Below are 121,896 nucleotides of genomic sequence, written 5' to 3' on the forward strand. Positions count from 1 at the left end.
TCTCTGTCTCTGTCTCTGTCTCTCTCTCTCTCTTTCTCTCTCTCAGAAATAAATAAACATAAAAATTTTTTTTTAAATAATGTTTTTGGCTTGGTAATGTGGAATAATAATTGCTTTTTTTAAGACTAAAGTATTTTCTATTCTCTTAGTCATTATTAAGGAAATAACCTAGTTTAAAATGTACATTAATTTCATCAAATTCATTCCATCACAAAAATGTTTTATGCTTTTTAATGAATATGTGTAAAAATATGTCTTGGGCAAACTATAAGAAATTGTTTTTTCCCTTATTTGATCAACCAACTATGGGGACTATAGCCAAGAAATTAATTCTTCTACTTTAAATTTCTGACTAGTCATTTCTAAGGATTTCTTCTCTAGGGATCCTTCAAGTCATTTGCTTTCAGTTGCAAAATGGGAAAGTCTTTGAAATTAAAGGTTCATAGTTTGAAAATAGTCCAAAGATTCAAAGAACTATGATTTTTTAAAAAAAAATTATGTTGTTTGACTCCAAAGCAAATACATACCAAACAAAACTTTGAAAAACTTCAGAAAGAAGGAAAGACCAATTTAGAAAAATCAGCTAATTTCTATTAATTGGTCAGTGAGTCAGCTGACACAGTGTTAGGACTAGTTAAAATGAAATCATACCATAATATGTGGAAATTTCTAAATTTAATAAAATTTCCCCTCTGTGGGAATGAAGCAGGGCACGAATCAGACTCAAATGGTAAAACTGTCCTTACTTCTGCAATTTGATATTTGTCTATTCATTTTGCTGTTTACTGACCGATTGTATGACACAAAACATTGCAATAGGTCCCTTGGCCTGAATAATATTTGACCTAGTTCCAGCTTGAAATTTACAGGAATTCTTAAAACATTAACACATAAAGGCTTAAATTCTCAAATAACTCAACTATGTTCATGCCAAAGAAATGCCAGTGAAAGAGCCTGTGACTCCCAATGATTCCATCTGCTAGCTCTCCATGGTATTCCTTGTTCTCCACAGCTCATCCATTTAACTGTAATTTACAAACCTTCTCATTAGCTTGGACCATTTTGGCAAGGATCTGATTTGGCAGCTTAACATATAGCCCTTTCTGCCCTTGAAAATGTAATATAGTACTCTGTAGCCATAGTATATAACCAACTTTCATGACCCAGATGAAATATGCAAGTACAAATGTAAACGAGTTGGAAGTAGATGGAAGGGAAGGGGAGTGGATATTGGGGACAGAGCATATCCACAGCCCTCCTCTCTCATTCTAAAGTCCAGGCACATGAAAGAGCCTCAGGCAGGGTGGGTGCCAGCTGGCCAGCAGTACTTCTGACTGCAGAGGCAGAGGCCACTCCACAGACCTGCATCCTCTCTAATCCCATGGCTCATTATGCAGTCTCCTCACTTGGCCTTCCTTATCCTCTGTTTTCCTCATTTCAGTATAGAGGAAACCAATGCTAAAAATGTTTTCTGCATATAACATCAGCTTTATTTCATTTTGATTTACTCTGTCTCTCTTTCTCTCTCTCTCTCTTTCTCTCTCTCTCAGGACAATGGAATGTAGTTTGATTCTCTGGTTTGTTTCCATTAAGCTCTCTGTTCTCTGTCAGATCACTTAATCCCAGGAAAGTTCATGATAAGTGGATGTATACCACTTCATGTTATTCTGTACCTTGTCACCTTTGTTTCCTTTTTGAATCATGCTTTGTTGATTCTACTTCAAATTATGAAACAGATTGCTCCCCAGAGTGCATGACATCATGCATTTTTAATGAATGTGACATGGAAATTAAATGCTTTTAAACCTTTCTGAAACAGTAGTAAGATGGATCCATTACCACACTGATTCCATTGCTAGTAGAGCATTTAATTTAAAAATATGTAGCAACATGTCAGTGAATGGCAGGTTTCCAGCTAGTTCTTGTGGAAACCACTTTCTGCAGGAAAAAAAAATGTGTGGAAAGCAATGCAAGATGCTCTTGTCAATCTGATCATTCTTTTGTTGCATATGATATGCAGTGGGTCCTGGAGGACTCAAAACTACCTTTTTCCTCTTCCACAGCTTCAACACATGGCTCAAAATCTAGAGGATAGTGGGTGCCTAATAAATGTTGACTGAAAGAATGAATGAGTAAAATAATAGAACATATAAGCTTGAATACTTGCTTATTGATGGTAGAAATGATGAAAGCTTCTCTTCTTTCATCATTTCAAGGTTAACACCTTAAAATGGTCAAATTTTTTTTTTCTTCCAGAAAATGAGAATATACAGTTGAACAGTTTCCATTTCTCTGATCTTTCTGGATAAAGTGTCCTTTGGCTACCTCTCTGAACTAATTCCCTACTGCACCCACCCCTACCCAAAATTAGTTCCAGGCCCCTAGCCTCTTTGCTAGGCCCTGCACACATGCCAAGAACACTGACACTCAAGAACCTTTGTTCTTTCTGTTCTTTTGTCTGGGACGCCCCTCCTTCCAGTATCCCTCTGGCATGCTTCCTGGCTTCATTCAGGTTCCTGTTTAATTGTAACTTCAGAGTTGTTGCCCCTAATCATGCTAATTAAAAAGCACACTTTTCCCATCACTTTCTCTCCAGTACTTGGGGCCATGTGACATCATAGATATCTATTTATTTTCTGTCTCCCTTACTAGGACATTAACTCCATGAGAGCAAAGACCTGTCTGCTTTGCTCACTGTATGTCCTCACCATCCAGAACAGTGCCTGTCAGTAAATATCTCGTGAAGGAATAAATAAATTTAGGATTTCTTCAGTTAGCAAGGTGTTTAATAAAGAGGTAGCACCTGTGGCGGAAAGATAACTAGTTGGGGATGAGAAGGATTTGGCTCTACCATTTACAAGACCCTGGATTATTTAGCCTTACTGAGTCTCAGCTTTCCTCTCAACAAAAAAGCTACGACAGTCCCTGCATTAAGAGACCATAAGGGAACAATAGCTTCAAGAAGGATCAAGATAGATATGGACACGTTTTCCAGAGTATGAAGCCATGCCTAGATGAAGGTTAGGAGTAGAGTGAGCTATCTAAAACTCTGTGTCTTATCTGTCATTTGGCATCTTATTTCTCAGTTTTTTTCAAAGCAATTAATTATGATAGCAAATTAATAAATTTAATAATTACAATATAAAAACTGCAAAAACACTCAGAAAATATCAAAAGGGTCCTTTATTTCATTTAGCAGCAATGCATGACCTTCTAGAGGAACTTCCAATCGATACATCCATTTTCCACTAAGAAATGGGCATGTGACTTGGGAAGGCACACTAGCAGACTTTACAGCACTGGTAATAAAGCAAGTCTCTTTCCTTCTCTTTCCTTCTGGAAAGAGTATGCATGCTGGTTGTGGTATTTTTCATATCATGGAAAGGACAAGTTTAAGCAAGAATGATGCCAACATAGAGAAAGTAGAGTTGAGAGATGAAGAGAGAAGTTGTGATGACATCTAAACATGTCTGAAGTTAACTCTACCTTCTATACCTTTCAAGTCATGGGAATCAACAAATTATCTTTTCTTTAAGCTACTTTGAGTTGTTAGAGGCCTCAGAAATTCTCAATGGAGAAAACAGCAAATTCTGCTTTGCAGAAAACAAGAAGACAAGACTTTATTTAAAGCCCAAAAGCAATAGGGTGAAAAAATGCTTATGAAATTCCTGCATTTCTTAGAAGAAAAATTACTTCCCAGCCCACCCACCCCAAGTCTCTATTTTCATCATGTTCCTGCTTCCGGCCCCAGGCCAGGGGCACCCCAGTAGTTTCTTAGAGCTGAAGAAATTCTAAATTTCACTAGCTGGTGAGGCATGATGGAGGTACAGAAGTTCCAACATCATTGCTAGTCAGCAAGAAGAAAGTCATTTCCTGTACTCTAGGCTTGGACTCTGGGTACATTTTCACACACAATTAGTAATACTTAAAACAGATTGATTCTGAAATACTATTAGTGCAAGTCAATTGAGGTTCGATAAGTAATCAGATTGCTCAGAGGCAAACTTTGAAACATACTACATTCCTAAATTAGGGACCACCAATAATTTATATCACCGTAAACCTGTGTGTGTGTGTGTGTGCGCGCGCGCGCGTGTGTGTGTGTGCGTGTATGTGTGTATGCGTGTGAGATGTATATGACTAATTGTTCATTCTCAGTTACAGAAGAGTAACAGTTTTCAAAGTGTGGTACAGAGGACTCTAGATGTCCTTGAGACCCCTTATTTGAAATCAAATATACTCTCATAATAAATCCAAGACATTATTTACCTTTTTCACCCTCATTATTTTACATGTATACAGTGAATTTTCCAGAGGCTTAATGGCATGCACTGTCTTAATAGATGAATGGAGAAATAGACAAGAATCAAGCTATTTCCTATTAAACCAGACAATTTCAAAATAATGTCAAAGAATGATACTCTTTGGAAATAATTTTTATTTTCCATTAAACATATGTCATTTATGTTCATTTGAAATGGGCTTACTGTTACTTTCAAATGAGTAATAAATACATATTTTTTAATTTATCAGTTTTAATTTATTTAGTCTGATAAATATTGATGAATACAACCCACACACATAAAAGAACTTTGAGATCCTCAATAATTTTTTTAAGAGTGTAAAGAGTTCTTGAGATCAAAAAGTTTGAGAATTGCTGTGATAGAAGAACCAGTTGGAAATTCATTCAGGTAAAATTTGTAATAACTGGATATTGCACAAGTGTGCTATCAAATCTAAACTCTACATTAATTTTTTAAAATGAAAGTTATTTGAGGCATTCCTCAGAACAAAAAATCTCACAATTTGTTAAAATGGGTATTTAACATGTCTACATCGATTTTACTACATCGATTTTACAATTTCTCTGTGAGAAAACATTGATTTGCTATGGAATGGTGTTAGCTTTAGCACACCTGTACTCATTAAAAAAAGATAGTACTGTTATCAATGAAGAGGTTAGGTCTTTTTAGCAGCAGAATCTAAAGCAGGTGTTGTGAAGTTTTTTTGTGAAAAGGGCCAGGTTGTAAACATTTTCATCATTGCAGGGCATGTGGTTTCTCCCTCAGCTGCTCGATTCTGCTACTATAGCATGACAGCAGCCATAGGTAATATGTAAACAAATGAGCAGGGCTATTGTCCCAGCAAACCTTTACTTATGAAGACTGAAATTTGAATCCCACTTAATATTTCACATATCATGAAATATTATACTTCTTTGGTTTTTAACCACTTAACTAGCTCATAGGCACTACAAAAACAGGTGGTGGGGTGAATTTGGTCTGCAGAGTGTAGTTGGCCAACCTTGGTCTAAAGTACATTACACAGAACTTTAATCCTTTGAGATCCTCTGTAACAAAGTTTTCCATGACTAAATAATTTTGAGAGATGTTGCAATAAAGATTCAAAGTGTACACTGTAATTTAAAGCCTCTGAAACATCCTTCAAAAAATTCTTTTTGTTTCACTCCGTTTATCAAACCTAATGGATTACAGCAACATTTTTGTCAAACAATATTTGTTTATTGTTCTCAAACTACTGTTCCATGTAATTTACATTGGGAATTGTTGCTCCAAAGGGCCCCTAACTCAAATGCTCATAGTTACATTGTGTGGTACCTATGGAAGATATGAAATCTAAGAAAATGGGTATTAATCTGCTCAACCTGCCCAGGACCACTGCCTTTTAATTGCATACAGTACAAACAAAATGACCAACAAAACATACCTTCCTTCTGTACTTAGCCCTTAGACACCAGTTTGCAGCCATTGGTATATAGATTTATATGTAGTAGTAATGACATTAATGTTTCAGAATTTATTACACAAAGGAATGGACAGCTGCCTCTCTTGACGACAAATGATACCATATTCAGACACGTCCTCAGGGAAAAATCCAAGAAGGTCACAGTAAAGATGTAATCAGAGAGGATATAGTAATTGTGCTTTCATTTTTGCCATTATGTAGCTAATTTTGGGTGATTTTCAGGATGTTTCTCAGACTTTAATGTACAAAGTACCTGAGATCTTATTAAAATGCAGATTCTGATTAAATCTGGGTGGTACCCAAAAGTCTGCATCTCTAACAAACTCCATATGACACTCGTAATCCACGGGTTCAGGATTCAGGAAGGGACTTCTTGCCCTGCACAAATTCAGTAAAATTCAATGACCTACTAAACAGAAGAATTTGTATGTTCACAAGATCCCCAGGCAATTCATACACACATTTGAGTCTGAGATGCACTGCTCTAGAGCCAATTTCCATGAACACATATTCTTGGTGCATTGGAAAGACAGTCCAGCTGTACTAAATAATCTCTACCAAAAGTGAAATATAGGGTGAGTCTCTTTGAATAAGTAAAGAAAGGAGAAGAAAAGAATATTCTTCCTCCCTAAAACTCTGTTAAGGGAGCATTACTTCACCTTGAAAAGCCCAGAAATGACTTATGAGGTAACCTTTGCCTAACATCTACTAATGAATCCACATTCATATCCAGGAAACAAAAGTGAAAGCAAGACAGGAGCTCAGAAGTCAGTTATAAAAACTTCTGATATCGGGGCGCCTGGGTGGCTCAGTGGGTTAAGAGTTCGACTTGGGCTCAGGTCATGATCTCACAGTTTGTGAGTTCAAGCCCCACGTCAGGTTCTGTGCTGACAGCCTGGAGCCTGCTTCAGATTCTCTCTCTCTCTCTCTCTCTCTCTCTCTCTCTCTCTCTCTCTGTGTGTGTGTGTGTGTGTGTGTGTGCCCCTCCCCCATTCACACTCTGTCTCTTTCACTCTCAAAAATAAATAAACATTAAAAAATTTTTTTTAAAAACTTCTGATATCAGAGATTGGAAAAAAGAAGTATGTGATAGAGCCACAAAATATCATTTCAAGAATACTAACTTTTGATAAAAATATTCCTGAATGAAATTTGGAATGAATTCATTAGGAATGAAATTCCTAATGAAAACTGGCAGGATCACACATAGTGAGTAATCAGTAAAGCCACACCCTATGCCAGCAGCACATCCTTGGGGGAGCTGGCATGAGGTGGGAATCAAAAGGTTGGTGTTCTCTCCCAACCAAAAGTCACAGAATAGGGACACACAGCCTGAAAGGCTTACCTAACACAGAAACCATATGAGGATATTGCTAAATATTTGTTGGATGAGTTCAAGAATGTCTGACTTATGCTCTGAATGAAAGAGCTGTAATTTCTGTGCTTGTCCTAATTCTTTGGATGACAACTGTAGCATCCCTTAGACTCAGAAATGCTGTATTTTTGGCATTTTGATTTGGTGGGTAGAGGAAGGGGTGCTTAGGAAGGGTATTTTGTTTGTAAATCAAGGATTACAAACCAGCAAGAGACATTGGGGCACCATGCTAAGAGGCTGGAGAAGAAAAGGGCATGTTCTTGTTGATAAGAATACTGAAAGTTCAAGAACGGTACCAAGAAGATTGGGCTCTTGAGAATTATGAACAGTAAACAAAGGCACCCACTCAAATGAAAGAACAGCACAATTACATTTAGCTCAGTCTAGCCTGGGAGAGTGGTGCCTTTAGAGGCCATTTGAGCCCTAGAGAGCTTTCCCCGGGCACTGCATGAAGGAAAGGGCTTGGTACACACCCTTTGTTTACAGACCTAGCTTCCTCAATCACCCAACTCTTTTATTACCTTTCCTCTCATTTATTTTTTTCATCCCTTGGCTCCAGGCCTGGCTTCCCTCCCACCCCATCACAATTATGTTTTTATCCTTAGTCTTGGAGCACATTCTATCTGTTCTGGCTATGACCCCAGCCACTCATGATAATAGTTTTACTTCCTCATTTTTCCAGTGAACTCATGAACTTGTTTGGGTAATGCCTCTCTTTATTTCACCAGCCCCAGGATCATTTGGTACTTAGCATCTGGTCCACCTTTATAAGCAGGGTCACCACACTCCAGGTCTGAACAGAACAGACCACATTTCATAGTCTGACCATTGTTCTTGGTTGACCTCAGTGTACATGCTGCATCCTTTCATGTATATTTTTGCTGTTTCTTTTGAGTCCACCACTAGGTCATTTTTTATGTGGGAGAAAATCCTTTTTTTACTTTTTTAACACTCACAGAAAATGTAAGTCCTATGTACACCTAATATTTACCAAATTTTGATGATCAAGTCTTAGGAAACAAGAAATATATACCGAATGCCAACACCTATGCTCAGATTGATAATAGTTGCATAAACTTTAGCCAATATGTTCTCTAAAACAGCAGATAACTCATTCATTAGGAAACAACTTACATCTACCAGTAGCCAACAAATTTAGTACACTCCTTACCTGGGTTAAAATCAGACAGGCTGCTAGCTAATTTTAGGCCAACAGATTATACAGTTCCAATAACATGCTTTATACCTATATTCATTAATAGAATAAAAACAGTATGAAACAACTTGTAATTTAGTTGAATGGAAACTATTTAACCTTGTTCATAAAATAAAATGTCTGCAGTTTTTAGAATAGATACCTTTTCTAGATATAGCCAGTCATTTATATACACATATATTTTTTTAAATTTTCAGGGTCAAAGATTATATTTTTACCCTTAAAATACAAAATTCTATATTAATAAGGTTAATCCCTGTTAGTCAACATATAATGAGCTATACAATCTCCTATAACTTCAGCTTATTTTTAAGCTAAAGTCATTATTAAACTTATTTTGTATAAGAACAGAGCTTTATACAGCTATATATCTATACTCTGAATATGTGAATGAATGAAGACGGGTTGCTTCATAAAGCATATTGCTCACTCATGAAAACGGAATAAATTTAGCTATTGTGTAATTATATTAATAATTACAAAATAATTAGAAGGTATATTTAAGATAAAAAACATTCTAAGATTCTCTTTGAAATCACTTGTTTTTCTTGTTAATATTTAGCATTAGTTGGTTATTTGATTATGAATAGCTAGCTTGGAATCTTTTGAGCCCTGGAAAATATTCTTATAGCTTTTGATGCATTTGTCCTGATGTGTCTATGTACTATAATACAAAAAATTTTCATGATGGAAGTTACACCTACCCACCACCCCCCCCAACTTGGTGTTGCACCACCACCATCTTCCTTTCTTCATCCTAGAGAAATCAATAGATACTGGAGAAATCAAAATAACTAAAATCCTCATCTTTCAAGCATTTGCTATATACAAACACATGCATTATCTTAGTGAAAGCACAACACAGCAGCTCTATGGAAGGTTTTCACCACTGTACATTTAATAAATAAACTGAGACCCAGAAAGCTCAGCTGCTTTCTCCAAAATCACACAACTGATAAATGATAAACAAGTCAGGCTCATATCTGACTCCAAACTACAGTACTTAATAATAACAAGAACAAGTACTACTAAGTGCTACCTGCTAATGACTTCACTCAACATGCCCCAAGATGATCTCAATCCTCACAATGGCAGAATAAGGTAGATTCATTTTAAGTCCCAATTTTGTGGATGAGGGGCTTAGGTATAGAGAAGTTTAGTAGCTTGTGTAAGTCGGCATTGCTGATAAGAAGTTGTTTAAAGATTTGAATGAGGCTGGTGAGGACCTAGTGACAACTTGCTTAATCACAATACTCAGGGACACGTGTTTTAAGAATGCATCTCAAATTATCCACCCACCACTATTACTCTTATTGATACAATTCATACACATGTAATGTGTTATAAAATATTAATGTAGTTGTGTCAGTGTTTGTTTGCATTTATTTAGCCTTTACCATGTGGCAGAAATGCTAGATTTTATGGATACATAAACAAAAAGACACTATCTTTTATCAAGAAGCTCCCAATGGAGTTGGAAAAGATACATGCTAATAAATGCTATTGGATAGATAAGAGGGAATGGCTCTCTCTTCCTACAGCAACACAGAAATGCTCTACAAAAGAAATGAAGGTAAATTCACAGGTAAAGAATGAGGTGAAATTGTCCAGCCATCCACAATTGGTATGGAGTATTCTAGGCAAAGGAGACATATTTAAGATAACGTAGCCTGATACAGAATGGCAGTTGTTTCACTATTACTCAAGTGCAGAATGTGTATGACACTGACCCAGGGAATGATCAGCATCTGACCTCAAAAGGTCTCCATCATTTTTAATTTATTAATTTATTATTTCACACAGTGAACAAATATTAATTCAGTGTCTGCTACGTTTTAGAAAATGTACTGGTCAATCACTAGGAGAAAAGGAAGGTGCGGTCTAGATACTATGTTATCTGCTCCTCTGAAGAGTTTCAGTTGGGAGACATTGAATGAATTTAAGCAGGGTCATAGGGATTTCATGCTTGGCAATCATCATTCCTGAGTAGTGGTCTGTGTTGGAAAACCTGGTGAAAATTTAGAGAATTAATTATATAGCTCATGATTTCTATCACTTTTAATATTTTCTTTTTCCTACTTAATTTCAGTATAATTTTATCCTCTTTGTCTAGCTTCCCAATGTAGAAGAATAGAACATTGTTTTTTATAGATTGCTCAGTGTAGAAATAATAATATCTATATTTAAGTTTTCATAGCTTACTCTCAAATAAAATTACCCTATTTCACAAACAATGTAAGAACCTTACAGGTGTAATATCTATTCCCTTTCCTAGGCATTGTGCTCCTATTTTACTTCTACATAAGCAATAAGCCCAACACACTGTTATTTTTATTTTATGTAGTAAGTACATTTTTGAAGAAATGAAAGTAGATAAACATATATGTATTAAAAATAAAAATACTAAAACAGTCTTTAATATTTAACCAAATATTTACCATTTCTGGTGTCCTTCACTGCATTCTGCAGATCTGGGGTTCTGTCTGGTATCATTTTTCTTCAGTCTAAAAACCTTCTCTCAGCATTTTATGCAGTGCAGATTTACTGAAGACTTTTAGGTTTTGTCTACTGAAAAATGTTTCTGGTTTTGTTTTGGTTTTGGTTTTTGCCTTCAATTTTGGGGATATTTTTGGTGGACATTGAATTCTAGATTGATTTTTTTTCTGCACTGATTGATTTTAAAGATATTATTTCAAGGTTTTCTGGCCTGGAAAGTTGGCCATCATTCATTGTTCTCCTATGTAATATGTCTTTTTCTTCCAGTTGTTTTAAATTTGTTTTTTATTTTTAATTTTCTGCTGTGTAAATATGATGTACCTAGAAATGTAGACATTCATTTATATTTGTCCTGCTGGGGGTTTGCCCGGGTAGTAAGAAGAATTCTTCTAGGAAATGTATTGCACAAATCCAAACATACTAAATACAAGGTCGAAGACTCTGTTCCGGACACTACAAATCCAGGTTTATCTTCCTAGAGGGTAAAAGACTCCAATGCACAACAAGACTGTGAGAGCCCCAGGCTATAACTATTTCAAATCATGGTGGCTCGTAACTTCTGAAAAACAATTTGCCATTTTGGAAAATATAAGACTAAACTTTAAAAATGTGTTGGTCTCATACTGCCATCAGAAAAATGTGACATCAGACAAGTAATTTAAATGAATAATTTGCATATCTGACACTGTGTGGGGTTTTGTTTGTTTTGGTCGTCATATGTTCATCCCTTGGAGCTGGTAAGAACAAAGCATTACACTTCTTAGGACCATAGTAAGTTGTACTAGTTAAAATATCCCAACAACTGGTGCAGTCATGTATAGGCAACCAACAGGGAATTAGCCACCAGCCATGTCTAGGCGACCAGCAGGGAGTAGCCCATCAGCCTTGAAAAGCCACAATGGTGCCTTAGGCTGGACCTGTGCTATACGGAAAGGCAGAGATTAAGTAGGGATAGAAAAGACCTTAAAAGGCATGTTCTTTTCTATCTTTGATTGTGGATTCCTCTCTGATAAATGTCTACCCTGCTTTTCGAAAATATAGCGGGGGGAGTAAATCCTTATAGTCCACATCAGGAGGTTAATTATTAATTTTCATACTTTAAATAATTATTGATCACATCTTGACAACTTTTCTCTTGAGATTACTAGTCACTCTAAAGGATCTCAAGCTGGAATAACAATATTCTTTAATTTTGCCAAACTACTAATTAATTTTTTAAAAAAGTCTTGACACGGATCCAGTCTGGAAGGGCTAAAGCCAAAGTGAACATCCTGTGAACTCTGGATGAACAGTTCATTTACATCTGGATGTTCTGATTGAATCTGAATAGTGTGTTCTTGTATCCCAGGAGAAATGAGCGAAGTTCATGTCTATGCTGGTTTGTATCCAAACCAAAAAAAGAATAAATATTAATTTTGGCATGCAAATTTATTAAAACCATATATTTAGACATTTTTCTTCATAGGCAATACTGATTTCAAAATGTCATCTTCTAAATAATAGTAAGAAAAATAAAACTATAAAATGATCTTTGTATTTTCCTTGTACATTTTTAAATTGTGCCGTGCAATAATTAATGGGTACAAAATACTCGGCAGCTGCAAAGCTAATCTCAAATCATTATTTGTATTTGCTCTTACAAATAAATAGGATGATTTTTCATGCTAATAAATTCAAGCCACAGATAATTATTTTTATAACTTAAAATTTCATGTTGTTTGTCACTTGGCTGTATATTGAAGCTGTATTTTATCACATAAGACTTACAACACACATGAGATGGTGGGGTAGACTTTGTCTTTAAAGTTTCAAATATTAAAAGCTAATTTGTTTACTGTCAAAAGTCTAATTAATTTTAAAAGACTGAATTTAGGGGTGCTGGAGTGGCTCAGTCCATCGAATGTTCAACTCCTGATTTCAGCTCAGGTCATGATCTCAGTTTGTGGGATTGAGCCCAGCATCTCTCTTGGAATTCTCTCTCTCCCTCTCTCTGCCCCTCCCCCACTCACGTGCACACTCTCTAGCTTGCACTCTCTCTCTCTCTCTCTCTCAAAATAAATAAAATTAAAAAAAAAAGAAATTTAGGTTTCTTTTATGTAATGATTATGGTAATTCTATTCCTGAAGTTGAGAACTATAGCATGAAAGAAGCAAAATAGTGAATTTAAGCATTCATTCAAAATCTTATTTATCCCACCAATTGTTTTTGCATGTGTTAATGATGGAGATAAGGTAGTAAACACAACAAATATACCCTCTGCCTTCCAGGAGCACTCAGAGTTGCTTTGGGGATAGATAATAACCAACAAAGTGTGCAATTAATTGTATAATTAGAATTGTGGTAAGTGAAATTATTCAGAAGTACATAGTACTAAGAAACTTCTAGCTTCTCTGGGGAAAGAACATTTCAACTCAGATCTAAAAGAGGGTAGGAGTGAGATCAAGTAGGGGTGGGAGTGGGAGGTATATGGGCAGAGGCGAGTTGGCATGAGCCACAGTGCAGAGATTAGAAGGAGACACAGAACAGGGGATTTAAGGATCTGCATGAATGGAACGCAGTGAGGAAAAGAGAGATGTCAGAGGTGAGGCTTGTGAGGTCAGCAGGGGCCAGATCACACACATCACAGTATGCCTTATTAGGGATTCTGGCCTTTATTTTAAGAGCAATGACCTGATAGTTATTAAAGAATCTCAAGCAAGAGGCATGATAAGATTGCATTTTAAAAATCACCCAATTGGCAACATAATGGAGAATACATTGGACTGATAAATAGTAGATAAGGGAGCCCACTTCTAGAAATTCAGCGCAAAAAAAGGGGACTAGTTTGACAATGGGTGACGAGGATAGAGAATAAGAACAATATCCAATATAGTGATATTTAGGAAGTAGAGTCAACAGGAATTGGAGATTGAGTAAACATGGGGGCTAAAGAGATTGAGTCAAGAATGATGTCCAGGTTGCTGATATGTCCAATTAATGGATATTGATTGGTGTATTTGTTGAAGCAGGCACCACTAGAAGTGGCTCACAATTTTCTTTTTTGAATTGAGGAAGGAAAAGGAACACACCAGGAATCTGGTTTTTAGCACACTGAGTTTGATATGCTTATGAAACGTTCAAGTGGAAACAGTAAGCAAGCAACTTCACATGCTCAGAACTAAGAGGAGGCTTACATTTGCAGGAAGATAAGTAAAGCCCTGAGAGAAGGTGAGAGTATCTCAGCAGGCTTTCGCAATAGAAGTTCTGCAGAATCCTACGATCTGTTAAATATCACCAGGGCTACTATGTGAAAGAATGACTGAAAAAATATTAAACATCAGCTTTTGAGCTTCATGTGCTCCATGACTAAATGGGCCGTGACTGAGGATTCCCATTAGGAATTATATTACAGAACTTTCAGCGCACAAAACAGCAGGCAGTAGGATAGTGTTCATGGGGATGAGTCCATCCTCACATTTTGATGCCAGGTAGAGAAGGCCTTTGATGTCTGATGAGTGCTGCTGTTGCACAAAATAGAGGAAGATAGATGAATGATATCAAACTCTTCCTCTCAAATTGCCTTCCCCACCTCCCTTTACGCTCAGCCAACTGACTTGAAGCAAATAAGCTTTACTAATGTAACAGAAAATCAAAGGGAAATTTTTATTCTAAAGAAGACATTTATACACACCAATAATAAATTGTTCCCTGCCACCTGCTCTTATACTAAATGCTGCAAAATGTGTATTACATCAGTTAAAGGTCAATCGTATCATGAGGTTTTAGAATTTCTCAAGATTTTCTCACTTTATTACTGTGCCTTTTGTTTCATACTTTATCTGCATTTGTGTTTCACAAATATGTCTGAAGGTCAAGTGTGGTGATTTCTGAAGATGAGGACACAAATAAGATGGAAATAGAGGATCTAGGCTTAGGTCTATGGATAGTTTTGATGATTTTAGTGATGAAGAATTGCAATCTTCTGAGTCAATTCACCGCACTAGTTCAGCAAGGGACCCAAAGGAAGTTCACCGTTATAACAAAAGCTACTGAATGAGTTTTATATCCCAGCTGTCCTATGCATTGTGCACAGTCTGGGGCAAACAACAAAAAGTCAGCAATAACTCTAGCAAAACTGGAAAGACTTCTACAAAATACAGCCATTTGACAAGAAAGATGCTAATTATCTTAAAAAGCAATTTGAATCTCAAACACACAGAAAAGATTTTAGTTTTTTAAAAAAAGTCACTTTCAGTGAAAGGGCTCAGAAAGCAACTTATTTAGGAGTTATCAGGAGCATAATTTATAATCTAGGAAAAATATTGCATAGTTTAAGAGAACTTAATAATGTTCAGAGAACTTAATGATAGTGGGAAAAATTATAGTTAGTAAAATGTGAGGGTGAGATTCTGTACAACAACTGAAAAAGTTCCACTCTCAACCAGTATGATATGTTAACATATTGATGATAAGTCACATGACCCTAAAGAGGTTTTGTGTAATAAACTGGAAATAAACAGCTTCTCTCCAGAGTGATGAATAAACAAATTTTCCCAATAAATGTCACACTGTAGAATTCATAAGATTTCTAAATGACAGTGAAATTTTAAAAAGTTTTTTCTACTACAAAATGTTATTCAAAACAAGTAAAGAACAAGATACATTTGATGTTCATGTTCATCTCTGAGAACAGAAGTTCTATTTTGTAAGAACTGCATTGGTAACTGTGTTGATGGTGCCCCCCAAAAGTTCACATTCTCACTGACATCACAATACACTGATTTACTTTTTCAGAGAGCTACTGGTGTCAAAACCTCTTGAATATGAAATTTAAAAATGTCGGGATGATACTATAAAAATTATTATTAAACAAAGACCAGTTCACCAAAGACAGATTTAAAACAGTATGAAAATCTAGAAAGGGAGCACCTATACCTCTACGTACAGAAATCCAGTGGTTTAACAGGGGGACAGTTCTCACCAGGGTGTTTGAGCCGAAAGGAAATTACAGGCACTTTCCACATATTATTAGGCCAGATTTTGTTGGATGTTTTGAAGATGAAGAATGGCTCTAGAAACTAGTCTACCTAGCAAACATTTTCATCACATTATCCGGTTGAACAAGTCTTTGTAAGATCCAGGAACATTTTTTCACTTCATGTGACAAGATTCCTGAATTTAAAAGAAAACATATCTTTAGAAAAAATGTATTGCAACAGGAAATTCTGAAATATTTTAACTGCAACTTGGGTTTGAGAGGGAGGGGGCATATGACAAGTCTTGAGCCATATTGGAAACCACCCAGAGAACTTAAGAATAACACTGGAAGTATTTTCCCTTTCAATCCAAGTGTATGACTGTGAGAGATCTTTTCTCTAGATTTCCTTTCAGAATGGGAACTTGACTTTGAGAGAAGATGAATAACTTTGAGCTGAAGTTTGCTTATATAAACTCAAGATGCCAATTAGTGCTCTGCCCTTAGATAAGTTCTGGATTTCTGTAAAAGCAGAGTATCCTGCCGCTTACAGGGAAATAGTGAGTACTTAGCTGTGGTTTCAACTTCCTTCATTTATGAGTGTTTCTCATTTAACCAGCATCAAAAACTAGGACAGTTTTCTGTTTACAGTTGAAAATGAAATACATGTATGCTTACCTCATATGTTTGACCCAGAATTATATATTTTTGAGCAAAAAACAAGCACAGTTTTCATATTATATATGTACATCTCATTCTTGCTGGTTCAAACAAGTTTTTGCCAAATATAGGCCTATAAAACAGATGGAGGAACGAACATTATCTGCACAATAATTTGCAACTGCTAGGCCTATATTTAAGCCTAATCATGTCACTCAGCAAGAAACTATTTTGTCAAAGTCTTGTGTAAAAAACATTGGCTTTTATGTATCCTAAACTGTATTTTTATTTACATTGCTTTGGCTTATGATTTTAGGATGTTTACTATTCAGCACTGAAAATAAATCTTCGTATTGTAACTAACAATGAAAAGCAAGTTATTCTTAACTATAGAGAGCAAACTGAGGGTTGCTGGAAAGGAGGCAGGCAGGGGGATGGGTTAAATGCGTGATGGGTATTAAGGAGGGCACTTGTTGGGATGAGCACTGGGTGTTATATGTAAGTGATGAATCATTAAATTCTACTCCTGAAATCAATATTGCACTGTATGTTACCTAATTAGAATTTAAATAGAAACTTGAAACAAACCAAAAATCAAGTTACAAACTTGATTTAAATCTAAATGATCAAATCTACCTTTAAAAAACTAAACCTCAAAATTAAATAAATAAATAAATAAATAAATAAATAAATAAATAAAAATATTAAAAAGTAAACCTCATTTTGGCTTCTATTTCATTGAACTTATTGTTTGACTTATGAGTTTTAAAAATTTATGAAAATAAAATAAAGAAATTGATTTTTAAAGGTAAGCCAAGGTTAATTACCATTTCTTTCTTCAATTAAGGTAAACTAAAAACTAATTTTAGTCATATAAATAGGGGAAGAACATTCTTGCCTTATAGCATGCATCATGTCACATCTCATTAGCATTTTGTTTAGCAGACATTTGTGGCAAATCTTTTAGGTCTTCTTGGAGAGTTTTAAAAAATCAAGTAGAAGCTTTAAAAAAAGAAAACAAAAAAACTAAAATTTTTATTTCAAGTTGATATTTTTAGTGAGAAAGGGAGCCACACACAATGAGTATGCTGATAAGTTGGCCAAAATAAACATATCTGTAGAAAATTATCATTCTCTCCTCAAAAGAGCATTAACATTATTATTGATTGATCATATCTACAACTTATTGATCATGATAACACAACAGTAGCTGTAGATATAGTAATTTTTACATAAGGAGTCCCTGAGACCGGGAAACTATTGAATAAGGTTGGTCTTGGGAAAGGAGAAAAGGGCTAAGATTAAAGCTTGAAGGAGTTCAGTGTTTACAATTAGATGGGTAAGGATTTTCTGGTAAAGGAGAAGAAGAAGGGGAAACTAGAGAGCTAGCCAAAAATCTAAGGGGACCCAGAATCATGGAAAGCAAAGTAGCAGAGGTTCCCACTAGGATGGAATAATCAGCTATATTATTCTTTAATATGAGGTCACGTGATATGAAATCTTAATAATATGTGCTGGACTTATCATCAGAGAAGTGACTGATGACCTTAGTTTACCCTTTCAGAAGGTTAATTAGTAAATGTAAGCTAAGGAAATGGGGTCATTGAGCAAGACAACTGTTTCCCTTCTGTGCTATTTTCTGTGTGCTGGTAAAGATAGAGAGAGTTACATGGTACTGAAGGGAATGAAGAACCTTTTTTAAATGAAAAGATCTGTATATATTTAAATGTTGATAGGAAGGATCCATTAGAAAGAGAGAAGGTGAAGATACAGAAGAAAAGGATAGTAAAGAGACCAGAAGTAGGAGATGGGATTCTGAGCTTGGTAGGAGGCTTGGTCCTATCACCTCTGTGCAGTGAGAGAATGGGTGGGGGTGGGGGGTGGGTGGGTACAGAGGCAGGTAAGCTTGGAATGAGGAAGGAGGTCTGGGTTTAGCAGCCTGAAACAACATGTCTTAATTCTGTGTTCCCTCCATTATATAACAATGCCTAAGTGTAAACTAAAATAAAACTTTCAGGTTTAAAATAACAATATTTTACAATATTCATATCCCTCTTCTTGCTTTCCCTTTTAACCCCCTTCCACTATTCTACCCTGCCTCCCCTTATCCCCAAGGGACCAAGAACAATGAACTCTTTTCAGATTGTTAAATAGGGTCAACAATTCAAAGGCCTTTGTGGACTTTTGTAGTGGTGAACATATCTGCCAGGAGTCATAACCACAATCAGGCTTTGAATAAAAACAGAATCCATATGTCACTGCTTTTATCAGGCATTCAATCAGAAGAGAAAAAAAAAAGCTCTGAATTCAAGTACATACATGTCTCTCCCCATTCTAGCACCGTTCTAATTTCCTGTTCCGTGTCAGTGTATATTGTGATTGCTTTAAAATCTATGTTTCTGGTAAGAGAAATTATTTGTGTTTTAGAAAGAAGGTAGGTAGGGATACCAGAAGTTAAAGATTAATTATTTCTTGCAAGCGGAAACAAACCACAGCTTACTATTTAACTCCTCATTTTACTTCTGATTCAAAATTATCATTTAAAATCACAACAAAATGCCCAAATAAGTAATTCCTTATGTTACAGCATAGAGTTTAAGAAAGCATTTGTTACTCTGAGACGATTAATATAAAAAACAAATTTCTCTAAATGAGAGCCTGTATCAGTGATACAATTTCATTATACAGAAATATTCTTGACTTATAGAATTTTAAATTTCCATAGTCACAAATTTTCTAATTAGATGTAAATACAACTTTGAAAGGTATTCATTTATTTATATATCTAAAACTTTATATTCAGTTGAAATCTCTTTAAAGGAGAACTTGTTCTGAATAAGTTGAGCCAAATCAACTTTTTTTTATTTTTTAGGCTAAAAAGCATGGAATATCAATAATTGCATAGGATTCAACCTAATATCACAAACACTTGGCACATAACAGGCACTTGATAAATTCTTCTTAAATTAATGTATGAACCTGAGAGTTCAAGCATGTATTCTACTTTATCTGGGAAATGCATTATAGAAAAGAATGTCATCAGCAAGTCAACTTCAAATGTTCAACAAAGCAGTGTATGATTGCAAACTAACTACTATACAAACACAAAAAACTATAACCATCGAAAGAGTTCTTGACAGCTTCTGATAATGCCAACGAAAATCAACTGGGGAGAGTTTAGAATAATCACTTAGTTGGCATTCTAGAAATGCCAGTGTTGTAGGGGTCAGTGAAACATTAGCCAAACAGAGACAAATCTATGCTTAAGGATTTACCTTCAATTACTGAAAAGAACCTTTCTTCCCCAATTTCATTTTCAAATAGAATGAAAATAAAATACCAGGAAAATCCACGAACCTAAAACAAACAAAATTTAACTCTCCACAAGGAAATGTTGAATTTAAATTGGAATGTTATACACACCTTCTGGCAATTTTTAAGTCAGACATACCTTATAGAAGTTGCAGTTTTCAAGCAGTTTTGGAATTTAGACTTTAAGACTAGCTCCTGACATAAATCAGAGAGCACGACCTCTCCTACATGCACACAGCCCACTCACTATCACATCACCCTCTTTTATTTTTTATAGCACGTATCACTATTTAAAATAAATGTTTGTTGAATAAATGGGTGGATTTATTCATTTTGAAATTATTCATTGTAAAAATACTTGGTTACCTGTTTCTAAATCATAGAACTTGTTTAGCAGGTGGTAACTGTAATTCAAATATAAACTGCATTGTGTGATAAAAGCTGATTGTACCAGTCATGTATTTTGATAAAACCATCATGAATTACTAATTTTTAACAAAACTGGTTAAAAGCCATGCGTGCCCATTTTTGCAAGCAAGATTGTGCTGAGAGGCCTCAGGAACTCCTCAAGTTAGTCACTTTTGAATCTGGGCTCCCATAAAATATTCCATGCACTCTACTAAACACTGTCCATGCCACATCTCAGGTAACCCTCACAAAAATCTTCTGTGATAGGTGCTATTACTTAGCCCATTTAACTCATGAGGAAGTTAAGTTCAGGAATATTAAACAGCTTTGCAAGGTGACACAACTAGTGGCTGATAGAACTATAATTCGTATCAATGCTGATCCCAACCTTGCCTTTGGTCATTATCTTACATGGCATCTCAGGAATAAAAGATCCTTCCATTTTCAAAAACTCAGTGTTGTCCTAACCTCACCAGGCACCACCAACACCGGAAGAGAGGCCACACAAATCGTGGTCCTCTTCCCTTCCCCTAAGAGAGACATATTTAAACAATGTAAAAACATTTTTTCCCTATAGGCTCACTCTACTTCTTGAAATATGGGGTTTTATACCATGTTTAAGAACCTCAAAGGCTTACTTAAGGTCCCGGGTCGCTTTCACAAATCCTTCTCTCTGCCTCAGACCTCAACTAGACCTCAGTTCTCAACTAGAATTACTGCACTCTTCTCTCCATCAATGACATAACGTTATGTCTTTGCTCCTCAATTCTCCTCAAGACTGTCCTCAGTGAAATGATTCTTTTTTTTAAAGTTTATTTATTTATTTTGAGAGAGAGAGTGTGTGAGTGGGGAAGGGTCAGGGAGGGAGAAAGAAAATCTCAAGCAGGCTCTGGGCTGTCAGCACAGAGCCCGACACAGGGCTTGAATTCACGAGACTGTGAGATCATGCCCTGAGCCAAAATCAAGAGTCAGGCGCTTAACTGGATGAGCCACCCAGCCAGCCCTTTGGTGAAGTGATTCTGGAATGGCCTTACCTCAACTTGAGGGCAAAAACTGTCGGCTTATCGCTACTGAGGGCGCTGCCAAGCTCTGAGGCTACTGAAATTGGGTGTGTCTTTGTTTCTCTCCCTTGAATGAGTGGGCATTGTCCTCTATACCTTATTAAATTGGAGTCGCTGAAAGTAAAAGTTCTGCAGTAAGTGTGTTCCCACCAGTTATTAATTGAGTCCACACTCAAATTTTACAAGTGATTGTATCATTCTGCTGAAAAGAAAAACTCTGTTGACAGGGTCACCAAATTTCTCCCACTTTGGGCGTTTGCTTTTATTGGCTGCCCACAGCCTTGTGCCACCTTCAAAACCAGGAAGCACATGGTGTTTCCTGTCCCTCCTGCTACCTTGCAGGAAATGCCTGGCTTTGGGTCATCCAGGATGTACTGGCTGGAAATGCCAGCACAAGAGACAGAAGACGAGCTGACACCAAAACCAGACAGTGGAGAGATTTTGGCCTGGTCAAGTGTCTGACTTTCTTCACTTCCTTCCTGCTGTTCCTCCTTGAAGTCATGTCTACAAATTAATAGTGACCTTGTATACACCAATATAAATTTTACTAGTCCATTTAGATGTGAGGTTTAATATCAAATGGTAGGGGTGCCTGGGTAGCTCAGTTGGTTAAGCATCCGACGCTATATATCGGCTCAGGGTTGTGGGATCAAGCCACGCATCAGGGTCTATGCTGACAGCGTGGAGCCTGCTTGGGATTTTTTCCCTCTCTGCCTCTGCTTCTCCCCCGTTCACTTGCACTCTCTCTCAAAATAAATGAATAAACTTAAAAAATATATTAAATGGTATTAAATACTTCCACTTAAGATACTCATTTTTTCTTAAAATTCTTCAGTTTTAAATCATTACTGTCCTCCTAAAATAATGAATTATTTAATAACAGGAAGATCATTTCTATTTTTCCATTAGAAAAGAGCACAGAAAATTCCAACTCACTTTAATCCTATATCCACCAACAGAAAAAATAACTATTCACAGAAAGAAAGTTAGAGCCATAGAGGAAAGAGTAAAATAGCTAACAAAGTAAAACCGCTGATACTTACTCACATTTATTACTGGGTAGTTTAGACTCTCCAAGAAGCAGATGCCGAGGCGGGACTGGATGGGAAAAGAGGTCTGCTGAGGGAAACACATGCGAAGACTGAGGGGGCAGAGGAGCTGGTGAGAATGAACCTCTAGACTATATTGCAGTTTCTACATCTCCTCTTTGAAACTGAATGGATTTGTCTGAGTGTTGATAACTTTTTATTTTATTTCTCATTATTCCCTTTATTTCTGATTAACCAAAAAATAGCTAGTTTGCCATAAAAATTAGTCATACCTAACACTAGCACATGAATTTGTTTTTATAGTAATTTCAAAACCAACATTAGCACTCAGAAAATCATAGAATGAAAGCAGCTTTGAGTGCCTGGGACCCTTCAGGTCATCAGATCCAGCTTTCCACCCACAGATGGGTGTTCGGCTCTTCCCAGAACAATATTTTTGTCAGGGACATAGCTTTATCACAAAGCAATCCAGTTTATTACTAGTGAACTTTAATTACTAGCAAGTTCTTCTTTTTCTTTATTTTTATGTAGCCTTTAGTAATAGGTTTCTATAACGTCTCCCGTAGAGCTTCAAGAAGAGATACTAGAAGAAAGTTGCTGGTAACTCCTCCTTCTATGGCCTAGGATGATGAACCCTAGTTCATCTTACATTTCTTCTAGAATATTGTTTCCAGAATCATAAACACTTCAGTCACCCTCCTGCAGATGTGCTATTAATTTTTCAATATCCTTCCAAATATATGGCAGACAGAACTTGATTGTCAGTCAAATGAAGTGACTAATTTTGAAGACCATGAAATTATCAAGTCTCTGTATTTCTTTTAATTAATTAGATTTGGGGCATCATATGTCACAGCACTGCCTCATGTTGAATTTGTACTTAGTAAAAAACCTCTAAACTACAGAACTATAAAATTATGTCCAGATAGAACTTCAAAGATGATATTATCCCAACACCCTCTTTCTCAGATAAGGAAATTAAGAATCTAAAAGATTTGTGACAAGTCACACAGTGTAATTTGTGGCAGAGTCAAGCTTAAATTTTAAAAGTCCAAATGCAATGCTTCATTTTATTTTTTTTAAATTTTTTTCTCACACAATGTGCTACTGAGCTTGTTCTTGCTTCCCATCATCCACTTAAGTAGTTAGTCTCTTAAGCTCAATGCAAAACTTTACATTTATTCTTTTGCATGTGACATTTATGGCTTTGTGGATTCTGTGAAATCTCATCATTGGATCTTTTTTAAGATAAAGTGAAGAAAATTGGAGAGTGAGCCCAGTGAAAGCCCTGAATCATTGTATTAAAATGGTTTTCTGCAACTTAGTTCCACTCACCTCTTGAGGGCAGGCCCTATATACTGACTGGTCTGCCTAGGCCAGTTCTTTTGCCTTGACCATTTCTTGATCTTATAGCAAAACACCTGATCTGTTAAATAACACTTCTCACCCACTTATTAAACACTAACCATCCTCTCCTCACCAAAGGAGGCATATGTGCCACTTTTGAAAGGACTGCTTCTGTTAACCTCTGAATCCTTAACTATTATCCATATCATTGGAATCTCAGCCTATATTCAAACAACCTCTCCTAGCAATGGCTGGCCATGCCATTTTACTTGTTCTTTCTACCTTCCCAGAGGGCTGAACCCCATTACCTCCAAGTAGAGCTCAGAGCTTGGCACCATTATTTCATCTGTTTATCTCTATCTGTTCGTGTCTATCTACATTTCCTCAATTATTTTTTGTATGTCTACTATATGTAAAGCACATATTAGCTGTCACCTCATTTACTCAGTTCCTTGTTTTGACTATTTAAACCTATTGTGAAAGCTGGCCATTTTCTGCCAATTAGTAGGCAAGAATATATTAAATCAAAGAAAACCAATGTTCTGAAGATAAGGGTAGAATGTATACATCCTAAATGTATAAATTATAGATCTGCATTCAATTACAAGTGTTGATTTGCAAAGTATTTAATGGTATTAATATATTAAGCCATCATTACATGGGTCTCACTTTCTAACTCAGTAACTTTGTTTTACTTTCTGTATGTTTGTGGTTGTTGGTTGTATTTTCTTTTCCTCTTTATATTCTTGGCCCACAACCAAAAATAATATGGAGATTAAATTATCCCCCATTTTGTGATAATCATGGTCAAGAAGACAAAAGAAAACTACTGAGACAGCATGACCTCTTGCTACAGCTCCTTTTCCTTACCTGTTTATTAAGGATTAAGAGGGGACAAAGCTTTGAAAGAAGAGCAAATCATCTAATGATTGCCATTACTTCCTGGTAGCCACAATGAACGATTGCAAGTTGAAACTTTATGAACTTAAGCTCTTTTTTTTCTTTCACTTATCTACTCATCCATCCACCCATCCAAAAGCAAACAAGCAAAAGTATTTTTCAGAAGCCCATATGGTGGGCTCAGCAGTTTGATCTAGTTAATTTAAGGAAATCTCAGGGTGATAGAGCTTTTGCATGCTCTGAAATTTAGCATAAATCACATGAGAATGTATGAGAGTTTTATACTTGGTTTCAGAAAAGGAGGTTCCTATGAAAAGTTTGAACTACTGGAACCTGATGTAGGAATCTCAGCTCAACACACCCCGTACTTGGTTGACATCACCTGGTATACCCTGATATGCCTTTATATGCCTCGTGTGATTTCTCATCTTGACTTAGCTTATCCTCTAGATAGAAGCTTTGTTACTTCACATTAGTGCTCCTCAGGAATCATGAAAAAGTGCTTAACCAGTGTGAAGGAGGTCAAACATACCAAACACAGGAATTACAGAGGCGCTTTCCATAGACTAATTCTGAAATCATGAATCCATGTAATTATTTACTCCTTGTAACAACTCAAGATAGTTTAGTATAGATAGGGCAAAGAGCTAGGCTGCCTGCATTCAAATCCAGGTTGTATAATCATGTACAAGTTTCTTAACATTGCTCTGTCTCAGTTTCTCTATCTATAAAACAAGGATATAATAATACCTAACTAGCAAGGGGATTAATAAGTGAACACATGTAGAAAACTTGAATAGCACATGATAAAAGTTATAAGTATTAGTTATTATTATAACTTAACCTCAATTTTCTAATGATAAAAATAACATAGACACACTCCATTCTGTTTAAACTCCACAGCTTGTGAATCCTGAACAGTAATACCGACATACTGTACATGTGTCTTTGGTTTACAATTCCTTGATCTATCTGTGCCCAGACCATAATTCAATGTGACAAACTGAAGGATTTTCTCCCATTAGTGAAACTCTGCCAACAGGCCAGTGAAGGCATGAAATGACCGAAAGCTGCTGTTCCAGGAACACAATGTTCATTATTATTTGTTAACTTGTAGGCATATAAATGACTCCTCTTTCATGGTTCAAATTTCCAAGTTCAGTGCTAAATGGGAAACTGAGGCAACCATACAAGTTAGGCAGAATAGTGAGGGGCAGATGAGAGAGGTGAGATTATGGTTTTAATTAGCCTATTAATTCTTTCAATATTTTCCTTCACTTGAGCGTAGAGGCCATCCTGGAAAGGCTTAAACAAACATACTCATAATAGCAATTAAAAGAAAATATTTTAAACATGTTGAACCAAACTAAAAATCTAGAAACAAACACAATCCCACAACCACTACCTTGAACCTACAATATTATCTCATCCTTCAGGATCTCAAGTGATATATATATTTAAAGCAGAGCTCACAAGAATTACAATTGAAAAGAAACAGCTGGCAAACAGCTGCATAGTAATACCATAGGCCAGCTTTCATAAAATTGAAAAATAACACATTCAATTAGAGCCTATAAGCTCAACCTCATATCCCTGGTTATTTCATGGCTAAATAGGAAGTTTCTCCTACGTTTTATTCCCTTCATATATTGGCCTAATCCTGCATCCCTAGATTAAAGGTAGAAAAAAAGGCATGAATTTCAGTCACATTTTCTGCTTCCTACATCTAAAATTCAAAAACTCCCATTCATTCCAAGTACATGCATAGCATGTCATGAGAGAGAGTGTTTTGTTCAAGGAAACCGAAAGAAAGCATGTTGATAATAACTCATATTTACATGACACCTATGTTAGGAGGAGTTCCAAGCAAATGCACATGTGGCCAAGGTCAAAGCCACCAGCCCAACAGGAAAGCCGTGGGCCTTGTTTTCTATTCCAAGTCATCCCTCCAAGGTAGGGTTTCCTTTTCTGTTTAAGTTTAGAAATCACCAGAAAAGTCAAACCACAAGAGAATGAGGAAGGTTGTGATAAAATGTGGTAGACGCTTCTGTTGTCCATGCCCCAAACAACCCTTTGCTGGAGAGTCTGTTTCAGCTTCTCCCAGATTTGTCTTTATTATGCAACATAATTAGAAGCTTTTACTGCTTAAAAATAAAGTGCACTTGATAAAGCTCAGCTTGATGCCTGAAGATCCAAATAAATCATTAGTATGATATAAAAAACTGCTAATGACGATTCTTTAAATCCTGAAACTTCCAAATAGAGTAGGGAGTTTGAACCCATTCTTATATCTTTCTGATGAGAATGGACAGTAATCATCTAAGAACATTAATTTATAGAAACTATGAATTGATCGCCAACTTTTGCTAGGCACTTTGAGGAATAAATCTCAAAATTCAAGATGTCCTTAAGATACAGTAGAGAGATATCATTTGCATAACCAGAATACAGGGTTATAGCACTATGTGAGTTTACCAAAAAGGAATATTTTGGTTCTGTGGTGAGAGAGATCAGTTATATCCCCAGCCTAGCAGTCTGATCATTATTCAACAGACTGAGATGCAGAAGAGAACTGGAAAGAAACTTTCAAGGAGGGCAGAATGACAATAAGACCATGAAGTAAAAAAATAAATAAAAACAAAAAATTTTAAAAATGGCATATAACAGGAGCAGTGAGTTACACAATGTTATGTGTCAATTATATCCCTGTGGTGCTCACAAAGGCATAAAGTGTGTTGTTTTATGTTATATTTATCTTTATGTGACCAGAAACAAGCACTGTGCTGAAAAGAGAGTAAATGCTCAATAGATGTTACCTTCCATGATTATTATGAAATTTTTGGCAAGACTAGAAAGGTAGTTAGATACAGACCACCAAGGTCTGACTCTCAGATACAGGAGTTTGGGTTGTATATAATAAGAAACGGAGAGACATTGATAAGTTTGTGATCAGAACATTGCTCAAGTTATTCTAGTAAATATATTGTAAGGAGACTCGAGGTAGGACCATCCTTGAGGAAGCTAGTGAGACCCTAAACTAAACCAGTACATGTGAGCATGGACAGAGGAGAAAGGCAGGAGAGATGGGATAGCTTGGAGGACTCAGGAGCAAACCATAAGAAAGCCATAGAATATTCTCTGTCTCTTCATAAAAACAAAGGGCTGGTTTCAGAAACAATTCTTGAGCTCAACATTAAACTGACCACTGGGATAAAGAAACAAATTCTAAAGCTTGACAATCCTTAAGATACAAATACCAGATAAATTAGACATTTGCTGGCAGAAAATTTCCAACTTAACCAAGAAAAAAATCAGGAAAACAAACTACTCTATGACTTAAACCTAAATCTAAATCTAAATCTAAATCCTAAGGGAGACATTTATTTAACAAAGTAGTTAATTAAGAGTGTTGATGAGGTAGCCAAACTGCCAGGGTTTGATCCCAGCCCCATCACTTTCTAGCTATGCAACAAGTTACTTAACTACTGCTTGCCTCAGTTTTCTGTATTTGTAAGATACTTGTGCCTATTGTTATCTAATTAATACCAGTATCTATCTCAAAAAAGTGTTTGTTAAGAGTAATGATTGAATATACCTTAAACACATAGAACTGTGCTTGGTATATAATTAGCCACTGATAAATGTTAGTTAATCTTAATTCCTGAGCTATTCCTATTTGAGATTTATAGGTGGCATATGAGTCAATCGCAAATGCTATGCCACTTTTCCTATAACTTGCAAGGGTTGATCCACACCCCATGATGTACAACTACCCTAATAAGACTAATGAAATTTCCACTTCTCCTTACTCACCACACACCAAAGATACAAGGCTTGATAATTTTGTATACAATTGGAAATATTACTATTCCTTTCATGCATTAAGCTTATCCACATTGAATAGTTGAAGGCTAGCAGGGACTCAGTATTATAGCTTCAGATGGCTAATAACAAAATTATTAACACAAATTCTTTACGTGGGCCCAAAGATCTCAAATACTTTCAATACGTCTATGATTTGAAAAGTGACATTTTCAAATTTGTATTACAGAAACAAAATCTGTAGTGGAAGTTCATTCTATATAAGAATTTATTTTATTCTTTTTATTTATTTATTTCTGAAAGGGAGTAAGGACATGGAGAGAGGAGAAGAGAGATAATCCCAAGAAGGCTCCTCGCTGTCAGCACAGAGCCTGATATGGGGCTTGAACCCACGAACTGTGAGATCATGACCTGAGCCGAAACCAAGAATCGGACATTCAACTGACTGAGCCACCCAGGTGCCCCTCTGTATAGGAATTTAAAAGAAAATGAACCAGCTTTGTGTTATCTTCTTGGATAATGACTTAAAATAATACAAACTGTTCACAGTAGAGTGATACCACATAACCACTGTATAAAAATGTAAAATGTAGATAATGAGTTCATACATAGTAAAATATTAAGCACATAATTACTATATAAAATATAAAATGCATATTAATTCAAGTATTTTATATTATCATTCTAATACACAAACTTTCCTTTGCTTGTTATGTGCCTTTTCAAGCCTTCAGTGATTGTTATTTAATGATAGACTAGTCATGCCAAACAATTCACTAGATCGAAATCCTTCCTTGGGTCAATCCAGCATCTGCTGAGTTTTTAACTACCCTGAATTATTAATTTAGTGTCATTATGGACACACTAAATAAATTAATTCCTTTACCCACTACAGGGTTTAAGCTCAGTACATTAGAAATCCCTATTTCTTAATATTTGAAAAAAAAATAGAAAGGATGAGCTACAAATTTTAAAAATAGCGTTCACAAGGCTTAAGAGTTAATTATTGCAAGCAACCACAGCTCTAATTTCTAGCAACTACTTTATCCCTTAAATATTCTGCTTTAAAGCAAAATACAGTTAAATGTATTTCACCTTGCCCCACACTGATCAGGAAGTGACAACCATGAATGCCTAAAGAAATCCACTGGAAGGAAGTCAAGATGCACTTCCCAGAAAATATACTTGCTATTTGCATAATTATTCTGAAAGTCAAACAAAAAGCCCATTCATGACTATTTTATAAAACCACATCTGTCTAGGTAAAGCAAGCCATGTTTTTATGTCAATCCATAATATTAAGAAACATGATTAAAGGATCACATCTATTATCCTCTTATTCTTCTCCTTTATCAGCAAATGAAAAGTAAACATAAAAAAGTGAACTAACCTTTAACCAAAGGAGAAGGGAAAATACTCTACCTTGTGCTTATCAGTACTGGCAAACATACTGCCAAGCTCTAGACTCAAGAGACCTCACAATTACCTACAAACTAAGGGACGGTAACAACTTCAAATTCCTCCTGACAGAGCTTCCCAGATGCAATTTATCTTATTACTTCCAAAACAGGGTACATATGTCAGGTTTGAAGTGTTCAATGAAGGGAATAAGCAAAAAGCACTAGAAGTCCTGACTAAGAACCCAGGCTTGCAGTTAGAATGCCCTTAAGTTCAACTCCTAGCTGACTGAATTGGGGCGGCTACTTCTCTAAACCTCAGCTCTGTTTATCTATAAAACAGATACATGTAAAGGACTTAGCATGTACCGTGGTACACTGTAAGCCTTCAATAAATAGTAGACAGTAAGAGTATGATTGCAACTGATTTTCCCCAAATATAAACAGAAGAATAGCCTTATCGGTTGCACATAGTCAAGACTGGCAAATTCATTTAGCAGCAAAGGCACGAATGATGAGAATATTTGTATGAGTGGATAAAGGCCTTGGATTACTTGCTTTCAGTTAGTCATTAGAGACAACAGTAGAGAGGTAAGTGAGGCTAGGATTCAGTTTTTAGGAACAGAGAATAAGACCTAATGCTATTGAGCGGCCAATAATGTTTTGTAATCAAGGAAGTAAATGATCAAAATAATTCTAGCCATCCATGTGGAGGATGACATAGATGAAGGACTTGAAGCCTAGAGCTCAGTCAGAAATCAATTGTAATAATTCAAACAAGAGAAGCTTAGGACCTGAACTAAGGCAATGTAAGGAATTTAGTAAAAAATAAGGCATGCAACTCCAACACTCAAGTTGCTATTAGATTCTAGATTCTTAGCCTCAAGCCTGTGAAGATGCTTGGTCTGTGTTATATGGAGAAGGGAAAAAAACATTGCTCATAGTGAAGTTCATTTCAGCTAGAGTGATCCTAAAAAAAATTCCCCAATATTAATTAACTATACAATTAATTTAAGACCAGTACTCACTTATTATTTTTTAATAATATGAATAAATATAGTTATAGATATATATTCTGTAAAATGAGAATACTAATGGTAACTATTTTATCATGTTATTGTAAGGATTAAATAAATTAATATACATAGAATGTCAATGCCTGACACATACTAAGTGGTTTTAGTTAGCAATAGTAATATAGCATTGTTGTCCAGAATATTATGAACCAGATAAGCCCATATCTAAAGAAGAAAAAAAAACAGCAAGTTTTCATGGATTTTTTTCTTAGCACTGCACTCAAATCTTTATTGTCTTTTATATGACATATATAATTCTTAGGAGGTTTTAAAAATACCTTATAGCTGAGTGAAATTAACAGACAAAAGAATGCTAAACATGAAAAGTAATGGACACTGAGGAACAAGATAGGAAAGCTAAAAAGCTAATGCCCTAAGAAAACAAAGCTGATGAGTATTAAGTCTAGTTGTTTAACATATTAATTCATTTAATCCTCAATTGTTTATTGTCAAATTTATCACAGAGGAGGTACTGAGCAGCAAATCAGACACAGCAAAATATCTGAATTTGGGAGATAAAAGACAAACTAGAGAAATTCTTCTAGAACCCAGACCACAAGGGTAAAAAGATAAATATATATATATTATATATTCATATCTATCTATATATTTATATATGTTCATGTATATATATGAGGCCAGATATAAGAAAACAATGTATAATAGGAATTCTAGAATGAGAGCAAGGTAAGAATCAATCAATATTCAAAGAAATAATAGGGAAAATATTTCCTGATGTAACAAAGGACTTAGTCTAAAAAATGGGAGCACACATTGTATTTTAGATGGATTTAGTGAAAACAGAACCACCCCTATATGAGTACAGAAATAACCAATATCTTCCAGAAGCTGAAGTTTTAGTGGTATGCGTGGCCTGAGCTACCAACAAGTAGGCAAGAGAGCACTGAGCCAGTAATTAGTTGTGCTACACTCTTGATATGTTCAAACCACCTCAAGTTCATCCTAGAACAAGTCAGAATAATAAAATATGTGTGTGTGTGCATGTTTTTTAAAAAATATTTTTAAAGAAAACCACAGATCAATATCTTATGAATGCAGTTGCAAATATTCATAATAGAATATTACCAAATTGAATGGAACATTATATAAAAAGGTAATTCACCATGACTTAACAGTTTATTGCAGGATTTCAAGATTGAATAACATTTAAAAAATCAATACGTGTAATTCAACACATAAGCAGAATAAAGAAGAAAAATCATATGATCATCTCAATCGGTATAAAGCCTAACATTCTTTCATGATAAAAACTCTTGGCAAACTAGGAAGAAACTAGAAAGAAACTTCCTCAACCTGATAAAGGGTATTTATAAAACTCCTACAGCTAACATCATACTCAAGGTTGAATTATTAAATGCTCCTCCCACCCTAGTGCATAATTGAGAACAGGAAATGATGTCTGCTTTCACCATTTTTATTCAATGTTGTACTAGAGAGCCAAGCCAGATCAATAACAAAAGAAAAAGAAATAAAAAGAATGTCTATTGTAAAGAGAGAAGCAAAACTAAAATGACTTTGTTCACAAATGACATGAAAATGAACACAGAAAATCCTAAGAAATCTACAAAAACCTACTAGAATCAGTAAGTGAATTTATTAAGGCAGCAGGATATAAAGTCAATATATAATAGTTATTTTTATTCCTATTTACCAACTACAAAATACAAATTTTCAAATACCATTTATAATAACATCAAAAAACATGAAATTCTTAGAGATGAATTTAATAAAACATGTGCCAGACCTATATAAGTAAAATTATAAAAACTGCTGCATAAATTAATGAAGAATTAACTAAATGGAGACATAAATATACAAATCTATGTTTATAGACTGAAAGACTCGGTGTTGTTAACAAGTTAATTCTTTCCTGAAAGAATTTTCCTGAACTACATATATATATATATATATATATATATATATATATATATATATATATAGTTCAGTGTAATCCCAATAAATCTCATAGAGGTTTGTGATGAAAATAAGCTAGTTCTGAGTTTTAAAGAGAAATGCTGAAGGCTTTTAAATTAGCCTAAACTAATTTTTTAAGAATGCATTTTAAGCACTTTCTGATTTCAAGAATTATTACAAAGCTACAGTGATCAAAACAGTGCAGTATTGACTTAAAGAAAGACACACAGATTAGCAGAATGGAATATGGCCCATAAGTAGGCCAATACATACATTGTCAGTTGATTTTTAACAAAAGTTCCAAAGTAATTCAATAGAGAAAGAACATTCATTTCAACAAATGGTGCTAGAACAATTGGATATTCATATGAGAAAGAATAAAACCTCAACTCTTTTCACACCACAAATAACAATCTATTCGAAATGGATTACAGAACTGACTGCAAGTGCTAAAACTATAAAATTTACAGAAGAAAGTAAAGGAGAAAAGTTTCACAATCTTTACTAGACAGAACACAAAAAAGAAAAAAATTACAAATTATATTTCTTCAATTATAAATAGTCAGCTTTTCCAAAAACACTGTTGAAGTAAAAAGGCAAACCACACACTGGGAGAAAATACATTGCATATATCTGACAAAGAACTTGCATCCAAAATATGCGAAAAAATCTTACACTGAGAAGCCTTAATAATAAGAGCACACACCATCCAAACAGATACTTCCTTAAAGAAGACATATGAATAGCCAAAAGGCAAATGAAATATGTTTAACATCATCAGTCATTAGGGAAATGTAAATTAAAATTACAATGACACGTCACTACATGTACACATTGGAATGACTAAAATTAAAAAGACTGACAATACCAAGTGTTGGTGAGGATGTAGAAAAACTGAAACACTCATATATTTTTTTTGGTTGAGAGAGCAAATGGTGCTATCACTTTGGATGTCAATTTGGCAGCTTCTTAGAGTGAGCTCGGAAATTCATAAATCTATGGAGTCCCTTTCCCAAATTCCTCCCCCAGTGCTAACTCCCATGCGTACCCCACCACCCACCCCACTTTCTGGTTCCCCAAAGCTCTCCTCTCCTCCAGTTGAAAAGCTGGCATTTTGTTTACCCTCCTCTGCTACTCACTCCCTGTGACTGCACCATTGGGTGAAGTGGTGAGAGGACACAGATATAAAAATAGCACTAAGTGTTTTTCCTGCCTTCTTGGGACCTTACATCCTCTAGTCAAGGAAGAAAGTTCCCTTCCCTCAGAGTCTGAAGCACCTGTGAACCTTCACTGCCACCCTTCTCATTTGCAGAAGGGCACTTTTCTTTCACCTAGAGTCTGAATGAGGAAAATTCTGGAGCTCTAGCAAGTGCACTCCAACGTGTATTTAAAGATTTAGGCTACCTTGAATCTAAGCCAGAAGATTCAAGGAAAAAATGGTGAACTTACCACCAATTTAGTGGTACTTCAAATTCTCATCTTCTTGCCCGCCACATCTGCTACTATTTATTTTTTAGAGTCTACAAATATCTGCTTTATGCATTCTGTCCATGATTTATATGTACATCCAGTGGGAGATACAGAGTAGAATGTACTCCAAATGACTCTCTCCATATAACCCTCATCTCTGCACTTACAAAATATGGCAACAAAGAACTGTGCTTCTATTAAATATTTTAATGCTGTTAAATGATTCTAATTTTTCATCTTAGGCAACAGAAACAATGTGAATATTCAACAAGTACAACCATGTACAACAGCAATTAAACTGTCCCCAAACAAAACTCTGTAGCCAACAAATATTTAACAAAAAATTACAAGTAGATTACTGGGGGGGGGAAGTTCACAGAATTTTTTAATTGTCAAAATTTGGTTTAATGGTCAAAACACAGTAAGCCACTTTGTTATATAATCAGTAACAATTATTTTCACAGTAAGATTTGCTCATCCAGTAAACTCTTAAACTGGTATATAAAATATGTAGTGTTTAATGTCACTGCTTTGTCAATAAATGGCTCAAGATGTCTTCTTCTCGTATCACGGTAAATGTTATTTTGAATTCTAGAGCAAGATTTGAGAAAGAAGTGGAAAAAATTTGAGAAAGAACCTACTCAACTACATCTTCCAACTCAGGTGCCAGGCAAGACCAAAATTTTCTCAATGGAGAGTCATTTCTTTTCTTTTTTTTTAATATGAAATTTATTGAATCGACTCATGAATGGATAAAGAAATTGTGGTTTATATATACAATGGAATACTACTTGGCAATGAGAAAGAATGAAATATGGCCTTTTGTAGCAACATGGATGGAACTGGAGACTGTTATGCTAAGTGAAATAAGTCATACAGAGAAAGACAGATACCATATGTTTTCACTCTTAGGTGGATCCTGAGAAACTTAACAGAAGACCATGGGGGAGGGGAAGGAAAAAAAAAAGTTAGAGAGGGAGGGAGGCAAACCATAAGAGACATTTCTTTTGACTTACATCTCATCTCTTCTTGGTTGATAATGCAAAATCCAAGAAGCCAAGGTGCTGAACACATAGTAGTTCATCGCCCAGACCCCCACTTTGGGATAAGGCATTCATCCCACCCAAATGCTGAGCACAAGCACTGCCTTGCCCACGTGCGGCAGCCCACCTTGATCTAAGGACCAGTCAAAGGGCTGGGGGCAGAGGCAGGAAAGGGTTACAAAGACCCATCTCAATTCAAGAAATTCTGTAGAGCCACCTGGGCCCCTGTTCTGTCCTTGAGATGGCTGAGACTTTGTTAGTGCATTGTAGTTACTCTCTTGATGCTCAAACTTGCTTCCAGTGCTGCTGCTTATTCTCCACTTACCCTCCTACAAATAACCTGCTCACATAGACTGTTTTGCAGAACTGGCCTAAGACAATTGAGCAAGAAAGAGGGAAAGGAAAACAATATCGTTTGTAAATTAGTTTCTCACATCACTTTCTGGCTTTACAGAAGGAAATCAGGGCAACCCAAAGTACTAAATCACTAAGAGGAGGCAGAGTGTGGGTGGAAATGCAAATCTTTGACTCAGTAATTTAATTCAAGATGATGGATCTGAAACAGTTACCAGAAAACCACATGAACATTTATTTTCAAGGCTGTTTGTTACATCATTGTAAAAGACATGAGAATAATATAAACGTCCAAGAATGGGGCATTTATTAAATAAATCATGGAAACCTCATATGATGGCTATTCGATTAAAGATCACATTACATACTGCTAAGAGAAAAAAGTTAACTAACATATATGCTCTCACTTGCATTAAAAATGCCTTTTTAAGGTAATGATGATTTGCCATCTGGTGAGAATGTGTTATTTTTATTTTCTTTGTATTTTTCTGAATTTCTTAATTTGTACAACAACTGCATCATAATCAGAAAAATCATTTTATAAAAAAATGTTTAAACAGATATATGCCTTCACAAAATTTCTTAAGTCATAACAATTACTAAAATGAAAGGCAAAAACTATACTTTCTAAAAGTTCATTATGTTTTTTTAAATGAACTTGTAGAATATTCCAATGATTGGAATTCATATTTACACATATTAAGAGAAGACTCCTCGGTTTATGGGGCTCAATAGAAACTAGCTCTATTTTGAAACTGAATCCTCAAAAATATAGTGTACGTATTTTTGGGTTCACAAGAATTTCTTTGGTGGATAGAGCAGTTGGACACTCATGATTTTAAAATATAGGAGGATAAATATACCAAAAATTCCATGACAAGAATACATTATGAATATGTAAAGATGGTGGCCAGGGGCTAAATCCCCATAAGATTATTTTTTATATGATTGAATATGAAAATATAAATAAATATCCATTTAAGAGTTGTACACAGTTGTGAAAATAAAGTATCAATAAAGATTACAGAATCAATAAATCAATACATACTGCAGAAATGGACGTATTTTGTGAGGACGCAGTACCAATGACAAAATATATGCAAACAATGAAAAGCACATATTATATAAGGTTTATGACAATGACCATTACTTAATAGATTTGAAATTACAAGGCCATATTATAGTATAATATATACACCTACAATTTGCAGAATATTCTCTGACACAGCAAAAGTCAGTTTTGTTTGAAGTTTAGTAAAAGGTTGAAAGACCAACAAAAGCAATAGTGAATTTTTTAACCAAATAATATCATGTATCCTCATATACATCTGGCTTTTTCTTGTTTTTACTAAGGAAATAAATTGCCACACCAAAATGGAAAAAAAAAAGATAGCTGTGAAGAATGTGAGCAGCACCATTCAGCCAGATTGAGAAGGTACAAGACACAGTCATTGCGAGAAAAGATTGGTCCTAATTTCATGGAGACCCACAGAAGCTGTAAAGCAGTTAAGGTGCAACATCACTACTTACATTAACACTAGCCATACTGATGTGAGATCGCAATGATCATGGAAGTAGCTATGGGTCACACATAGGAGTGATTCAGAAAAATAGATTGATGGTGGTTGGGCAGTGTCCAAGGAGACAATGAGACAATCACAGAAAATGTGATTTTGCTATATCTCGGGTAGTGGCAATGCATTTGTATTATTTTTTAATTCATTTAGCTAGAAAAATTTGGCTCATGGCTGAAAAATAATATTTAGTTAGGAAAAGGATTATGTCTTATCCTGTTTTATATGAAAATAATTTTGTTGAGCACCATAGAGTATCAGCAGATTAGAGCCACTTTTGCATCCATGATAATTTCAAGAAGTTAATAAATCCAAGTTAATGATAAAAATTGCTTTTCATTACTAAAAGTGTGCTAACAAGTGTGTAACTATTTCTAGGTTGCTGGTAACTTTCAGGCCCCTTGATTTGCCTTCTTTAAGGTGCTTTTCCTTTTTTTTCTCTAATGGTTACAAATATATAAATGTCCAGGAATACATGCCATAACAAGAAAGAACAAAATAAATATGAAAAGGAAACAGAGAATGTCAATAAGGATTGACTTTTAGACTGGGAGAAAGGAAGGTTTTACATATATATATATACACATATATATATTATATATATATGTATATATATATATAATATATATTAATATATGTATATCTAAGCCTCAGTTCCAGAATTTGCTCTAGAACCCTAGAATGCAGTAAAACTAAGGTTCTACTTAATAGAGCCTTTATGGGGCGCCTGGGTGGCGCAGTCGGTTAAGCGTCCGACTTCAGCCAGGTCACGATCTCGCGGTCCGTGAGTTCGAGCCCCGCGTCGGGCTCTGGGCTGATGGCTCAGAGCCTGGAGCCTGTTTCCCATTCTGTGTCTCTCCCTCTCTCTCTGGCCCTCCCCCGTTCATGCTCTGTCTCTCTCTCTGTCCCAAAAATAAATAAACGTTGAAAAAAAAAAAAAAATAGAGCCTTTATGAGAGATCCATCTAGTGAAAACCTCATAAAAAAAAACTACTTTGTTTATTTTCAGTGTGTTTTCTGTCATATTTTCTACTCATTAAAAATTAGCAAACGATGAAAAATATTTCAAAAATAGCTTCTCAATGAGTCTGAAGTAATAGGAATGCTAAGAGCTGAGAGTATATTCTGACCTGTGAATGACGTGATCCTTTAGTTAGGAATCATCCAGAAAGTGGCAGGTATTCCTCTGCATGGTAATCTCCATTTACAATGAAATAAAATATGGTCAAAGGGATGGTTTAACGATCAGACGTTCACCAAGCCCTTCTTTACATGGAAGTATAGTTAACTTTTCTGTGACACCACACTGGACAGATTCTCTAAAATGTATACACTGCACAGCACAGTGACCTTAAAATAGCAGCTTGAAGAAGCTGACCAGATTAATTCACTGGTAACCAGTCCCAAAGCTGCCTGGAGTTCTGGATTTACAAGGTAAGTATAAACATGAAAATGTTTGTGAAAATATTTCAGCCTAGAGATAATTTTAAGGGAATTTTTCCAAAAAAAAATACTTTTGAAGTTCTGGGAGAGAATAGAGTGAAGAGCTTAAGTAACATTTAGTTGAGACTTTTAGTCCATTAGTAACATCAACATTTTTTTAAAAGAAAAATTAAAAGAAAAAAATTTTCCAGCTTTTATTGAGGTATGGTAGGAATAAGAATTGTACATATTCAAATATGCAATGTGATTTTTTAAGTGGTACAAGATGATTATTTAATATACATTGTGAAATGATCACTATAATCAAGTTAAGTAACATATGCATTACTGTATAATTACCTTCTGTGTGTGATCGTGGTAAGAACACTTAAGTTCTACTCTCTTAGTAGACTTCAAATATACAGCATAGTATTAACTATAACCATCTTACTGTACATTAGATCCCAAGCACTTCATCTGATACCTGAAAATTTGTACTCCTTGATCAACATTCTCCCCCATTTCATCTACCCCACCCCCAGCCCCTGACAACCACCAGTCTACTCTCTGGTTCTATAACTTAAGACTTTTTCAGCTACATATATTCCACATGTAAGTGAGTTCACATAGTATCTGACTTTCTGTGTCTGGTTTACTTTACTTAGCATACTGTCCTCCAAGTTTATCCACACTATTGAAAATGGCAAAATTTCCTTCCTTATTATGGCTAAATAATTCCACTGTGTATATGTTCTACATTTTCTTTATCCATTCATCCATCAACTGACACTTAAGTTATTTCTACACCTTGGCTATTGTGAATAATGCTGCATTGAATGTAGGAATGCAATTATCTTTTTGAGGTATTGATTTCATTTCCTTTGGATATATATATCCAGAAATCAGATCGCTGGGTCATATTGTAGTTCTATTTTTTTTTTTTTTGTAGTTCCGTTTTAAATTTTTTGAGGCAACTCCATAGAGTTTTTCCATAGGGGTGGGACCAATTTATATTCCCTTTTTTACATTCCCCAAGTTTTCCCTTTTCTCTGCATCCTCACCAGCACTCTATCTTTATGACAAATCTCTAATAGCCATCCTAACAGGTATGATGTGATATATCATTGTGCATTTCCCTGATGATTAGTGATGTTGAGCACTCTTTCATATACCTGTTGGCTATTTGTATATCTTCTTTGGAAAAATGTCCATACATGTCCTTCGCCCATTTTTTAAACCAAGTTACCTGTGGGTTTTTTGGTTATTCAGTTGGATACGTTCCTTATATATTTTTTATACTAACCTCTTTTCAGATATATGGTTTGCAAATATTTTCTTCCCTTCTGTAGGGTGCCTTTTCATTTTGTTATTTCCTTTTCTGTACAGAAATTTTTAGTTTGATAGTCTCACTTGTTTATTCTTGCTTTAGTTGCCCGTGCTTTTGATGAAATAGTGAAAAAAATCATTTACAAGACTGATGTCAAAGAGATTACCCACTATGTTTGCTTCTAGGAGTTTTATGGTCTCAGTTCTTACATTTAATTGTTTAATCAATTTTGAGTTAATTTTTGTATATGGTGTAAAAGTCCAAATTCATTCTTTTGCATGTGGATTTCAAGTTTTCCCAATACTTTCACTTTCCCATTGTATATTCTTTGCACCCTTGTCAAGGATTAGTTTACCATATACGTGTGGATTTCTTTCTGGGCTCACAATTCTCTTCAATTGGTCAACATGCCTGTTTTTATGCTGATACCACATGATTTTGATTACTATAGCTTTGGAATAGAGTTTGAAATCAGGAAGTGTGATGACTCCAGCTTTTATATTTCTTTGTTCTCGTTCTTATCCTTCTTTGGTTATTTTGAGCTTTTTGTGGTTCCTCATTTTCTTTCACTGATGTCCTACAGTTGTCAAAGAATGGTTTTTAAAGTTATTTCACTCTATCATTATCACCAAGGTCACTGGAAGTGGATTTCTACTTACAATAAACATATTCAATATTTGCTTAATTATTCATCACAGATGTTGTACTTGTAACATTTCCTGTCATACTTAACTGATTTTTTAAAAAAGCAACTCTAGATTTGTTATATCATGGTAGTTAGATCCTTGCCACTTCTATCTACAGAACAAATGTACTAAACCAGCACATAAACTTCTTTCAATTCACCACTTGCTTCCCTAGTAGGAGAATCATTCTGGACAATGCCTTAGCCCCACTGCCTGTCCTCTAGGGTAAAAAAAATATCAGAAACTTTGCTACCTAGTGATGGATTAGAATGAATACGTGAAACATACTGCCATGGCATATAGCTGTTTATTTTGCAAAGATTGTATATTACATAAATATTGTATAAAACATTGTCTTAAAATATATTTCATCTTTATGTTAAGGTGAAACATAAGCAATCATTTAGTTCATTAATATCAATAATTAATAGTGTATTAGAATAGTGGTATGCTGTGGACTACCTAGATTTTTTTTTACTATCTCATGAACATAATTTCTGCTTCTCATTGGCTCTGCCTCTGTTCGTGTCATTCCAGCTCCTTGATGTCACAGAGATTTTCACAAAAGGCAAATGAAATTATAATTACAACAATCCTCACTCCCATTCAACTATCTAGTAATTGTGTTCTTCCACAGGAAACTAAATTTCGGTAAACATAAAATAAGGAAGGCCCTGATTATAGTAATAGTCATTATTTTTTTAAGAATTCATTAAGTGCCAGGATTTCTAGATCCTTTCTGTACAGTTTCTCACTTCATCTTTATGATACCCTTTAAATATAGGTTCCATTTATATCCCATTTCACAGATGAGGAAACTGAGGCATACAAATTTGTCTTGCTCAAGGTCATTCAAGAAGTAAGTATAACATTTGGAGTAATATTCAAGTAATTTGGTTCTTGTATTCAAGTGATTTTGTTCCTATATACTTAAGTACTTCACTATATATGTTAGGGTATCTGGCAGCTTACAAATGCTGGGAGTATCTTCAAGATATCAGTTTTGCTATATCTTCAATTGGCTATTTTTTATAATCCTACCCCATTCACATTGCTATAGAGATGAAAAACAGCTCTTTTGAGGGAAATGGGCAGTGTGTATAGACTGAAATCCTTCATATGTTGAATAAGTCTTGTAAAAACACTGAACAAAATTTCAGTGTGATAATGATGTGGAAAACAAAGGCAAGCTGAGGGCAAAGCACAAGCTAGCACCCCTCTCTCCCCAGGTGGGGTTAGTGTGCCATTCCTCAGGTACTCCTGGCTGCCCAAGAACAAAGAAAAGGGAAAAACAAATGGTTAACTGATAAAGATCACAGTCATAGAGGACATGAGTCTCATTCAGTTACAACTGTCTTAAATATTTACAAGGAAAAACCAATTTTATCAATAGCCAAACTTCCAGAAACCTATAGATTCAATTTCCTGGAACCCTGACACCAGCCTCCATAGTGTAGAAAATCTTTTATAATCAGTCACTCTTCACAACCCCAGTGCAGCTCTTTCCGCCCACAAGCGCTGTCCCCATGCTTTAGTAAAACCAACTTTTTACACTGAAGATATCTCATCTCAAGAATTCTTTCTTGGCCGTGGGCTCCAACCCCAACACTTCAAACCACATCAGATAATACATATATATCTTGTTATATTTTATGTATCTTGCTTGCAAATAAGGAGACATTAATCTTTTTTGTATTTTTTTATATGTAAAATATTATGTGGTCAGAAACTTACAAAAAATTTAAGGAAAACAAATACCATCATCCTTCAACTCAGAGATAATCCCAGAGAGAATCACAGATTCTCTGATTCCATATATTATTTTACATAAATCTCAGATGTAGAAAGATACGTGTTACTTACAGATCACAAAAACGTACTGGTAAATACATTTTTAAAAGTTCACTCTGATATAAAATGGTAAATGCCCTAATATACTGAGGAAACATTTTTAATCAGTAATGTTAGGTAAAATGATGTATGATTCAAGATTAGTGAAATTTTGCAGTAGAAAGATTATTTTAAATTGGTGAAAGTGTAAATTTGTACAATAATGTCATTTATATGAGTTCCTCCTATAAAAATTACTAGAGATGCATGCAAAGATACATGCACTAAGATGCTCATTTCAGTATTATTTTAAACAATAACAAAGATTCAAAAACATCTTAAGTATCTCAAATGTCTAACCAGAGAGGAATGGTTAAATAAAATCTAGTAGATATATATAGTGGAATATAATGTGGCCATTATCATTTATTTTATTTTTCATGTCTGAGGACATGATAAGATCTTCACAAAACAAATTCTGAACCAGGATTCTTAAAATGTGTGCTTTTCCATAGACTCCCTGGTCCCTCAGCAAATAGATCCTTGAGGGTCCCATGCAGGTTTTTATGCATGTATCAATTAACAGGGAGGACAGACATCATAAGGGTGCCTCAGATACACATTTTCTCATCTACCACTCCTACTCCTAAGAGTCATAATTGAAGTAAGCAAGTGTTTTTGTTTTTTTTTTTTTTTTAAGAGACAGAGAGAGACAGAACACAAGTGGGGGAGGGGCAGAGAGAGAATGAGACACAGAATCCGAAGCAGGCTCCAGGCTCTGAGCTGTCAACACAGAGCCTGACGCGGGGCTCGAACTCACAAGCTGTGAGATCATGACCTGAGCCGAAGTCAGACACTGAACCGACTGAGCCACCCAAGCGCCCCTAAGTAAGCAAGTGTTTTTAATGAACATATAGAACTTATAGGAATTTAGTTGACTTGAAAGGAATACAATACACAATATAAAAACCAATTCAAAATCAATTATATCATTAAAACTTGTTGAGAGAAAATAAAGAACTTTTATGCCTACAATGCTACAGTGTTCAAATAATAGGTCTTTAATATAACTTTTAAAGTTACAAATATACCATTTATTAAAATCTGCTATAGAAGAGATACACATAAAGCAATTTGTACACACACACACACACACACACACACACAGCCATCCTGTAAAATTACTAAGTAAAAGTTTCATACTGTTCTCAGTACTTACTTGCTAGTGTTGGTCATTATTGGACATATTTACACACAGGACTGCTATTTTGAGATCAATCCTTTCTAATAATGGCAGTTTCGATGGAAGTCTCTTTAAATACTCTAAGTTATTTTAGCAATATTTATTCTTCCAATCCATGAGCATGGAATGTTTTTCCATTTCTTTGTATCTTCTTCAATTTCCTTCATAAGCTTTCTATAGTTTTCAGCATACAGATCTTTTACATCTTTGGTTAGGTTCATTCCTAGGTATTTTATGATTCTTATCGCAATTGTGAATGGGATCAGTTTCTGTATTTCTCTTTCTGTTGCTACATTATTGGTGTATAAATATGCAACCAAATTCTGTATATTAATTTTGTATCCTGTGACTTTGCTGAATTCATGTATCAGTTCTAGAAGACTATTGTTAAAATGTCAATACTACCCAAAGCAATCTACACATTAAATGCAATCCAAATCAAAATTGCACCAGCATTCTTCTCGAAACTAGAACAAGCAATCCTAAAATTTGTATGGAACCACAAAAGACCCCAAATAGCCAAAGTAATATTGAAGAAGAAAACCAAAGCGGGATGCATCACAACCCCAGTCTTTAGCCTCTACTACAAAGCTGTAATCATCAAAACAGTATGGTATTGGCACAAAAACAGACACATAGACCAATGGAATAGAATAGAAACCCCAGAATTAGACTCACAAAAGTATAACCAACTAATCTTTGACAAATAAGGAAAGAATATCCAATGGAAAAAAAGATAGTCTCTTTAACAAATAGTGGTGGGAGAACTGGACAGCAACATGCAAAAGAATGAAACTAGACCACTTTCTTACACCATTCACAAAAATAAACTCAAAATGGATAAAGGACCTGAATGTGAGACAGGAAACCATCAAAACCCTAGGAGAAAGCAGGAAAAAACCTCTCTGACCTCAGCTGCAGCAATTTCTTACCTGACACATCTCCAAAGGCAAGGGAATTAAAAGCAAAAATGAACTATTGGGACTTCATGAAGATAAAAAGCTTCTGCACTGCAAAGGAAACAATCAACAAAACTAAAAAGCAACCAACAGAATGGGAAAAGATATTTGCAAATGACATATCAGATAAAGGGCTAGTATCCAAAATCTATAAAGAACTCACCAAACTCCACACCTGAAAAACAAACAATCCAGTGAAGAAATGGGCAGAAATCATGAATAGACCCTTCTCTAAAGAAGACATCCAGATGGCCAACAGGCACATGAAAAGATGCTCAACATCATTCCTCATCAGGGAAATACAAATCAAAACCACACTGAGATATCACTTCACGCCAGTCAGAGTGGCTAAAATCAACAAATCAGGAGACTATAGATGCTGGCGAGGATGTGGAGAAACGGGAACCCTCTTGCACTGTTGGTGGAACTGCAAACTGGTGCAGCCTCTCTGGAAAACAGTGTGGAGGCTCCTCAAAAAATTAAAAATAGATCTACCCTATGACCCAGCAATAGCACTGCTAGGAATTTACCCAAGGGATACAGAAGTGCTGATGCATAGGGGCACTTGTACCCCAATGTTTATAGCAGCACTTTCAACAATAGCCAAATTATGGAAAGAGCTTAAATGTCCATCAACTGACGAATGGGTAAAGAAGATGTGGTTTATATATAGAATGAAATACTAGTTGGCAATGAGAAAGAATGAAATCTGGCCATTTGTAGCTACGTGGATGAACTGGAGAGTGTTATGCTAAGTGAAATAAGTCAGGCAGAGAAAGACAGATACTATATGTTTTCACTCATATGTGGATCCTGCGAAACTTAACAGAAGACCAAGGGAGAGGGGAAGGTGGGAAAAAGTTACCGGGGGGGGTGGGGGGGAGGAAGGCAAAACACAAGAGATGCTTAAATACTGAGAACAAACATAGAGTTGATGGGGGGGTGGGGGAGAGGGGAAAGTGGGTGATGGGCATTAAGGAGGGCACCTGTTGGGATGAGCACTGGGTGTTGTATGGAAACCAATTTGACAATAAATTATATTTAATAGAAAAAAATAAAATAAAAAATAAAAATAAATAAATAACTAAATACTCTAAGTTAAATGGTACAACATCCCTGGTTTGGAGCATGTACCAGAGAGAACCATTATGAATAGGAGGCAGCCTGGTCAGGTAGAAAGTGCTTTAGAGAAAGAATAAAGGAGAAGAAGCTGGACTAGGAGTGGAGATGGGCGTTCCATCTCTTAAGTAGGCTGTTGAAACCTGTTGGGTGTCCATTTCCTCATCTGGCGTATGGTGGTTACTGATAACTATTGACCCTAGGTGACATGATGGTGGTGATGACCAAATGTAACAATGATGTGAAAGCATTTTGTTCAACCACACCTACCAGGTGTTATTAATCACTGAGCTAGGGTAGAAGCCTACTCTGAATCTCAGTTTCTTCATCAATACACTGCAGAGATGGAACAAATTAAAGGTTTTTCAAAAATTACTTTTGGAATAGAACTCATTTTTCAAATCTCAAACAGAACTTTGAAATAGAACCTATGGAACACTGGTCAAAAATCTGCAAAATCTGTCACTGAAATTTGGATTTTTCAATAAAACTCAATAACTCTTCATTACCTGCATGCTTGCCCTCCCAATCAATAGTCTCTCATTTCTTCAAATAATAACAATAAAATTACCTGCTGCTGTTTTTCTTCAAAAAATATATTATGGCTAATTAAGCTTTTAATTAATTTTCTTATTTTATACTCAAAAGCAGAAAATATTTAGTGGATCCTCAAGGCATATAATAAACAAAATGATTCTTAGTTTTATTTTTAACCAGTATTCATAAGTTTATTGAATATCTGCATTAAAATCGTAAATGTTTTACATACCTTTGGTTGATTAATGACTTTCATGCTAAGAGGAGGGCCTTCATCAAAGTCATGTTACAAATGAAAAGTATAATGAGAAACAGACATATTTTTCTGACTTCTAACAATGTTCCATTCACTAAATCAGACTCGCTTTTTTTATAAAACCTGAAAAAAAAGCATGACAAATGTGGAATCTTTTCCAACCCAACCTTCTCTACCTCCAAAATGACTTTACCATAAACCCTGAAATATTTCCTCCTTTTACAGAACCAAGCAAACATTAGTTTTATAGAAGCCATGGCTGGGTATGTATGTGTATATAACAGTGTCCATACCTTCCTTACTAATACTCTACTTTCTATACATTTGAATTTCTCTTATGAATTTTATTGAGTCATGTCCCTTTGCTCAAAAGGGAACAGACTCTCATTTGTGATGGGACTGGACAAATCTGTCCTTTAAGAACTGTAGCTATTTTCTATGGGATGTTTTGACTCCACAACATACATTGTCATTACCCATATATTTTCCCCAAGCTAATAATAATGAAATTCTCAATAAAACTTTTTAAAAATAAAAAGATTGTCAGTCTTTTTATGGTTATAAAAATGTCTCAGTGCATAAAACTACAAATAAAATATATTAAAAAACAGTAAGGAAATAAAATCACCTATAGTCCTTTACTTAGAAATACCTTGATAAATATTTTTTCATATATTAAATGCCCATATAATCATACGTATTATTAAAATCGGCCCCTGCTTTCCAGGTAATCAATATTGCATAGATTTCTTTCATGACTTCATGATTTAAATACGTGACGTCATCATGATTTCAATAAATGCAAGTATCATTATCTCAATAGTTCTCTAGTAACCCACTGTGTGGACATAGCAACATATATTTTTGCCAATTTTATGTTAATGTAACAAAGAACATTTTCATGTATTTGCTATTACAAACAATATAGTGCTTAATATCCTTATACTCAGAGATGATATTCAAAATATATAATGGGCCCAAGCATCAATCAATGAAAAATGCCAACTACAAAACACACACACACACACACACACACACATACACAGACACATATAAGATAGTCCTACATGTCCAACCAGGTCTACATTAGCCCAGATTAAACTTTCACAATTTTCCATGTTTCACTCATTATTTTCTTGCAATAAATTCTTTAAAATGGAACTGTTGGGTAAAAATTCACACTTTTAAAAAAGATTTTGAAGCATACTCTTAAAATGTCCTTCCAAATAGTTTATTATTCATTTATACTCCCACCAGCAAAAGGAAATGGAAATTGTACCAATTCTCTAACACTCTTGACAACACTGAATATTATAAGCTTCGTAAAGAATCTTCACTAACCGATGTGCAAAAGATAATATCTAATAGATTATATCAATGACCCCAAATCTTTGCTGCTGCCTGTATCCATTTCTTCTACCATGTGACTTTGCAATCCCTCCTATTGCCCAACTGGGCTTGCACTTTTATACTTTTAGCATCACCACAAGAAAGACATGCTGAACTAGCCAACTGATAACAAAAAAATGGATGAGAAATACGTGGAACTCTAGCAGAGTATGAAAGACACATGGAGCAAAACTGCCCTAGGTAAACAATCCTAGGCAAGCCTCAGCTACACACAGGCACCAGCTGCATATAGAAACAAAAGGAAGCCTAGGAAAGATCATTCCAAAGCAGGCAACTCACAGCCAACCAAAAGATGTGTGAGTTTTGATACCAAATCATTGTTTTCTTAGCCATTGAATTGGGAATGTTGTTACACAAAAATGGCTAAATGATACAATATGTCCTTTAATTTCATCTAATTTGGTTAACTTTTGTGTTTGGTGTTCCTTTATGTTTCTTCCTTTATGGTTTCTCTCCTCTTTGGTTAGGGTAGTTGCCTTTTCATTATTGATTTCTGTAAATGGTATATCTCATCTATTATATATGCCACAATATCTTCTTAGTTTATTATTCATCTTTTATATTCATATGCTGATTTTAGTGTATAAAAGTTAAAAGTTCATGTACTTAAATCTATCTATATTTTCCTTAATTAATTTACCTTTGGTGACCTACTTGGAAAGATCTCTCCTCCTACATCAAGATTTAAAAATATTTACCTGTATTTTCTTTTAATACTTATATTGCTTCTATTTTTATAGTTAAATATTTACTGTGGTATAAAGTTATGAAATAGGGAATCTAACATCAATTTTTTAACAGACAGTTGTTCCAATACTATTTGCTGAATAATTTATTTTTATTCCTTCAATTTGAAATAACATGCGCATCATATACTATATTTTCCCAAAATGCTAGGGTTTCTTCTTAGTTGTTTTACTTCACTGATTTATTGATACATTTCTATTCAAGTGCCTAAGTGATTTACTTTTTATCAGCTTTACACAATTTTAAATCTTAGTGAGGAAATGCACATCTACTACTCTTCTTACCACACACAAAAAATTGTGTAGACCATTTTAGAAATGTATTATTCCAAGTCAATCTCAGAAGTATTTACTGGAGTTTTCAAAAAAGTTTCATTTGGATCTAATTAATTCACAGAAAATGGCTATTGTATGATACTTAGCCTTCTCATTAAAATATAACATGTATTTTAAATTATTCAAGTATTATTAGATCTGTATCAACATTTTGGAGTTTATCATATTGGTCCTTTATATCTCCACTTAAATTTTTCCTTAGGTATCTTATATTTTTTGTTGCTGCTACAGAAGGATTCTTTTTCATTAGAATATGAATGGCCATTCCTTGTGTAAAAAAGATATTGATTTTGTAGCCAGTCATTTTATTAAACTGTTTCATTCAGTAAATTTCAATTGATTCTCTTGAGAAGACAACTACATAATCTTGGAGGTACTCCTCTAAAATGAACAACATTGCAAATAGAAAGGATATATTTTTGTTTTAAAATACAGAATACTTTATTTCACACTGTATATACTCCTCAAAACTTCTTTGGAAATCAAAAGCAGAGATTAAATCAAGCATTTTCAGCATCTTCTTAGTTATAAATTTTCAAAGTTTTCTTCATGATTTTTTATCTATTCAAATTGACAAGATTTTCTACTTACAAAATATTTGAAACTTTGTTAACAAACTTTGCAAATCATTATAATTCTATTTTAGATATAAAACCTGCTGGTGTTGATCTTGAAGCCTTACAAATTCTGACCTCTTAGTCAAAAGCTTCTCTATATTCCAGTTAGGTCCTCCCTCTAGGTGCTAGTGGACAACTTTTGAAATTCAGATCTACTCAGCTGTCATCCCTAATATTAAAAAAAGAGACAGGTCCAGACTGCAGGAAGAACGTAAGTAAATGTGTAAAATATCTTCTAAGTAGTGTGTTTTATTTTATTCTAGTTGCTATTATAGCTTATAAATTAGGAAATTCAATTGTGTGTGCACATATATATGTAAATAAATATTTATTTATTATTTATTTATATGTTTGTATAAAATTAATAAATTAAGTTAATAAAATATTAAATAAATATTTATTATTTATTTATATGTGTGTATATATGTTTATATGTGCGTCTATATATTTATATATGTGTGTATATGTATATATATATTACAAATATTATATGTGTTGTATGTATTATATTAATTAAATGTGTATATATTACAAATATATATGTATATATATTACAAATGTTATTATTTAATAAAATGCTAATAATTTCTGTCTGTAAAAGCTAAACTTTAAACCTTTATTAAACTGAATTTAAATAATGAAATAGAATGGAGGAGGCTGATTTCTACCATTTTTTGTAACATACAGACTTAGAAAGGTATCTCACCCTCACTATATATTGTCCATAATAGTAGCATTATAATTAAAAATAAGTGAGTGAGACATACAAATCTGAAATCCCTTTAGATAATCTGTGTGTTTCTGAAGAGTTCTATGGACAGAGAATTTCCAAAATTGAACAGCATGTTTCATTGATTTCAGAGCATAGTTTAAAACCTTTTTAGCCTATTTGAAATTAGAATGCATGTTGTAGTAAGTGTTATATCATTGTTTAATCAGGAGCATTTCTTATTATTATTATTTTAGTGACACATTACATACTTATGTTATCTTACAATCAATGGTATTTAAGATTAGATGTACTATCACATTTGAACATTATAGAATAGCTCAGGAGTTTACATTACTATGTGACCATTTTATAAAGGATCTTTTCATAAAAAATAATCCATCTCTAGTTTAGACTTTTTTAAGTCAGTGGATTATAATGTTTTCAGGGTTATTAGCTCCTTTAAAAATTAATGGATAATTATGAGCAGCTACCCCTAAAATTATGCACATACCCAAAATCTCACCCAGTTTCATTAATTTAATACAATGACATAATGTAATGACCCCTAGAATAGTGGTTTTTTTTACATCATCATTGGCTATAAACATTTAAAACTATTGAGATTCAGAAATTTCATCAATGATTTGCAGAAGATTCTAATACACAGTCAGGACTGACATTGCCTTCTAGCTCATCCAAACTCTAGATAATCTGTGGATTATCTGCATTTAAAAATCCCTGCATCCCACATTGTATACTATGAATCTGAATCTGTTCTAGGCATGGCCTCTGTATTAACAATTTTTAAAAGCTCTCTCTCCTTGCTATTCAAATTGTGGTCCACAGACTAGCAGCATCAACATCACCTGGGGGCTTATAAATGCAGAATCTCAGGCCTCATCCCAGAACTTCCTAATCAAAATCTGCATTTTAATAAGATCTCCAGATGATTCACATGCACGTAAGTTTTAAGAAGCAGGAGTCTATAAGAGTCCCATGTGCAACCAGGGTTAAGGATGGCTACAATTAAGCAACACATCTTCCAGTTCTGTAATTTATTAACAGAAATTATTGTTTCTTAATAAGTTTTTTCTTTAAAAACAAGTCTTTTGCAGTTACAAAGAACAAAGATTCACTTTGCTCCCTAAGATAGAATTTACGATAAAGAAACAAAAGGAAGAAGAGGAAGTCCCAAAAAGGAGAACATCTTTCACTAAAATCTTAAATAAATATTAAAATATTAAAAGGAGATTTTGAGGTAAGAAACAACTTACTACATCCACTACAATACTCCGTTAAATTTATCAGTAGAACTTTCTAAATATTCTTGAATTACCAGTATATTTATAGCTTGGATCACTTATCCTTGCTGAGTTATAACTGATGTGGTTTTTAGAGTGGTGGTGGCAGTCCAGAGCTGACCTGTGGGCGGAAAGAGCTGCACTGGGGTTGTGAGGAGTAACTGAATATATACTATGGAGTTGGGGAAGGTAAAGCCAAAAGGGAGGTTTCCAAAAGGACTTTCAAACGCTAAAGAAGACTCATAGGAGACTGGAGGCCTAGCTATTGTCAAGCTAAGGTTGTTTGTTCCTCTAGTAAGGCATTAAGGCATTAAGACAGTAGGGAGTTCCTGGAGAAATGTGATACTCTGCCTATCCCAAGTATTTGTCAAAGGGCTGCAGGTTATAAGGATATTTCATTTTATCTGCCATTTCCTTCTTGCCGTGTTTGCTTGTGCTTTGTCCTCAGGTTGCCTTTGGCTCCCTCATCACAATGACTCAATTATCTTTCCCTTTTACCACCAGTTCCTATGAATTGAAGACCTATAGTGTAGGATCCTAGTGATCCTTTCTCCCATCAAAAATACCACAAAATGTTCTCAGCCTTTAGGAAAAAAGCACAGCTAAGAAATACTATAAAGAGGGGTGCCTGGGTGGCTCAGTCCGTTAAGCAGCCGACTTCGGCCCTGATCACGATCTCATGGTTTGTGAGTTTGAGCCCCACTTCGGAGTCTCTGCTAACAGCTCAGAGCCTGGAGCCTGCTTTGGATTCTGTGTCTCCTCTCTCTCTCTACCCCTCCCCTGCTCATGCTCTGTCTCTCTCTCTCAAAAATAAATAAACATTAAAAAAATTAAAAAAAGAAATACTATAAAGAGAGATAAGAGGAGCAGGCATAATCGAGAGACTGTATGTGTATGTATATGTTGTGTGTGTGTGTGTGTGTGTGTGTGTGTGTGTGTGTTGTTTGTTTTCTCCATTGGCTCAAGACTATTATTCTGTGCTAATGACCTCTGATTTTATTTTTAAGTTGTTTTGTTAACTTGTTCTTTGTTTTTAATCATGGAAAGGCAAATTAAACTTACAAGATTACTTTGCTAAGACCAGAATTTTAGAGTTTTGCTTTGTTCTATATCTGGAAAGATAAACTGACCTATGACCTTTCGCACAATTTGTAACTCTCCAGAACCTGTAAGAAAACCACAGAAACAACCACACTTATGCACATCAGCACCAGAGTAAAAACCATGTGAGCAATAAGGTGGAAATAACAGGCTTGGGCCAGTGCTGTTGGAATGCAGTGTATTAAAAAACATCCAGAAGAGTGACCCTCCAAATAAAGCCCCATGAACAACAAACAGCATTTAACTTGTGTGTTAGGTAGCATGTTTGCTCAGTAACATGCTCTAACAAGAAGCTGGGCTCTATGTCATCTTCATTGTATTCTTCCTCCTTCAGAGTTTTAATAGAAGGTTAACTACAAACTCATAACTGATAATAGAATTAACCTATTAACTATCAAACTGGACACATTTATATTACTAAGCTTCTCCAGGTCACTCCTAGATTAGTCTTTTGTTTGCTATGCAAGAATGCCAATTTTGTTATTTCTGCCATCTTTGTGAATAGTTAATAAAAACCAGTGTTACCAAACAGTGTATAGTTGATCCACTTATAAGGATGGAATTGGAACCTAACCAATAGTAGAGGGGATGCTAGGTAATCCCCTGGTTATGTTGCCTAGATAAAACAGTCTACTATTTGTACTATCTCCTTCTTGAATAGCCTACTTCTTAGTTCTTGACTGGCAGCTCTATCAGTTCCCCTGCCTGGGATGTTCTTTAACTGATTTTGCACAAGTGCTTCCTGCTGACCATTTGGGTCTTCCCTGACTGCTACCCCAAAGGAGCTCCAGGTCCCTCCCTATCAAAGAACTTTGCTTTATTTCCTTCAGAGGAAAAAATATATCACCATATGATATATATAGCTTTAAATTTTAACTACTGTCTCATTTTCCCCACAAGAGTGTTTGCTCCAAAAGGGAAGGGACCTTGACTATCTTGTGACCAAGTATATTGTTCCCAGAACCAAAAGAGAGCTTGACCTATTGAAGGCTTTCAATGAATATTCATTGAATAAAAGAATGAGCCATGATAGCCCTAGGAATCAACTACTATGAATATCTAATAATCTGATATGTCAAATATTAATATTAATCTACAATGAAAACACTGTGGTCAGGTAGAATAATTTATTTCAAAATCAAACCTGAGCATTTATAAAATCTATTTTGTTAGATCTACTTAGAAAAGGTTTATTTATCTTGTATTATTCTTTTCCATCTATTCCACACAGAAAGAAAGATATGCCTCAGCCCCAACTATTAAAACTTGACTTCGTGGTTTTTATTCCTCAGGCTGAGCCAAAGAGGAATATACCAATTAAAAATGCAGAAGAGGGGCGCCTGGGTGGCTCAGTCGGTTGAGCATCCGACTTCAGCTCAGGTCACGATCTTGCGGTCCGTGAGTTCGAGCCCCGCGTCAGGCTCTGGGCTGATGGCCCAGAGCCTGGAGCCTGCTTCCGATTCTGAGTCTCCCTCTCTCTCTGCCCCTCCCCCGTTCATGCTCTGTCTCTCTCTGTCTCAAAAATAAATAAATGTTAAAATAATAAAAAATAAAAAAAATTAAAAAAATAAAAATGCAGAAGATATATTGTTGATGGCTTCCTTTGCTGTGAAAAACCTTTTTATTTTGATGTAGTCCCAATAGTTTATTTTTGCTTTTGTTCCCTTTGCTTGAGGAGACATATCTAGAAAGAAGTTGCTATGGCCAACGTCAAAGAAGTTACTACCTATATTCTCTTCTATGAGTTTTATGGCTTCAGGTTTCACATTTAAGTCTTTAATCCATTTTGAGTTTATTTTTGTGTATGGTTTAAGAAAGTGTTGGGGCGCCTGGGTGGTGCAGTCGGTTAAGCGTCCGACTTCAGCCAGGTCACGATCTCGCGGTCCGCGAGTTCGAGCCCCGCGTCAGGCTCTGGGCTGATGGCTCAGAGCCTGGAGCCTGTTTCCAATTCTGTGTCTCCCTCTCTCTCTGCCCCTCCCCCGTTCATGCTCTGTCTCTCTCTGTCCCAAAAAAAATAAATAAACGTTGAAAAAAAAATTTAAAAAAAAAGAAAGTGGTCCAATTCCATTCTTTTGCATGTAGCTGTCCAGTTTTCCAGAACCATTTATTAAAAAGACTGTCTTTTCCCCAATGTATATTCTTCTTTACTTTGTCACAGAATAATTGATCATATAAATGTGGGTGTATCCCTGGAGTCGCTATTCTGCTCCATTGATCTACATACCTATACTGTTTTGATTACTATCGCTTTGAAGTATATCTTGAAATCTGGAATTGAAATACCTCAATTTGTTCTTTCTCAAGATTGTTTTGGCTATTCAGGGTCTTTTGTGGTTCCATTCAAACTTTAGTATTCTTTGTTCTAGTTCTGTGAAAAATTCTGTTGGTATTTTGATAAGGATTGCTTTGGGTAGTATGGACATTTTAACAATTATCAGTTCTTATAATCTATAAGCATGGAATATTTTCCATTTCTGTCATCTTCAATTTTATTCATCAATGTTTTATATAGTTTTCAGAGTACAGATCTGTCACCTCTTTGGTTAAGTTTATTCCTAGATATTTTATTATTTTTGGTGCAATTGTAAATGGAATTGTTTTCTTAATTTGTCTTTCTTCTACTTAATTAGTAGATATTAATGCTACTGATTTTCTGGATATTAATTTTGTATCCTGCAACTTTACTGAATTCATTTATGACTTCTAACATTTTTTTTTGGTGGAATCCTTAGGGATTTTTTTTCTTTTATGTATAGTATCATGTCATCTGCAAATAGTGACAGTTTAACTTCTTTCTTACCAATATAGATGCCTCTTATTTCTTTTTCCTGTCTGATTGTTATGGCTAAGGCTTCTAGTACTGCATTGAACAAAACTGGTGAGAGTAGACATCTTTGTCTTCTCATCTTAGAGGAAAAGCTCTCAGTTTTTCACCATCTCATATGATGTTAGCTGTGAATAGACAGTTTTCCAAAGAAGACATACAGATGGCCAACAGGTACATGAAAAGGTGGTTAACATAACTACTTATCAGGGCAATGAAAATCAAAATCACCAAGTGATATCATCTTACACTTATAAGGATGGCTATTATCAAAAAGGCAAGAGATAAGTGTGGGCAAGAATGTGAAGGAAAGGGAACCCTTATGCATTGTTGGTGGGAATGTAAATTGGCATAGCCACTATGGAAAACAGTTTGGAGGTTCCTCAAAAATTAAAAGTAGGGGTGCCTGGGTGGCTCAGTCAGTTAAGAGTTTGACTTCATTCGGCTCAGGTCATGATCTCATGGTTTGTGAGTTCAAGCCCTGCGTTGGGCTCTGTGATGACAGCTCAGAGCTTACAGCCTGCTTCGGATTCTGTGCCTCCCTCTCTCTCTGCTCCTCTACCACTTGTGCTCTGTCTGCCTCTCTCTCAAAAAGTAAATAAACATTAAAAAAATTAAAAGTAGAACTACCATATATAACCCAACAATCCCACTTTCTGTACATAACCAAAGTAAATGAAATCACTGTCTCAAAAAGATACTTGCATCTGAATTTTTATTAATGCCCTAAACACAATAGCCAGGACACCAAAACAACCTAAGAGCCTGTCAATGGATAAAAGAATTAAAAATGGCATATATATATATATATATATATATATATATATATGTACCTATATATAATTCAGCTGTATATTTAAAAAAGGAGGAAATCTTGCCATTTGCAACAATATGGATGAACTTTGAGGTCATTATGCTAAGCGAAAGAAACCAGACAAAGACAAATACTATATGACCTCACTTATATGTGGATCTAAAAAATATTAAATATTAAAAATTGAACTCAGAAAAAAATGCAAGAGATGTTCCTACTTCTGCAAAATATTCATTGGTTTCCAAACAGATTTTCAAATGAAATTTTAAAAAGCATTCTCATATTTTGGGTGCTTACTTTATTGCCTTATAACCTTCTATAAATGTATCTATTTCCAAATTTAAGTGATATTTATTTGATTCCAAAACAAATTTACTCACTGCACAACCTTTAAATCTAGATCTACACTTGTCAACTATTAAGAACCTCTGTGGAAGCATTTCATGCTGTGGAAGTGTGAAATGTAGTTTCCTCAGAGAGAAATGAACCTTGCTAAGATAGAATTCAATTAGCCTTCCTGCTCAGTCCAGGCATCCGAACCTGTCATTTAATACTTGGTGCTGTTCATATGACCCAGTTATCCACAAATATCAGTACCTGAAAATGTTCCATACCTTACTAATTTGCAAATAACAACAACAACAAAATCTATTACAAGATGCTGTATCTGCACTCTACCATTTTCTCGACTCAGCCATACTCCCAAAACTCTGAGGACTACGCTGTAGATAATGATGGGTTTCCAGTTGCTCTTCACAGAATATTTGATGATCACCTTTGGTGAGTTTGAAAAGACAGTCTACACAGTGATTAAGAATGCAGACTCTGGGGCGCCTGGGTGGCTCAGTTGGTTAAGCATCTGACTTAGGCTCAGGTCATGATCTCACGGTTTGTGAGTTCAAGCCCCGTGTCAGGCTCTGTGCTGACAGCTCAGAACCTGGAACCTGCTTCGGATTCTGTGTCTGCCCCTCTCTCTGCCCACTCATGCTCTGTCTCTCTCAAAACTAAATGCACACTAAAGATTAAAAAAAAAAGAATGCAGACTCTGGAGTCAGACATCTGGAGTCTGAATCCAGCCCTGCCAACAGTTTGCTGCAGGACTGTAAGTTTTCTGTGCTTCTGAACATCAGGTATCCAAATAAGGGAAATAACCGTACCTACCTCAAAGTGTTGTGAGAATCACACATACCAAGGCCTGTAAACTCTTCAGCACAATACCAGGCACATGCTCGAAAGAAAGAAATAATAACTGCTTTGTGGCCAATATTTTCCCAATTTGCAGCTTATCTTTTTAATCATATTGATTATATTGGTAATATGCTGTAATCTTCATTTTGTGTCTTCCAAATCTGTACATATACTTCACAATTTCTCAGTTGTACTGGCCTCCAGATAACTATTCGTGCCAGCTGAGGGTTTAGTACTGATGTCATTTGGGTCCTTTCTGTGCATCCTACCCCTTGTTATTCTTGTCCCACTCTAATGCACTGTCTTGGGGTCTTTGTGCTCTTTCTCTCCATTTTAGTCTTTGAATGCTCACTTTCTGAATCATTAGATGGTGGGTCTGCATTAGCTGATTACAGGAGAAGGTTCTGAGTCCTGCCTATATGCCCTGCACCCAATAGCAGCACTAGCATTTCTCCGTGATCAATCTGTCCTCTCACAGTGGACAGGCCCCTCTGCTTCATCCACTGCATGAACCTGGCTTTCCACATAACTGTGGAAATGGAAAGGGGGATTGGTAGAATGACACTTCTTTTGGTAGAAAGAGACATTTCCTGGTTGAAGTTAGAACTGACAATAGATTCTCCCTGCCCCCATTGCCCACAAAAGTGAATGTCATAACATTTCCTGCTCGACCTATTTAAGTATCTATCTGCCCACAATAACTTAGGATATTGCCATTGAACTGTCACTTGCTTAATGTCATGTGATCTATGTGATCACAGATTTGTTTACAAATAAGCATGGGCTCCTTCTACAACTACCAATGACATATATGGCCAAGAGGCAGGAATTCGGTTTCTCACTTTCAAGAGTTTGTAAAAAGACCGAGAATTCTCAGTTTCATAGTATGAAAGGGTATTATTTGCTGAGAATATATCAACAAGACAAATTTAAGTGTTTTCATCAGTTATAATTTCTATTAGGATAAATTTAGTAATAACAATTATAGTGCAAGTTAATGCCAGTCATGGGTACAAAAGTAATACATATTTGTTGTAGAAAAATTTTACATATGTGAAGAAGTATATATAAGAAAATTTAAATAACCTGGGTTTCCTCTTTCCTCTTTCTTAGATCATGCTTCATCTGGACACTGTCAATACTTCTAATTATAAATTTGAATTGTCAAACCACAAATTTGGGATTTTCTTCATTTTCTTAATCACTGAACTTATTTTCTGTCTTAAGCTTTTTCATTGGTAGAAACATAATATTAGCCAAAACATGATACTCTTAGTTTATTCTAACTTTTCCCTTAGTGAAATTAGAATTTCCTTACCTATCTTCTTTTTTCTTTTTCAGGATTATAGTTTCATTCTAGAGGCCTATGTAAGAACAAGGCATCTGGAAGGATGTAGATGTGGTAGGTGTCTGTCACCTACCCAGTCACCATGCCCTGACAGATGCTGCATGCTTTTTCCATGGCATCACAGAAAACCACTACCAGCAATCAACCCTGAACTGCCCCCATCCAAAAAGAGAATAATTCTTAGAATATTTTTTCCCTTAAAGAGTGTCTTAGTTTGAATTATTATGCCTGGAAAATAATAAGGGTACAGACTAAGATTAAGTGGAGTGAACCAGATTTCCATTCCAAGGGCTACAAGTGAAGAACCTGGAAGAATGAGACAAGGAAAGATAGAAAGCCAATATAGACTGGTGTTATTGAGATTAAGGCTGTGAACAGTGGCTCTTCAGAGAAACAGCCCCCAACAGACAGGATTGGCCTGGAACCATCAGCTAGACTTTGGTGAGACCTGACACTAACAGCTAGGTTCTCCTGTTGAGCAAGAACAATTTTACAGACCATCGACATCAGACAAGGCCAAGGCCACTCTGATTGCAATGGATTAGGACAAAAAAATCACTTCATAATTATATCTAAAAACAGATAAAAGCATAAAATATTACCCTAACCATTAAAAATAACCAAGTATCTCCCTAACCTGGCTAATATGAGTGACTGCTATTTCTTTACCAGTTACAAATATAACCTCATTTTATTCCTTCCACTTATAGGTAAGATTTAAGATACTCAATCATAGAATTACCTTTGCTTCCTGATCACATCCAAACCTGAGCAAAACACCATTGTCTTCAACTCTCCCCCAAAATACCTAACACGGTTAACAATTTCTTAGTCCTTTCTAACTGCCTCTTACATAAATGTCCCACAGTTCCCTGTGTGGTACATTCTCTCTGTCTGCAACAAGCATTAAACTCAACTTGTTCAACATCATATGTGTTCTTGGTGGTCTTTGGTTGTTGAGTATTGAGACAGTCTATTATGCTAGTACCTCTTGATGAGTTTATAGAATGTATCATAAACTTGTCCAACAGAAGGAAAAGGCAGAAGGAGCTGTGCATGAACGCAGACCAACCAAGCTCCTGACAGCTTCCTTGGTGATGGGGGAGCCATTAAGCAGAAAGTGAAGTGAGCCAAATTTCAATCCCAGCTACCTCTCAAATCAAAAGTATGAGTCTCCTCCTCAATTCTCTTATCACTGCCTGCCATAGCATTCTGATCTTCCATAGGCACTTTAAGCAAAATCAGATTCCCTCATACACAAGAATTGAGAGTTTGAGATGCTTGCACCGCAGTCGGGGTCAAATGGAGCTATTCTCTTGCTCAGATCTTACTCAAAACTACCAGCTTTTTAGGTCATACAGTTAATAAAATGGGCAGTACTCCAAAATGTGGAATAAATTGCCTCTAAAATTTAAACAGGCCCATTAAACATTGAAGAGTTCATTGCTGCAAAGATATCTACCTTTTCACACCCAAGACTCCTGGATTCAAAAAAACTTACTGAGATGTCAGACCCCTCTGTTGTCAGAAGTACATGTAATCTAAAGCACCTACCATACTGATATTATTATCATCAATGTAACGAATGTGTATGATGTCCTATGAAATGGCCAGAGCCCCAGGAACTAATTGATTCAGTGAAAAACTAATACTTTTGGTATCTTCTATATTTTAACATAGAAAAAAGAAAACATTTATAAGATACCAATATGAAGACCATATATGGAACAGTTGTTGTAAATAGAGTAACTAGTTGATTAATCTGTCATCATTCTCCAAGACAGCCATCTTTCATTCTGGCCAAACTACAGAATAAAATGGGAATGTAAGAAGAATCTCTATACTTAAAATCACTTATGATGGTACTAAGTCTCCGTGATTGTTTTTTACTTTCTATTTTGAGAAGAAGGGTAAACTTAACAAATTTTGTGTAAGATATGTATACTAAAAATTACAAACATCCTACAGAAAAATTAAATGATATTCATAAGTGGATAAGATATACATGTTTATAAATCCCAAAATTCAAATTGCCTAAATGTCAGCTCTACTCAAATTGATCTATAAATTCAATGCAATCTCAATTGATATTCTAACAAGTGTTTTTGGTATAAACTTTAAAGCTGATTCTAAAGTTTATGTAGAAATGCAAAGGCTCTAGAATAGCCAGAAAAAAAATTGAAGAACTTACACTAGCTGATCTCAAGACTTACTATAAAGCTATGGTAATCAAGAAAATGTGGTATAAAGAAGAGAGGGGCACCTGGGTGGCTCAGTCGGTTGAGCGTCCGACTTTGGCTTAGGTCGTGATCCCGCAGCTTGCAGGTTCAAGCCCCATGTTGGGCTCTGTGCTGACAGCTTAGAGCCTGGACCCTGTTTCAGATTCTGTGTCTCCCTCTCTCTCTGCTTCTCCCCTGCTCGCACTCTGTCTCCCTCTCTCTCAAAAATAAATAAAGGTTAAAAAAATTTTTTTAAAAAGCAGACACATATAGATTAATGGAATAAAATAGCATCCACAAATAATATCCACATATCTATAGTTAATTGAGTTTCAACAATAGCGTCAAGATAACTCAATAGAGGGAAAAGATAATTTCAATAAATGATGCTAGAACAACTAGTATTTGTATGGAGAAACAAGGGGGTTTTAATCATCGCATCTTTTACAAAATTAACTCAAATAGATCACAGATGTTAACATAATGCTAAAACTACAAAAACCCCTAATTATTAGGGAAACATAAGTTAAAAACACAATGAGATATCACCCCATACGTATTAGAGTGGCTATTCCCAAAAGACAAGAAATAATAGGTGTCAGGGAGGATGTAAAGAGAACCCTCATACACTGTTGATGGGAAGGCAAGTCAGTGCAGCCACTATGGGAAACAATATAAGATTCCTCAGAAAATTAAGAATAGTTCTGCCATATAATCCAATTATTCCACTTCTGGGTATCTACCCAAAGGATAAGAAAGCACTAATTTGAAAATATACATGTACTCCTATGTTCCTTACAGCATTATTTACAATAGCCAAGATATTGAAACAACCTAAGTGCTCACCAACAGATAAATGGATAAAAAGGTTGTAGTGTATATATATATATATATAGTACACACACACACACACACACACACACACACACAAATACTGGAGTACTACTCGGCCATAAGAAGAATGAAACTTTGCCATTTGTGACAACATGGATGGACCTTCAGGATATTAGGCTAAGTGAATTAAGTCAGACAGAGAAAGACAAATACTATATGATTTCATTCACATGTGGAATCTAAATAAACAAAACAAATGGACAAGAAACACACAAAATCCCATAGATATAGAGAACAGTTTGATGCTTATCAGAGGGGAAGGGCAAAATGGGTGAAAGAGGTCAATTATATGGTCACAGATGGTAACTAGACTTTTGGTGGTGATTACTATGTAACACAAACAGATACTGAATTATAATGCTGTATACTTGGAAGTTATATAATATTACATACTAATTTTATTCCAGTTTTTTTAAAACAACTTCTAGAATGACTAAACTTTTTTTTAACTGGTAATATCAAGTGAATCTTTTTTATACTTAGGGTCGAACTGTAAAATGACAATCACTTTGGCAAATAGTTTGTAGTCTCCTAAAAAATAAATATAACGAAATAGCAAACATGAGTCTGTTCTGAGAATAGTAAAATATAGTAAATTACTCACATTACATTCAAAGTAGCAAATTCATTTTTTCACTCTTGAAATTGAGAAACAGAGAAAAAGAAGAGATTCAAACATTTTCAAATATGAAAGTGATCACTACTAGAATTAGTGATAAAGTATACAGATGGCATCCAATTCAGTAGGCAATATAAAAAGCAAAGAAAATGTCCACTTAGCAACAGCAGCACACAGGCATGCACATAAACCAATATTCCCTAAAACTTAGAACACAAAAGTACTGGCATAAAAAAATAAAGCTTCATAAAACATAAAACAAAATGATGAAAGACTCAATACATTTGTTATAACAACAAATTAAAATTGCCTGAAAGTCAACTCAGAAAAAGCCGAACACTCCAGAATCATCTACAGAGCAGGATTCAAACTATTGTCCTTGGGAAAAATATGCCTAAATAAATCTATTAGAAATATTAGAAATGAAAAGATGAGAGCAGCTAATTTTGGCAAGATTACAGTAAGTAAAAATGCAATATTGATTTCAGATAATATAAATTTTATGGTAAAATATATCAGATTAAAGGAAGAATGTCAACATTTATAAAGAGGTTTAATCAAAAATATAACAGTTATGAACCTTCTCACTGAAAAATTTAACATTTCTTGTTGTACAGGTCTACTGGTGACAAATTTTCTCAACTGTGTGTGTGTGTGTGTGTGTGTGAGAGAGAGAGAGAGAGAGAGAGACAGAGACAGAGACAGAGACAGAGAGACAGAGAGAGAAAAGATTTCATTTGCCTTCTTTTTGAAACAAACTGTCAATATTATAAAATTTGAAGTTTTTTCCTTTCAGAACATTAAGTTTACATTTTAGTTTGCATGGTTTCTGACAAAAAATTTGTGATAATTCTTCTCTTTGTCCCTGTACATTATTAGTCCTTTTTTCCTCTGATTTCCTTTTAAAATTTCTCTTTATATTCAAACTTGGAAACATAATTGGCCATTTTTTGTTTAATATTTTTCTGTCCTCCCACCCACCTTCATCTAGCACTCCAATTACATGTATGTTAGACAGCTTGGTATCCCACAGGCAACTCTGTTCATTTGTTTCAGTCTTTTCTTCCTCTCTGTGCTCTTCATTTGGGACAGTTTCCGTGGCTGAGAGTTTGCTGATCTTTTCTACACTAATCAGCCGATGACCCATTCAACTGTATTTTCCATTTCCCTTATTGTACTTCTCAGCTCTAGAAGTTTCATTTGGGCTGTTTCTCTCTTCATCAGGTTCATGTTTTCCTCTACCTTCCTGAACATATGGAGCACATTTATAATCATTTTTCTAACATCCTCCTCTGCTAGTTTCATCATCTTTTAATTTCTGGGTCTATTTTCTAGGTCCATCTCTATTTTCATGTGATTATAATCACACTTTCTGCTTCTCTGCATGGCTGGTTAGTTTTGTGTTTGATGCCATTCACTGTGAATTCTATGTTGTTCTTTGCTGGGTTTTGCTACATTCCTTTGAACAGCATGGGATTTTGTTCTGGCATGCAGTTAGGTTACTTGAAATGGGGCAAATCATTTTGAGGCTTAAAGCTGTTAAGTTTTATTAGGGTATGTTAAGAGCATCCATTAGCATAGAACCTATTTATGCCCACAACTAAGCTGAAACTCTTTCGGCATCCTACCCAATGCCTTTTGTATAACAAATTATTTCCATTTGGATGGTGGAAACATGAACCAGCTAGTTTGAGCCCTAAAAATTGTTCAGCCTAGTCTCTTTGTACTGTGTTCCCCCTTCCCACATCAGATAGTTTCCTCTCCTGCATTATGGAGATCAGTATTCAACCAAAGACTTGTGGGAGGTCTCTCCATATCACCAGAGTTCTATCTCTGTGCTGCTCATTCCTCACTGGTACACTGTCCTAAAAATTCTAGCTTAACTTGGCCTTTGTGGATTCAAACCTTTCTCTTCATCTTGGCAAGCCCCCTGGTCTCTGGTTGTACCCTCCACAAGCTAAGCAGTAAACTGATGCAATTGTAGACCTTACTTCGTTTCTTTTCTTTAGGAGATCTCAGTCCTGTGTTCTCGTGTCCAATGTCTAAAATTCATTGTTTTATAAATACATTGCTTGGGTTTCTATTTGCTTTAAGCGACAAGTCCCTATTACTCCATCCTGGATGGAAGTAGAAGAAACACATAAAAAGCTTTAAAAATGTATTCAAAAACATACTTGCGTTAATTTTATTTCAATGGTGAGATGCAGGAATGGTAACAGGTATAGTATTAAAAGGCCTGGGAAGAGAAATATATTGAGAAACAAAAGAATATATTATACTTGGTAAATCATCCCTTCAAACATCCCAGTGTCTAGCAAAAACATACAGGGTATGTTGAATCCAATTTAGTTTGAGAAAATGAGGATATTTCAAATTATTTTTTCCCTTTAGTCAAATGACATTTCCCCAAACTCTGAACACCTACTTATTAGAGAGATTTCTTTTTAAATCAAGAATAGCAACTAATTCAAAGAGACTTCAAATGAGCTATCCTACCTGATTAATTGTTCTCTTCCTAGAAGAAGAAAGACATTTTTAGGAAGTCACTTTTGTTCCATCTTCCTCATGGAATCAATGAACTGTTCCACCATGACAAAATGAAAGTCGTTAACATAATATTGCTATGTCCTGTCCAGTTTCCAGTGTTCCTCTCATATTAAAATTGCTTTCTAAAAGCAATGCATAAGTTCTGCCTTTTTAACTAGACTGCCAATTTCACACTTGTGAATTACCCAAATTTAGACCCCCAGAGACTTATAAGTGACTACATGTTCCCAAAGAGTCATTAAATTCACTAGCATTTTCTCATAGTAACTCATCTTTCTTGCCAAGCCCTTGATGAGTAATTCACTCTACTGCTCCATCTTTATATTTGTTCAAAGATAAAAATTGCTTTGAGAGGTGCTTAGCCTTATTGGTCTATCTGCCAAAATTGTGCCACAACTGAGGCCATAGCAGTAACCGCTATGGGATGGCACTTACCCTCAAGGATGTATTGTTGCTTTTTAGTATGCTTTTAAATGTTCCATAGCATTTCACTTTTCCCACACAAGTCCCACATGCACAAGGTGGCCAATACAATTTGTTCCTCCAACTACAATCAATAGAAAAATATAAACAAAAGAAATCTTATCTCTCAAAAATAAAAACTAGATGTGAATGTGTAAACAGAAAAACTGTATGAGTTACAAAAAAAAGAAAACCCAGCAGAATGGAAATCTTAAATCATATTTTTTTCAAAACAAATTGAGTACTGTAAATCTAATAGCATTGTGCAAGTAAATACCACTTGAGTGTGCTTCAAATAATGACTGAAGTTACTAACAAAGAAATAAACCATCAATAAAATAGCGTTTTAAAAAATGAGTTAAATGCAACCACCGTCACTCTTCCTTATAATTTTATGTAAGCTATTGCAATGATTATCACATTATTTCCTCAGAGTAAGTGCCCATGTTAACTTCAACTGAAGTGAAATATCCTAAATTATGAATTAGCAGTAATTTACTGGAAGAGTGTTAAAATCTTTGAAGATGTTGCTTTTTGAATATACAAGAAGGAAATTACATAAAAGGACAAGCTGTTAATCCATCTTTCTAATTACAATAGAGAAATTAAGTTGGAGTTCAACTCCCAGACTTATCCTTGATAATTTGAATGGACTTAAGTAGTTATGAAATAATTTATTTGCCCATGTTGTAAAAGCAGTAGTTCTCTGTCTCATTATAATGGTAAACCCAGCAGAGGCTCATTTGGCAAACATGCTTGCACTGTTGAGCCATTTTATTGACCTAAATTTTTGATTGTAAAGAAACTGGATTCTAAAGTGAGACTGTCCTTGGTTTGCATCACTGACAAATTTACTTACTATGCTGAGAATGATGCTTAGTATGCAATTAGAGTCACTAAATATACATAAAATGAGTAAAGGAATGTACCGGGCAATTAACATACCATCTCTTTCCCATATAATAGAGATAATATTAACTAATTGTCAAAGTAAATGTGTTAGGTTATAAATATTACAAACAATTCTTGAAGAGAGTTTAATACAATGCCTGCCACTGTTAGTACTCAAAAAATGGTTTCTAAAAACCCATTTATTATTGTTCAAATAACTAGTACCTACTAAATCCCATAGTCAACCTCTTTCTTTTCTCACTACTCTTTTTTACCAAATCCCCTTCACTCTAAGTAGACAGACTTGTTTCAAACTTCAAGTAGAAAATAGAGGCCATCATTAAATAGGAGGTAAGAGACCCAATATGGCTGGCTTGCCACCAAGTGGTTAGTTGGCCTCCTAAAATAATAATGGTAGATCAGGAGCTCAGCATTGGTCTTCATTACTGACAAACTGGACATTCAGAGGCAGAAATAAGTTCACAGGCCTTGGTAAATGGGAGACCTTCCTACTGGGTCCATGTATATCCCCCATCTCTTCCATCACGTGCCAGGGTGTTCATCTCCCTATCCTGTCAGTTCCAGGGTGACTGATCACAGAGACTATATAATATCAAATGGCCAAGTCATTTTGTCTACTTGGTTATTTAGTGCCTCTTCCATGGTATATGCTTTCTAGTAGACATTAACATCTGATAAAATGTCTTCCCTCCTTGTGAGGGACCACTTCCTTCAGCCTTTGTAGTCCTTCCTCTAAAGTCTGCCAATTCCATTCAACTCAAGTGATTGTTTTATCCAGGTTTCTAAGATCCACTCAAAAGTAAGTTGGTTCCATTGCCTCGGGTCCTTGCCAGGGTGTTAAATCCTACATCCCAGGAAAATACTTCCAGGTCAAAAAGGTTTTTTCAAAACAGTCTTACTACTGGGCCCTCTTGATTAAGTCTCATCAAAATCCAATTACAAGTGTATTCCTCTGGTTCCTGTCAGTACATGTTAAATAATTCTTGACACTCCTTTGGTGTGTTATTTCTTTCCTCTCTTATCAGACTTAGCATAACCCCAGTGGGGATTTAGCTATCAGCTTCACAGCTAGGAGAGAGGGTGGGGAATTCCTGAAAGGGACACTTGTTGTCTCATAGGAGAGAGGCTTTTGCAGCATCTTCCAACAAGAAAAATAAATGGTCCTTGATAGGAAGAAGAGGACAACATCTATAAATTCTGAGAGTTTGGGGGACTTATAGAGCCAAAAATCTCTGGGAACATTCTCCCATATGTTTCCATCCCATGCACCGGGGTCCCAGGACCTGCTTTGGCTGAGCATTTAAATGTCGCTTAAGCAGCTCTGTAACTTTACAAATTCTTGTCTCTGTTCCTTGGCTGGGTATGTCCCTCCACTGAAGAAGATAAGGGCTTATTAGTAATCTTCCAGAAAGTCCCTCTGGTACTTACAGTTAGCTCTTAACTATTTGTTAACCATCCCTCAGTTTTCTATTATCCCTTGTAGAACATCTATAGAACTTAGCAATAATCAGCCCTCTGGCTGGCTGCTATTTGTTCCCCAAATAATAAGTGAAATCTTAAATAATTAGGCCTCCAGCTGTATCAGCACCCACATTCTTTTTAGGATGAGGTTCTCTTCACCACCTGGGCATAGAGCAAGCCAGTCCCCAAATCCTATATTAGTGCCTGTTTTCTCAGACCCCTCCCAAGCTTCCCTGTGCCAATTTACATCCTCCAAGAAGCAGGTGCCAAGATGAGATCAGACATGCAAGTATTAATTGGGGTTAATGTCTGTGGAGAATAAAGGAGGATGTAGCAGGATTAAGTAGGAATTAAGACTGGGATGCCAATCTGACACCTGTGAAAGAAGAGGGGGAAAGAAGGATTGTGTAAGAAATTCCCAGACCACAGCTCAGTTGTGAGAAAGTTTCAACCAGGCCAATAGGGTTGGGCAGTCCCAAGCAAAGACTGCTCATTTGTACTAGGACAGGAATAGGCCTGCCATGCTCAGTTATTGGCTGGGGGAAATCCAGGGGAAGCACGGCCTAAGCCTCCCACAGGACCAGCAACTGGAGGTGATCCCTATCCTCCCCATCGCTGACTCTCTCAAAGGATAGCTGACCAGTGCAGGTCTATGGCCACCACAGTATTTGAAGATAAGGACAGATGAAAGGATATCTGCATATTGAGCAAGGAGAAGGGATCTAGAGTTTGGTAATAAATTAATGATGAGTGTGCATAGACAACTAAACTTGACAAAAGGCAATTAGTAGAGAAAATGAAAAGTTGTACAAGAAAGAAAGATCATAATTCACTATGGTTCAGTGGTGAGTGACACTTTAATGATCATAACAAGCATGTAATTTAACCAAGTAAAACGTACCAAAATGATTTAATCAAAAACTACATTGTAAGGTGGCAAGAGTGTGGACAGAGAAGGGGGAGGGGTGTGTGTGGAAGAGACCAGAATTAATAACTTCTATATAGGAAGTCATGGGACAATTTTTAAAAGTAAAGACTCAAGAAATAACAGTGTAAGCAGTTTAATTAAAAATATTAAAGTAAATGATAGAAGTAACAACAAAAATGATTGAAAGTGGTGTCTCTAGGCAGCAGAAATCTGGTGGAAAGAGGTTTAGCAGAGGACTGCTGTTTTCTTTTTAAGCCTATGGTATTGACTTTTTAAACTCTGTCAATGTTGAACTTTGATTAAAATATTAACATTAAATTTTAAAAGGCAAATAAAGATTGTCCAATAGTTAATTATAAATTCTAATGAATGATTTATGCAATTTTCAGATATTATGCTGTTGAAAAGTACATTAAAACTTCTACTTAGCTCATACTCACTAAAGGGACATACTTTTACTCTCATTTCATATTTCACTAGAAGTGTTTTAGTATGCAAAATTAAAAAGATCATCTACTGTGTCATTAGGAGATTTTAAAAGGAATGTTTTTAAGTCAGTCAGTGGGGAATTTTATGGGGTTTTTAGCTCGTTTTCTGATAATATACACTTGGCTTAAGATCCACATGTGTCAGCTGTTATCAGCTGCCTATGTGCGTCACTGAGTTCGCTTTGTGGTATTATCTGCAGCCAAAGGAAACACAGAGGAAATCATCACGGCAGCTCCACACATTTTAATCAGTTAAAGAAAAATCTGTTCCCCCACTGGTATTTTCACACATACCATCAGTAGCAAAGCCTACTATGTTATAGCAATAAAAAATGGAAAACAAAAAAATTGTATATGGATTCTGATAGCTGCTAATTCAGCCTCAAAAGCATAATTTATATAAAGTTAATAATTCTGAAAAACCCTCTAGTCCCAAAATTTGTATTGACATTTTCCACAACAGTGTCACTTGCATTTCTGCTTAGAGCTGTTTCCACAATCTTTCCTTCTTTCTCTCACACTTGATTCAGGGAAAGCCTCATCTTCCAGTAGGCAAAATCAAATCCCCTCCCCCACACACAAAAAACAAGTCTTGTAAAAATCAATTTGGAATGGAAATTGTAAGCAATATCCATAATCATTTGTACCATGTATAAACTTCCCCATAACATGAGATGCTGGAATTGTTTATCTTCCATATCAAATTATTCCCAGATCTGAGCCCACACCCACCTAGGGAGGGAAGCAGCTAATCAAATATCAGTCATTAGTATTTACTCTCACACCCTTCAAGGGACTGTATGGAAGAAATGTGAAATTCTCAGGTTCTTACTCCATTGTGGTTGCCATCTTACTGTTTCTCCTTTGAGCACACATCCTACCATGGCACATCGATCCTTCCGCAACTTGGAGGCCTGCTGATAGAATAGCCTACAGAGACTGACAAAGATATACCTTCTCAGTTCCTTCGGTGGGCATCACCTCAATCACAGGAACTCTGATGGCTGCCCACAAGCCTTCTAAGATTTTGCCTTAACAAATGCCTTCATGACAATCCTCCATGGGATCAGCAAGCTTCTATTTATTTTCCATTCTTTTTTCAATTAAGTCTTCTCTACCAGGGCAGAAAAGAGGTGGTGCATGGAGGAAGTTGCTCCACTAAATTATTAATACCTTGTCCTGCCACAGTTATTAAAATGTTTTCAGTTACTTGTCCAATTTTCCTTAAGGTAATGAAGAGTGAGTGTATAAATGCTTATTTTCATGCCTGAAATAATTATAGTAATTCCTTGCCAACCATGCTCTTGAAAAGCTCTGGATCTGGCAATAGTTTGTTGGCAATACTTTTTCATAGAAAATTAAAAGTTGGAAAGGGAAAAAAGAGCTCAAATAGCTATGCTATATATACAGCTATATTATATATATTATATATTATATATGATACATAGAAGCAGAATAAATAAATATTATATATAATATGTAAGAGTTCTGGAGAAAGAGGATAGTGATGGCTGCACAACAATGCAGATGTACTTAATGCCACTGAACTGTGTAATTAAAAATGGTAAATTTTATTATGTGTATTTTACCACAATACCAAAAAGCACAGGGCCATGTATATAAAATTACATTGCATAAAATTACAGTAATCTCTTGCCAATATATATGATATTTAGATATTTATGATATGATATATGATATTTATATATATGATATTTAGAAGCAGAATAAATAAAAGTCTGGAAGACCTCTTGTCCAAAAAAAAATCATACTTATCATTAAAACTTGTTCTCAAAGAAAATCTTCCCTGAGCTCTTCTTTCAATTGTTCTACAACTACTGCTGTCTTGTGATCGATCTGTTGAGGCAGATGTACTCATAAGCCTGATCGCCCAGTTAAAGGGATTGAAAACCATCACTTACTTGCTTGAAAATTAATGCCTTGCATTTGCATTCTTCCAATATATAAATCCAAAGGCCCTGCCCTACATAGGTATGAAAGGCAACTGAAAGAAGAAATAGTTCATATACTATTGTGTATACACATACACATATGTGTATATATATTGTGTATACACATACACATATGTGTATATATATTGTGTATGCATATACACATATACACATATATATATACACATATACACATACATATACATACACACATACATATATATATATACACATATATACACATGTATATATACAAATATACATACATATATATATGGCTTCACAACATTGGAGGTGCTGTAACTATAAAACTTATTTATTTTTCTGAATCAAATAATGCCTGACTATAACTTGCCACTTACCAAGGATGGCAATAATTTCTACATTACTTATCATTGGTGCTCCCCTATTCCTTTTTACAAAATGCATTTGCTCTTTAATAAGCTATCAAGATGATTAAGAAGTTTTATTTTCCTATACTAGTCTTCTATGCTTCTCTCCTTGTTGACGGGATAAATTTTAAAGGATAAATTTTCTCTCTGCACACCCGCATAAACCTACCAGATCTGAAAGAGAAAAGAGAAATCTGAAGATTTAGTATTCTTTTGCTGCATAAGGACCATTGAAGCACTTGTTAAGATACTATTTTTTGGCTGCCATTCCTTGAGATTATGATCTAATGGGTCTGGGGCAGAGCCCAGAAATTTGTATTTCGTGCATTTATGAACTTTAATAAGTGATTTTGATAGAACCAGATTTGGGAACACATGTAAAGAACTGAACTAAACTGGGGTGCCTGAGTGGTTCAGTCAGTTAAGCGTCCGACTCTCGATTTCCACTCAGGTCATGATCTCACAGAGCCAGAAGTGGGGCCACATCTGGCTCTGTGCTGACAGTATGGAGCCTACATGGGATTCCCTCTCTCCCATTCTCTCTGCCCCTCCCCCACTCATGCTGTCTCTCTCAAAATAAATAAATAAACTTTAAAAAAATATCTAAAAAAAAGAACTGAACTAAACTTACATATGTAAAAGATGTCAGACTTTTAAAATGTTTTATAAAATTTTAAATCACTATAAATTAACCCTAGAGTTCCAAAAGCAGTGGTTGGCAAGAGATTACTATAATTTTATGCAATATAATTTTATATATATGGCCCTGTGCTTTTTGGTATTGTGGTAAAATACACATAACAAAACTTACCATTTTTAACTATACAGTTCGGTGGCATTAAGTACATCTGCATTGCTGTGCAGCCATCACCATCCTCTTTCTCCATAACTCTTCATCTTCTCCAACTGCAACTCTGTACCTTAAACACTAACTCTCCGCCCCTTCACCCTTGGAAACTACCATTTTGCTTTCTGTATCTATGAATTTGACCACTCTCAGCACCTTATATAACTAGAATTATACAGTATTTTTCCTTTTGTGACTGGCATATTGCACTCAGCATCATGTCCTTAAGCACATGTCTGACATGTGTTGTAGCACATGTTAGAATTTCCTTCTTTTTTAAGGTAGGATGATATTCCATTGTATGTATATTGCACATTTTGTTTATCCATTCATCCATTGATAGACATTTGTGTTGCTTCCACCTTTTGGCTATTGTGAATAATACTGCTAATGAACATGAGTGTACAAATGTCTGCTCAGATCCTTGCTTTCGATTCTGTTAGATACATAGCCAAAAGTGGAGTTGCTGTAATTCTCGTGATACCTCTAATAAGACAGAGGAATGCCTGCATGTGTTTTAGCCTAAAATTTCTAAGATACCAATTCAATTTTGATTTTCTAAAGTGACAAATATAAGACTGACCTCACATTTATTTCTGAATTTTATCTCTACTTGTTCTCTCCTTTCATGTCTCCACATCTAAGTATGTTTTCTTTGTTTTCCATCTTCAACATGCTCTTTCATGACAAGTTCACTATTCCCAGGACTTCAGTTATTTTCTCTTGCTCTTAGCTTCCGAATTCACCATCAAGCATCTTCCCCAGTTCCTATTGCCTGCTGAGCCGTATCTTTGTGAATGAATAAGCTATCTACCAGGAGCATGTTCCATTAGCCATTCTCTCTGTCTCCTGGTCCTCATCCTCTCTGGTTCTACCAGCTCTTTAGCCATAGGTTATAACCCTGCTCAAAGCAGAAAGTAAACTCCTTCAATCTCTAGAAACAAAAACACTCAAGCCCACGTCCCTGTTCGTGGTCTACCACACCTATTTCAAATGCTGAACACAGGCACATGCATGCACCCCACACAGAGACTTGGTCTTTGCTCTAATTAATGCAAAGGATGGCATGTTCACCTTACACTTTGCCCCAGTTAGTAGACTCAGTAACCAGGGAAACAGTCCCAGTTTTCAACCAACACAGAAAATAAGAGGTCTTCCAGCTAAAGATTAAAAGCAAAAACCAGGGCTATATTGTTTGGCCAATATTACTTAGACAACAAATGGGATTCCAAACCCCATTACTTCCCTTGCCACTGTGTACACACACATGCACACCCACTTACACGCACACACACACACGTACACCCCTTTCATAGGTGGCAGCTGGTCGCAGACTTTCCCTCATGCCCACAGTACGGTAAGTCCCTGGCCAGGCTGCTCTGTCTTGCCTACTGCCAACTGCAGAAGCAGTTGAATCACTTGCTCTAATTGACCAATGGCCAAATGGCCTAAGGCTGTTTGAAGTCTCAGGCCTTTCCAAGTGCTAAAAACAACAACAACAACAACAACAACAACAACAATTCCTGGAGTTTCCAAAGCCAGACTTTCAATTCAAAAGTTGCCTCCTTACCAGAGAGTGCTAAGAATCACTTGCCGGGCTTCCCATGCTGGAGAGCTGTGGCTGCCAGAGATCACAGGTAAGTTCAGATTAAGTTCACATGAAACCTAATCTCCCATTACCATGCACAAAACAGTGATTGTGGGGACAAAAGTAATACATTTTTTATTAAAGTGGCAGGTGATAGAGATTGTTTTTTTACTTCCAACAAACCCATAATAAAAAAATCAAACAGGCCAAACTTTAAAACCAAAATCCAAAAAGTCAGAGAAAAACTCTGGGTTTTTTAATAGAAATGTTTTCACACTCCACTCCACACCCAGTTAAAAAACTTTGACCTCACACTTGCCTTGCCTTTTACTGCTAACACCACCAGGAAAGCCTTGGATCTCTTGCTCCATTCTCTCTAACCACACTGAATTTCTACAACAGCACTGGACCTACTCTGCAAAGGCCATCAGTTTAAAACAAAACACAGAAAAGTACTATTAAATCCATGGAATTGGTTTCTTTATTTTGGTGGTGGTACAGTGAAACTGGCAAATTCAGACATTGTTAATTGCAGTCTAAAAATGCATAATCATTTTTTTGAGCAATTTGGCTATATGAGTCAAGAACCACAGAAAATATTACACATTTTAACTTGATTATGCTTCCTAAAAATATAATTAAAAACGGGTAAAAACCTGATTATTTATATATACATTTATAAATATACATTTATACTAGTGATATTTTAATAGAAAAATGGGGGACTATTCAACAAATGAGCACTATTTAAGCAAGTTACAGTACAAACAGACTGTTGCTATGTCTATCACAAATAATGTCAAAATATAGCAAACGTAAAAATGCACTTGATAGACTACTAAATACAGGTAAATATTGCTATGTAAAAATCTGCATAAGACAAAAGTCCATGAGGATGGATAGTAAAATTTACACAATGGTATGTTAAGGTAGTGGCCCTGTACTCTTCTCTATATCTCAATAGTTTGTAACATTTTGCATTATGTTTACAATAAAAATGTGCCTGGCATTTTGAAATGGTTAGCCTCATGTGGCCACAAAATGATTATTAAAAGTTTTACAATGATTATGAATACATGTCCTCTAATATTTAGTAATTTTAGTTTGTTTTTAATGCACATGGATTTTTTTTCATTTGGAATTCATCTAAGATGATTCCAAACAACCTAAAAACCCAATGCATTTACTCCATTTAGTCTGCTAGACCAGCTACCTTATATTGACCAAATGGATGTCTCAAACGTGTGCAAATGTTAACAGATTTTCAAGCTCATTTGATTCCTATCCATATATCCTGACTGAGACCTGAAATTTATATCATTTTATCTCAGATACTAATGAAATTATTTTGACTGTGTAATTTTCAACAAGACCAAATGAGATCTTCACAAATTATATGGCTGTGATGCTTTTATCACTAAATACATGGAAAAATAAGAACGAACCAGCAGTAGAAAACATGAAAAACAAAAGGAATCTAGAGCAGAGATGAAAGATTTGTTCCACTGATTATATTCTGGACAAAATAAATGCAAAATTCAAATTGGCTGAGAAGCAGTTTTACTTATTTAAAGGTAAAAAGTTAGTACCATATCAGAACAAATGCATGCAATGTGTCATTCCTGTTTGCAGATAATGCTAATGAAAGATGCATCCTGATCATAGTATTGTATAGGACCACATAAATAAAAATAAGAAAAAGTTATGTGTGGTGGCAATTTAGAAAGAAAGAGAAAAAGTTGCAACAGCAGTGAACTCCTCTTTATTGCCCACTCCTTCCCCATCTTTTGCCTGAACTAAAGAGTGAGGAACGTTCCTTGCAGACTGTCAGTGAGTTTCAGAGCTCTCCAGTTACTTCATCTTTTGTAAATGAGTTGTCACTCTCAGAACAAAAAACAAGAAGAAAATGTTTGTGTTCAAAGCACAAACTCCATTACAGGTGGAGTTTTAGTAAGTTCCCATCTGTTTCCTCTTTGTCAGTGAAAAGCTTGGTTGAAACCAGTTTGCATGTCCTGGCCTCTATATGCCCTATCTGCCATTCCCACAATCACTGGATAACTAGACCACAGCCCAAAGGAGGACACATCTTTTCCTTCCTCAGTTTCTTTTGAGCAGCAGTCAATTTAAATTATTGTATGAGTTTAATCAGCATGTTTTCAGATTTCATAATACTTAGTCTCATGGTTTTAATCTGAAATTTTTGTTGGTGGTGGATTCTAATATTTTTCCAAGAGCCAATTTAAATTTGTTTAAATTTAATTTAAAAGCTTCCCATTACATTAAGTTGAAATTGATCAATGCACAGAATTGGAAGGAGCTTAACAGATATCAATTTTTAGATAACAAACCTAAAATCCAAAGCAATCAAGCAACTGGCTTAAATTCTATAACCATAACACTACTTTATGTTACCTGTAATCCATATGTTCTGGACTGCAATCCTGAATTCTTTCATCTGTGCCACCTGCACCCTATTCTTACTCCACAGTGGTTTCTTTTTTCCTTTTTTTTTTTTTTTGAGAGAGAGAGGGACACAGTGGGGGAGGGGCAGAGGAAGAGAGAGAGAGAAAGAGAGAGAGACTCCTAAGCAGTCTCCACGCTGAGTATGGAGCTCAATCCCACAACCCTGGGATATTGACCTGAGCTGAAATCAGAGTTGGACATTTAACCGATTGAGCCACCCAGGCACCCCCACAGTGGTTTCTTTTATAACTTACAATCATAGAATCTGAGAGTTTAAATTATATTTAGATTAATCAATTTGATCACATAAAATTGTTAACTTTCTGTGTAGCAAAGCTTAAAAAAATACAGACAAAATCAAAAGACAAAAGCAATTTAGAGAAATAACCCACAAAATGACAAGTCTTCTTCAAGTCAATTAATTAAGACTTTTTCAAGTCAATATGAAAAGACAAACAGAAAAATGAATAAAAGATTTAATTTAGCAACTTGTCATTATACTGGGAATTCCCTTTGCTGCTTTTCTATGATAAATCCCCTCTTCTCCAGATCCTCTTTCTTGATTTATTCCCTCATTTTCAAGTATCATATCCTCCAGTGGATTTCTGAGAAAGGGTATAAATATTTTGAGAGGTAAATATTTTGAGACTGTGGAAGTCTGAAAATATGCTTATTCTATTACACATTTGATTGATGCATAGATTTCAGTGCTTGAAAAAATATACATACATAAATTGAAATAAATATTTTTATTTCACTCTTAATTACTATTAATGGGATGTGCTTGGTATTGGCAACTGCATACTTCTCAAACCTTAGCATCAGAGTGGACACTGTCACCCACAATTTCCTGTCTCACACTGATTTTCACAGAGTACTACATACTTTTAACTGCATCAACCCAGTTTTGCAAAAAAGATATCATTACAAGGAATATAGCTCAGTCTAAAGTCAGACTTGTGAACTGCCTCAGTCTAGTACTTCATGATGTATCCAGAACATATCATTACCCCTGGGTCCACCTTAAAAATAAAACAGCCAGTTATATTACCAGCAAAATAGGTCTATTCACGCATAGCACAGGAATTACAATTCATCACATACAAGGTATGACAAACCTGGAGATTAAAGAAGAATGTTACTTCACAGAAAAAAGGAGGAAATTCAGAGGGACTGCTTTGAATGAAAGCTCACTGGAGAAAAGTAAGAGTTCAGACAGTTTCTCATTGGCTGAGTTGTGGTATTTTCTTATTGGCTGACTTTGTTGCCAGAGAAGTAGACAAGGTAAATCTTTTTCTTTTGGGTCTGCAATTGATGGGGAGTGGTAGGGTGTGAGAGCTCCCCTTTCTGGCCTCCCAACTCCATTTTATATGAGTTTTCCTTTATTCGGTTCACAACTGCATTTTCCTTAAGAGTAAAAAAATTCCAGGAATACCCTGTGAGTTTGCTATAGTGTCCTAGAGAACTTTAGTGTATAGTTTGGGAACCTTGGGGCTAACCATTAGGGGAAAATAAAGTTAGATCCCTTTATTATATATTTACAGTATAAGTACACTTTTCTTTCTGTGTATATACACTAAATATACATATTATGCCCTCACACACATATGTATATACACAAATGGGTGCCATTTTTTCTGTGTATGTGTGTATATATGCTATATATAGCAACATATGTATGCTATATAAATTTAAATGCTTTAAAAATTATAAACTGATATACAACAAAATAATGATGATCTCTAAGTGGTGAAATTATAGGTGATTCTTACCTTCTTCTTTATGCTTCCTATGTTGTTTCATACTTCCTATGAGGTTCTATTTTATAACCAGAGAAAAGACTAAAGCTCCGTTCTGAACAAGAGAAATTAAACTAAAAACTAAAAACATAAATACAAGTTCTATCCAACTTCTTTTTCTTCTTTTCCTTTTCTTAAAGATTTAAAAAAAATTTTTTTTAATTTATTTTGAGAGAGAGGGAGAAAGAGAGAGTGCAAGCGGGGAGGGGGTCAGAGAGATAGAGGGAGAGAGAGGATCCCAAGCAGGCTCCATGCCACCAATGCAGAGCCCAATGTGGGGCTTGATCCCACCAACTGTGAGATCATGACCTGAGCCAAAATCAAGAGTTGGACATTTAACCAACTGAGCCACCCAGGTGCCCCTATCCAGCTTGCTCTTTTAATGAAGAAAGTAAGTTTAGAACTCATTCAATGAAAGGATTTTCCTGTTGAGAATGCATGTAAACCATTGTAAATAATCAGAGCGATATTGGGGTGAAAGTAGTACCACTACTAATTGTTAATTGCTCAGGAGAAGAAACTTCCTCATTCATAAATCAGTCATAATACAAAAAAGGAGAGACATGCATGGAGCTGAAGCAATAACACTCTAAGAAAGATAAGAAAGATATATGACCCCCCAAAACAGACTTAAACCCACAACACACACCTCAGATATATTGCCATGAAGCTGGTGAAGACTTTGAATAGTCCTCCTGGGTATTAGTGAACTAAAAAGAAGACTATCACAAAAATGAAAGACTATCACATTTGGAAGCAACAGAAAGGAGAATGGAGAAAACAAAATCCAGGTCATGAAGGGCAAGCTTGAGAATGTGAGCAAAACCCAAAGAGTTTAAAAGGACTAGAGAGAAAATTAAAACGATAGAAGACAAAGGAATTCAAATACATACTTATTTGGTGCCTCTGAAGAAGAAAAGAGTAAGACACAAAAAAATTTCAAAATATAATTCAAAAATCATTTTTTCAATACAGATTGGAATTCACCAATTCAAAGATGACATTATATTTCAGGAAATGAACACGCAACTAATCAAACTGGTGAAGTCTGTTTCCTGGTAAAGGTATTAAACTCCAAAAATAAAGAATCTATGAGGAGGTGTCTATGAGGAGTATAAATCCAGTAGGCTTCAACTTTCCCACAGCCACAATACAATGCTGAAAGATGATGGGAGAAATGTGCTGTCATCAGGAAAAAGATCATGCACTCCAGAGATTTTTATAGTCAGAGTGTTGTGCAGGCACAAAGAGACCAACATCAGACATTGCAAACATGGATGAATTAGGAAATATAGTCCTATAAATACTTCTTAAAGAAACAAACTTTAGCCAATCAATAAAAGGAAGAAGAAGCTGTGGCAAAAGTTAACAGCCATGAGCAATGAATGCATTTGAATGTAGAACTGAGATTGAACTACTGTGGCAATGGTGGTCACAGGTCAGCTCATGGACTTTACTGACCATGACAAGGTACAAAGGGGTATGGCCCATCCAGTAGGAAGGTTGGTGTGAGAGACCATGAAGGCCCGGGGGGATGAACTGATAAACACTGCTTAAACTACATGACTCATTTACAGTCTAAATAATACCCTATGCATACTATTTAATTGTATAAAAGGACCCACTAATAATCAAAGAACGTACATCCTTTTAAAAAAATAAAAGGAAAGGTAAAAAAAGAAAAAGAATCAGACAGGATCTCATAATAATACATGCTATACTGAAAAGCAAAGTTTGAAACAAAGTGAGTAACTCAGTAAAGTTGAAAACAGAAGACTCAACAGACTTATCTGGCAAATATAAACGAAAAGAAAGCAGGGTCATGATAGCAGCCATCAGACAATGTTGAATGCAAGTCAAAAGCACCACATGTGGCAAAGAAAGGCAGTACAATACACAATATAGACCTGACAGGCAGGAATATTTATGCACCAAGTAATAACACAATATTCTTAAAACAAGAACAAGAAACACAAATGACCTTATCAGTTAAGTTTCTTTGGCTACAAGCAACAAAAACCAATTGTAGCTAATACAAGATTAAAAAGAATATATTGAATCACATAGCTGAAGATTCCAGAGCTAGAATAGTTTCAGACAAACTTGATTAGGACCTCATCCTTAGGGACTTGCTTGATGGTTCCTGACGTCCTCAGAGGCAGCAGAGGGGGTAGCCATCTTCCTCAAAAGCTCAAACAAAGGTCCAGATGTTTAATTCTGGGTTTTATGCTGAAATAGACACTGAAATCATGGGAATAGAATCATACACTGATAGTCTAGGTTAGGGTCAGCAAACTTTTTCTGTAGAGTCAGAGAGTAAATATTTTTGACTTTATAGGACACATTACCTCTGTCACAACTACTCACAACTATTCGGCCATTGTAGCACAAAAGTAGCCACATATAAATGAATGAGTATGGCAGCATTACCATAAAACTTTATTTATGAACACTGAATTTGAAATTTTGTATAATTTTCACATATCATGAAATATTATTCTTCTTTGGATTTCTTGCAACCATTTAATAACGTAAATACCATTCTTAGTGCACATTTTATAAAATGGGCAGCATGTAGGATTTGGCCCATGGGCAATAGTTTGCCAACCTCTGCTGTAGGGTATGCACAAGACTTGAGCACGTGGACTGAGAGTAAGGGAAAAGTCAGTCCCTCAAAGCAAATTAGGGTAGTGAGTGCTGAGCAACAAACACAATAAATGTTAACCCTGGTACCAGGATGCTTTATGATTTTAGACCCCAAGGGCTTAAAGGGGTGCTGCGCACTGAACTCAAATAACTCATCCTGATGCTAGAAGCATAACAAATTGCCCACCTCCAACTCCTAACCCCTTTCACCCACCACTAGAGTTGCCAGGAGGCAGTGCCCATATGACTCTATTTCCTGTGGCATCAACAAGAAAAGCAAGTCACCAATCAGGGTAGCTCTACACATTTGGAATATGGACCACACAGTCAGTACCCGGTTCCCAGTGTTACTGACACCAACAAATCATATGGTTTGGGGGTAGCCCATACGTCCTTTCATTTATTCAACAAGGAGCTAGTTATTGTTCACCACTCATTCTTCTAGGCTCTGGGGAAAAAGAACAAAAAGAAGAGGAAAAAATGGGAAAAAAGAACTTGCTTTCCTAGATCTTATTAATTAATGAAAAATAAATAGAGAAAACAGAAAAATAAAACAGGGAAAAGAGGGAATGTTGGTGGCCGTTTTAAAATTTTTTTTTAATGTTTTTTTAATTTATTTTTGAGACAGGGAGAGACAGAGCATGAACAGGGGAGGGTCAGAGAGAGAGACACACAGAATCCAAAACAGGCTCCAGGCTCTGAGCTGTCAGCACAGAGCCTGACGCAGGGCTCAAACTCACAGACTTCGAGATTACGACCTGAGCAGAAGTCGGCCGCTTAACCCACTGAGCCACTCAGGCACCCCTGTTGGTGGCTGTTTCAAATAGGTGGTCAAGGAAAGTGTACCATAAAGATTACATTCAGGCAAAGATTTGAAAGAGAAAAGGGAGTGAGCTCTCCAAAAATCCAGGGAAACAGTATTTTAAGGAAAAACGCTAGCAAGTTCAGGGGCAGGAGTGTGACTAGCCTTTAAGGAGATTAGGTTGCCTGGAGTTGTGTGAATGAGGAGGCAAGTAAGAGGAGATGAAGTCAGAAAATGGTAGGAGAGGGAACAGAAATCACAAAGGGCCTTGGAGGCCATGGTACCAACTTTGATTTTTACTCTCAGTAAAGGGTGCCATTGAGGGTTTTGAGTAGAGAAAACATGATTTGACTCACTCTGTTAAGTGATCATTTTGACTATTGTATTGAGAATAGAATCTTGAGGGGCAAAGGCAGAGGCAGAGAGACCAATGAGGAGGCTGCTGTCATAATCTAGGTGCCTCAGCCTCCACTCTCAAACAAAGAACATTCCACCGGTTGGACTACAAAACTCTGGTCTTCAAGCAGGCAAGCCCAGCTTGTAACACAGTAAAGCATCACACAGCTTTGCAGAACAAAGGCAAGTACAGTTATAGCTCAGACACTCACTGCCCCAAGCTGGCTCCTGTGTGAGTAGACATTATCGGGGGAGCCCTGGCTGACACCCCCTGGCACTGCACACAAAGAATTGAGAGAACAGTGCTGTCTGCGACCTATTGCATAATGTTACCTTCAACTTCTGCAAACCCACCACTTCTTTTATTCTAGAACATGTTCCTACTACACTTTGGTTCAAATGTCTACTGCCAGCCTTGTGTACATTCACTTAAGCTCCCCATTCAGATGCCTTTCTCACTGCTGGGACTGAGCAAGGTTATTCGCTATGAATCATATTTGTGTTAAGAGGTAGCAGAGATGCCACCAGTATACTCTCATCATGGATGAGTGTCCGCCTTCTTATCCAGTGTGCATACGCCTTCTTTGAGCTTAAATTCTCTGAACAAATACACGGACACCAACTTTAGGCTATTTTCTTTGACCTTGTAAGAGCCTTACACTCGGTGGAAAGAAAGGAAAAGACAGCACCACTGCCTCCAGCAGCATTTCCAAGGTGAAATGTGACTAGCTCAGCAGCACCACCTTAATGGCTGCCCTGAAAAGTATATATCTGGGAGCCTGAAAGGGAAAGCTTTTACACCCCAAACACCCACATAATGCCAGAAAAGAGATCGGTTATCCTAGGGTTCCAAGATGTTCAAAGATGTTTGGTTATTCCTGAGGCTCACAAGATAATGGCAGAAAGTCAGCTTCAATTTCCCCTAAAGGGCAAAGGTTTGAATGACGCTTCACTTCCTTTGCAAACTTACGGTCCCTGAAGTTCATGTATATTGCTGACCAGCTGCTCCTCTAACCCAAACTCACTCTGACCCTAAGCCTGTGGTTTTAAGATAAGCTACCTAATAGTATCAAGGGGGGAGAGGGCAAAAAATGCCAATACTTATGCTCCTTCCCCAGGCAGTTAACTCAGAATTTCAGTGAGTGAGGTTCAGACATCATTGGAGTGATTAAAATATGCAGACAGGATTGAGAACCTCACCTCTAGCCATCAAAACTAATGTTCCATTCTTTAAATTCGGGCCAAACTCATTCAGGAAAATCCAAGGACAAAGCAACCTTTGTCCCTAAACCTAATTCAACGGAAAACTGGCCCCAAGCAAGGTCCATTCTCCCTGCGGGAAAAGGAGTTGTAAGCTACCCAAACGAGGTTTGAAGTTCGGAGGTACTTACCTTTGCCTTTGCTCTGTAACACTGCAGCTAAGGCAAAGCTACAAATCCAGCAATCTCTGTCTGCTTCCCTGCCCCAGATAAAAACTTGGTTCCATTTCTCTATCTGCTTCTTGACAAGCTGCCTTGTTGCCTTGGAACACTCCCCTCTCTTCAGTGCACTTCACTCCATTCTCTTCTTTACCTGCCTAACTTTTGTTCAAGGCAATACACCTTCCTTGCTTATGAGAGAGATATGGTCTCCTGTTTGCTCCAAAGAATTCTCTGTTCCTTGCTATTATAGCACTTAGCACACTGTGTTATACTGCTTTTCATTAAGTCTAAGATACCATCAATTAGGAGATACATTATTTCACGGAACACTAAGGAACAAAACAAGCTGTCAATACAATTATAACAATGCTTTCTTATAACTTAGAATTTTCATTTCATACATATTGAAAGAATTCTTTTGGTGCAATTTTGAGATCTATCAAAGAGCCCAGGGTTTTGTGAGCACTTCTTATTTAACCTACTAATAGTCTCAATTTTTCCTCCATTGACTTGCCACAGAAAGTTAAGCAGTTGCTGTTCAAACCCAGCAAAAGTTTCCGATATTGGTTTTTGACACTTGAATGACAGCCCTGCATGATGAATGGATTGGTCACATCAACTCCTTGTTGTTTTAAAACTTCTTTCATCTTTTCAAAGGGATTTGGCAATTTCTCCTGCCTTCAGTTAAGTGCTTATCCTGTGATAGTGGTATTTCTCAGACTTTAATGTGCATATGAATCACCTGAAAATTTTCTTAAAATGCAGATTCTGACTTTGTAAGTCTGGATCGGGCCTGAGATTCTACATTTCTCACAAGTTCCAGGTGATGCTGATGGTCTTTGTCTGGAGACCACACGTGTTATAGCAAAATGACAGGCAATCAATCCTTTGCCTATATCTCAGTCACAACACCTTACACAATTTAAAAAACTTGTATTTTCCTTTCGTAGGATCCTTCAAGCATCTTATTAATTGGCAAGACAATAAGAAAGGGGGTCACCCCTCCAATGATAAATATTTTATTTTACTAATACCAAAAAGACACCCCACTGCACTGTTTCTAGCCTTTCTGCCAAGGCTAGAACTTTTCAATCTAATGGTGAATTATAGTGTCATCTTTAAAAGCACTCTAAAGGGTAGTTAGCTCAACTCATGCTGTATCAACAATGTACATATCGGTGAAGGGAAGGCAATATGAACAGCTGTGACCCAGTTTGCACCCATACAAACCAAGACTACTTATGACTATCACCTTGCCAACAGCATTTGTAACATGCAACCTGGTTTCAAAGATATAAAACTGTTAAAAAAACAATGCACGCCTTAGCATGGATGCAACAATATAGTGGTCCATATTCTTGTCCCTTTTTCTCAAATGTACTGTTACTTTTGTGTAAGAACTAGGAAAGCCTTTTTCCTAAGCACAGAATCCAATGTCAGGCATGAGGTAAAGTTCATGCAGTGCTGATGCAATCCTAATCCTCTCCTGACTGTGTCATTTCAGCTGGGCCAGGAGTTGGTGACTCACACTTATTTGTAACACACATATTTGAAATGTTCTCTAGCAGTGCCTACCTAGGGCTTACAGCGAGTAAATTGGGGACAACCAGTGCTAATCAGCTAACACTAGCCTAGGATGGAGAAATAGACAGCAGTGATACCAAAATGGCTTACTGCGTGATTCTTTGAGATTCTTATAACTATAATTTGCCTTTTCATATAGTAGGACTGGTTTACTCCTTCATTCCCACTCTCCTGACTAGCCTACATTTCATTTCTCCTTTTTTTGCTGAGTAATGACTCAAATCAAATAGAAATTCAGTGTCCTTATATTATTAGTCATTTGGGCCTTTTAGTTCATGAGCATCTCTGATACAAGAGTCTCCCACCTTCAAAAGAAAATGAACATGTTTAACATGTTAACATATTACAAAAGCATTTAATGAAACAGTATGTTCATTAACAGGGAAGTTGAAAATATATATTAAATAAATATTGCTGAGGAAATCTTGCAGAATCTCAGTAACTATAGAAAATTAGATTTTCATGTTCTGATTTTTAGCTCCCAAACTATGAGACATAAGATCACTATTCAAAAAAGAAAAGCCCTCCACCCAAAACATTCTCATTGGAGTAGAAATAGACATTTTATAGTCCAAAATGTGAGAATTTAAATAAAGTCCATACATTTTCAGACTTGAAAGGACCTTAGAAATCATCTTGTCTAAACCTCTTTATGTTGATAGGGTTGGGATCTTTACAGGTCTTTCCATCCTTACTATTCTAATATTCTTTGTAATTTTAATACTCTTTATTCATATGAAAGCATAAGAATGTTCAAACACTTGATTCACAACAGAACTTTTTTGTATATGTTTAAATCACAATATTTCAAGTTAAATATTCCCCATTTCAAGAAGAAAAGTGAAAAAATAAGAGAAGGTTCTGTCTGTACCCTCTGCCCCTATGTAATAGAACTCATTAAAAAATGCAACTAGTGACCCCAGCTAAGTAGACATACAGCCAATAATTTTACTGCACAAGGCTTCTAAAAGTAACACTATTTATTCTAAGATCTAGGGAGTGGAGAAATCAAATAACACTATTTTTATGTTAAGGTAATATGTTTATAAGGGTTGGGGGAATGCTTCTAAGAGTGGGGGGAAATATCCTCAAATTTAAAACTAACTTTGGGGCGCCTGGTAGCTCAGTCGGTTAAGTGTCTGACTTGGCTCAGGTCATGATCTCATGGTTTGTGGGTTTGAGCCCCATGTCAGGCTCTGTGCTGACAACTCAGCCTGGAGCATGCTTCGGATTCTGTGTCTCCCTCTCTCTCTCCCCCTCCCTGCTCATTCTCTCTCTCTCTCTCTCTCTCTCTCTCTCTCTCTCTCTCTCTCTCTCAAAAAATAAACACTTAAGAAAAATTTTAAAAACCTAACTTTTTCCTAATCCATAATTTCAAATTTCTTTTAATATTCATGTTTGCTATCGGGATGTCTGGGTGGCTCAGTCGGTTAAGCATCAGACTTTGGCTCAGGTCATGGTCTCACGGTTCATGGGTTCGAGCCCCGCGTCGGGCTCTGTGCTAACAGCTCAGAGCCTGGAGACAGCTTCAGATTCTGTGTCTCCCTCTCTCTCTGACCCTCCCCAACTCACACGTGCTAGTGCTCTCTCTCTTTCTCTCAAAAATAAATAAACATTAAAAAAATTAATATTCATGTTTGCTATAAAGAAAATTGAAGCTTTTCTTAAAGATTCTTCACAGAAATCTACTTACTTCTAAAAATCTTCCCAACAAGTAGTTAGATCTAGCAATTTTCCATCACTGAGAGTACTTCTAGTATTTCTTAATTCAATATTCCCCAAGCAGTTATTTATTGCAAGCAAGCCTCTTTTATTTTTTTTCTAATATTTATTTACTTTTTTTTTTGAGAGAGTATGCACACACAATCAAGCAGAGGAGGGGCAAAAAGAGAGGGACAGAGAGAATCCCAAGCAGGTTTCACACTCGGCACTGAGTCACATACAGGGTTCGATCTCAGGACTATGAGATCATGACCTGAGCTGAAATCAAGAGTGGGACACTTAATCGATGGAGCCACCCAGGCACCCTGTGCACAAGCCTCTTTTATATGATCTCTCTTCTATCATTCTGGTATGTACAAGAATGTGGAATATAAACCAAAGGCCTAAAAGTGCTAATGTGTCTTTACAAGGGTCTAATTTATGGATAAAGGAGCTAAAGGAGCTTAGTTACTGAGGTTAGAAGGTGCCTGTGTTGTCTTTTCCTTTCTTCTCACATATAAATTATGTTAAGGAACCATTTTTCGAAAGTCCAAACTATGGATATCTTATAATAGTTGGCCCATACAACAGATGGCTACAAATGTCCATAAACTGCTTTGGCCCTAACTAAGCCCTAATTCTGTTATTTACCTTCGTGTCTAGCTGGAGTAGACTGACAGATCTGCCTACTGAGTAAGCAGAAAACCAGGGAACAAAATCTTTTTCAATTCTTTTGTGAGGCCAAAAAGTCATAAACTCATACTCCATAAAAAACTGGAGCTTTGGTGACCTCTTGTGGGGTAATTTATTAGTAGTTCATAATAAAGCAGTCCCAGAATGGAATCTGAGACAAGTTTTCTTTGTAGGTCCTGTTGAGACCCAATAGGACCTAGAAATGCCCTGTTAATAACTGTATTCAGTTACATATTCAAGAGAGCTGATCTATATATAAATCACACACAAGGAGTGATTTAAATAAAGTATTAAGTATATTAAGACATCCTAGAATCTTCTATCCATTGGGTAGGAAGGAACCTTTCAACAGCCCATTCAGTATTTGATGGTCCTCTACAAGGGATCTGATCACAAGGGAGTTTGAGAAGAGATTAGGGATAATTAGAGCTAAACTACCAGGCATGAATTGATAGAAAAAAAAAAAAAAACAAAGGAATCATCTTCATACTTAATAATTAACATTGATATGATTAGGCTTATAATAAGGTCACATAGCTGGCAACGAAGCCTTGTTATTTTTAGCTCTACCCTACATCATTTATGTAGATTTGTATATTGTAATTTGGCGCCTAGTTAAAACTACAAAGAAATCCATAACATGTATTAACTGGTATGAATGAATGATTTTATAGAAAAAAAATTAACTGGATTTGCATTAAAAGAAATTTGTCTAGGGGTGCTTGGGTAGTTCAGTCGGTTAAGTGTCTGACTCTTGATTTCTGCTCATGTCATGGTCTCACAGTTCATGAGATCAAGTCCCATGTGGAGCTCTGCACTGACAGTGCAGACCATGCTTGGGATTCTCTCTGCCTCTCTCTCTCTCTCTCTCTGCCCCTTCTCTCTCTCTCTCAAAATAAATTAAAAAAAAAAGAAATTTTGTCAAAATTGGTCACCTTTGGGGGAATACATGTTCAGTAGGAAAAAATGCATCTTGATTGCTTGGGAATTTGTAGCAACATAAAGAGTGAACAGCAGAATAAGTAAGCTTGCTAAAAACATCAGAAAATAATGACTAAGAAAAACAGCCCCCTGTTTGGTTCTGTAGCATTAAAATAAAACATGCATATTTCATCAGTGCATCCCCTTATCACTTATATGATAAATCACTCCATTCATAGAGATCATTGTAACAAGGAGAAATAGGTTTCTGTGGCTCACTGCAATTAGAGATGCGTAATATTGATTAGTCAGTCACCTGGTCCAATGTCTACTAAAGTAAACCAGCATTCCTTCAACATCAAAGGTATGACAACTGGTGTTTGATGATTCTGGATACCTCATGAGTGACAACTGATGGAGAGGATAAACTCATTATCCCACACTTAGAAAAATATTAGAATATTACCCCCCAAAATATAATGCTGCACTTTGTTGTTGAATGAAAAGCAAAACAACTAAAAGTGAATTGAATTAAAACATCAAACAACCAGATCTAGGGTTGTGGTCACTGGAGCATAAGCACTTGGACTTTCAACACTGGCACTTCATCAGAATATATCTATTTTCCACATACTCTGGAATATCACTTTTCAGAATTCCCTCTTAAGAGTATTTCCTCAAGAATCAGATTTGTCTGTAAATTCTTGATTAAGAAATCTGAAATAAAGTTCCTTTCTGGTTTTTCCTTTTTAGTTTCCTTTTAGTTTTTTCTCCTTGAAATCCAGCCAGATATCAGTCTTCAGACTCTGAATGTACTAAATGGAAATCTGAAATGTGAATATACTAGAAGATAGGTCAATAGAAATAAAGGCTGATGAACACACATTGAAAGACTAAGAACCAGGTTACCTAATATAGCTGTCTAGATATTAACACGATTTCTTTTGTTTATACTCAGTTCTAAAGCTGATTGTTCGAGGCGCTGGTGGCTCAGTCAGTTAAGTATCCAACTTCAGCTCAGGCCATGATCTCATAGTCTGTGAGCTTGAGCCCTGTATCTGGCTCTGTGCTGACAACTCAGAGCCTGGAGCCTGCTTCAGATTCTATGTCTCCCTCTCTCCCTGCCCCTCCCCTGCTCGTGCTCTGTCTCTCCCTCTCTCTCTCTCTCTCTCTCTCTCTCTCTCTCTCTCAAAAATAAATAAACATTTTGGGGCGCCTGGGTGGCGCAGTCGGTTAAGCGTCCGACTTCAGCCAGGTCACTATCTCGCGGTCCGTGAGTTCGAGCCCCGCGTCAGGCTCTGCGCTCATGGCTCAGAGCCTGGAGCCTGTTTCCGATTCTGTGTCTCCCTCTCTCTCTGCCCCTCCCCCGTTCATGCTCTGTCTCTCTCTGTCCCAAAAATAAATAAACGTTAAAAAAAAATTAAAAAAAAAAAAAAAATAAATAAATAAATAAATAAATAAACATTTAAAAATTTACAAAAAATAAAGCAGATTGTTTGTTTGGGAGAGTGTGCCTTGATTACAAACCATTGGAAACTATACGTAAAATTAAATTTTCTATTTTACAAAAACTGTGTTTCAACCTTGCAAGTCCATGTCTGTTAATAATTATAGCTAAGTTTTAGAATTAAAGTGTAAGAAAAATGACAACTGATACCACAGAAATTCAAAGAATCATAAGAGACTACTATAAACAACTATGAACAAACAAAATGGACAACTGAGAAGAAATGGAAAAATTCTTAGAAACATACAATTTACCAAGACTGAATCAGGAATAAAAAAAAAAAAAATCTGAACAGACCAATTACTAGTGAGAAGATTGAATCAGTAATCAAAATATCCCAACTAAGAAAAGCCCAGGACCAGATGGCTTCACTGGTGTATTTCACCAAATCATTTAGAGAAGAATTAATACCAATCCTTCTCAAACTCTTCCAAAAAGTAAAGAAGAGGGAATGCTCCCAAACTTATTTTACTAGGACAACATTATCCTGGACCAAAACCAGAAGAGGACACTAATAGAGAAAAAACAAAACAAAACAACAAAAAAAAACCCCACAACTCTAAGCCAATATTCCTGATAAATGTAGAGACAAAAAAAATTCCCAATAAAATACTAGCAAACAGAATTCAGCAGCGCATTAAAAGAATCATTCACTATGATCAAGTGGAATTTATCCCTGAGATGCAAGGCTGGTTCAACATATGCAAATCAATGCATTATATCATGTTACTAGAATGACAGAAAAGAATATGATCACCTCCATAAATGCAGAAAAAGTATCTGTAAAATTCAACATCTACTCATGATAAAAACTCTTAACAGATTAGGCATAGAAGGAACACATCTCAACGTAAAGAAGTCCGTATATGACAAGCCCACAGCTAACATCATATTCAATGGTGAAAGGATGAAAGTTTAGCCTCTAAGATCAGGAACAAGATAAGGGTGCCCACTATTGTTACTCCTATCTATCATAGTACTGGAAGTCTTAGCTAAGCAATTAAGCAAGCAAAAGACAGAAAAGATATCAGAACTGGATAGGAAGAAGTAAAATTGTCTTTATTTGCAGATTATATGATTTTATGATATGATATAAAGAAAATCTTAAAGACTCAAACAAAAAACTGTTAGATCTAATCAATGATTTAGTAAAGTTGTAGAATACATAATACACAAAATCAGTACCATTTCTGTACACTACAACAAAATTTCTGAAAGAGAAATAAAGAAATTGATCCCATTTGTAATAGCATAAAAAATAATAAAATTTGAGGGAATAAATTTAACTAAGGAGGTGGAAGATCTGTACACTGCAAAGTATAAGACATTGGTGAAACAAACTGAGAAAGACACAAATGACAAGGTATTTTGTATCTGTGGATTGGAAGAATTATTGTTAAAATGTCAACACTGCTAAAAGCTATCTATAGATTCATTTCAATCCTTATCAAGATTCCAATGGCATTTTTTACAAACGTAGGAAAAAAAACACTTCTAAAATTTATATGGAACCCCAAAAGATCCCCAAAATAGCCAAAGAAATAGTGAAAAAGAAGAACAAAGCAGGAGGTAAGAAACTTCCTAATTTCAAGCTATACTATAAAGCTATTGGCATCAAAGCAGTATGGTACTGGCATAAAAACAAACAGACCAGTAGATCAGAACTGAGAGCACAGAAATAAACCCAAGCATATATGGTCAATGAATATTTGACAAGGCTGCCAAGAATGCTCAATGGAGACAAGACAGTCTCTTCAATAACTGGAGTTGGGATAATTGGATACTCACATGTAAAAGAATGAAACTGGACCCATATCTTACACTACTCACAAAAATTAATTCCAAAATGGACTAAATACAAATAGAAGACCTGAAACCACGAAACTCCTAGAAGAAAACATAAGAACAAAGCTCCTTGACATGGGTCATCACCCCACCTCAAATACTCTGTTTCTTTTTTTTTTTTTTCAAATACTCTGTTTCTGTTCCCACGTTTTCTTCATAAGTCTCACTGTAGAGATGAATAATATTTTCTCATGTTAATGTAATCTCATTCGTTAATAATTTGTTTTATGGTTGTATGAGTTGTTTGTAATTTATTTGCTATTGAATGTAATGCTGTGATGCGCAATATAAAAGTTTTTGAAAGGCTTTATTTCCAACAGTTTGTGCTATATCTCTTTTGAAATAGTTCAGGAGCTCTCAGGAGCAAAAAAAAAAAAAAAGAAAAAAAAAAGGAAGATACATTCCAAAGGGTTTTTACTCCAGTGAGTTTAACGAAAGGGCTGTTTACCAATACGTGGGCAGGATTAAATGTACCAAGAAGGGTAGGTTAAGTACGTAGAGGCTAGCAAAAGTGAGACATCATTACCAAGCCTTTAAACCTGAAGTGCAAAGATAGAGAGACTGGTAAGAGGTGCAACTCTAGATACAGATTGACCAGTGATAAGCTGTGGTGGTAAAGGAACACAGCCACTGCTAGAACTATGATGAAATTGGGAAGGGTGGGATAAATACTCCTACCTTTCTCTCCTCCTGCTTTCTTATCTCCTGCCATGTAGCCAATTGGCTGAGCCCAGCTGGAAGCCAGGGAGGGGAAGTGGTGGTGGAGAGGGTCCCTAGTGAAACATTCTACAGGCGTCAGCCTCCTGGGGCACAAGAAATATATCTCCATGGGGAGGTGGGATGGTAGACAGAAAATAGTGTAGAAGGCCTATATTTTATCAATTCAAAAATTGAAGAAATACAATATCCAAATATTTAAAATTCCAGTTGTTTCTAGCACTCTCTGCCCCCTTTCCTGCTTCATTCCACTCCATAGGACTTGTTACCCTTTAGCATATTTTGTAATGTAACACTTTATTTATTTTTCTCTCTCTCACATAAGAAATTAAGCTCCTTGAAGGCAATAGTTTTGCCTGTTTTCTCCACTGCTGTGACTTCATAATATATTTGTTGAATGAATGAATACATTAAAGGTACTTAGCAAACCAGAGAAGAAATCTTTATACAGAACTCTTTAAAAATATAAATAACTGAAGATAAGAGATTTACTCTGAATGTTTAATGTTGTAATGTGGTTTTTTAAAGCAAAGAACTTATACTTTAAACTATTTTCAAATATTCCATAATATTCATAATAAATAAAACAAAGGAACTTACATTTAATACAGCATATAAAAATATCTCTAATAATGCATACTTACTAATGTGCATTAGTAAAATAAATATAGTGCTTTCTTATTTAAAACTAATAACATTAGTATAATATAATGCCATAAAGACTTAATGGCAAAAGTAAATGCTTTATGCAAGTTAATTGTCCTTTAAAAATTTTTTTTAATGTTTATTTATTCTCGGGAGAGAGACAGAGACAGAGTGTGAGTGGGGGAGGGTCAGAGAGAGAGAGGGAGACACAGAATCCGAAGCAGACTCCAGGCTCTGAGCTGTCAGCACAGAGCCTGACGCGGGGCTTGAACTCACTAACTGTGATGTCATGACCTGAGCTGAAGTCAGACGCTTAACCGACTAAGCCACCCAGGCACCCCAAATTGTCTTTTAAAATGGCATATCTCTGAGCTGAAAGTCAGAACACGTATGCCATATATTTTTTTAATGTTTATTTTTGTTTTTGAGAGAGAGAGTGAAAGTGAGCAGGGGGAGGGCAGAGAGAGAGGGAGACAGAGGATCAAAACTGGCTCTGCGCTGACAGCAGGGCTTGAACTCATGAACCATCAGATCATGACCTGACCCGAAGTCGGATGCCTAACTGACAGAGCCATCCACGTGCCCCCATGAGCCACATTTTTAATTGGTGCTCTTCTGTGTGAACTTAGAGCTGCTGTTTACTCATGTTCTTCGTTGAGGTTAAAATTTTGAGGGACTAATAGTCCCAGCATGAAGCAGATGTGTAATGCATGTCCAGACCCGACTATGTGACAATCACTGTAGTAGAATAACTTATGGCAGATGGACATTAACTGATGTGTTTCTCACTTTACCCCCTATTCACACCCTATCCCAGAAACTAGAATTTAAGCTGTATAAGAATAAAGACCTTGTTTTTCTGGTTCACCACTGTATCTCCAGCTACTGCAATAGAACTTGGCACAAAGTAGATGCTTAATAATAATTTTTGAATGAATGTTTGCACTCCTCAACAGCAAAGCTATATCAAGGAATTTATAAGACATTTTGTTTATAGCATAATAGCAACAGATAGTCTTTCCCTTCAATGAGCTTACAAGGGAGATAAGACATCCTTGTGTAAAAGACACTTACAAAATGTTATTGGAGCAAAGGAAGTTTAGTCCAATTACCCAGCCCAGGATTCCCAACACCCACCTGGTAGCTATCTGTCCTTAGGCACAAACTTTTCTTTGCAATATCAGATTCAGTGACATTAAAATAAAGTATAATGGCACATACTTCATAGGACTCTTGGGAGAATTAAATGAAATAAAGTATATAATGAGCATAGCAAAAATATCAACATATAGCAAGCACTCACTAAATGCTTATTGTTAGTGCTTACAGCTCCTACTAAAAAATTCTGTGATGTAATTAACTGTTATAAAGTTTGTTTTACATAAAGTTGAAAAAACTATTTGCTGGTATCACCTCTGATAATTACAACCCATTCTCATTTAACTAATTAGTTTTCTTGGACAAAGAGTAGCCTGCATCTGAACTTCATGGCACATGCCTCAACAAACAAGAAAATTATTCACAAATTAACATCACTAAATAAAAGTGATTATAGAGGAATGAGCAACTTTCTCAACTAACTTCTTATCCACAAAATCATGGGTAAAGCAGGGCATTTATTAAAAATGGAGAATTGTTAATGAAACTAGGAACTTCTGCTAATCTGTGGCAGTTATCTTTAACCATAAGAGTTTTAGTTCACTAATCTGTAAAAAGGTTTTTTGTGTAATACTATTTACCACTACTTGCTTCTGGCACTATTCAAGATATTTGCCTTCCTCCACAAGGTACCTATGCTTTGATCTGTAAAATATTATCTTTAACCACAAATGACAAGGTCAGAAAGTCTTACAGAGCAAAATACTGAAGAGAATATGTTGAAATAGTGAGAATTACATAAAACTTGCATCATTTATTAGTACTTGAGCAACAAGTACTAATTTTTCCTGGACAGTTAGTCCTGCAGGTTTTTAGGTTCACAGATGTATAAAATCAAAATAGTAATGATATTTCTAATTCAAACATGACACAGATATGCAAAATCATTAAAGAGACTTATCTGGAACATCCAACATTTCAATATGTTTTCTACTAGTAAGTATTTCAAAACCAAAATCCCAAAGTCTTAATTGTTCCAGCATATAATTAAAATTCAACATTGGAAGCCTTCTGAAGGAAGTTTGTTAGTGACACAATTGGCCAAGCTTATATTTATACATACACAAAAATTCTGTCTCTGCATTTATGTCCTTAATAGTAAGGGTATTAGAAGATGTAAATATGTGTTACAGCTGCTAGAACTCTGGAACAGCATTGGAATCTGAAAAGTCAGTGCTGATTTATTCCACACAGCATTTGACAGAAATCGTACATTAAAAAGAAATAAAATATTATGAGATTTTTATTGCAAGTAAGGTTCACATATACTTTCATAGAAAAAGAGTGGGGAAAAGAGAGCATCTTTAAATGTCTTTAAGATTAATGCCAAGACACTCTGAATTGGCCATGTCACAGAAAAGCAGAAGAATGTTTAAGTTGACTACCATCTTCACATACATGTGCTATAGTTTTTAGAGGAAGTCTTCACTTGGTCTATTTATTCAGACAGTATTATATGCCCAACAATAATCATGTTTATGTCTTCATCCTGTTTAAATCAGGTTTAAGCACACAGCTGCAATATGTTCAATTTTTAAGAAACAAAGTCAGTCCAGTTTCATGAGTTTGGGCTTTTTAGTCCATATTTGAATTTATTTTTCCTGGAAAGGAAAAATAGTTATAGCAGCACTTGGTGTGGTGCCATGAACATAGTGGAGGTTTAATAAATATTTATCACTGTTGAAGTTAAAAGGAACACCGATCTGCACTCTGCATGATATGTTGGAATAGGACCATACTGCTTGCAAAAGGCATAAACATTTGGTGCAGCATCTGAATCTTAGACAATTTTCGAAAATGATTCTTTTCCAGGTGGCCTAATCTACAGAAAGTATAAGATGTTACCTACAACTATGATTAAGAGTCATTACAGTCTAAAGCACTGTTTAGAAAAGCAGACTCTACAGAATGCTGAAAAGTCTCACTCTTTGTGTTGTGATCTGATCGGTCTTGGCAGCAGATTCAGAAGAGAACCCCAGCTATAGACCTATAAGAGAGAGGGAGGTAAACCAAGTAGGGACAGGGCCAGCCTGATAGGACAATAAAATTCCCCCCAATTTCAGCTTCTAAGGGGACACACAAAACCTGAGTCCAGTCCAGCTTAATGTTGATAGTCATCATCTCAAATATGCCAGGTAAGAGCATGACACCAGAAATTGGTTAAATGGGAAGTGTTATTATCCAATAAATGACAGTTTTATGTTTGGAGTGGGAAGGGTTGTCTCGGTTATAAGAGGGCCTTAGTCAGTGGACTGCAGACAGGAGAACACTGGGATAGGATCCAGATCCCCCAGAGAGAGGGGGCTGGCAAGACCAGTCAGCTTTCCAAGCCCAGACAATTTGGCCAGGGTTTGGGGCTGGAATCCATTACCAGCAGAGAGTGAAGTCCAAACACAGAACAGAGGCAAGAGTCTACGTATACAGTAGGGTTAGAATTGGGACCAAGGAGCTTAACATTGGTGGCCACACAGTCGTTTATACAGGCTCACTCTACAGCAGGCTTGGGGCAATAGATAAGTTCCAGACACTGTTTATTGATAGGAATGAAACTCCTGACAGCCTGCCAAGCTTGAGTCTCATTTGAGTAACAATTTGATGGTGTTGTGTCTATAAGTTTACGTTAAGTCGTATCTGCTTCTTAGGCATGGGTATGCAAGAAATGTCAGTTTGAAGTAGTAGGTTTTTATTTTGGAATAAACTTAAATAAACCCAAACCTCTATTGACCATTCGCTTATATACTAGAATGTCAGTTCCACAAAAAGCATCATTGTTTCTCTGTTCACTGAAGCATGCCATATGCCTAGCTGGAATACAGCTAACATTCAATAGGTATTTGTCAAATTAAAGAATGAATTAGCCAAATATTAAGCACCACACAAATGACCTGAAAGCTTCAACGTATGTCCTGAAGGAGACCCTTATCTCCTGTAGCAGCAGGGCTGAAATTGCTGAAAATCAAACACAGAACTTTAGACTGCAATTGACTGAATAACAACACAAGTTGAACTCCCAGCTTCATGAAGTGTCTAGCATTAAAGTGAGGGTATTGGCTTGGGAAGGGATGGGATCCTGAAAGTTGGAATGTGGGAACACTTTGATGATGCTGGGGCCATTGAGCCCCTAAATTCTGATGAAACTTCTTTGCCGGTGGAAGCAGCCCCTCCACCCATAAAGAATGAGGCCTCTCTACCCCCAATAGAAGAGAACTCTTTACCCCTGAGGGGATTAATCCTGACTGAGAAAACTGTAATGGCCTCTCTTGAGGCAATTGTCATACAAGACAATGTTTAGTCTCCTCAGGACCAACCGCTACAATCTCTCTTTTCTTCTAGACCTATAACTTGACTCAAACCTCAGAAAGCCCCTAAAAGTAAGGTACAAGTACGACTCATAAGAGGTGTGCTACACTTTCCCCTCCCAAATATTTAAACTTTCTAATTTATACAAACAGAAATCTAGAGAACATGTATGGAAATGGACGTTGAGGGTGTGGGATAATAGAGAAAGGAACATAAAACTATATCAGGTTGAATTTATTAATTTCTCAGTAAACAGAAATTCTGTATTGAATTATGCAGCTTGGGGAGTTAGAAAGGGCTTGAACAGTTTCTTTGGTTGGTTGGCTGAAACATGGACCAAATGGTGGCCCACAGTGAGCAAGTTGGAAATGCTGGACATGCCTAGTTTAATGTAGAAGAAGGGCCTCAAAGACATATGGAGATTGGAATGGACTTGTCTTTTAAGACATACTCACTCACTCTGGGAGTGTCCAGAATACATACCTTTCATCAAGACTGTAAGAAATAAATTTGTGAGGGGAGCCCCAGCATCCTTTTTTTTTATTTTTAATGTTTATTTATTTTTGAGAGAGAGAGACAGAGTGTGAGTGGGGAAGGGCAAAGAGAGAGTAAGACACAAAATCCAAAGCAGGCTCTAGGCTCTGAGCCGTCAGCACAGAGCCTGACGCACAGCTCGAACTCACGAACCTTGAAATCGTGACTTGAGCCAAAATCGGACGCTTAATCAACTGAGCCACCCAGGCACCCCCCAGCATCCTTGAAGAGCTGCGATCACTATTCTCTGGAGGCCAGACCTTACAGTGGGGAATGCAGTCCTTGAATTGGGAAACCTAAATGTAACGAGAGTAAATGGATCATGGTGTGGCAGGGGTGAAATGAGGGCATTCAACTACCAAAGGCAAGGTGGGCAGGGTTACCATAATAGCAGAGTGAAAGCAACAGTCACAACAGTCCGACTCATACAGACCTATGATACTGGCTAGCTGAACATGGTGTTCCTATAAGTGAAATAAGTAGCACGTCTACTAAATTCTTACATGATCTGTATAAGCAAAAAAGTTCTAAGTTAAATGAAAAGTCTAACCTGAATCATAAAAACAGAGAGCCATGGCCTCTCCCAGACTTGAGCCAGTTTACAGACCCAGAACCCCTTGACTAAAGGGGAGGCCAAATGCCCTTGAGGAAGGGCCCCAGTACACTGCCAAAAATTTATACTATTAACCTTTCTCCCAGTCTTTCCTGCAGGGACTTATGGCTCTTTACCAGAGGACCTGTACATTGGGGAAAAGAAAATAATCAGATCTCCCAGGGACTACTGGACACTGGCTCTGAACTGACACTAATTCCGAGAAATCCAAAATATCACTGTGGTCACCAGCTAGAGTAAAGGCTTATAAAAGTCAATGGAGTTTGAGCCCAGGTCCACCTCACTGTAGGCCTATCAGTTCCATCAAACCCAGTGGGTCAACCAAAATAACCCATAGTTATTTTTCAGTTTTGGAACTCATAATTAGATTAGACAGACTTAATAGCTGGCAGAACTCCCACATTAGTTTTCTGACTTGCGGAGTTAGGGTTATTATGGTGAGAAAGCCAAGTGGAAGCCACTAGAACTGCCTTTACCTAGGAAAATAGTAAAGCAAAAGCAATACACATTCCTAGAGGGATGGCAGAGATTAGTGCTACCATCAAAGGTTTGAAAAATGGCAGAGATGATGGTTCCCACCACATCCCCATTCAACATGCCTATTTGGCTATACAAAAGACAGATGGATCTTAGAGAATAACAGTGGACTACTGTAAGTTTAAGGATGTGGTGACTCCAGTTACAGCTACTATATCAGATGTGGTTTCATTGCTTGAGCAAATTAACACATCTCCTAGCACCTGATATGCAGCTATTGATTTTGCAAAAGCCTTTTTCTCCATCCCTGTCATTTAAAGCCCACTGGAAGCAGTTTGCTTTCAGTGGGCAAAGCCAGCAAGAGACCTTCACTGTTCTACCTCAGGAGTATATCAATTCTCCAGCCATGTCATAATTTAGTTCATAGAGATCTTGATCACCTTTCTCTCCACAAGATATCATACTGGTCTATTACACTGATGGCATTGAACTGACTGGATCTGGCAAGCAAGAAGTATCCTAACCTTGTTGGGAAGACATTTGTGTGTCAGTGGGTGAGAAATAAATAAAAAATTGTGAGGGGTCCAGTGGTGTGGGGCATGCCAACATATCCCTTCCAACACGAAGGATAAGTTGCTGTATCCAGCACCCCCTCTCCAACCAGAAAAAAGGCACACCGCTAAAAGGGCCTCTTTGTATTTTGGAGGTAACATATCCCTCATTTGGGTGCGCTACTCCAGACCATTTACCAAGTAACCTGTAAAGCTGCTAGTTTTGAGTGGGGCCCAGAATTTAAAGAGACTTTGCAACATGTCCATGCAAGCTGCTCTGCTACTTGGGCCATATGATCTGGCAGGCAGATCCAAAGATGCCTGAAATATCAGTGGCAGACAGAAATCCTATTTAGAGCTTTTGGCGGACTCCTATAGGTAAATCACAGTGTAGGCTCTTGGATTTCGGGAAAAAGCCCCGCCATCTTCCGCAGATAACTACTCTCCTTTTGAGACTTATACAGGGTCTTATTAGAAGCTGACTGCTTAATTGTTGGCTCACCAAGTTAGGAAGCAACCCCACTGCCCATCATGAGCTGGGTGCTATCTTACCCATCGAGCCATAGAGTTGGGCATACACAGCAGGACTCCATCATCAAATGGAACTGGTATATACATGGACTTCTATAAGGTTGACCTGCCTATGGCCATTACTGAGTGCCCAACCTGTCAGCAGCAGAGACCAACACTGAGTCCCTAACATCACACTATTCCCTGAAGTAATCATCCATCTATCTGGTAGCAGGTTGATTCCACTGGATCCCTTCCATTATAGAAGGGACAGAGTTTTATTTTTACTGGAATAGACACTTACTCTGAATATTGATTTGCCTTCCTTTAATTCAATGCTTCTGCCAAAACTACCACTGTAGACATATAGAATATCTTACACACTGTCATGTATTCCATACAACATTGCTTCTGATAAAGGAATTCACTTCACAGCAAATGAGCTGTGGTCATGGGCGTGGGCTCACAGAATTTCCTGGTCTTACTGTGTTACGCACCATCCTTAAGCAACTGACTTGATAGAACAGTAGAATGGTCCTTTGAAGACTCAGCTATAGCACAAGCTAGATGCTAATACCTTGCAGGACTGGAACAAGGTTTTCCAGATGGCTGTGTATGATCTGAATCAATGTTCAATATATGGAATTATTTCTGCAATAACTGGAATTCATGGGTCCAGGAATCAAAGGATGGAAACAGGAGTAGCAGCACTCACTATTACTCTTAATGACTCACTAGCAAAATTTTTGCTTCCTGTTCTTGCAACTTTCTGTCTGCTGGCTTAGTCTTAGTTCCTAAGGAAGGAATGCTTTCACCAGGAGACACAACAATGATTCCATTGAACTAGAAGTTAAGCCTGCCACCTGACCACTTTGGACTCATTGTGTCTGAATCAACAGGCAAAGAAGTGAGTTACTGTGCTGTCTTGGGTGACTGATTCTGACTGCTAATGGGAAATTGGACTGCTACTCTACAATGCAGAGCAGGAAGAGTATGTCTGAAATATATCCCTTAGTATTCCCATACTTTGTGATTAAGGTCACTAGAAGACTAAAAAAAAAAACCAATCCAGGCAGAACTACTAATAGCCCAGACCCTTCAAGAATAAAGGTTTTGGTCACCTCATCAGGTAATCAACCATGACCAGCTAAGGTGCTTGATGAAGGCAGAGTGAATATAGAATGGGTAGTAAAAGAAGGTAGTGATAAATACTAGCTATGACCATGTAACCAGTTACAGAAATAAGCACTTAACTGTCATGAGTTTTTTCTTCTTATTTTTTTGTGAATATACTTACATGTATATTAGCTTATGTATATCTCTGTCTTATTTCCTCTCTTATTCCCCTGTTATGTAACATAAAATGTATTGACTTTGTATCATAATACTTAAGTATTGCTAATTTTACATCATGGTATTTAAGTTATAGGATATCAAGAAGAATAGCAAACATCACTCAAGGACTTTACCTCCTCTTCTAGAGAAGGGGCATTTTCAGTTGTATGCAAGATGGTTGTATGGTCCTAGATAAAATTATGACCTTGTTATTGTCTTCATTTGGGGAGTAATTATGGCTTAAAGAGATGCATATGGGTGACAAGTTGATAAGGGATCAATTGTAATGGTTAAGTTTAAGTGTCAACTTGACTGAGCCATGAGGTGCCCTGATATTTGTTAAAAAATTATTCTGGGTGTTTCTATGAAGGTGTTTTTGGATGAGTTTAACATTTAAATAGAGAGACTGAGTAAAGTAGATTGCCCACTCTAATGTGGGTGGGTCTCATTCAACCCATCAAAGGCCTAAATAGAACTAAAAGGCTCAGTTGAGTAAGAGAGAATTCCTCCTGCCAGACTGCCATTGAGCTGGAACATCAGTGTTCTTCCATCAGACTCAAATTCAAACATCAACTCTTCTGGGTCTTGAGCTTGTCATGCTTCGGACTAGAACTACACCATTACCTCTTATGGTTCTTGGGCATTTAGACTCAAACTGGAACTGGAACTATACCATTAGCTCTCCTAGACCTCCAGCTTACTGACAGCAAATTTTGGAACTTGTTGGCCTCTATAATCGCATGAGCTAATTCCTTATAAAAAATCAACAGAACATATATGTACTAAATTTATAATTTCATATATATCCCATCGATTCTGTTTCTCTGTAGCATCCTAATGCATGAAGTTTCAGGGTTGGTTAATTCAGTAACACAGAAGTATTAAGGACCAGATTCTTGCCATCTTCTCATTCTGCCATCTTAATATCTTGCTTATCAGCTTATGCTGGTTCTTCTCATGGTGCATGTGACTGCAGCAGCTGTAGACCACTTCTTCATCCAGCTACATCCAGAGTCAGAATAATGTCACTGGTTTTTTAAAACATGTTTCTTTCTTAAAACAAGCCTTTCTGAGAAGTAACCAGCAGACATCCCCTCATCCAAAGATGAAATGAAAATTGGCCAGAAAGATGGCATGCCTCTTCTTAATCCAGTCTCTGGAGAACAGAATCAAATTACAATGATTGGCTAAGAATAGTCAGATTTATTCTCTTGAAACAAAGGATCGGAGTCACTTTTCCCGAGCCAATGGCTACATAGCAGGTGAACAACCGGATAAGTTTTAACAGCAAGAAAGAAGAGGGAAATAAACTTGAAAGCAAACACCAGGATCTACTATAACTTTCCTGCCCTAGGATAGCCCTCCATTTCCATGGAGATGGGAATCTGAATTTTCCTAATTGTTCTGAACCTCAAAATCAGATTTTCCCACTAAGTGACTAAGAGCTGTAGGATAATAAGTGTTCACAGTGCAGATTTCTTCACTCACCTCCTCCCACCCCACCCCACATGTAGATGCCAAGAGCCCTCCTTAATAAACCTCTCATATACAAATCTCAGGGTCCATTTTCTGGAAAATCCAGCCTTCTCAGGAGTAGACAACAGAGGGGACTGGGCCACAGCTGATGTGATATTCAGGTGTGCTCTACTAGTGGAGACTATGTTCTGATGTCTTCTCCAGAGCAGGAATTGTATCTGTGGTGAAATGCATTACAAATTCTGTAACTTCTGTTTGTCTTAATTCACATATAAAAGTTCAAATTTAAGATCAAAATTTCTCCTAATCTAGCTATGGAGACAGATACATTTTTTTAAAAAAAATAGTTGTCTAAAAAAGCACACAAGTAGATTTCTAAGGAAAAGCTTTAAGCAAAAGATTTGCAAATGTTATTCTTTTCTCCCTTTGTGCTGATATCTTTCATAAAAAGGCATGGCCACCTTTGCATAAATTGCTTTAAAAACAATGATCAAAGTATATTTAATTCATCTGTTCCCATCAGAAGGAAACATCATTACTAGGCAGTGTCTAGGATTTCATAACCCATTTGGAGATTTTTCAAAGGATCTCCCATAAACAACACCTATAAGATGCAAGGCACAGTCTTGGAGGTACAGAAAGGAGTAGGATATATCGCCTTAAGGAGCTTATACCCTAGTGGCGTATAAAGAGAAGAGGAAAAATGTAGTGTGATAAATGCATGAGGGGTGAGGGTATTATGAGATGACACATCATGTCACTTCATTCAGCCTACAAGATAGGAGAGGCTTATCAGAAGTAAGTCAGAAGGGCACCTAGCAGAAAATAGGCTTGTAAGGAGGAAGGGAGTTCCTGGAAGAGAGGAAGATATGCATAGAACTACATGTAAGAGCAAAGAGGAATCATTCTAAAAATTGGAAGTATTACTACTATACTCCCAACACCCAGATCAGCGCTCAACAGATGCTGAATCCTCAATCAGTATTCGCTAAGTAGATGAGCGAATAAATCAAATAGTTGTACTCAGTTGATACATAAGAGTGTAAGGAAGGAAAGGGGTAAGCATGATGTTGGAAGAGTACATGAAGAGTCTTCCTAATATGTCAACCTTATTCTGAAAGATATGGAAAACTTAAAAATTCAAGCATGGTGGCTATGAGCAGACCCATTGACAGCCATGCACAGAATAGAGTTAGAGGCACAACTGAGGTGGGGAGTTTAGTAAAGACACCATCACAGAATCCAGGCAAGAAATAGTGGGGACTTAAGAAAAAAGCAACAGAAACAGAGAAATTGTAAAAATCTATGAATCATGGGGATAGTTTCAAAGTAGTATGAACAAGTCTTGGGTAACATTTTGGATGTGGGTCTTTGGTGAGATACAAACACCATTTGCTTTGAAAAACCTTGGGAATTTTATTGGCCATTTAGAGTACACCACATAACGTGAGTTAGTCAGTTGTCCAAACTGAACCTATCTCTGAAAGAGAAACCTTCACAAAGTCATTATAATCCCCAATGGTACCATATCTTCTCTAGTTTTCTCTGTTCTAACCCCTTCCATTTCCATGGTAACCCATGTCATAAAGATAAAATAAAGAAATACTTCTGATATCTCTATTTTTCAGGGCTCTTGTTTTTCTTTGATGTTCAAAAAATTGTCCTTGACACCCAATTTTAATTACTCTGAAGAAATAACAAATCAACTAAACATTACCAAAGGGGGAAACATATATTTTGTACCTTTCTCAATCTATATTCTTTTTCCAGGGTAGCTGCAGCTAAGCCCCAAACTAAGATATTTACAGAACTTAATCATGTTCGCAAGAATAATAAGCTGGAACATACAAAAGCAACAGGAAGGCCTTGCTGGCCACTCTGTATTGTGCCACCTTGAAGACATGATCACAGATAGTAAAAACAATGGGGGAGAGAAAAAATTAAAAGTTCTCTTCTCCTCCAAGTTCACTCTAGTTGTTCTGTTTCAATATTAGATCTTTTCATGATTAACACTAGCCTTCTAGAGTCAGTCTCCAAAATCTGCCAACTTAATTTTTTTATATTCCTACACGGTGTAACTCATCAATAAGCTTGAGATGCAGCAGGAGGGTACTAATTTCAAATATGGTATGACATGAGCTAGAATAAAGTATCATCATCATTATGTTAGTCACGTATCACCCACTTTTCTCACAGGTTCACTGTAAGATGAAGAGTAAAGGAGGAAGAATAAAAATTTTTCAACCCTAGTCCCAAGGCTAATATTATATATGTTAACATTTTCATTCCATGTGTTAAAAATTTGTTAAGTGAAAAATTTAACTTAAGTGAAATTTATGTTAAGTGAAATCTGGGATATCAGGCACCAGGTGGCATTATCAAGCAAAAGTGTGTCACATCCATTCAAAGCAGTGAGATCTGCCCACAGCATAAGGTTGAACCATATAGCATGTCTTTCTTGTGTCCTGCTTCCAGTTGCCTTGTCTGTCTTGCTGATTCCTATTATGTGGATCCCATTTGGGGTTTCTAGTGTCTTTTCTATTTGACCCTTGGCATCGCCCCTTCAATAACAGTAATTGTCTCTGAAATCTACCACATTGACACTTTCCCCTTACATTAAGCTTGAGGACACCAGCAGATCTCCAGGTTTGCCCCATGTCTGGTGTTGCTATAGCTTGTACAGTACATGCTTTTAGGACCCATCAGTGAGCCATGGAAAATATACACGTTAAGACTGGGCATTCAACACTGGATTGTGATGAGGGTTACCCAATGTATAAATTTGCTAAAAATCATTAAACTGTACACTGGGAATAGGTGAATCTTGTGGTCTGTAAATTATACCTCAGAAAAGCAAAAAAGAAAAGGTTTGGTCAGATAATGAAAGTAGGTAGCACAAGTTTGGATCGACGCTGAACCCAACAACAACAACAAGAGTAAATATAGATGGTGCTATCATCATGACAAGGACTGACCACACAGAAAATCAGCACACTGGGGCAAATCATAGGATCTGTTAGTTACATCAGTTCCCAGTTACAGGAAGATTGGAGAACTATTAAAAACCCTATTATTAAAAACCCTTGTTGTTGGTGTTGGTGATTCAGCAGAGTTAACACTGGGATCTCAATGCTTCCCAGTTGCTGGGAAGAGCACTGCAGCAAGGAATTTGCATTTGTCAATTGGGGCTTTAGTATGTAAACCAACACTGTTCAATTTAAGGACACAAAAAAATGATTTCTTACAAAGGTATGAGGTCATTTACAGAACGGAACAATAAAGCATTGGATAGAATATTGAAAGAAACAGGACAGGGCCGGCAGCCTGGTGCGGCCCTCAGTTCAATGGTGAGACTGGGCCATGATGCACATGTTAAGGCCTCCAGTTCCAGTACCTAAGGAAACGCTCAGTGACCATGGGGCCCAACTCGTCCCAGGACTCAAAGGACATGAGTTTTGGTCGCTGGCGCCACCCTGCAGCACCACGTCCAGACCTTCATGTCCCCAGGCAGCAGTGGCCAGGGCAGCGCTGCCCGGAGCTGACCTCATAGCCCAGGCCCCAAGCCTGTGGTGATTTCCACCTGCGCTGCGTCCACCAGAAGCGGGCGTTCACGGACATGTTTCAGAGGCGTGGGAAGCCGCCGCTGCAGCTGCAGCGCGCGTGCACGTCCGGGTTCCCGAACACAAACATCAAAATCGTGATCGCTGCCTGTCCAGCGAGAAGAGGGAGAGACGGGAGGCGCCGAGTTCCCCGTGAAACCCGAGCAGGCCCACATCTCGCCCCTGGCCATCGACATTCCAGACACCACGGCCCACTTCATCAGCCCCCTCGCCTCCGGCTGCGGGAACCACCAGTGCTGCAAACTGGCCCATCCAGCCCCCGGGGAGTACAAAACCCGCTGTGGAATCCCATCTGACTTCAATTTAATGGCCCACAACTCACAGACAGAAAACGAACAGGAAGCTTCTGGGTAGAGACAGCCTAAAGGATGATACGAAGCCACCTTATTCCTGCACACAATTAATCATACAAGCAATTACGATGTTTCCTGATAAACCACTCACCCTAAATGGAATGTATATGCACATCACTAAAAAATTATCCATACTACAAGGGCAAGCAGAATTCAATACGCCACAATGTCTCTCTGAATTGTTATTGCATCAAAGTACCAGGTTCCCAGGAAGAACAGGTAAAGGTTCCTTCTGGAGGATAGATCCTGCCTCCGAAAGCAAATTAGTTGAGTAGGTTTTTAGGAAAGGAGGTCTAGGGTCTTGCTTCAGAATCCCTCTGGGACCGCTCTCGGAAGTGCCCGGCCTCTCCCAACCCCACTGGAGCCTGTCTGCTCACATCGGTGGCGCTCAGACCCTCCCCCCCCCACCACCTCCCGGGGGTCAGAGAAGATTCAACAGCCCTGGAGCCCAAGCCTGGCGTCTCACAGCCCCTACGGGCCTTCGTCCAGGAGGGCACCAGGCTCGCCTCCGTCTAGTCCACCCATCTTGATGGCCCGTCACCTCCACCGTCGCAGCCCCGGTGACCACCTCCACCTCCCAGCAGCCTGCCATGCAGACGGTTCGCGCCGTCCACTGGATCCCTGCGGTGCCCGTCACCAGCAAGGCCCGCCTGGCCCCAGCGAACGCGTACGCTGTCGCCGAGCGGGTGGCCGGTCACTCAGGTGGCCGTGCCGGCCCCTCCTAAGCAAGAGCCTCAGGACGTGTGTGAAGACCAGGAAGAAGGAAAAGTGAAAGTAGAACCTATTCCTGCGGTTAGCCGTGCCACACGAGGCGCCGCTAGCGGGATCAGATGTGACAGGCCACCCCGGTTCAGACGGTCACCTCCAGGTCGGCACCAGCTACCAATAAAAACTGTAAAGCAAAACGGGACTCACGCGGTGCCAATCCGCGCCTAGGGGCACGGCCGGGCTTCCGAGGCAGTGGTGAGTGGTCTGAAGCGGCTGGCGACAAACACGTCGGGGTTGGCGTCTCTGCCCACAGAGCACGGGAACCGGGACCCGTCCGAATGGCTGCGGCAGAAGCGGGTCCCGACCGCAGGCGGCCAGAGCTTCGTCTCGCGGCGAGCATGGGAAAGCTGCCGGCCGCCATGCGGGAGGACGGCGTCCAAGTCTGGCCACTAGGAGAGCTTTTCTTACTTTAATGTCAACTCTGTGGTGCCAGAAGGGGACGCTGCCTCCCACCCACGTCGCCAGCGCATTCTCTCGGCAGGTAGAGGCCCCTGCGGTCGGACTTCTCAGCGCTGCAAACAAAAATGCAGGCGGCCTTCAGTTAAAGACGGAAGTCACACCTGCACAAAGCCACACACGGAAGGAAACCTCCTTCCGGCAGCTGGGTCCTTCCGAGAGGGCCCAACGCTTGGGGCAAGCTGACCTGCCAGGACGTCGCGGGGGCCACCTCGCCTCGCTCAGGGGACTTGTGGGCAGGGCACTGTGGGTAAGACAGTTTTTTGTTGTTCCCATGTGGAATTAGAATATTTCGACGTGTACTTTCTTTCTTTACCAAATGGGGGTGGGGAGGCGTTGACATTTCAAATCACTCCATTTCTACTCTGGAATCACACAGGACTTTTCGCGTGGATTTCGTTTTGTTTGTTTTGCAGTTTTGTTTGTTTCCAGCTACGGATGATTTCCTTTTGTTTGTCCTGTTAAAGTTCAGGTGGAACTGCTTGATAACATCTGCAAGTTTTCTGTGTTAGAGCAGGTGCTTCATGCATTTAATCCACCTCCATTTCAGTGTGTAAGGGTGGCCCTACAGACTTGACAGACAGATAACCTCTTGTTACATTGAGGAAAAAAACTGCTGGACTCACAGGAGCTGCACTTAACTGTTTTTCTTTCCGGCTCTTTTTTGTAGTTTCTTTGTGTTGATTTCTTCCCCGCCCCAGCCCCCCACTCCCAAGCATAATATTCCACTCTAAGTAGGACAAGTCTTATAAGGAGTATGTAGGTTTCAAACAACAGAACTGTTACTACTTGGACTGGAAAACAAAAGATTTGACCTTTTACAACACACCCTTTTCAAAATGTCACAGATCTCTCCATGGCTTGTTGGCCATTCAGTGTCATCGGTTCCAGGCATCATCAAGTCCAACCACTTGTCTACCTCATGATGTTGCTGTTGGCCCTGCTCACAGGTAGCTGGAGCTCAGGTGGAACAGAAGCTGCGTGTTGACAGGAGGGTCTTGGAGCAAGTGCCCTGAAGTTAAGCATTGAAAACATCTAAGTTGTTTTCTGATTTGTAATAGGAAATTCCCCACAGCCTTTCATAACTGATCCAGTCCTAGGGCTGACTTCTCTCCTACAAAAATTAAAATCCAGAGCAAAGGAAACAAAGGTAAGAGAGTGAGCACTGTAGCCCCCCCCCCCAGCTTCAGTTCAGACTATCCCAGAAGAAAACCCACAGGCCTGCCCAGAGTGTTCCACAGGGTCAGGGCTGAGCAGTCCTGCAAATAGAAGGCTTTGGCCTTATTGTGAATTTCTAAATGCCATCATCATAACATTATTTATTTAAGTATAGTTATTTTGGTATTTAATTTTTTTAAAGAGAGGGGAGAAAAAAACCTGTATTTTCCTGGTGGAATGAAAAGATTCAGAATGGTATATAGTTAAGCAATTTAAAAAGATTTATGATTTACCTACAGACCAAATATGATAAATCTGTTCTATCTATGTATTGTGTGTCAAACAAAAGTATGGAACTGTCATAATGTTATTGCAGATAATGCATATTATAAACTACGAAATTACTGCAAAACAGATAATTCCAATAATCCAATAGTCAGGACTAATTTATAGTCTCTTTGGGTTGCTGCCATCAGATTAATCATCAATAACTGTGTTACCCCATTCAAGATTTAATTTCCAGAGAGAGAGTTTACTGTCCTTGCTTAGCTCAAGTGTCCCTGTATCCATGTCTTGGCCTTAGATAAGGCAAAAGTAGGGCTTTTTCATTGACATCCCTTCCAAGACCACATATAATGGGAGAAGGATTATTTTCCACATGAAAATCTAAGTATTTTTACCAAAACAAGAAGGAAGAGGTGCTGGGTAGAAAACACACACACACACACACACACACACACACACACACTCACTATATTAAGATATACTGTCAATCAATAAAATTTGTAGTTCCTTTTCCAGATAGTCTGCCCATTAAAAAAAGCAGCTGGGTTGAGATTAAGACAGTTGCAATACTTTCTCAGGAAAATGACTAGAAAGAACATGGTAGAGCCTCAATTCTACAAAAGGACTGGAGTAACTATAAGAAAAACTAGAGACTGGGGATAAAGTAGGGTGAGAAGGCTCACAGAAAGAAGAATCAAATGCAGGGAACCCAAGAGAAAATAAAGGAATAAGTATGACTCAGAGAGCAAGGCCAGAATGTAGCAATCACTCCTGGACAGCAAGGGCACTCTGGGTGTATTAGACCAGTGGTCAGACCCGATCAACCCCATTCACCCACTTCTGTCTTCCCTTGTTACCCTCTGCCTTCCAACTAAGTCCCACAGTGGGTTTAGGTCAGTTTGACCCAGTCTTTCTTTCATTAGGATTAGCTCAGTAATTAGAGATCAGTATCTATTATAGAACCAAGTGTGTTTTTTCCAAGAAAGTTTCAATTTCCCAAGAAATTTAATTTCTGAGACGTATAGGTTAAAATAATCTAGTGGGAAAGGGGCTGTGAGTTTTTATGGCTTTGACATTTTCTAAGGAATCTCTATACCCATCATGGGGCTCAAACTCACATTCCGAGATCCAGAGTTGCATGCTCCACCAACCGAATCAGTCAGGTGCCCCTGGCTTTGACATTTTCTGAGCTATGTTAAGAGAATGAAATTCAGTTAAAATATAGTTAGTGTCTACTATGTGCAGAGCAGTATGATAAATACCGGACAAAAAAAGGTGGACATACATCATCATTGCTCTCAAGGTGCTTGCTATAGACTAGAATGCCTTTGTTCCCCCAAATTCATGTGTTATATACGATGTGATGGTATTTGGAGGTGGGCCTTTTGAAAGACGACTAGCTCATGAGGATGCAGCCCTCATGAATGGGGTTAGTGCCCTTATAAAAGAGGTTTCAGAGAGCTCTCTTGCCCTGTCTTCCATGTGTAGACACAGAGACAAGATGGCAGTCTAAAAGGAAGAAGGCTTTCACCAGACACCAAATCTTCCAGCTTCTGAATCTTGGACTTCCCAACCTCTAGACCTGTGAGAAATGAATTTATGTTGTTTATAAATCACTCAGTCTCTGGTATTTTTGTATGGCAGCCAGAACAGACTAAGACAGTACCTATCATACAGGAGGGGTATAGAAATACCAATGTTCATTGTATATATAAATGCAATCAATGTGTTTCAAAGGCATTGGAGCATGAATATCTACTGTACACTGGGGAATTGGGGGCCATGTGAAAGGAGAGGTGACATTTGCAGGGAAATGGGACTTTGACAGATGGACAAAATGGATGATAGTGTTCCAGCCAGAGAAAATAATATGCAAAATTATGACTGATATGACATGTTTCTACTTTAAATATTGGAGGAACTGACATCTTCCAGAACTACATATAGTGTTTCTGGTCAGGGGATAGGAGAGTAATGGTGGGGCTGATATATGTGGCTCACTGTAGGCCATATATATCGAGTATTTGAGGCAAACCTTTGAAAAATTCTGATCAGGGAAGTGAAATGCTAAAGAGCCTTGGAAAACTGTGAAGAGGATGGATTGAAGAAAGATGAGATGTTCTGCCCTAAGGGGCTTCTGTATCATCCAGGTAGAAGTAATGGGAGTAGATATGGAAAGAATGGAATGGATCTTTAGTACATAAAATAAACAGCAATTGATATAATAAAGGTTACGAGTTATAAAGCTCTATTTGTCAGGCACTAGCATTGTGTAATGACTAAAACTCCAGATTCTGGAACACAGTCTTCTGAATTCAAACATTGTGTTTCCATCTATTTAGTAGCCATCATGGGCAAAGTGCTCAGCTTTCCTGCACCTTAGTTTCCTTATCTGTAAACTACGACCTACTTAATGGAACTGTGACGATTAGTTACTATATGAAAAATACTCCAGTGCCTGAAATACAGCAAGTACTCACAAATCTTAGGAATTATTATATCATTTTCCATATGAGTAAACTGTAATATACTTAGATTAAGGTTAGATAACTAATGTAGGAAATGTGTTTCAAATTCATGTTTGTCTAGTTCTAGAGCATGAGCATATAACTTCTGGTATTACTCCAAGTTGTCTGACCAACAGACTATGCTCAGTGATGGAAGCTTGAAAAGGAAAAAAGGCTTCAGAAAACTAAATGATCTGTGTTTGATTTAAATGTTTTATTTAAACTTTGGATTTCCTATAGTTTCAGGTTTGGGAGTTGCATAATCTTTAACTCCAAGGGTTCACTAGAGATACTATCCTATTTTCTTTTAAGAGAAGGCTCTTTCTTCACTAATAGTCCTTGATGTTCCCAGTTACCATGATTTAAATTGGGGGAGGACAACAGCCCTAGAGGCTGTGCTAAACCAATCAAATTCTCTTTCTTGAACATTTATACTGAGAAAATTGGTCCTGCATGATAACAGATCATGAATGCAACAGACAATTTAGGGGTATCTTGTTTCAGGTTAACGGGATTAAATCATAGGCAGAATATGGAAGAGTTTGAATTACAGACTAAGAAATTCTGATTTTATTATACTAGCAGGGGAAAAATCACAAAAGATTTTGAGTAGGAGATTGCTTGTGAAAATAAATAAGAATATTGAATTTATAAGGTTATATAAAGTGAACTGAAAGTTAAAAAGGTCAAGTTTATTGGGAACATAGATTCTTAGTCTGCCTCAGACTAGTAACAGCTGTTATACAAAGTAATGGATAATGCAAAGGTTCTTCTGAGGAAGAATTTACAAGGCTTGGTAATGGATAAAATATAAAAGGTAAAGGAAAGAGAAGAATCAAAAGTTAAATAAAAGATTTTGAGATTAGAGTGTAAATTACCAAAAATACAGAATCTAAGAGGAAAAGATGTTTTTAAGGCATTGAATTAAAATTTTTAGGGGCGCCTGGGTGGCTCAGTCAGTTAACCATCCGACTTCAGCCCGGGTCACGATCTTGCGGTCCGTGAGTTCGAGCCCCGCGTCGGGCTCTGGGCTGATGGCTCAGAGCCTGGAGCCTGCTTCTGATTCTGTGTCTCCCTCTCTCTCTGCCCCTCCCCCGTTCATGCTCTGTCTCTCTCTGTCTCAAAAATAAATAAACGTTAAAAAAATTTAAAAGAAAAAAATTTTTAAATGTTGAGTTTCAGGTAATGATAGACCATTTAAGTAAAAAATTTCTATATGGGTATTTGATATTAAAAGATTTCAGAGCTAGGAAGTATCTTAGAAATTATCATAGTCCAATTGTTTTATTGCTCAAGTGAGAAAACTGAGATCTAGAAGGATAAATAATTTATCTTATATAACACAAGTAATTAATATAGAACTAGAACTCAAGCCTTTTGACCCCCAATCTTTTAATTGATTGGTTATAGCAGAAGATATATGAAAATGATAACATTGGAAGTCTACAGTGATATAATATGTTGAAGTCATGAGATTTTTCAAAATTTATTTTGAGAAAAATAGAATGAGCAGGGCAGGGGTAAAGAGAAAGGGCGAGAGAGAATCCCAAGCAGGTTCTGCACAATTAGCATGGAGCCAGACATAGGGCTCAAACTCACGAACCATGAGATCAGGACCTGAGTCAAACTCAAGAGTCAGATGCTTAACCAATTGAGTCACCCAGGTGCCTTGAAGTCATGAGATTTTTAAGGTAGAGAGATAGCAAACAATTTACAACGTACATGCCAGCACCAATAAATTAGTAATAACTGCATGGATAAGTTGAAAGCAATTCTGAATCTGTGTCCAGGCTTATTGAGAAGGAATGATATGGCCATTAGTGATCCTGGCCAGTAGCAAGATTGGAGAAGTGGGAAGCATATATGACACCTGCTGCCATTACTAGTCAGAAAGAATATTGCAGTCATAATCATGAGGAAGAACTGAAAATATTTGAAAAGGTAAAAAACCGGCAAAATTTCTTAATAGCTTTGCATCAAGAAATAACATCTCCTTTCTATTATTTGGTTCCTATCTTAAATACAAAGTGTTAGATAAACTGCTGAAGGCTTATTGGAAATATGAAATGTTTGAATATTTGGGAAGTCATGATGCAAGAAGTTGAAAAAGATTAAGAGGCAGAGAAAAAGAGGGAAACAGAGAGAGAAACAAACTATCAATTGAACTTTTTTAATAACTTGGTTTATTTGGTTTGTATATTCCCAGACTTAGCTTAATTTGTTTTATTCAGATACTACCTAGTAAAACTTCTTCTGAAATAAATTATATATGCTAAAGTCAAGATGTGAATTGACCACACACATATATCTCTTCCTCTTTTCAATAACCTAGAAAATGGTTATAAAGAAAACACACACCACCACACATACATATATATGTGTATACATACCTATAATATATGTGAGTATATACACAAACTCAATAAAGAGAACAGAAAGTAGACCATCAGCAGAAAAGAAATGCCATCAATTTCTTTTTTCTAATTTTTTATATGTTTATTCATTTTTGAGAGAGAGGGTTGCCAATATCTTTATCTTAAAAAGTAGAGTGACAAGAGATATGATATGTAGTTGACCAAAAATGAAGGGGTAAGTATATTACTTAAAAAATAACCAGGAGAGAAATTAAATATAGTAATATCAACACTTGGTTAGTGCTTTAGGTGTATTTTGACCCATTTATCCTCATAATAATCCTCTGAGGAAGGACTATTATTATCCCCATTTTACAGATGAGGAAGAGGATTCAGAGGGACGGATTCACTTGCCTAAGTTCACACAGCTTGCAAGGGGCAGAAATGGGATTCCAGAGTGTGCTCTTCTCTACTGTAGTCTGCTGCCTCCTCACATGACTTTATTGGGAAGAGATGGGGAAGGAATATAGAAGGTGATACAAATGAGTTCATTCATCTCCTTTAGCAGTACATTAAGGCAATACTGAAAACTGATGAATTTAGCAATAATGTTAAGAGATACGGAGGTAAACACCAGAAGAAACAAAACCAGAAACTGTTTAAAGGGCTTTAAAAAAGATTTTTTTTTATGTTTTTATTTATTTTTGAGAGACAGAGCATGAGCAGGGGGGCAGAGAGAGAGGGAGACACAAAATCTGGAGCAGGCTCCAGGCTGTCAGTGCAGGGCCCAATGTGGGGCTGGAGCTCACAAACTGTGAGATCGTGACCTGAGCTGAAGTCTGACAGTCAACCAACTAAATCACCCAGGCGCCCCTGCTTAAGGGGATTTAGTAGTCCTCCTTTATCCAAGGAGAATACGTTCCAAGGCCCTCCTCCCGCTACCCCCCCCCCCCGCAAAAGGGATGCCTGAAGCTGCAGCTAGTACCAAACCCAATATATACTGTTTTTTCCTACACATACACACCTATGAAAAAGTTTAGGTTATAACCTAGGCACTCTAAGAGATTAACAGCAATAGTGAACAATAATATAGAACAATTATACTGTAATAAAAGTTATGTGACTGTGATCTCTCCAAATATCTATTGTACTGTACTCACCCTTTTTGTGATAATGTGAGATGATAAAATGCTTATGTGCAGAGATGACAGGAGGCAAATGACATTGTGACATATTGTGACATAGAGCGAGGGTACTATTGACCTTCTGCTGATTCTCCTAAGGAGGATCATCTGCTTCCAAACCCTGGGTGTGCAGTGGGTAAATGAAACCCTGGATAGCGAAACTGCGGAGAAACGGGAATTGTGAATTGCTGTACTCTTCGGACCAGCACTTGGAGAAGGAAATGGTGAACTACTTCCTTGTCATTTTCCCCTTCTTTCTGTATTATTAATGTCTTCTGTTAATAATAATTTATTCTAAACATTTCAAAAGACATAAAATTATAAATGATCTCAGGTATGGAGAGAAAAAATGGGCTCATGAAGCTAAATTATACACCCAAATTACATATTTTTTAATTTGACATGCTGATTATACAAAGATAACCTTAAATGTGAAAACAAGTAAAGTCCCTTCTCACTCATGGGAAATATCTAACCTGAGTCCCTAGAGAAGGAGGCCTGGTAATTACTCATCATAAAGCTTGGGAAGCCTCTATTTTCACACTTTGTAAGAAACGTGAAGCTAGTTCTCAATCTAATAAACAGATATCATTTGAATGATAAGATGAAAATTTAAGCATTAATAGGCACAAGAGGCTTACAACACAGGAACAGGAATGAGTGTCTGACATGTACCTTTTGTCCAACCACAGGAACTCACATCATAGACAAAAGATGAGCTGTGTAGAGAGTGGTCTTGAGAGAGTGGATTCTTGGAAGTGTTGCTGGACAGACTTCTGATGGTACAGGCACCATTCTGTATACTATATTTATTAATCAGGAAACTACATTTTTCAGTCCAGGTGTCAAATATATCTTACTATTATAAATTCAAATTAGTAGATTAAACATCAGTAAATTAAATGGTTTGGATTACAAATGGATGCATAATAAGATGTAATAAGGCCATGTCTTTAAACTGGGATCTTTCAGGCCCTGGTAATGACAAATGTTGATTTGCTGCCATCTAGTGTTCATTGCTTGAGAGACCCAAATTGAGCATTTGATGAATTTTTGTTGTTTTCCTTTATCTCTGCTGCAGTTCCTGTTATTCATGAGGCCTTATGAGACCTAAATCAAAACACTTTTCCTAACAAAACAATATTCATATATATGAAATAAATCTATAAATAGCTTTATACATTGTGGGAAGTTCCATGAATTCTGACCTAACCCACATCTACGGGCTCACCAAGTTTTATTAGCAAGTCTCTTCACAGAAAGTTTATAAAGAAAGCTCAATTATTTCAGTAATTCATCTAATCTAATTGCTGAATTTGAATGGCAATCACTATTACAAGGCAATCACTATTAACCCATACATACCCTGTAATATGTATTAAGAGTTGAGAGAGAAGGAATCCTTTTTTACCCAATATGTCAAAGAGATACTCGGCAGAAAAAAAAAATTCTGAAAATCAGCTACAAATGCCAACTAAATTGCCTCACTGAACTCTCTGAAAAGCAAAGGAAGTTTCTCAGGGGCCCAAAGAGAAAAAAAAGTGAAACAAAATGGTAAGCAGGAACTACTCACAGGTAATCCTACACTAGAGGTATTTGCTGATTCCCTAAATGTAGTCCCACAGTGGATTGGCCTACCAAAACATAGAATATGAGCTCTTGTTCAGTGTGGGCATTAAGACCTTTGACTAAAACTGTGACCCTCAAGAGACTACACCAACAAAGGAAGACCAGGAGGCTGGTCTGGGCTAAAGTTTGAGTAGAAGAAAACTTTCCCTTCCAAATTATAAATATAACCTCTCTTATGTGGGATTTGGGTTCAAATCAATATTAATCTGATTGGTTGTATATGGGGTATAATAAAATGAGAAAAGTCAAGAGTACTCCAAGGTGTTTGATGTTTAGCGTCAGTAACTGGAAAAAAAAAATGGAGTTACCATTACACAAAATGGAGAAAGCCTCAAGGGAGGCATTGATATTCAAGTGGTGATTAGGAGTTTAGTAAGCGTGACATGTGTATTAGACATCTAAGTGGAGATATTCAGTATGCAGTTGGATGTATGAGTCTGAAGTTCAGGAGAGAGGAATGGGCTAGGGAGACATGTGTGGAAGTAGACTGTATGACCAGGGGACTATAGAGACTGGAAGAGATCACCAAGTGAGTACATGTGGATAGAGAAAAGGTTCAAGAGGTTAGTTCTGGGATATTCCAATACCAAGAGGTTAAGGAAATAAACAAAAACTAGCAAAAGAGACCTAGAATAGAGGAAAAGTAGGAAAATGTGCAATCACCAGTTAGCAAATAAAGCGAGAGAAGTTAATGAATTCAAAATAATACCAAACATATATAAAATACTGAGGAATAAATTTAGTGATAATGTGAGACTCTTATATGAAAGCTCTTTTAATTCAAAAAAACCATTATATTTGGCATTCTTATCATAATTGATAAGGCAACACTGGAATAAAACTGATAGAGTATGAAGCCATTAAAATGAATGTATAGATGCATGTTACTGACATTTAAAAAAAGTCTTCTAGGATGGTGATACATGGTAAAGACTAAACAAGGCATCAGGACAAAGTTGATAGTATGAAGTTTTTTGTTTTTTTTTAAACTTGGTATATTTAGTATATACATGAAGGAAAGGAGTAAGGTATAAAAGACTATTACCAGTGATTATCATATGACAGGGTTTCAGTTTCTGCATTATAAATGTCTGGATGATTGTTTGAATTGTTACTATGAGTACACACAAACATTATTAACAAGCTTAAAAATTTTAATGAAGTTTACATGGCGTATACAATAGTATGGAAATGAAAGTATAACATAATGTTAATTCAAAAAACAGAAATAAGCGTATTGTATACAGTATGACCAAAATTAAAATATGCATGGAAAGCAGACTGAAAACAAAATTGCCTTAAAAAGCTAATTGGGATTCTCTTTAAGAAGTAGTACTGAATATTTTTTCCTTTTTCTCTGTGGTTCTATGTCTTTCAAATTCTCTATGAGTTTTCCTACTTTTGTTTTGACGGCGTATTACAAAAATTTCCAAACACACAAAGAAAAAGTATAATGAAATACCAGGTACCTACCAGCCAGCTTCAATGACCATCAAAATTTAGGTATATATGTGTTATCTTTCCCTTACCTGTTTTTTTTTTTTCTGGAATATTTTAAAGCAAATTTTAGACATCTTGTCATTCTATTCTATTGACTTAAGAACAGCTTATTCTTACATAACTACACTGTCATTATTTCCTTTATAAAGACATAAAAATTCCTTAATATCATCTCAAACTCAGCCCATACTGAAAAATCTCTGATTGCCTGAAACATCTTTATCTAGACAGTTTGTTCTGAATAAGAATCCAAACAGGTCCCATCTTTGCATTCTGTTGTACTTCCAGCACAATAACACCCGCAGTGTTGCAGGCTGAATTTTTGCCCCCAAAACGCATCCGTTGAAACCCTAAACCCTAGCACTTCAGAATGTCACTATATTTAGACATAGGATTTTTAAAGAAGTAATTACACTGAAATTAGGTCATTAGGGTGGGCCCTAATCCAATATAACTGATGTCCTTCTAAGAAGAGAAGATTAGGACTCAGGTACAGAGGGAAGACTATGGGAAGACAAAAGGACGAGGTAGGAGAGAGGCCTCTGAAAGAAACTAAGCCTGCCAACATCTTGATCTGGGACTTCTAATCTCCAGAATTGTGAGGAAATAAATTTCTGTTGCTTAGGCCAACCAGTCTATGGTACTTTGTATGGTAGACCTAGCAATGCAGTACAAGCAGTAACGCCAACATCTCTTTTGATTGGCTAATGGATATTTTGTAGAGGGGAGAAACATTTTGTCTATCAACCATACTTAGGTCTTATTCAATAAATTTGCTATTTTATATTTATTTAAATGTTTTGAATACCCTAAATCCATTTCATGAATAGTTGGCCAATTTTATTATGAGCGCTACTACTCTTGATTGCTTGCCTCTCCTAGTACCAGTAGGAACTCAGTCTGGTGCTCTGAGCTAATGAGGGAAAGCAACATATCTGCTTTCTCCAGTTTGAACGGGCTCATTTTTATATTTACTATATATTCAATTGCCTACTGGATATATCCCACTGAAACTATCTTTTCCTTTATACCTGCTCTTCCTGCCTTTCCAATGTTAATTAATTAGCCATTTTCCATCCAGTTACCTAAGCCAGAAATCTCAGTACCTTTACAACATTTTTTATTTTAAAATACTTTCAAACTTACAGAAAATATTGGAGGAATAGTACAAAGAACTTCTATCTTTGCCCAAATCTTCCAATTGTTGACATATTACATTTGCTTTATCCTTCTCTGTCTCTACACATACTCATATTTTACTTATATATACTTTTTTCTGAACCATTTGAGTAAGTTACAGATATGAAGCTTCATTACTTTTAAATAATTCAGTGTGCATTTTCTAAAAACAAAGTATCTCCTGTATTACCAGACTGTAGTCATCAAAATCAGGAAATTAACATTGTTAAAATACTACCTAGTCCACAGATCCCATTCAAATTTTGTCAATTGTCCCAATAATATCCTTACAGAAAAAGGATACAATACAGAATCGTATGTTCCACTTAGTTGTCATGCCTCTTCAGTCTCCTACAACCTGAAAAAGTTCTTTAGTTCTTTTGTCTTTCATGACCTTGACAAACTTTTGGATAGTAAAGACCTATGATTTTGTAAAATGTTCCTCAATTTGTGGTTGTCTGATCTTTCCTCACGATTAGATTCAGGTTGTACGTTTTTGGCAGGAATATCACAAAAGTGTGTTCTGAGTGTCTTTACCAGGTGGCTTACAATGCTGATCTGTCCTATTACTGGGGATGGTAACGTTGGTCACCGGTGCCAGATTTCTGTACTGTCAAGTTCCTATTTTTCCCTTTGTAATTAGTATTTGGTCAGAAGATACTTTAAGACTATAATGTTCCTCTTAAAATTCTCACCCTCTGGTATTAGCATACATTGATGATTCTTGGCTGAATCAGTTTTTACTATAATAGTTGCCAAATGATGATATATCTACCTACATCATTCCTTCTACATTTATTAGTTGGCGATCTAAGATAAGAAAGGACGTTTCTTTATGCCCATTTAAAAATATTCATGTACTTATTTCAGTATAGACTCAAGTTTTCCTATTTTATTCAGCAGATCATAACCTATTAATATTATTAAAGTGGTGCTCAGATTGCCCCAGATGTTGCTGATGGGGGGCTCCTTCAAGCTGGTTTCTGAGTCCCTTTCATATGTTCCATTATTCTGTAAAAACTCTTTAATTTCTGGTGTAAAAAAATTTTCCAGGCTCGTGTTATACTTCCCCTGCTCCTGTTCTGAATAAGCCATTTCCCCAAGAGGCTCTAGTTCCTTTAAATAGAGAATGGTGTTTAAAAACCAAGAAATAGGCACTATGTGCTCATTGCTTCTAAGGTATCATTGTTCCTTACATCTCTCTAGCAGAGGGAGCTAGGGGAAAAAATAGCTAAGTGGATTCAAAGTATGGACAACATTTGAGGTGAGATGTGGGGGAGTAGGAGTTTACAAGAAGAGATTTTTCAGGGAGAGAAGACAATATGCGCAAGAATGGGGACATGAGGGTATGGATTGTTTTGCATGGTACACATGAATTCAATATACATTGAAAGAAGGCAATGAGAGAGGAAACTAGTCAGGCAAACGGAGTGTCTTATAGTTTAAGTAAAGCGACTACATTTTCTCCTACAGATAGTCCTTGAAGAATTTTCAGGACAGTGGCATTAT

General features: G+C 36.7%; 1 pseudogene; it reads left to right on the forward strand.

Annotated features, from left to right (window-relative positions):
• Positions 1–57,113: 57,113 nt before the first annotated feature.
• On the forward strand, positions 57,114–108,528 carry LOC124529073 (forkhead box protein K2-like; annotated as a pseudogene).
• Positions 108,529–121,896: the final 13,368 nt, after the last annotated feature.

Source organism: Lynx rufus, unplaced genomic scaffold (genome assembly GCF_022079265.1).
Source record: "Lynx rufus isolate CCGP_SWC_20201006 ecotype Redwood Valley unplaced genomic scaffold, mLynRuf1.p SCAF_6, whole genome shotgun sequence".
Lineage (NCBI taxonomy): Eukaryota > Metazoa > Chordata > Mammalia > Carnivora > Felidae > Lynx > Lynx rufus.